Below are 105,964 nucleotides of genomic sequence, written 5' to 3'. Positions count from 1 at the left end.
GCTAAGTCAATTCTGTAACCATAAAGACAGGAAGCAAACTGTTTCCCTGTACTACCCTGCACAAGCTGAGATTTTTCTCCTTGATTTTGTTTGGTGCATGCCTGCTTTTTCCTCCCCTCTTCCACCATTTCTTGTGAACTCTCCCTACACTCTCCTTTAGAGGCACACTGCCTTTAAATTTTCTCCATTATTTCCAATGAGTGATGGTGTATGTAGGAGTCCTTTGCCCCACTTACTGTAACACACATTCCATTTCTGTGTCATGCCTCAATGCTCTAACTACCTTGGTAAACATTGAAATCTCTTCTTATTCCCACTATTCAGGAAATAAAAGCAATATTTCTGACCAACTTGTCCATTTCTTCCTCTTTGCTTGCTTTTGTGTCTGGCTGCTTTTTTTGCTTTTTTTTTTAAAAAAAAAACAAACACGGACAAAAAAACCAAAACAAAACCAAACCACAAACAAACAAAAACAAAACTTTCTGCCTAGGTCATCTTTCTTCCCTCCCACAGAATCTGCTAAGAGCGCGTCACTTGTGATCCATGTCAGGCAGCATTCTCCTCTGACCAAGTTGCATAAAGTAGCATTATATTTTAAATTGTGATTCCTTTCCAGAAATTGATTTCTAAAGGCATGGATCATGTAAATATTACAGTTAAGCCTGAGACACTATAGTCTAACAACCTACTACTGAATCTACTAGTACTTTTTAGAAAAACAATCAAGTTTAAAAATTATTACAGTTTTCCTCTTCTTAGAACAGATGTGGCCTAGCAGGCTGTCCTTTAGATTGAATGCACTGGTTGAACAGAGTAGGGAACAGATAAAAACATGGGATTACTCAATAAAAAATTTTAATATCTCTCTATACTTCTGTATATTTCAGGTTGATTTGTCCAGAATGTCATCGGCTGGTTGTATTAAACTGTGCATAATACTGGCCTGTTGGAAAATTTGAATATGCTTCTTCTTTAAGATAAATGTTCCTAACAAGGAATAAAAAAATGCAGTTAGTAGATGTTTTCTCATTATGAGTGCTTATGCATTACATCTTCTTTAGGTTTCTCAGGCTACTTCTATATTATAAATACTAAAAAAATTCAGAATTATTAGAAATGGAATTTAATATAACTAGATGTTATGTGTCCAAAATGTATGCCACATCTCAATATAGCAACCTTTTTTTTTTCATCCTAAAATAACCTTCAAAAAAGTCTCACAGTGAAAAACTAAGGTAACACAATACCAAATTTTTACTTTCATAATAGAAAAAGCATTGGGTACTGGAAATTCTTTTCCAAAACGTATGTATGTATGCATGATGAAAAAAATAAAAAGAAGAAGAAAAAAAAAATCAAACCTGGAAGACTAGAACACCAAATCACTTGGTTTGATTTTTTTTTTTCCTTCACATATTATCTTCCTCCTTTCCCATTAGAGCAGATGTAAGATGTGTCCACCAAGACGTGTCCAGCGGTTAGCTGAAGAATCATCTAGTTTTGTCATACATAATGAAGGAGCTCCATTTGTGTCATTAGTTTAACCCTGAGCTATCAGAAACCGGTAGCCCTACTTACACCCATCCTTTTCTGTTTCAAAAAACTAAGGTAAAAAAGAAACACATACTGCTTTACACCTGTTATAATTTTCTGCATAGTTAATTGTATTTATTCTCTATTTTGCTATTGTCAACAGACAATCTGTTGTCAGTGGAACACTTTTAAGAATTCCAGCTACTAATTCATACATGTAAGTCAGTAACAATCATAACCTACTCTTTGAAGATTGCTTAAATAGTACTGAAAAACACACTTGAGCTGAATTGTTGATTTTTTTAAAAGTATAAACTTATGACAAGTATGTTTAAAAAGCAACAAACAATACAAGTAAACACGCTCTTTGAAAGCCAAGCCCTTGTGTTAATGGCAAAGAGTTTCATTTGAAAACAAGAAAACTCTTTTGGTACTTACTTTGATTTCTGCTCCTGAGATAACTCTGCATTTACGTTATCTAAAGCTTGGCGGCGTTCCCGATTCTGTCGTTGTTGATGCCGTTCTAAAATCAAGTGAGCTCTTGCAGCCTGTATACTTTGTCTGTCCCATTCAGCATCTCTTTGGCGTTCTTCCTCTTTTAGTCTCTACAGGAGTCAAAAAAATGCTTCATTTTCTCTTTGTTCAAAGATGAAACAGTCTATATAAAATCTCATTGGTAAATTCATCCAAACAAACTTGCTTGCCTTTACTGAACACTAGGGGTAGCATATGAAATCGAGAGAAAAAGTAAGCACTTCCAAACTAGGCAGGAGCCCACACGCTAGGCAGAAGTAAGATACTGCAGATGAGAAAGCTGTCCTTTTCCAGGGAGCAAGACAGACTCCTAGCTCTCCATAAGGTAAGAAAATTAGGATCTGCTGCTTGGCAGAAGTAAGTTAATCAGAAGATTACTATTTCTCTCTGAGATACTAGCTTTCTAAAAACCTAGAGCAGCAAGACAGACTTTTTTTTTTTAAGTTCCTGTTAGCAAAGTTGTAACTTCTTGAGGTCAGAAGTTAGTATACATCAGTATGGCTTATAATATGGCTAACTCAGTGCGGTAACTGAGCCACCAACACCAGATGTGTTAGACCCAAACTATTTTTTCCTCTGCCCCTGTTATACTATCAGTTCCTCACTTCTTGTCTAACATCACATTGAACTGATTCAAGAAACCAGGCCTGCAATAAACCTCACTTTTCTTGGTGGGGCTCATTTTCTGCCAGCTTAACTACTTGAATGCGTTCATTTTAGGGTCACAGGAGACCCAGGAAGATGACAATTCTATCTTCAGCTTTAAAAACAGCAGTAGATAACACATAGTGTAGCACATGGTATTGCAGGGATTAAAAAATAAAACTGAACAGCTATTCACTAGCTGTTATGAATCCAGCCTCTGCACTGAATGAAGTAAGTAGCTTCCTACTTCACAATACCTAGGCCTGTACACTCCTGACTGCCTAGGAAGGGTAGATTTCTTCGTTTTGACTGCCTGCTTCCATACATCTTTCGAGCAGCAATTACTAGCAATATTTAGGGTTTTTATGAAATTCTACCCCAGAGCATGGCTCATAGCTGTGTGGGATGGTAGAAAGGAAATTCCGTTGGATTCATGAACTTTTAACACTATGAAACATGCATGAGCAGGGTCACTGGACCTGCTGTATTTGTCTTGCTTGAGTACCCTTGAGCATGAGAGCACTGCTCCGGCCTGCACTGCTCTCACCCTTAGCTCCTGGCTCTTCTTCCCATATGGAGCAGCCCACTCCTGCTCATCCCCTGCAGACAGTTCATGCCATCTCCAGTCCTAAACTGCACCATGGTCTTGGGCTGTGCAGGACCTTGCTCCTCAGCTAGGACACCATGGACCATGCTCCAGGATCCCCCAGGGCCCTTAGCCCTGGGGTCCACAGCAACCTTCCTCCTAGCCCAACTCCAGGGCTCCAGCCCATTCCTGCTGCTCCATGACATTTCCCAGCTGCTTCAGAGACACTGTTCAGTTTGTTTTATTAAAGTTTGGGTAAAATTCAGATCAATGGAAAACACAGTGTTATAATGCAATGTGCAGGGCAAACAATAATATTTTCTTCTGCAAACACTGTCTATAATATTATTACAACCAGGAATACAGAATATGCACGTAAGCTTAAATACCAGCTTCTCCAGAACTTGTTGCTGTTGAGAGTAACGGATTGCCATCAGCTGATCCCGATTCATTCCCTTCCATCGATCTGTGATCACACGATGTCTACCAAAGGAACTGACTGCTTGTTCAGGATTTTCTGAAAGTAAGTCTCCTTGAAGGAGGCTGGAAATTTCATCCATGTCCTCTTTCGTTTTTTGAAGCTTTTCCAACTTCTTTCTCTCAGCTAGTTCAGCAGCCTAAATTCAGTGAAAGAAGAGAACTGATAGTTTTTTCAAGAGAAAATATTAACTAAGGGATGCAACAAAGTTAGCACATCACAACAGATTTCCTTCCAACTTGCATACAGCTGTCAACAGCATCATATATGAATACTATGATCATGGTCCTATCGGCTAAGATTGAAAATCTAATAGTATACATTTCTTCAATGTTGTCAGATCACATACAGAAAGTAATTGTGGGATTTATATTTTTTTTAATAAAAAAGCAAGAATTAAATAAAAAATAATTTCACATTTATCCACAAGCAAACACCAGTTGATATTTGGAGGCCAGACACAATATGGAAAAAATTTACAATAAAAATGTACAATCGTGAATCACTAGTCTTGATACACTTTACAGATTAAAATCTATGTGGAGAGCATGGTTAAGCACTCAAAACTGTTAAACAAACAGACAGGAGATGCCTATGTTAAGCCTGAAGATGCAGCCTTGACTCTGTTCCCTTTGCTGATACAAAATGCAAACTTGAATCACCTTATGTGAATGTATCTGTAGTATTAGAAATCATAATATGCATTTCCTATGGAAATCACTGTTCCTAATGTCTACTCTAAGGTCATAGTCTCCTGTTCAGAGGAAATTTTCCCCTTACAAAACTCCAGAAAGCAAATATGATGATTTTACTTCAAAGTAATTATCTTCTAAAGAAGAATTACACTAAGTAAACTAATTCAAAGTAGAATGATACTGCTATGCATCATCCATTTCTAATCCTGTCTTATTCTTCTGTAATGCATAAACTAAACCATCTGGAACAATGCACAGTGCCAGCTTCCACCTGGACAGAGGATAAGTAATCAAGCTCCTTGCTAGGGCACAAAGAGCACAGGTTGCCAGACCTGTCTCTCACATATGTAGCTTTATCCATGTATCTTGACTGCAACAGACCAGTGGATACCCATCTCTCCAGTTTGCCCAGGATTGTCTCATGCTTTGTTCAAAAATCAGTGGCTTGAGAATATTCACCTTACAAGTTAACTAGAACAGCTCTGTACTTTTCTTGCCAGTAAGTAGCTCACTGGTTGGCACATACACATTTAGAAAGTAGATGAGGACAAATGAAAAATGAAAGGTTATGCATCAAGAAAGTCACATGGTAAAACAGTCTTCTGTGGCATATAAAGTGAAGTGAAAATTAGTAGGCAGAGCAACTATAAGATACAAACAACTGAGAATGACAAGACTGTCTAGACACATGCGTGGGAACTTGTTCCTTTGCAAACTTTATGGAGAAGAATCCTAACACACTAAGCATAGTGATTCATGCCACCGGAGAAGACTGGTAATCTGGGTTTCTCTCTACATTTGTATTTATGGACTTAGGGTTTGGATGACAGCAGTGCTCCCAAGCGTAAGGCCTGGAGAATGTAAAAAAGCGACCTCTATTTGCTCCAAGCAAACATGGACAACAACCTGTTAGGGATCAGACAGAAGAAGAAACAAATAATACTATACTAGATTAATAAATTCCATGGCTGAAAACAGCCTCGTGGTTTTCATTAAAATAACAAAATTATGTGATGTGCAAACAAACTAATAAAAGATAAATTAGGGGTTTTTAGAATTATTAACTAGCTAAGCCACAATTCAACTTAGATGGTGCAGAAAACCTCATATTTAAAAACACTACCCATCTAATAGGAACATCCATTCTACTCTAGAGCAAGAAAAGAAGTGTCTACTTTTAGACAAATGGAAAAACTCAAGCAAATCAAATTTCAAGTGGCAAGACATCAACTTCAGGTCTAGTAATTACCAGTTCTGCCATCAGAACATGGAATAGTATGTTGGAAACTAAAGGCCACTTTTTCATCTCACTTAAGTCAGTGAGTACAATTTTTACCAGCAGTTTAAAGCAATTTTTTTAATCCATAATGTGTTCCCTGAAGTTTGGGGTTTTTCCTTTGGAAGAGTCAATAACAACTTGAAAGGAACTATGACATTGCACTTTCCAAGAAAACATAAAACCTAAAGATTTTCAATCATCTGATATTTTTGGAACACTGAACCAGAATATCTTTGTATGGACTTTTAGCTTATTAATACTATGAATTGAGCAATTATTTTTAGTTCTGAAAATGCTCTAGAGTAAATCACCTTTAACAGAAAGTCATTTTGGATGGAACTCACATACTTACTGGCCTATGACAGAATTATTGAAGCTTAAAATGCATAATTTTTATTTAGATCACCCTATTAATGTCATTCTACTGTGATCTAGCAACAGATCCAAAAAAGGCACTTAGACCTTGTAACCCTAACCTTCCTAGTAAGAGGGAGAGCCTAAAATTTCCAAGCTGCCTGGGAATCTTACTGGAGGAAACTCCCAGCTCTATGCATAGGCATGCACGTAGCACTACTATGCAATGATTAATGACACTGCAGAAGAAAGATTTTAAACTTGGAAAATGCATCAGATTTAACCTATCAAGTCAAATCCCTAATAAAACATAATTCATTGGAGTAGCATGGAAAAGAAAACAGATGCACAAATACATGCTCCTTTATTTTGATTTGTGATCCAATGTTATTTCTCTTCCCTACTACTAAAAGGTTCCTTTCGCTCTTCATTCAAGTCATAAGCAAAAGAAGAAACACACATAGAAGCATTATGAGGCCAGGACTTCACATGCTTAGAATAACACCAAGTTTTGAGTGTGTGAGGAACTAACTGCTGCCAATACAGGAATAAAGGAATGCACACCTTCTGAAGTCCTTATCATGAAGTCACAAAGCTCACAGATTACAAGAGTGACCTATCCAGGGTCTTCGGAACTTGTGAAAGAAGTTATTAATCTGTGTCGTGGTTTCAGCCCGGCCGGTAACAAAGGACCACGCAGCCGCTCGCTCACTCCTCCGCCCCCCTCCGGTGGGATGGGGAGGAGACGGAGGAGAGAAAAGGAAAAGAAACTGGAACCTCGAGGGTTGAGATAAAGGCAGTTTACTGGGACAAACACAAAAGAGATTACAACAACAACAACGGCACTAATGAAAAAAAGTATACAAAAAGAGTGATGCACAGTGCAACTGCTCACCACCCGGGACCCGACGCTCCGCCACTTCCCCCACCAAAAAAAACAGAGACCACCCCCCCGGCCCGCTCCCCATTTATATACTGGGCAGGATGTCACATGGTATGGAATAGCTCTTTGGCTAGTTCAGGTCAGCTGCCCCGGCTATGCCCCCACCTCCCAGGTTCCTGTAAAAATTAACTCTATCCCAGCTGAACCCAGGACATTATCCACCCCTTATTCTATACCATCTACATCATGCCCAGATCTTACTTTTTTTTATTTTTTTCCAATCAACCACTACAACTTTCCTTGTCTTATATATAAGTATATGGACTCCACCCCCTGACCTCGCACACACACACACGGTGTTCCTTTAGCCTATGGGCTATCCCTCTAATGTGTCCATCAATTTTGGGGCTCTATCTGTTGTAACAGTTCTTCAGGATAAGAGAGAGATGGTGTGAGATGTTGGGTTGTTGTACGCTGCCTCTGGAACTTGTGGCTAGTACATTTGGTGCAACTCATGCCCCTGGTCTGCAGGTCGAAGATGTTGATCTTGAGGAAATTGGTGGGTGCCAGTTCAAGTTCTATCGCTGTTGTACTTGGCTCAGTTTCAAAAGTCCATCCTGTAGTCATTTGGATAATTCTCACAATAATACCCTTGATATGGCATATAGACACTATAGATACAATGACATGCATTGGCAGGTTATTTAGCAGTTAAATATCATACAGCCCAATTCACTGGCTATTCTCTCCCAAAATCAAATCTCCCTGAGGTACACATCGAACCTCCCCATCCTTCTGCATCACCCACCAGGTGTACCCAGGTCCTTGAGCAAAAACAACCCCTTGAATGGGTTTGCTTCTGCTTGAGGGAGGACTAACCCAGACTGTCTTTCCTAACATACTCCTCATGCGCACTACAGGGACTTTATCCCCTTCTACAGTATGTGGATCTCTTGGTTGGGCGGGGCCAGCCCGATTGGTGGATCCTCTAGTATTAACTAACCAGGTGGCTTTTGTTAAATGTGTATCCCAATGCTTGAAAGTTCCACCCCCCATCGCTCTCAATGTAGTTTTCAGCAGTCCATTGTACCGTTCAATTTTTCCGGAGGCTGGTGCGTGATAAGGGATGTGATACACCCACTCAATGCCATGTTCTTTGGCCCAGGTGTCTACGAGGTTGTTTCGGAAGTGAGTCCCGTTGTCCGACTCGATTCTTTCTGGGGTGCCGTGTTGCCATAAAATTTTCTCTTCAAGGCCCAGGATAGTGTTCTGGGCAGTGGCATGGGACACAGGGTATGTTTCCAGCCACCCAGTGGTTGCTTCCACCATTGTAAGCACATGGCACTTGCCTTGGCGTGTTCGTGGGAGTGTGATATAGTCAATCTGCCAGGCCTCCCACTGTTTATATTTCAGCCATCGTCCTCCATGCGACAGGGGTTTTTGCCGCTTGGCTTGCTTAATTGCAGCACATGTTTCACATTTATGGATGACCTGTGAGATAGTGTCCATGGTCAAGTCCACCCCTCGATCTCGAGCCCATCTATATGTTGCATCTCTTCCCTGATGGCCTGAGGTATCGTGGGCCCACTGAGCCATAAATAGCTCACCTCTACGTTGCCAGTCCAGGTCCACCTGAGACACTTCAATCTTGGCGGCCTGATCTGCCTGGTGGTTGTTTTGATGTTCTTCAGTGGCTCGACTCTTGGGTACATGAGCATCTACGTGACGTACTTTTACCACTAGCTTCTCTATCCGAACAGCAATATCTTGCCACAGTGCGGCAGCCCAGATGGGTTTACCTCTGCGCTGCCAGTTGCCCTTCTTCCATTGCTGTAGCCACCCCCATAGGGCATTTGCCACCATCCACGAGTCAGTATAGAGATAGAGCACTGGCCACTTTTCTCTTTCAGCAATGTCTAACGCTAGCTGGATGGCTTTCACCTCTGCAAACTGACTCGATTCACCTTCTCCTTCAGCAGTTTCTGCGACTAGTCGTGTAGGACTCCATACAGCAGCCTTCCACCTTCGATGTTTTCCCACAATGCGACAGGACCCATCAGTGAACAGGGCATATTGCCTCTCATTTTCTGGCAGTTTATTATACAGCGGGGCTTCTTCGGCCCGTGTCACCTCTTTCTCTGGCGACATTCCAAAATCTTTGCCTTCTGGCCAGTCCGTAATCACTTCTAACATTCCTGGGCGACCGGGGTTTCCTATGCGAGCTCGCTGTGTGATCAGTGCGATCCACTTACTCCACGTGGTGTCAGTCGCGTGATGCGTAGAGGAAACTTTCCCTTTGAACATCCAGCCCAGCACTGGCAGTCGAGGTGCTAAGAAGAGCTGTGTTTCAGTACCAACCACTTCTGAGGCGGCTCGAACTCCTTCATATGCTGCCAAGATCTCTTTTTCAGTTGGAGTATAGCGAGCCTCGGATCCTCGATATCCCCGACTCCAAAACCCCAGAGGTCGGCCACGGGTCTCCTCAGGTGCTTTCTGCCAAAGGCTCCAGGTAGGGCCATTCTCCCCAGCTGCAGTGTAGAGCATATTTTTAATATCTTGTCCTGTCCGGACTGGCCCAAGAGCTACTGCGTGAACAATCTCCTGCTTAATCTGTTCAAAGGCTTGTCGTTGCTCAGGCCCCCATTTAAAATCGTTCTTCTTCCGAGTAACTTGGTAGAGAGGGCTTACAATTTGACTGTAATTTGGAATATGCATTCTCCAAAAACCCACAACACCTAAGAAAGCCTGTGTTTCCTTTTTATTAGTCGGTGAGGACATAGCTGCTATTTTGTTGATGACGTCCACAGGGATCTGACGACGCCCATCTTGCCATTTTACTCCTAAGAACTGGATCTCCTGCGCAGGTCCCTTGACCTTACTTTCTTTTATGGCAAAACCAGCCTTCAAAAGGATTTGGATTATTTTCTTCCCTTTCTCAAAAACTTCTTCTGCCGTGTTGCCCCATACGATGATGTCATCAATATATTGCAGGTGCTCTGGAGCTTCACCTTTTTCTAGTGCAGCCTGGATCAGTCCATGACAAATGGTGGGGCTGTGTTTCCACCCCTGGGGCAGTCGATTCCAGGTGTACTGGACGCCCCTCCAAGTGAAAGCAAACTGAGGCCTGCACTCCGCTGCCAAGGGAATGGAGAAAAATGCATTAGCAATGTCAATTGTGGCATACCACTTAGCTGCCTTTGATTCCAGTTCATATTGAAGCTCTAACATATCTGGCACAGCAGCGCTTAGCGGTGGCGTGACTTCATTCAGCCCACGATAATCTACTGTTAGTCGCCATTCCCCATTGGATTTCTGCACGGGCCATATGGGACTATTAAAGGGTGAGTGAGTCTTGCTGATCACTCCTTGGCTCTCCAGTTGGCAAATCAGCTTATGGATTGGGATCAGGGAGTCTCGGTTGGTGCGATATTGTCGCCGGTGCACCGTCGTGGTAGCAATTGGCACCTGTTGTTCTTCAACCTTCAGCAACCCCACAACCGAAGGGTCTTGGGAGAGACCCGGCAGGGTAGACAGCTGTTCAATCTCCTCCGTCTCCAATGCAGCTATACCAAAGGCCCAACGGTACCCTTTTGGGTCCTTGAAATACCCCCTCCTGAGATAATCTATACCAAGGATGCACGGGGCCTCTGGGCCAGTCGCAATGGGGTGTTTATGCCACTCATTCCCGGTTAGACTCATTTCAGCTTCCAATACGGTTAGCTCTTGGGATCCCCCTGTCACACCAGAGATACAGATGGGTTCTGCCCCTTTATAACTAGATGGCATTAGGGTACATTGTGCACCAGTGTCCACTAGAGCCTTATATTCCTGTGGGTCTGATGTGCCAGGCCATCGAATCCACACTGTCCAGTAGACTCGGTTGTCCCTCTCCTCCACCTGGCTGGAGGCAGGGCCCCTCTAATCCTGGTTAGAACATCCGTGACTCACTTTCTGCACACGTAAATCGGAAGTCCCTTCAAGGGGATCAGAAATGAGATCAGCCCATCTACTGCGTCTGGGGGACTGCTCACGGGAAACTGGAGCAGCAGTTTTCCAAGAATTCTCTTTTCTGGTTGCTTTTTCTCGCAACTCCTGTACCCGTGCATCCAAGACTGAAGTGGGTTTTCCATCCCACTTCCTCATGTCCTCTCCATGGTCACGCAGGTAAAACCACAGGTTAGCCCGTCGAGTGTACTTTCTCTCTCCTCTCTCTTGGGCAGAGGAACGCTTACTCCCAATAACTGCGATGCGGGCCTGTACAGGTGAGGAGGAGGACAGATCCACTTTGAATTGCTGGAACTCTCGGGACAACTCCTCCACAGCTGAGACACAGGCCCGTAGGGAGGAAGAGAGACTCCCTTCGTATTGCCGGAGTTGGACAGCCAATTCATCCACCGTTTGTCCATAGCCTTCTCTCCAGGACATTACTGCCAATGAGTTGGCATAGGTTGGTGGTGCACTTCGTAGAAACTTCCGCCACATGGGTTGTGTGCATTGGACTTCATCTGGATCTGTGGGTGACTGCGCATTTTCTGGATCATTGTAAATCACCTCCAGCACGGCTAATTCTCTCAGGTACTGAATACCTCTCTCCATGGTGGTCCACTTGCCTTGGTGACATGTAACTTCATCCCTGAAGGGGTATCTTTCCTTTACACCTAACAAAAGTCGCCTCCAGAGGCTGAGGACTTGTGTTTTTCTCCCAATCGCCTTGTCGATGCCCCCTTCCCTAGACAGAGATCCCAGCTGCTTGGCTTCCTTACCCTCTAATTCCACACTACTAGCCCCGCTATCCCAGCATCGGAGCAGCCAGGTAACAATGTGCTCACCTGGGTGGCGGCTAAAATCTTTTCACATGTCACGCAACTCACTCATGGATAGAGATCGGGTAATTATTTCAGGTTCTGCCTCTACCTCCTGTTCTCGCGATGACCCTGGTTCATCTTCATCTCTCGCTAAGCGAACTGATTTCTTTGTGTGTTTCTTTTTCTGTACAGGGGCGACTGATACTGGCACAGGCTGGTTCTCTGGTTCAGCTGCAGTGTCTGTCACCGGGGTAGGGGTAGTCATGGTACCTGTTGTCGTGGTAGGGGCAGCCACGGTGCTTGTTGTTGGGGTAGGGGCAGCCACGGTGTCTGTTGTCAGGGTTTGGGTAGCCACGGTACATGTTGTCCTGTTTTCCATCTTTTCCCCCTTTTCCCCCCGAGGGTGCTGCATAATATCAAGCAGTGTTTGGTAGATATTGGCCAGAGCCCAGCACAGTGCAGCGAGTTGTATGTCTTTGGAATAGCCACAGCATTTTTCTTTCAAATATTCTGTCACTTCATAAGGGTTCTGTAGTTGCTCGGGAGTGAACTTCCAAGTCACTGGCGGTGAGAAGTTCTCTAGATACTTGCCCATATGCTCCCACATGCCGTGCCACCCATGAGTATCCAGCTTTGGGGGAGATCTCTGAGTGGTACTCTTAAAGAGCGTTTTTGTAGCCCTAAACAAGACCTGAAACATATTCAGGAGGCATAGCACTAACAGCACACTGGCTTGCGCATCCCAAGGATATTCAAAATTCTCAAAAGCTGTTGTAATTAGTCGGAAGGAGAAGAGGGAGGTGAACGGACGGGGGGAGGTATCCCCCCCTAATTTCCCCATGGATTGGGTGTAATTACCAATAAAATCCGACAGAAGGCGCCCAAAGTATGGAAATGATATCACTGCCTCATACAGATACCAGCTTAACCTCATGACCAGTGATGTAATCATTTCATAAGTCGACATTGCCCAGTACAGCAAAATGATAATCCCAATCACTCTCCCAGAGATGAGATACGCAACTACAGGCAATACATAGAGCATATAAGAGCTTACAAAACGCCACCATGTAAACAAATGAAACAACATTGTGACTAACATCTATATATCTAAGAAATGCGTTTGGCAAATTTGTTTCAACACGCTCTGGCCAGATCTGTCGTTATCTCAACCCTTCTGCCCCACGTTGGGCGCCAAAAAGGACTGTCGTGGTTTCAGCCCGGCCGGTAACAAAGGACCACGCAGCCGCTCGCTCACTCCTCCGCCCCCCTCCGGTGGGATGGGGAGGAGACGGAGGAGAGAAAAGGAAAAGAAACTGGAACCTCGAGGGTTGAGATAAAGGCAGTTTACTGGGACAAACACAAAAGAGATTACAACAACAACAACGGCACTAATGAAAAAAAGTATACAAAAAGAGTGATGCACAGTGCAACTGCTCACCACCCGGGACCCGACGCTCCGCCACTTCCCCCACCAAAAAAAACAGAGACCACCCCCCGGCCCGCTCCCCATTTATATACTGGGCAGGATGTCACATGGTATGGAATAGCTCTTTGGCTAGTTCAGGTCAGCTGCCCCGGCTATGCCCCCACCTCCCAGGTTCCTGTAAAAATTAACTCTATCCCAGCTGAACCCAGGACAATCCGTAATTACAATTCCTTTGTATTCTACAGATACTTCTCTCATAGCAGATAATTGCACATCCAGCACATTGAAGCTAGGAACTTCTGCTTAGCAAGGCCTGTCAAAAATCAGTATGTGCACTATGTTTCCTCATGCATGAAAACGTGGTAAAATGTTGAAATATTGATGATTCTAGACATTGAATATCAAGAATAGGAAGTAATTGATAAAAGATGTTTGCGCAGCACACTTTGAAAAATGATTAAAAGTTACCATTCTTTTTCTACATTTAGGCACACAAACGTTTCATTTCAGGTGAAAAAAAAAGCCTCTGCAGTTAATGCAAATACATTATTTACTCAAAGCCTGGAAAGCTATTTCTCTGAAGTGCCTGCTAGCTCTGAATGTGTTAGTAATGGCAAAGTGTAGAGTGAATCAGGAACCAGGATAATGCCATGAGATGTCCATGATGTGGTATGCCCAGGAATAAATTCTAACTACATAAGGTCTGTAAGATTGTTAACAAGTCTATAAATATGAGCTCATTAAATTAGAGATCCTCTGTAATCACATCCTCACATGTTCTTAGCATTACCTACAAAATGTCTTGGAGAGGATTCAAGTCCTGTGCTATATAAAGCAAGATGACTCTTTCTTTCTGATTTCAAGAACATAATCAGTATATCTATCAATGTAATGCTAAATTGGGCATTCCCAAGTGTTATTATCCTTAGTGAGAAACCTCTTTCTGCAACAGTGAGATTCTGCTATGGAACAACAATCCCATCAAAAGAAGTGAAAAACACATATTCTAGTCAGGACTCCAGGTAGCCTTCATTTCTGTTACCTGGCTTCCCAACTTAAAATGACTACTACTTATGAATTAATGATTTCAGCAGGAATAACTGACAGTTTGAGTAGAAGTCTTCTCTTATACCAAGGACAAAAGCAATATTGTTGTTCCTGGTTAACACATACTTAGGTGAGAGAAAATCTGGGATGAAGGATAGCATTGATTGTAGGGTTTAGGGATTAATCCGTGCGGGGCCCGGACGACGGAACACCAATGCGATGATTAAAGTCGCCAGTTTATTGAGCTTAGCTAATCATTTTTATACAATTCTCTAAGTTGTTGAGAGACTTTGATTGGCTACTACATGCAAGCACTTGGTGTCCACACGCACAATCATAAGCGGTGATTGGTTACATCGGTACTGTCCACGCGCACAAACATAAGACATAATTGGTTGTGTTAATTAGAGCATACAAGACTTGTCTTAGTCCAATTGGTCAAGATAAGCCCCTGAATTGAGGTTGTTTGTGCCAAGTTCCCTTTATCGTGGAATGTGCACCTGTGTTTTCCTAATTGGGATCTTTCTTCTTCTATCTTCTTATTTATTCTGTTCAAGGCCTTCTAAAGGCGCCTGGAACAATCTTGTGACCATGAGCTATTTTCAGGTCCAATAACTAACTTCCATATAACTGAACCCTACAATTGATTTTCTAGACACTACACACGCTTAGAAAGTTTACAGTACAGAATCCTTCACCACTGGGAAATATGGTATCAAACATATCATCAATTCTTTGTCCTGCTAATTAATTCCAGAAGAACAGAAAGAACCATTAATGATAAGCTTGTCAGCAATAAAGTTATTGGCAATGGTATTATGGTAAGTGGAGGAAGCTGAACCACTGTCACAGGGGGCAGCAACATCAAATCTTGTCATGAAGCAGGCTGTGAAGGAGTGAGATACCCTACTTACAGTCATCTGCTGGGATTCTTTACTAATTGACTAGCAGACTGACCAAAATATGTTTTGCCTGGAGTATATGACTTGCTGGGTTTTCTGTCGGGTTTTTGTTCAGGTTTGTGGTTGGGGTTTTTTTGTTGTTTGGGGGTTTTTTTCCCCCCTAAAGATACTGGCAATTGTAAGGACTACAGAAGATGGCCACAAAGACAATGATTGAGCCAAAGCCAAGTTCTAGGAAATGTCTTCCTCTCAGAAGATGCATTCCCATATTATACTTTATCTAAATGCCTTAGAAAGGGTGGGTTTGCTTTCTCCCTTCCTTTACTGCCACCTGTGCATTCACTCCTCCCAGCTGGATCTGGCAGTCACTCATTCTAGACCAGAGTTCATTTTCTTTTAGATTTGAGAAATGATCCAACACATCCTGAAGCTTCATGACCATTAGATCGACTGCAAGAGACACAGCGAAAAAAATGAGTGAAACTTAGGGAACAGGAAAAAGGAGTTCCTCTTTTGGCAGCCACCAACAGGTAGAGCAGATGTGTGTAGAGCAAAAATGCAGTGTGAAACCACACCCTCAAGAGGTTAAGATCCTCAAACCAGCTACTCAGAATGCTGAAACTGCTAGAGACTCCCGTTCAATACATTTGAGGTCAGATTTCTTTTGTGAAGTTCATTCTCAGGCTGAATGCCCTATTTTTCCTCTCTTGGGAAAAGGTGTATAAAAAAAATCCCTCTGTAATGTAACTTTCTCTTAAAGACATCACTGAAAGGCCTGTCAACCTGAAATCTCTGGATTGCATGTTTAATAAAGAAAAGCAGCAACTGTACCGGGGACATCATTTCATCAACAACTTCAAGTCAGGGAAAAAGAAGAGCTTTTCTCAGCCATTCAGCAAATAAAAGGAAAAGCTGAAAACAGTATCACGGATGAAAAAAAAGTAAACTACCACAGAAAGAAAAAGAGCTACAAGCTGTCACTCAATCTATACAACATAGCAAGGGACAACAAGAACTAAGAGGACCCCAACCTCCATTATCATGCCCTTATGTTAGAAAAAAAAAAGAGCAAGACTTTTTAATATATTTAATATGCATACCAGTCAAGTAGAATTTTTATGTGGAATCAATTGGTATGACAACAATCATTTGTAATACTACTGCTACCCTAAGTGCACCAGCTACTTAGGGTACTTTTGTGGCTATTAATGTAAAATACTGTTCAGTAGCCATGACTTCAAGCAGCATAAGCCTTTTCAATTACCTTGGGCTATCTATAAACAAAATTATATGCCAAATGCGCCCTGAAAGTCTCAAGCAACACTGACACAAAGACTTGCACGTTTATATACTTAAACCAAAGATACCATACTTGATGTAGATAAATTTAACGTGGCTTATTTTGATGTGACTAAATAAATATAAAGCTAAGTCACACTAAATATAGTTTAACCAAACTAATAGCCCTTTGAGCTGTATGTATAAGCTGAACGGGAAACAAAAAAAAAAATCTGTGCAGCAAGATAAAGAACTGGAGCATGACAGATAATGGTACTAAGACAGATAGAGAAAGGTTCATGTCACGTTTCAATAGGTTCCAAAGCACACTTGGTAAACAACCAAGAGACATGTACACAAATACCAAGGAAGCAGCCAAAGTGCCAAAAACAGCGATTATGGGGAATTAATGTAAGTAATAAAGACAAAAGGCTACTGGTAGTGATGTTTCCACACAAGCAACAAGAAAAGCAGGCGGACACAGCTAAGATTATCTGATGACTGCTATAAAACCAGAAGAAAGCATGGGAGGCTTTTGCTGTACCCCAGTTTACATACTAAAGGTCCTGAGAGACTGGGGAGTTGTTGCTGATCTCTAGTCAGCAAGCTGAGAACCAGGTGGGAGAATTTTCAGAGAGGGTAACTAGATAGATAATAGCTAGATCCCTGGAGAGGACAAAGTGAATAAATTCTGTCTTCCAATTACTGAAACAACCTTGGAAGTTAGCTGCTAAGAAACCTCTGTGAAACCATCATTACTCATTGTACTTTTGCGCATCTTATATTCTTTTTGTGTCACCACTTCTTTTAAAAACAAACCAACCAACCCAATATTAATTTACCTGGGTTCTATTGAAATCTTTAGTAGCTGCACAAACAGCACGCCTGCTTTCTTCTTCTTTTCGTTGTTGCTCCATAGTCTTTTGGTCAAGTTCAATCCTATTCTTGTCATAAAGATCATCTAAATTAGATTAAAATGAAATTTAGTCAATGTTCACGGACGTGATGTGCCATGAGTAAGCCACTATAAGACAGAGAGAGAGAGGGAGAGAGAGAGATGGACAGACAGAGGAGCTATAGATACAGTAAGCTAAATTACATAACTATATCCAAATCCTACCACCGAAGCTTTCCATTTTGGAATTTCAAGTGACTCATGAAATCAGTTTATTATGTAAACCCATCTTGTCTTAACAGTTAGACAAAGTTAAAATGAAAAAGTATGCTAAGCACTGCAGAAAAAAATGTTTCATGACAAGCTAGAAAAGAAGAATCAGTATTACTTTGTCTGCTCTAGAACAGTAAGGATTGTCCAATTTTGTCTAATGAAGTAAACATACCATGTAGGAAGCAAAACAGATGTTTTTTCAGAATGCTCTGGTACTTCATTTGAGGCGTAAAGCAGAAATGAAACCTAGGTAATATTATACTCATCATATGTTATTAAACATAGATTTCTTAAGTGAGATATTGAATACATTAGAGCTTGTAAATTAAAAACTGCTGCAGTATTTCTAAAAGTTAAATATTGAATATATTAAAATACTGCTATGTCAAACTGGCTATACCATATTTTTGTCAGATACATCAGAATTTCAGAAAAAGCAGATTAAAACCTTATTATCTTCTTTTGTTACCTGCAAATTTTTGATCAGCTAATGCATTCTTCCAGTCTCTCTGTTGCTGAAGAGACCACTCTCTTAACTGCTCCTTTTGAAATTTCATCCTCTGATGATAGTTTAAGTCTTCACCCATAAACTTTTGCAAGCCAGATATAGTACATCGAGGATCATTGTCTGAAAGTCGAGCAGGTCTATCCTTCTTTAGGGCTTGCGGATCAGACAGGTCAAATTCACGCCTTGTTTCTGGCTTCTGAAAATTCTTCTGAAAATCACTGATAGCCTTATTTACATTTCTGATATCATTTTTCTGTCGTTCTTCTAACATACACATGATCTTGTCATTTTGCTTCATTTCATTAGCTAGAGAAAAATGAACACAGTGAAAATACAACTCTTAGAAGTGCACGTGTCATGGAAGTGCACATGTAAGATGGAAAGTAGAGTTTTGAAGAAGAATAAATAGAATATAAGTCTTCAAATGCTTACACCTTAGGAAAGACTATTTGACCTGTGAGTACTAGCCCAGCAAACACTCTCATGTTAGTAATATTTACTTATAAAACACTTTCAGGTTTTTAGGTATCAATTCTCTTATTAATGTTACAATGAAATATATGCATGTGAAACAAAGACAATGATAAATACTTCTAGAACTACGGGGTTTCATTTGATTAAAACATGCAGTAATGCATGAAATGCACTGTATACTAATTCTTCCCATTTACTCTTAGTTTACAGTTACAACTGAAATACATTGAGTTGCTTATTAAGAAACAAACAAAAATTGGGCTCCCAATGAAAGGAATATAGATAGTTGTTTCATAGTTCCAATGATTTTTCTAACCATAGCACTAAAATAATTGGCTGGCACTAACAGTTTTTGAAAAGCTTAATATCTCTTGTTCATTTAATCAAAATGCTATAATTGATTTAGTTGTAAAGAAAAACAAACAACAAAAAAACCCCACCCAAACCTAGCCATTTTAGCCATTTAAATATAATTCACAAGGACAGATCATTTCCTCTGTTGCCAGGCTACACATAGGTTCTGGCAGTTTCCTAGGAGTCAAAGTCTGACAGGTATTCTGCCAGGAAAATCACAAGCAGCCGTAGAAGCACAGCGTGGAAGTTGGCGGCTCATTCTACCTCTTCTTGAAACCCACAGAGAGCTCAGCCTGTGGAACCTTTTCACATGATACTACAGGAGAGCATTTCAAACACAGAGGGCCACAAAGGGTTTTGAGGTCGGAGGACACGGATGAAATATTTGTGTGCCTACGTGTTCTGACTCAGCAATGGCACCAAGTTACAACCCTGCTGCACATGACTCATGCTTCTAGCAATAATAATCTGTAGAGGATTCTGGTAGAATCTGTATATTCTATTCAAGAATGGCCAGACAGAACACGGGCTTACTCTACAAGAAAACAATCAAAAAAAATTGCCACCACTATTCTGAAAAGAACAATATTAAGTAATTAAGTTTTTTTAAAATGCTCTTGTATCTTCAGGTCTCCAACCAATGCTATTTGTCAACATTTATTAAAAGAAAATACTGAAAATTCCAGCCTATTAGGAAATGCATATTAGTTTAATCAAGTCAATATAAATCTTAAGATACTGAAGAAAACACATACTGTACCAATGCAAATGTATGAACATAAATAGGATTACACATTATAGTATTCAGTTAGTTTGTATGTCTGAATTTAGAGAAAAGCCTACAATTGTGCTTATATATACTTATGTTGATTGATAGATTTATATAGATAGAGCTATATAGCAAGATTCAAGGAGGTAGGCTCCATTTGGAAACAAAAACGGCAGTTTGAAACACATGAAGGGAAAAAGAAAGGAGGAAACAGATGGTAAATTTCATTTAACTCTTCACAGAAATATCACAGTATCTATGAATATACCAAGTTCTTCATTTCGTGCTTTTTCAGCTGCTTCTTGAATTTTCCTATCCTTGACCTGGGTATCCAATGCATCTTTATCAACCTATTCAAATGAAAAAAAGCAGCTCTTTAAGAGACACTATGTCTGAACAATTAAAACCAGGCATTGTTAAGTTACATTGATTCACAGTTGCATGAGATAGATATAAAACCACTACCAACAGAGTATACACATCACTATTTAACGTGGGTAACATAAAAAGCAAATCCAGAAACAGCAATTTTCTTGTTTGTTTGCTTTGTTTTAATAATGTTGGGTATATTCTTGCACCAAATCAGAACAAAACACCACATTTACATGATATGTAGAGCTAGAAATATAAACGTTTTAAGCTGTGTTACACAGAATATGTTTTCTCCATTATAGCCAGCATTTTTACCTTTTCTTGTTATTCTGCTTTCATTTATAAAGCAGGTAAGTATTCTGACAGTCAAGATGACAGGAAGTTGTAATAGTTCAGATTTGAAAAAAATAGAGATGATTCATTAAAAGTACATTGAAGCAATAATGTGAATGGAAATAAGTTTTCTAGTCTTATCTGATAGAGTGGGATTCATGTAGTTGCCAAAATGCAATATTGGGTGCCATTTGAGATACATGCAGACATCTACAATGAGCTGTCAGATACGGTACAGAATATTCACATCCCTGGATAGTGGTGCCCGAGCAAAGCATAATACCCTAAGGCACATCATCAAATGGTAGGAGCCACCTACATTGTAGGCAAAAGAATCAGGTCCCATATTCGTTGACAGAAGGTGGCAAATTAATAGGCAGACACCTGGTTTCCCCCCCCCCCCCCCTCTTTTTTTCCTCTTTTTTTTTTTTTTTTTTACTGGTCAAGTCACTTAATGTCTTTAAAAGATTTGTCAAACAACAATGACAATTCTTCAAGAATCTAGTCAAGTATTTTGATAGTCTTCGCCTAAAAACTATTCAGATCAAGACAGAAAGACCTGAACAGATCATGGCTGACAATACACATTGTTAATGTTATGAAGGACTACTGGTTATACCAATCAGGCAAAGAGGTAAATCTGTAAGCAAGAGTGAAATCCTAAAGAATTCTACAGGGTATCACTGTCCAAAAACAATGGTGTCATGGGCATTAAATATCAACTCATTTAGAGGTCTCATTTGGGACACCAAGCTTTCAATATAACTATAGGAAACACTGTTAAGACAAATTCAATATGACTTCATTAGTAGTTTCTGGCAATAATACAGGTAAGTCAATGCGTCAACTTGCATGTGCAAATTCAGTTATGCTATCAGCTCTCTCCCATTTGAACAGCTTTCATTTCACAAGAATACATCCCTGAAACAACCATTCCTAGTCACATAAAGCTACAGGTTTAAGTGTTAAAATAACAAATCCCTCACTATGAACAGTTTGAAGCAGCTAATTTCTGATCTACTTGTATTTATGTATAATAGTTCATATATAAATGGAAAATAATTTTTCGTTTCAACTACTCATCTGAACTTTTTTGGGAAATGAGTGATTTACTGAGGATAAATTCTTAAATCTCTACGTGAAGAGCGGTACCTTAGTTTTGCATTACTCAGATGAGGAAACAGATACAGAAGTCAAAGTAATAGTAAAACTAGTAATAATCAAGAAAAAAATTTAAAATCTTGGTTCCCATTCTGCTTTCCAGTCAGTATATTATCTCCATGTTTTTAAACTACTCAATCCTTGCTGAAAGATTTGTGGTATCTAAGTCAAATACTGCCTTGATTTTTTAATCGTGTCAGAGACAGCCGCTCAGCTAAACTGGTGAGAGACAGCGAAAGCAAAGAATGTAAAACCACATCAGAAATACTGATACAGTATATCTCTGTATAGATTTGTGGACTTTTCATGCTTTGGACTTGGCCTAACTTCAAAGCACATGAACAGCCCCTTCTGTCAGCAGTCATTGTTCAGCCAATGAGCAAGGTACTTTGAATAATATTAATCAAAATATTTACAGAATTATTCCAATGGGCTCTCCTTCATTTTAGATGTCTGTCTCATGTAAATGGATCTATCAAAACCGGTCTGATAAGTTAGTTCTGCAAAAGTATTTGGGAAAGACCTTCAGATGGTGTACTTCAGTATTGCTCAATAAAGTACACCAAGAGATGCTATTTCATTCTCAGCTATTTCATTAGCTGAGAATTTATGATTTACATTTCATTTTTAAGGCCCTAGAAAAGCCATCTTCCAGAGAAATTATGTGTTTCCTGATGAAGAAATTTGGACTATCTTACTATACCCATCCCACATCTGTTAAAAAAAGGTTATTAGCTCCTTCCACTTAAGTATATTGTTGGATACCATATGTGTCAGGATGCTGTATCAGGTGGACAACCTGTCCTGTTTGTTAAGTGGGAACTGCTACTTTGCTCTGCAGCTAGGATGACTCTTGCATAAGAGTGACAAGAATAAATCCAAGGCGCTGTCAGAGACAAGGTGAAGATATCCTTCCACTGACTCGAGGCAAGTTTCTATGCCCAAGACAAGATGGACCAAATTGACATCTGTTGCAATTCTACCAGTCCAATGAAGTCAACAGATTGGACTTCTTTTCACCAATTCTAAATTTGGTTCTATGTAAGTTAATGCTACAGCACTTACACATGATATATGTATCAGCACGGAGCACTCAAAATACTTTACAAGCAAAATTTAAACTTCCTTGACCTCATAGCACTCCTCCCTCCATGCACACACACATAATCTTAACGTGGGCCTTTGGACACATTACAGGAAGATTAAATGAACCGTTGCATCCAAAATGTAAATAAGTGTCAAATACAGCATAATTTCTTGGCATTTAGGGTGCAAACTGCATAGATGACTCTAGAGAAAACCCACCAGAATGAAGCTATCATCCCCACAGATCCTCAGAGACTGAAGGGCATTCACATTCTGACACCCACTCCAAGAAAAATCAGACATATCAATTTCAATTAATTCCATATACCTAAACGTGGCCCGATTGATCTTATTTTGCCTAACGCAAAATAGGGACTAATTGCAGGATCCCCTTCAGCAATAAATCTCTCACAGCACCGATTCTAGCTTCTAGCAAGAATCAAGCAGATGAGGGAAGTACCAGCAGAGCAGCAAGGTAAAAACACTTATTTGTTTATGCCACTTTGCCTGAGCTGAGTTGGCAAGTTTCCGGCTTACCCCTCAGTAAAGCATCCTACATCAAGTTAACTCCTACACAGATGCTGAAACACAGGGCTTGATCTTTCTGTGAAGGAAACATGAAATCTTGCCCTTGAATGCCTCAGCAGTGAGACACCAGTCCTCCTCAGACTCTCTCACACCCCACACGCACCTCCAGCGACCGCAACCAAAATAACCGTTGACGGTGCCCTCAGAGCATCAACTCGCTTTCCTCAGCAACTTTTTAAAAGAGCCTCAGCCCTCTAAAACACGCGACGGGGCGTTTTCTCCCCGTTTCCCTCCCCAACCTGGAACCGCCCGTGCTGGCAGGCGCTGAGGGGGCGCGCGCCGCCGGCAGCCATTGAGGCAGCCGCTTCCCGCCCTCCCTCGCCGGCATGGCCGCCCCCTCCTCTGGCCTCCCCTAGGGTTCACCCTCGCTTTAGACCGGTCTCCTCAGAACACATCGGAGCGGAGGGCGGGGGGGGGGGGGGGAGGCGGCATCACATCACCCCTCCCTGCTTCGCCCTCACCCCTATGGTCCGGACTCGCGCGTTGAAGATGCGGCTCTGCCGCTGCAGCTCCCTCTGCCGCCGCCGCTCTAAGGCAGCAGCCTCCTGCAGGTCTCGCTGCGGCCCCAACCAGCTCATGGCGCCCAGAGGGGCAACCGGCCGGCCGGGGCTGAGCGGGCGACGGCCGGGAAGAGCTGCCCGCCAGGAGAACAACACACCGGGTCGCGATGGGAACGGGAGCCCCGCCCCCTCCGCCGATTGCCCCGCCCCCTCCGCCGATTGCCCCGCCCCCCGACGTGGCGGCGAGCACGAGGCGGCAGGTGGTTGACGGCGCGGCGTCGGCGCCTGTCGCTTCCTGAGGGGAGAGGGCGGGGGTCGGTTGGGGAATTAGTAAAATTTACTCGTTGATGATTTAAATCTTGTGGAGAGGCGGGAAGTTCCCGGCTTCAGCTCCTCCTCGCCCGCTGCTGCAGGCATGGGTTACCTCAAGCTGCTGGTGATGAAGGACTTCAAGTCATGGCGGGGGCAGCAGGTTATCGGCCCCTTCATGAGGTTTAGCTGCATCATCGGGCCCAATGGATCAGGTAGCAGGCTGGGGAGCGGGAGGGTGGAGGGTTAGTGGCCGGCTGGTGGCCCTTCTTCTCCAGTGTAGCTATCAGGATTGAGGTTTTGGGGTCTTTGCCGGGTCTTTTCTGTGAACGCTGCAGGCCTGATGGGGAAGAAGCAGCAGTAGTGCAGGTGCGGGCTCAGGAATAGGGCCAGCATGGCTGCACTGAATGGATGAGGACGGTGATAGCTTGCCTGTTGAGGAGGAGAGTTGCAGGGCTTGGAGGGGAAGTAAAGATTCATGGGCCTGCTTAAAATCTCTTCATATGCACCTGGGGGGGTGGCAGCACAAGCAAAACTTTGGAGGCTCTTGAACTGCTATTGCTTCTTTAACTGAAAGTATAGATGGTTCCAGTACGGAAGGACAGAGGTGGGATGTTTGAAAGAATTTCCATTTCTATTTGACTTCTTTACTCTTTCCAGCCCTTGTAGAATGAGTGGTTTGCAAACAGCACACCTTGCCTTTGCCCCTCCAGTTCGCAGTTTAGCTTATTAAGGTCACGTAAAGATGGTTTTACTTTAATAGTCTGGGCTGTAAACTGTAGCAGTAGAAAGCTGCTACTTGATTTGAGTCTGTGGTTTTTGCCATTTGCGTAAATGCCTTTGGGAAAGAGATAGTAGCTTTGCAGCATGGTAGCTGCTTTGTAGTTCAGCTCACAAGAGCCTTGGTTTGTAGATGTCACTCCATATTTTTATCCTGTGGATGCTGGAACTTTGTAAAACTTGATTCACTTCTTCTGAAAGCTCCATTCAACAAATAGGATTTCATCTTCTATTTGCTAAAGAAAATATGATAGGAGGTGAGGATTGTCCTAAAGATCCACAAGGATGGGCTTAGCGTTTGGTCTTAGTTTCCCCAGTCTGTTAATAATTAAGTTTATGACTTAGATTTTTAGATCCTGTTGTTTCTTCACTTATCTAATCAAGTGAGATCTATGAATGTAAGTAACTATTATTTAGCATTATGATCATATTCCTTATCATCATATCCTCACTGTTCCCTATTGGGAAGTCTCAAAATTATGGATACTTTTTCCAGGTACTGTTCCAGTTAATTCCGAATACATTTTATAGGTGAATCCAGGGAGAAAAATCGTGAATATTGTGTAGTCTCTGAATTAAGTATTTATCTATTTTCCCCCTAGTATTCTTCCTTTCATGATGTTTTGGACAGTAAGTCAAAATACTGCCAAAGTAGCAAGGTTGAAGGCAGGAAATAATTAAGCTGTCAACAGAAATGCTCAAGACTAAAGGGGAAAAACAGAAAGAGGATTCAGTTAAGAGAATTTTTTGTCTAAGGAGTATGATCAGATAACTTTGTTGCTGTGGTTAATGGATCTGGGAAAGTACTTGGGTTTTTTAGAACACTGGAGTTCCAGTGGAAAAGTTCTAGTTATTCGATGGAGTGCTTGTGCAGCAAACCTCACTGACTGCATTAGATGAAGGAAACTACCAAGTAAGGATTATGATGTTGCTCACTCAATTTAAGTAATGATCTCTGGAGATGCCTGGGTAAGAAAAATTTGTTCAACAAGGCTGAACAAATAACAGCATTTTTGTGATGATTTTTATTACAGACAGGCCGATTATCTGCTGCCAGTGTGTTATATCTTAGAAATGTATTTCTTTATTATGTGCAATATTTTTGTCTCAATGAAATACAGACTTAGAAGTAGAATTAATAAAGACTTTTGCTTTTTTGTGTCTTTTTTTAGTTAATTGTTAATCAAATGCCTCCATTTCTGCCATGTCAAAGAAATTTTTTTTTTCTTTTAAGGAAAATCCAACATAGTGGATGCTGTTAGTTTTGTGATGTGTGAAAAGGCATCTAGTTTGCGAGTTAAAAGTGTTCGAGAACTTATTCATGGAGCACATATTGGAAAACCAGTTTCTTCTACAGCTAGTGTGAAGATAGTATATTGTGAAGAAGATGGGGAAGAAAAAACATTTTCAAGAGTTATACGTGGTAGGTAGGAGATTCTGTTGCATGTACTTTCTGTTGTCTAATGTATAAAAAATGGAGACCAAGAATATTCAACTTTGAATTTCAAATGCCTAACCCTCTTGCATATTTTGGAGGATTAAGCCCATGAGTATTGCAATACTTCTTATAGTCCTTCAGTAGCATTTTGATAGCCAAGTGTTATAACTGAAAAAACATATTAGGGCAAAGTTAAAAAACTAAACAAGTGATTAATACATGTTCTTTGCTTTGTACATTGATATGTAGATAATCATGTGGAATATATAGATGGTGTAGGCTTTAGAAAATGGGGTCTGACCTAGCTGCAGGCATGAGCACTTAAGCATCTCTCAATACCTTTTGGAAGCATGCAACTAGAATTTTCATACAGAAAAATGAAATTATTGAAATGACTAAGGGAGTAATTGAAATCTGTTTTCTTCTTTGAGGAAATTGCTCAGTTAAATTGTTCCACTAGTTTAGTTCTTTTCTTACGGACTTTGTGTTGTAGCCATTTCATAGTAATCTTTTTTTTTTTTTTTCCTTTCCTCCTATAGGTAGTTGTTCTGAATTTTTTTTCAATGATAAATCTGTCAGCCGATCTACTTACATATCTGAGCTTGAAAAAGTAGGCATACTTGTCAAAGCTAGGAATTGTCTTATTTTTCAGGTGAGCATTTAAGGTACTTCTAAGAAGTTTTTATTTTCTTTATGATTATTTCATAGGAGTACACACTTACTATTTGACAGAAAAGAGGGCACCCTTAGCTAATTTCAACCCAATACGGGTTTTTTCCTCACCTCGGCAAAGAATTACAAGACTGCAAAATAGAAATAATGGGGTTTGTGTGTACATGAGTGCACTAGTAAGAAGCTAATCTGGAAGAAATTGAGTACTTGTGTTATTCAGAGTATATATGAAAATGTGTGTCTCTATTTATAAATGTTTAGTGTATTAAATTCTAAGATTGTTATATTTAGGAAAACATAATTTTATCTTAAAACACTCCTCTTGGTCAAGATGCATGAAAACTTACAGGATTTCTTACTAAGACTGTGGGATTGAAAATTGTACTGGGTTATTAGTTCACAAGTATTTAACAACACAGGTCAGAAATGCCATATACTTATGATGAATATATTTCACAGGATTGTCTTCCTTACAGTTGCTGTGGCAAATTCCCAAGGAAGAACTGGTTCTTTCTTTTTGTAGAAACCCTATATACGCATTCTTATTGTGATAATAGTTTCTATGATGAGGGCATTTCCCCACTATACAAATAGAATAAAAATCGCAAAACTTATTTTCTACACTTGTCTGAAAATAGTATCTCCTTCAGATCGGTGAAGATTTGAGCAGCTAATGCATGGACAAAAACTGTGTGCCCATTAACTCTGGGAGTTATGTAATCTTCTAGTGCATTGATTTGAGCTGTTCTGCTTGTGAAATACTGGGGGGGCGGGGGGCAGTTTTGGTTTTAGTTGAAAATGAGTTTCAGTTCCTTTAAAGAGACAAGATTTAATTTTGTCATTGTGCTATGCTCACTGATTGATTGATTGTGCGGGTTGATTTAGGTTGAAGGTGTTTTTCATAGACCATATCTGACATTCTAAAACTTTTAGTGATGTCCTTTAATTAAAGTGAGGTGGCTAGGTGATATTCCTTTTGGTACTAAGCTTTTCCTGGGATTTGAATCTAAAAGTATTTCCATGCAATTCTGTTAACCATAAATATATCCGGAGATAAATCTCTACTATATGCTCCTAAAGAAATTCATTAGACAACATAATGATCTACAGTGCTGCATTTTTTTGCAACTTTGTTTTAGGGAACAGTAGAATCAATTGCAATGAAGAAGCCGAAGGAGAGAACTCAACTTTTTGAACAAATCAGTAATTCATGGGAATATGCTGAAGACTATGAACAAAAAAAGAAAAGAATGCAGAAAGCAGATGAGGATGCGCAGTTTAATTATAACAAGAAAAAAAGTGTTGCAGCAGAACGCAAACAAGCAAAGATAGAGAAAGAGGAGGTAACTCAAAGTTACTCCTTTTTTTGCACATTAAGATCTCAGATTTTACATCTTTTATGAACTTAAATACAGGTTTTCTTAAAAAAAAAAAACCAAAAACCACAAACTTGTTTTTCATCTAGTGTTTTTTTTAAGTATCATATACTATATAATAACTTGGTATAATTTAAAAGGGTAGAGGAATACATGTGATAAAATGTAAATAAATGAAAGTGTAGTTTTGCCAGTATAATTGTTGACTTACTTGTTGCGTTTTATGACTAGTGCATGTTACTGGAATTACAGCTACTGGTCCATTATCTTGTGTCACTTTGGAGTTGAAATTAGACTCTTAACGATTAAAAATCCTTTTTATAAATCATGAATAAAATTTTGATGTTGGTAGGCAGAGCATTACCAGATGCTTCTCAAGGAACTGGATGAAGAAAGGATTCAGCTGCAGCTTTTCCAGCTTTATCACAATGAAAAAAATATTGACTTTGTGAAAAAAAGGTTGGATGAAAAGAATAAGGAGACTAGTATCAAGAGACAGTCTCTTTCTGCAGCAGAAGATGCATTCAGAGCCAAGAAAAAAGTGCTTGGTGTACTAAACAGAGACCAACAGCACATGGAAAGAGAAATGAAGTAGGTTTTTGAATCAGATTCTCTGATACTTGAGTTAAAGCATAGTCTGCACTGGGAATTGCTTGGCAGCCATGTATTTCCTGTTAAAGAAGTTGGGTGATACCCCAAGGCTATGGAATTCAGTTTGTAGCAGTTACTTCAGTAATAGCTAGACATTGATTTCGCCTCCACCACCATGCCCAGGTTGTCAATTTCATTATATAAGTATTTGTTTGCTATTAAATTTTTAGGAGGTTATGCTTCACTTCTTAAATTTCTGTTTTCAGTGGATATTTAAAAAAAAAAAATCACCTGTGGGTATGTAACCTTGCAGCTGATAACTGATTGTTTGCATGTGTGGTTGGGAAGGGGTTGTTCTTTTTCTTTTTTTGGTGTGGTTTTGTTGTTTTGGATGTGGTTTGTGGTTGTTGGTTGCTTGGGTTTTTTGTTTGTTCGCTTTGGGTTTTATTTTTTTAGGACTCTGGAAGCATCACTGATTCAGCAGAAACCCCTCTATATAAAAGCCAAGGAAAACACTTCCTACCAAATCAAGAAAGTAGACATGTCTAAAAAATCTCTAAGGGACAAGGAGAAATCCTGTGATAAGGAAAAGCAGAACATAAAAGAACTAGAGATAGAATTGAATGATATTGAGAAGGCATGGAGAGCATTTGAGAAGAAAGCTGAAGAGGAGATACTACAGAGAGCAGCAGCTATTGAGCTGGGAGAAAGTCAGGTGAATTGAGAGGCCAAAAAGTACTGTTTGCTAGTGAAGTCCAAAAATCCCCACTGACAACAGAGAAACCATTGTTTCACCAATAACCTGTAATTTCTAGTGATCTCTTGCTGTTGAGCTCAAACAAAACCAAAATTGTAACTTTTATTTAGAGACTGTTTCATTGGCTGAAGAGAAATGATGGTGCAGCCTCTTGGGAGTGGGCTGTCTCCTTTCTGGGGGCGGGGAGGGGGAGGAAGTCATCTCACAGAAATTCCAAGTGTGGAACACTTCTTGGAAGTAAATTGCATAAGAGAGAGAAAGCTGCATAGAGATTTATAAACTCACCATTGTGAGACTGGAAATGGTAAGCATCTCTCCTAGGCTGTGACGTGCATCTTCTAAGCAATGTGAGAAGATAATCATTAGACGAAGCAGTGAATTTTCAGTGAGCAGGGAGTTGAGAAGAGTTTGAGGGAAACTTCAGAAGGGTTGCACACACTGACTGTCATCTGTGGATTAGGATTATAGCTACATGTGATTATCCATGGTTAGGTCATTCTCTCTGGTTTGGTGTTTTGGGGTTGTGTTTTGGGGTTTTTTTGCCCTTTTTCATGAAAGCCCACATAAGTACATTGTGGGAAGATAGGATAGAAAACATCCAGTAGGATTTCAGGGTGAGAGGGTAATATTTGAGAAACGGTTTGTGAGCTGAGGTACAGAAATATGTCTTCAATGAGGAAAAAACAAGACAACAACAAAAATGGAAACAACTTGGTAGTATACATACCATCTACTGTGGGTCAGAATCTAAAACTGAGGTAGCTCACTTACGAGCTATTTTAAGTTATTTTAGAAGGAGAGGACTGCATCACTTTACAGTAAATTCACATTTGAAGAAGCTATCTTTGCAACCATATGGCCAGAAACACTTTTAAAACTAAGTGCTAGCTTCTTTTCTCCACTGTCCCTTTCTTAAAGTAGTTTCTGATCAATTAATGGAGAACCTCCAGGATTGTTCTTCGAGTTTGTGAATTTTCCTACTCTGCACTTCAGTGGCATTTGGTCAGTTAGTCATAACTTTGCATGATTGTTTAAAATGTTTATGTTTACCTTTAAAAGAAAAAAAAAAACAAAACCCAAGCATGAGAATACTGTAATTATAAATACCAAAACTTGCACTAATTTTGGGCTGTGCAAAAACTTAGTGTTAACCTTAAGATTGACTGTGAAGTACTGTAAACTTTATAAACTTTCCTGAAACATAAGAGTCATTAGAAGTCTGAAACAAGACCGCAGATGAGAACATTAAGTGTAAGCTTTGGGTTGAATCTTTCTCAAATAAAATACAACTTTTTATAATGCAGTTAATAGCTAGAAGGTCTTCTGGATAATTGGGTGGTTTCATAATCTTAAGTATGATAAAGTAGGCAATTACTAATTGAGGCTGTAACAACATGAATCTTTCCACTTATAGTGGAGTTAATTTTTTTTGTTTGTTTGTCCAGTTGGAGCGCTATAAAGAGCTAAAGGAAATAGCAAGAAAGAAAGTAGCTACACTAACCCAGCAGCTAGTAACACTTTGTTGGGAGGAAAAAGCAGATCAAGAAAGGCTGAAACTTAATCGAAGGAAGAAACAAGAAGTTGAGGTATTTGTATCAAGCTAGAATTATGTTTTAAGGAGAAAAATGTTTCTTTACCACCCCACCACCCCCCCCCAGTATAAATGTGTTAAATGCTTTGACATAACAAATCCTCAGTAAAGGAGATACATTGCAAGTGTTAGTTCAGTTTTCATATTGCAACAGGTTTAGCAAAATGGTTTCTAAATTTGTTCAGAAAAATGGTTGTGTGGGCCTGCACTGTGGGTTTGGTTTTGAAAGCTCTAGTATTTTACAATTACTCAGAACATCTGCTTAATTGTAATCAGTTCCTGTTTCTGTAAGTGCAGTTTTTCTTTCTGAGATGTCCTACCACTGTTGTATATCTGTATGATACTCACACCCTTTAGAGGTTTATTTTGATTGCAGCTAGTTTTTTGCTGAGATGTTTTTAAGGTCAGTTATGTGTACGTGTGTTGTAGCTGGAAAAACCTCCTTGGAGCCCACTCTTTTATTGCACTTCATAGGTGGGGTGTTTGGTGTGAATACAGATCACTGCTGTTACTTTGTTTCTGATTTCTTTTATCATTGCAGATCCAAACACGTAACAATAAAATAAGTAATTGTTTTCACTATGACTTGGTCACCATGCCCAATTCCCCCCCCCCCCTTTAATTTGCTTTAGTTAATGTATTTTTATTCAATTTGAGTAATTGCAAATACTTGTTTCAGTGTTGGTTTGCTTTTTAGTACAATGCTTTTCTGTCAGTTTGGAACCTCTGTCAACTTCTTCATGTGTTCTTCTTGGGGAAGAAGATTGTAGTAATCTCAGCCCAAGAAAAGCACCTTTTTTGTTTTAAAACTTATAACTTACTAAAACTGTGTTTAAAGTTATTTTCTTTGACGGTGCTGTGATTCTTTGTGCTGAAGAGGTTTTCTCTGAACTGTAGCCGAACGTGAAAAATCCAGTAATGGCCTTGATAAATTAATTTTCCTTTATTATTCATGGTGCAATTTGGCATCTACTATTGAAAAAGAGATGCTATTACTTCAGCATGAAATACTAGCAAAGAAGAAAATATCTATCTCTGTACTTCTGAATTAAGAGCTTTATATCGTGCTATAAAACTGTTGTATTCCTCTGTCTTGTTTTTAACACATGCTATTTGTGATTGCATAGGGAAACATAAAACAGACTGTGGAACAGATAGAAGAGCATAAGAAAAGAATACAGAAGTTGGAAGAATATGCCAAGATATGCACGTATGTTTAAAAAATGAAAAGCTAATTGGATTTCTTGCTTATTACATATTTTCAAATTAACATAGCAGGTTTCTAATTCTCATTATTTTCTGTTCTTTCAAATTTTAATAAGAATTAGAATTCTTACTAATTCTAATTAATAGTTCAGGTACTTCAGCTGTCAGAATAAAGTAGGAAGTACATTGTTTGAAACAGTATTATAATTGCTTCTGATTTCTTGTAGGTGTGCAAATTATGTCACTACAGGTAGGGTGTGGGGCTATTAGTGTACGCATTCTGAGAGAACAGGGCAGTTCTGTAGTTTTGCTACTCTAGGAAGCAGTTAATATTTACATTGAGTATTAGGAGTACAGCTCAGTTCTTGCTTCCTGGGTCTTGTCTTCTACCTGATTTTTACTCTTTGTGAAATAAGGTATATAAGCCCTTCATTGAGTAACCTGAATTAACTTTGGCATTAGCCTGTGTTTTGTGGAGGAGGTCAGAGTAGGTGATCTCCATAGGGTTTTTTTGTTTGGTTTTTTTTTCCTAACCTATCTTTTCATGTGCTTCTGTAATGTGTGCTTTGGCTTAATGCTTGCTGTGTGTACTGAACAAAGGTCTGCCATGGACAGGGAGCAGCAGACCCATTGTGATTGGTGTAATGCAGAATTACTTTAAGTAGTTGTAGTAGAGTGTGGAAGAGCCTTAGTGACTTTGGTAACTGTGTAGTGAGTCATAATTTTGCATGAGAATTCTCAGTCCTTAGTTTTACAGTATCAGACCTTTTCTTGATGGAGGATAAAACAGTATGGTTGTATGTTTCACAGCCAAAAACTCTCGCTTGAGCTCAATTTTGAAACATTAAAAATAGTTTATACTATAGAATGCAACTTGTCTAAGAAGTAGCTTCTTATAGATGCTTAAAATCTCTAAAGATTTTCATAGTCTATGACCGCAGAATGACTTTAATTTTTATAAGCTAAAGGCTTGTATAAATGAAAGAGTAAATTGCTTTCCTATTTTTGCTTCCCTTCAAAGTGAATCATTAGAAGAGAAAAAACAGCAAGAGGAAATGCTAACTAAGGAAATTGAAAATTCAACAGTACGAATGGCTGAAGTCAATGAAGAATTGAACAAAATAGTTGGTGAGCTGCAGAATGCCAAAATTGATTGCCATGAAGGAAGGCGTCAGCAAATGAAAGCAGAGATCCTGGAAAGTCTCAAAAGACTATATCCGGATTCTGTGGTAATTGAATGGCCTCATTTAAATGCCTTATTTTAGAATTAAGATTTGAGAGTTCTGCCTTAGACTGAGTAAGCAGCTAGAGTAAATTGGACTGCCTTGAATATTATTTTAAACTTTATGCTTGCTTGAGTGTACTTGGTGAAATAGTATTACTGAAAGAATAGTAGCACATACTGTCATCATTTTTCACAGTTTCCAGAAATAGACAGATTACTGCTTGCATCAAAGAATAGTTTTGATCTCGTGTGATTTTTGTGGTGGTTTTTTTATTGTTTTGGTTTTGTTTTCTTCTGTCCTCAAACATATTTTTTACTTATTTATTTTGAACAAATGAATGGGAAGGTTGGCTGTGAGACCATTTATTCCAGAAAGAATACTTCTTCCAAAGGACAATTTTGCTTTGGTACATGATATTTTTATGTTACCAGCTGGTCTGTCTTTGCTTATCAGTTACCATATTTTACTTAATGGCATTACTGAAGAGTAATTTAAGTGTTTTGTGTATTGATTCTGAATTGTCAGCAGACATTATTTTACAAGGCATATTTACACCTTTTTTTGACACTTAAAAATATCTACTCCAACACTGGGAGCCATTCCAAATAAGAACTTCTAAATAACTCTAATCAATTGAATAGTTGGTCTCTGAGTATGTCTCAGTACAATCAATTCTTTTTGATATATGTAGTCATATATATTCAGTTGATGTGTACCAGCAGGGAAATTTTTTTTTAAAATGTTTAGAAGGCAACATATCTCTGCTTCCTAGTGCTGCTATAGGAAGATAAAAAATAAAATGTTTTCTGGTTTTGGCTTCTTGATCTTTTGCAAAACCTTCTCAGAATCTGTCAAGTGTCTGATCCTTTTGTTTTCTCAAGAGATTTAAGAAATTTGCTCTTCAGCTGTTATTCAGAATTTTTTCATCCATATTAACAAGGTGTTCCAAAAAATGAAAAAAATGATTGGTATATCTCTTTTTGCTCACTCTTTGCATTGTATCCCTATTTGAAAAGAACTGGATCAGACTGGTGATACCGTACTGACTTAGGGGAGAGATGGTATTCAGCGTGTTTTCTGTTGGTTAGCTTCAGGTGCTGCAAATTTAAGAGTATTTACAGATGTGACAGCTTCTAACAAATGAAAACTAGATAAGTCAAATTGGTTACATAAACTCTCCTATTACAGCAAGACTTAACAGTATCTACTTCAGCTACCCTTGTTCCTGCAATAGTTTTCCCAACACCAGCATGTGAGGCAACAGCATTGCTTCTGAGCTGCTCCTTACACTCTGGTGTACTAATTCAAGATTACTGAACACAATCCAAATTAGAGTCTCAGGATGGAAGGGTCATGGCACATTTCATCATCTGGTAGTCCACTAAGTACTCAGGCAGAACGGGAGGAAATCTTGGTGTCAGTCTTCTGGATTTCATAGGCAAAAAATGGCATACTGCTTCTAAATGTTTACTTCTTAAATCCATTTTAAAGCTTCTGTTCTTTTGTCAAAACATTCTTGTAGTGGTTGGTGAACATTCTAGGTAATGGAATAGCCGTGCAGCAATGTGATTCCTGCATTATGAGTGACGTATGCATTTTCATGGATTTGTCTGATCAACAAAGTGAATTTTGCAGTTGATGACAGTTTTTACAATTTAATCTTCAAAATGGTGTTCCTACATTGGTAGTTTTAATTGGCAAGATTGCTATTGTTACAGATTCAGTTGGTCTGTGTCAATATTTGGTTTTACAGAAATCTGGCATTCCATCTGGACCTCAAATGCCTGTGTCCGAAAGTATGTAGATCCTCTGTATAGTTTTGCATGTCTGAAACATCACATGTCTGAGCTGCAGATAGAAACATCCAAGTAGATGACACCATGTGATAAAACCAGGAAACTAAATAAAGACCTTTGTGGTGTTCTCCTCGCTTCTACTGTTTTTCAGAAAAGGAAAAAAAAATTGTCAAGAGAAGGGTAGGAAAGTAGATCAACAAGCAGAAAAACTGTTCTTGCATGAATTCACAGGTTGTAACTTTCAGAATGTACATTAGTCGCTTTAATCACTCATGGAAAGTTCAACTGTACCTACAATTACAGAAATGGAACAAAAGATCTTTAGGGAGTGTGTACAGCAAAGAACTAATTACTCAGATCTATGGAGGTGTTATTTCAGTATATGGCAAAACAGGCTTGATTATTTGGACTATGCAGTACAAGAAAAGCAGTTTTTATTCTTTTCATGCTATTAAAGTAAGCAGACACCTTTTTTTTTGGGTTGAAACTGGAATGGTGCCTCTCTTGCTACCATTTTGCAGTTAACAGTTCTATTTATTTAAGACCTTATTGTCATTCAAAGATCTTACTGTGTGTTAGATATTTTCTTTCTCTCCAAACAAGATGGTTAGCTAACTTTGCTATTGTCACTCTGTCATACTTCTAGAGGTGTACGCTAGAGAATCAGAGTAAAACATTGAGATATGTAACTGTAACTTCGGGGAAAAATTAAATCCCTTCAGATTTTGAAGGCATACTTTGCAATTTGGATTGATGATTGCTACAATTTCTATTTTTTTTTTTCTGATGTACACCCATTGTAAGAGTGCAGCTGGTAGATATGCAACACATTTTCCTCTTAACTACTTCAGTATCCTGTATGTGGAAATATTACTTGATAGGTAAATAACATATTAATATTTCTCTATATTTTAATCTTCAGTTTGGAAGACTGCTCGACTTGTGTCATCCTATTCATAAAAAATACCAGCTTGCTGTTACCAAGGTATTTGGCAAATACATGACTGCTATTGTTGCTGCCACTGAAAAAACAGCAAGAGATTGCATTCAATTCCTAAAACAAGAACGAGCTGAACCTGAAACTTTTCTTGCTTTGGATTACCTTGATGTAAGTACACTTTTCCTTTTCCTGTCATCAGGAATATGTCTCAAGTTAATACAATTGTAAATCTTGATGTTGGCTTATTTAAGCTTAACTAAAATAGGCTTAAGTGTTAAGGCAAAGCGCTTAGGAGGTGAACTTCATGAAGTTCCTGTCAGCCTGTTTCTCCAGCCTGTGGAGGTCCCTCAGGATGGGAGCATGACCATCTGGCATATCAGCCATTCTTCCCAGTTTTGTATCATCAGCAAGTTTCCTGAGAGTACGTTCTCCCCCATCATCCAGATGATTAACGAAGATGTTAAACAAGATTGGTTCCAGTACTGACATGGCTAGTTACTGGCCTCCAACTGGACTTTGTGCCACCAGTCATCACCCTGTAGGCCTGTCTCTTCAGCCAGTTTTCAGTCCACCTCGCTGTGTGTTCATCCAGCCCATATTTCATTAGCTTCTCTATAAAGATCTCATGGGACACAGTGCTGAAAGTGCTGAAAGACTTACTGAAGTCTGGGTAGATGATATCCACTGCTCTCCCCTCATCTATCAGGCCAGTCACTTCATTGTGGAAGGCTATCAGGTTGGCCAGGCATGACGAACTTGGTGAATCCCTGCTGACTACTCCTCCAAGACTTTCTTGATGTTCATGTGCCTGCAAATGGTTTCTAGGATTAGTTGCTCCTTCACCTTCCCAGGGATCAAGGTGAGGCTGACTGTCCTGTAGTTCCCTGGGTCCTCTTTCTTGCACCTTTTTGAACGTAGGAATGACACTTGTTTTTTCTCCAGTCCCTAGGCACCTCTTCCAGTTACCGTGATCATTCTATTAAGAGTGGCCTTGCAGTGACATCAGCCAGCTCCTTCAGCACTGGTGGTTGCATCACATCAGGGCCCACATATTTATGTATGTCCAGTTTGCTTAAGCATTCCTTGACCTGATCCCCTTCTATCAAGGGTACATCTTCCTTGTTCTAGACTTCCAGTCTCTGGAACCTGGGATTCCTGGAGGCCAGTCTTGCTAGTAAAGATGGAGGTGAAGAAGGAATTCAGTACCTCAGTCTTCTCCATATCCTGTATCTCCAGGTCGCCTGTGTACTTAGAGAAACCATTTCTTTGACATCCCTTGCCAAACTGAATTCCATTTGGGCCTTGGCTTTCCTAACACCATATCTGCATGCTTAGACAGTGCCTCTATATTCTTCCCAGGTTACCTGTCCCAGCCTTTACCTTCTGTATGCTTCCTTTTTGTATTTGAGTTTTGCCAGGAGCAGCTTGTTTATCCATGCAGACTTCCTGGAATTTTTGCCTGACTTCCTGCTCATTGGGATGATCGCTCTTAAGGCTGGAGGAGGTGATCCTTGAATATTAATTAACCAGCATTCTTGGGCCCCTCTTCACTCTGGGGCCTGATCCCATGGGACTCTAGCAAGCAGATGTTTGAAAAGGCCAAAGCCTGTTCTCCTGAAGTCCAGGGTTGTGAGCTTGCTTTTTGCCCTGCTCCCTCCTCTCAAGATCCTGAATTCCTCTCTCATGCTCACTGCAGCCAGGGCTGCCTTTGACCTTCCTATGTCCAGCAAGCCTCTCCTTGTTGGTGAGTATAAGGTCTAGTGGAGCACCTCTCCTCATTGGCCACTCTGTCACTTGGGTGAGGAAGTTATTATCACTGCTTTCCAGGAACTGCCTGGATTACTTATGCCCTGCTGTGTTGTCCCTGTAGCAGATACTGGGGTGGCTCAAGTCCCCCATGAGGACCAGGGCCTGTGAATGTGACACTGCTTTTAGCTGTCTGTTGAAGGCCTCATCCCCTTGTTCTTCCTGGTTAGGTGGCCTGTAGCAGACACCCACTACAATGTTACCTTTACCAGTTCTGTCCTCCATCCTTACGCATGAGCTCTCAGTTGGCTCATAATCTTTCCCCAGGCAGAGCTCCATGCAGTTCAGCTGCTCCCTCGTGTGTGGGACAACTCCACCTCTTCGTCTTCACAGCCTGTCCTTCCTAAAGAGCCTGTATCCCTCCTCTGCAACAGCCCAGTTGTGGGAGCCATCCCACCATGTCTCCCTGATCCCAAGAAGCCCTGCAACTGCATCTTGTTTATTCCCCATGCTACGTGTATAAATGTGCTTGCATTTCATGCACAGTGAAACACGTTATACAGATTTAAGGACTATTGCATACAGAGAATATGAAAACCAGATCTATTTCTAGTCTTAGAGCGACTGAGACCCCCATTCTGTTGATCTGTACATCCTGTCCCCAGACCACTTGGATTTAGACATGCTTTGCTATTACAACATGGATTCTAAACACTGCTTGTTTGCATTACAGGTTAAACCAATCAACGAAAAGTTAAGAGAGATAAAAGGAGCTAAAATGTTGGTGGATGTTGTACAAACTCCATTTGCTCCACTGAAAAAAGTGATTCAGTTTGTGAGTGGAAATAGCTTGATCTGTGAAACAGTTAAAGAAGCAAAACAAATAGCATTTGATGGACCAGTAAGGTTGAAAGTAAGAAGCTGAATTTTGTTGCATATGTTTTTCATTGCAGTTATGTATTTGATGCCATTTAAATCTTGTATAAGCATCCCATGAAGTATTGCAGATAAACACAGAATGGTACTACACTGTCTAGTCTGTTCCCACATAAATAAACCCCCAGATATGTCACATGATTATGTTTTCCTCTGTATGGTAGTACGTCTAAGTGATTTCCTGGGAAAAAGAGGCAAATTAGAGGATAGTTAGTGTCCTAGTATGTTTGTTGGTATGGTCTTTGTGATGAAGAGGAGGAGGAAGAAGGAGGGATAGTCCTGTTCTTAAAACTATCTGATTTAAAAATACAAACTTTATCTTGCTAGGTTTTCTATGAAGAAATGCTTTCAAAAATTCTTTAAAATACCTGACAGAATCTCTTAGTTGTAGATAGAGACTGTGTTGAGGACTGGAAGCTTCTCTGGCTCCTCCTGCAGTTTGTTTGTCTTGTCCATATATCTATTGCTCTGAACAGTCTGTAAAGCCCTTTTATGTACTTAGTAAACCTTTTAAAATCTTGACTAAAATGACTTTAAGTTGAGTGTGAAGTCATGTTTACTTGGAATCAAGTTAAGTCACAAAAACACCCATGATGTGTACTACAATTTACACTTTCTGTTTATAAATGAGTTGTTTTGCTTCACTTCATTATCACATTGCTTGGTTAGCTCTACTGAGCCAGACACAACCTCTTAAGTTGCTAGTGTATACACAAATGTCTCATTAATTTCCTAAAAACTAGGAAATTACATGACTTCATTTCCTTTTCTGATCAGTTGTAATAATACCAAAATGTGACTAATGCCAAGAAACAACAGACTTTTTTTTTTTTTTTGTGGCTTCATGTACCTCATGTTGGCAGGTTTGGAACACGAAAAAAAATTGGAGTCCAACTAAAATGTAGTTGTTGCTTGTTTCACTACCATATCTTGTTGCACTAGTTCATGGGATATTTTGGCTGCTTTTTGTTCAGATTTATTTAGTTTTTATTTATTTTTTTTCTTCCAGACAGTGGCTCTTGATGGAACTTTATTTTTTAAATCTGGAGTGATTTCTGGAGGATCAAGTGATTTAAGATTTAAAGCTAGATGTTGGGATGATAAAGAAATTAATAAAATGAAAGAAAGAAAAGATAGCTTGATTAATGAGTTAAAGGTAGGTCTGTTTAGAAGCACTTAACTGCAAAAGGCATAAAGGAGTAAAAGTGTCCAATTCAGCTATGGGAAGATGACTTTCTAAAAGGTGACTTTGGAAACTTCTAGAAGATGCAGATAGGACATGGTATCTGTTTATCTTCTTCTAGTTAATAATAATAAACTGCAGGTCTCTGTCCTTAGCTGGTGGGTTGGCTCACTTATCACAGAGGTGGAGAATGAGGACAACGCTGCTGATAGAAGTTCCTTCAAGGAAGAAGCTGTTGTTCAAAGTACAATAAAACTTTTAGTGGAAAAGTTGATACATTTTGTCAACATGAAAATATTTGCATGGACCAAAACCTGTTGGTGTAAAACAATTTGTCATACCTCTAGTTATTTTAGAGGAGGGATGGAGTAGGAATTTAGGAATTTGCAAGCACATGCTTTCTTTTGAGAAATAAAACTGTTACAAAATTACTGTTGAATATGACCAATGCCATCAGCATTTACCTTGAATGGGGCCTATGTCAGTGAGGCTAGCTTTATGTAGTGTGTAAATCTGAAAAATAAGTAGTTTCCAAATAAGTCACCTTTTCTGTTTTAAGTGTTTTTTCTCCCATCGTAATACTTTTCTAGAACTTAATGAAGATCAAACATAAGGAGGCTGATTTGAAGCAGTTGGGTGCTCAATGCCACGGAATTCAGACACGACTTAAATATTCACAGACTGAATTAGAGCTCATTAAAAAGAAACATCTCGCTAATCTCTACACGGTATAGTAGTAAGACTTTATAATCTTCATATTTAATAAGAGTATTTTTTTACCTAAGCTGTAATTACTGGTGAAGTAAATACTACTTCCTTACATAGTTTTTTAAGTCAGTTTAAGTTTTACATACAGCAGTTATGACTGAGGAATTAATAAAATATAGAAACCAAGATTACAAAGAAATTTATGTGAGGCTTTTACTATTTTAGGTTATAAATTTGAATTTCTGGTCAGCTTGGCTTATTATTTAGTAACCTGTAGAAGTCTGTAAGTCACAATGCACTTCAAATGGTACTTAAGTAATTTGCTTTTCTGTTCATTAAAACTATAATCATTGCATGCAAATCAGCAATAATAGTGGGTAAGTGGCATTTGAGGAAAAAAATGTTCAATATTTTTAATCAAAAGACTACAATTAGCCTCCAAAACTGTCTCTTAACTTCTAGAAAGTCGACCATCCTATTAAGTAAAATTACCATCTTTTTCATCTCTTCCTATCTAGGAAAAATCAAAACTGGAAAGTGAACTTGTAAATATTGAGTCTCAGCATGATATGCTGAATGAGGGAGTAGCACAAAGAAGAGAAAAAATAGAAGAATTTCAGAAAAAAATTAATGAGGTAATGCCTTCTATCATAGCTTTTACAGCTTATGCTGTTATACTATAGAAGCTTCTTTCTGTTCCTGCTGACTTTTAGAACTTGGACAACTTTTTACTTTGTGAACTTACTTTGTTGACAAGGGTTGTAAGTTACTCCAGCAATCTTCCTGCCTTCTCTACCTTTTTTACCAAGATAACTGTAAACGGAAGTGCACTTGGATGTTGGGATAAACGTATCATAGCTTTGCAAGTCAATTTCCTTAAAATCAAAATTCTGTGACTTTTATGTGCCATAAACCCAACCAACCAAATCAATCTACTTGAATTTTAGATTAAGCTTTGCTCAATATATGCACTATAATTTCATTTGACATGGGAGAAGATGTTTGAATTTGAAGAAGGTGGGTTGATTTTCCCCCCACCTCTTCCTGCTCTGCTAATAAATATGATTTACTCTCTGTAGTATTGAGCAGGGACAATCCATCGAAGTTCACAGCTTTAGAGCTCTCAGTGCAAACTTTCACTGTAGATTAAATACCAGAAAAATATTGTCTAGGTCTCAGGGTAAAATATGGTAAGCATCAGCTTATTCTTTCTCAGACTCTAATGTCCAAGTTCTTTGTAAGAAACTGTAGTTCCAGGATCTTTCTTTTTTTGTGGAGGGATAATTATGTAACCGGACTAAACCATAATTTTTTTTTGACGTCAAGTCTTCCTGGCCAATGTGGATCTGTGGATCTGTAATAGCATGTACATACACTAAACTCTGTATGCACCCACAAGATTTGCAGATCTCTCGGTAATCAGTGCACCCACTAGGTAGACAGTCTCTGTATGGGTGACTCTCCTTCTGAAAATCATTCTCATTGCAGTCATAGCAGGACCCATTCAGTGTCTATGTGGAAATGATTTATCAATACCTCCTCATCTGGAGAAGAGAAGATCCACCACTTTTAGTTTTCTAGAGCTGAGAACAGCTCTCAGCACTGCTAGAGTGCTTTGTTCTGAACTCTATAGCTATCATGTCTAGGTGATACACCACTATATACTAAAAAAAGTAGATAAAGAGCAGCATAGTGTGAAGATTCCTTTCACTTCTTGTGGAAGTAGCCAATATATGTGCTTTATTTTCTGTGCACTCTGATTACCCTGGGAGAATGGTTAAGGTGAGCATGACTATTGTCAGCAAATTCCTTATTCTACTGTTTTGTTTTGTATTGGGGGGTGGGTTTGGCGTTTTGCGGGGGGGGGGGCAGTTCTTGTAGGTTTTGGATGTTGTGGTTTTGGGGTTTGTTGTTTTGGGTTTTTGAGACTGTAGTATACCTATGTTATTTTGGAGTCCAGTTCATGGAAGATGGAGCTAGCCCATGATATAACGGAGTCATCTTTGCTCTCCCTCTTTTTTGAAGGGTAGTTGATGCAGAGCTTATGGACCTTGTGCTATCCCCACCTGTCCAAATTCATTATCTGTTATGATACTAAACAGCTGTTGTCATTAGAACCTGCTCCTTTCTGCTTTTTATCAGCAAAAGGAAAAGTTCTCCATGATACATGATCCAGCAGTTAGATTTCCCAGCTGTTTTTTCTGTAGACTGTTCTGCAATCTCATACATCAGTTTCCCTATCATTCTCTAATGTTCAGATGGTACCCAGAACAGTTTGTATAGACAGCTGCAAAATTCAAAAGCACAGTTGTCTTGAAGAGGCTGATGGCATTCAGTGAAGTGAACAGTAGTAAAGCCTAATCTGATACCAAGAGTGTCTTCATACTGTGTTCTACTGGAGTAGACAGTAACTCTGGCCTCTCTGAGAAATAGGCACCTCATCTCTGCTACTCTCTGGAAGCTGCCTTTGTTCCTACTCTTGCCAAACAAAGAAATCTGGTACAGACTGTGGAAGAGTGGTGCTGCAGTTTTAGCTGGAAAAGTCACAGCCCTGCATCTAGGTGCTTGTGTAAATGTAGATTCTTAGAAAAAGAGAGATGCCTCACCACTGTCTGCAGTTACTTGAGGTGTCTAGTATGTGTGTAATTTAGTTCCTGGTCTCTGACCCATTCTTATCAGTCTTTCTTGGATTAATCTATGACTGCAATTCTGCATGTAAAAAGAAGCCAAAACTGCTGCATGTTCATTCTTTTGCTTGTGATGCAGGCATGAGGGAGTGCAGATGTTTGTCATCTGCAAACACTGAGAAAGTCATTGATGTTTAAGCTGTAAGAATTCCAGACATCCAGGGAGCTTTTCTTTTGCTTGTTCTGAGAGAAGAAAAAAAAAAAAAAAAAAAAAAAAAAAAAAAAAACCAAACAAACAAAAAAAAAAAAACAAAAAAACAAACAAAAAAAAAAAACAACAAAAAAAACCGCAACAACCAAACAACAACAACCAAAAAAAACCCCCACAAATGGAGGCTGGTCATCAGTTTCCAAAGAGTAGTGTTACTTGAATAGTATAAATTGATTTGATGTAGTATTTGATATCTGGTTAAAAAAGCGTGCATACCAAAAGAATATAAACAATACTGGGTTTTGACCTGTAAAATTCTTAAAAATTTGTTCAGTCCATTGGGTTTCCTTTTTAAATGCTGTGGGTGGCTGCTATTTGTTTGTTCAGTCCTGCCATATACACTGTGCCTACTGTTAGCCTGCTTAAATTTTTCATTAAAATTTTAGGACTGGTTTTGGTTGAAGCTTTTGTTAGCATATACTGTATAATCAGGAAATGAGAGATTCTGTAGCAGTTTTTTTGCTGTGGCTTTGCTATAAATGGAACATAGTAATTAATATTTATGGATTACTTGAAAGGATTAAAATGAAGAACTGAACGACACCTAGAAACCTGGTGTATCTGATTACTGTGTTGTATACCATTCAGCTGTCTCTTCAGTTGACTGGGAACAGACAAAACCAGGGAAGTTGGTTACACTGTCATTACTTTAATTGTCTTTGGAATGACCAGGTCCTGTCACAAAGAGCTTAGATTTGAGTTACTCTTTGCAGATCACGTGCCTTCTATCTGACATTTGTACTGAAAATGTTATTTGAAAATTTCAAGTATGGATTATTTCTATCTAGTTCAGTTTGCTGTTTCTTAAAGTACCTTGAAAATCCAGCCTGTAGCATGAGGTGATTGTCTGAATGTTTAGTTCTGTGAGTTGCAAAATAGCATAAACCTTTTTTTGCTCCATTTCTCTTTATTCAAAGGCTGAAGATGCTGTGTTCCAGGAATTCTGTGAAGAAATTGGGATAGAAAATATTCGTGTGTATGAACAAGAACATGTGAGGCAACAAGAGGAGATTGATAAAAGAAGGTGGTATTTGTAATTGAAATGTAAAAAAGTGGTTTGTATTAGATTGAGCGCACTGGTAAATGAGTAACTCCATCACAGGAAATATCACAAAAACTTAGAAGACTGTAAAAGGTTATATCATCACTGCAAGGATTGGTTAGTAGTCGCACTGCTATGGTTTGGGTTTATTAGACAGTTATATTCAGTGACATTTTGCAAGAAACTTGAAAGGTAAAATTTACTATTTTAGTAGCACTATTGTAGAAAAATAAAGAAAAGAATAGTTTTCTAAAATACACATAGAAAAATGGCTCTATCACAAATTGAGGATGGCATGAAGGCTCACTCGTGTATCAAAAATCTTAAAGGAGAACTGGCTATAAGATGCAGTGATTCAGTATAGGAGCATACTGTTAAGGAAAACAGAATCTTAATTTTCTCAGAGGCAACCTCAGCAGTTATCCCACTCAAACAGGCATATGTCACAGGACCACAACTTTATATCTTAAAGAATGAGAATGTCATCTCCTTGTGCTACAGGTGTTTTCAGGCAGATGATAGTTTATGCATTTCCTGACATTATTTAAATACACCTTTTCTACATGACTAGTGTCATTGCCAGCACTGAACTCCATTTTCTTTTCAGCCATGTCTTCAGCTGCTAAGATATTCTGACTGGTTTTCAGTAACTAGTCCAAACGTATGGTTTTGGCTAGGGCTGCAGCGAGGTAGTAGTGCAGTGCATTTGGTTGCAGTAACAGCACCTGCTGACTGAAGTGATCATTTATTTATGTTTGCAAGAACTGAAGTCTGAAGTGTAAGAAGTTAGTAATAGAACAATGAAAGGCGGAGCTTTTTGCATGGCCTTATGCTACACTGCACATAGAGCCTTGGCCTTGCTTTTGCCCTAACTTGCCATCATTAGTTCTGTAAGCCCGTGCTATGGTGCCTTCTTGCCCAGGTCTGAAGAGACTGGAGTTGGTGTGGTGCCAGCCTTTTTGCCTGAACAGCAGATGGAGCACTAGTAGTCATTTTGGAAGCTCAGAGGCAGACAGTAACAGCTGAGAGGAGACCTTTCTGTAAACAGCTGCTTAGTTTTACTTCAGTCCTTTCTCACAGCAGCACGTGAAGTTTCTGCCATTGTACCCCTATATACAAATACAGGTCTCAACTGAGAGGTGATAAGCAAGGCTGAATATGGCTTGAAAAGCTCTGGTCTCATGCTTCTAACTGCCAGCTCCCAACTGAGATACATTCCTTCTAATATTTAGATAAACATACATGCCAGCTGACTAGGCGGCTTGCAGAGGCAGAGCAGGGAGTGCAGGCATTGGATAAATACACAGTATCAGTGTAGCTTTTGTCCAGCTCATTTCTGCATCATTTACAGGTATATCATTCATACTGAGATACTTGAACTCTTAGCGTCACTTTCCATATTGAATGTGGCCATATAGTATCTTTATATTGTATTTTTTAAACTATTATCACTTTATTTTTGTAACTTCCAGTATATCCACAGGATGTGGTGTAGTGGAGTTGATGATCCAAATGTATGCAAATTTTTGTGTTCAGGTAGAAGTTTTTCACTTTGACTGTTAAGATAGCATTTTTTGTATCTTGTAATAACTTAAAATCACAGTTACTAGCCTGCTTTGTAAGTGTTGGTTTGAAATACTGTACTTTGACTAGAGTGGAGTTTGAAAATCAGAAGACACGGTTAAAAGTTCAGCTGGAATATAGTCGTGATCATCTACAAAAATTAACAAACAGAGTCAGCAAGTTGAGGGAGACCATTCATAAAGATGAAGCTGAGATTATCGGGCTACAGAAGGTAATGATAAAATATCTATCTCTATCTATATCTCTGTGAGGGACTGCAAGGAAAGAGTGCATTGAATTACAATTTTGAATAATTGTAGTTGATGCTGTTGAGTAATTCTTCTACAGCTTAATTCAGTGTTGACCTTGTAAATGTTAAAAAAATGCAGTTGCATATTGTCATTTTCACCATGGCATAACCTGTCATATTGGAGTACTTATTAAAAATAAGCTTACTTAAAAAATAAATTTGGGATTACTGTATGTACAGTGTTATATTGTGTTTAGTTTATATGAAAAGGCAGCATATGACTACAGATAAAACTAGTAGCATGTGGCTGAGATTCTTTAGAAGATTTTGAGTAATAGTAAACAACTCCGGTGCTTTGCATCTTTATTAGTGGCTGTGAAGCACATTAGACTTAAAATAATTCTGTGAAAACCAATTTAGATTTTTAGTTGAAGTAATATGTATAGATTCCTCTTCATAGTGTTCTTTATTCATAAGTAATTTTTTGTTGTGTTAATGTTGCTTGTTAAATAAACTATGCTTGTGGTGCACTGAAAAGTGAAGGAGGAAAGATGTGTAGTAGTGCTTTGAATAAAAAATAAAAGTGAAATGTAAAACTGTTCCAAAGTGGGCAAAAATCCCCACATGCATCATTTGAACTCTGTATTTTAACTTTAGAAGACATATATTTCTGATACTGAGGAAAAACAATAGACCCTTATTCAGTTATGCACAAAAACATGTCTGACTTCATGCCTGTGTAATTCTTCTGAAATATGACTTTGAGCAAATTCAGATATTTTTATCCTGGAGAAGGATTGTTTGTATTACATTCTGAAGGTACTTTGTTTTGGATACTGCAACAGCAGTAAGTCTTGATTAGGTTGTCATAATACTAGTCTCTTAAGGACCATGTCTTCATGCGTGTAGCGTTAGGTTTACTTTATTCTAGCACCTAATTTCTAGCAATTTAGCAGTGGTATGGGTTATATAGGGAAAGACTCTTCTAATGTACTGCCACAGATTCTTTGTTCTCTGCAGATTACCTCAGGATTTATCTTTAATGAACAATAAATCTTAAATTATTTCAGGTTACCTTAGGTGTTGCTAAATATGTTGTAGATGTGCAGTAGATGGGATCCTTTTTGCAGCGCTAAGGGACTAAGTGAGGAAAAGGGGGTAGCCTACAGGTCTTAGGTGTTCTAGGATCCCTGCCTTGTTTGATGGCTGTATAGTTTAGTCTGGTACAGTCACAAATCTGGAGCTGTCTCTGCCTATGTATACAAAACATCTGGATATTCCTATCTGTAACACAGACTTTTTTCCCAGTGCCTTTCAGATTTTATGCTATAACACATTTGAATATATTGTAACAGGTTTAAACTTTAACTCTTTCTTTCTGTATAATAAAGGTTCCATATCAAGATTTCTGGTGAAGGTTTAAAAATGTAAATATTTCCCTGCAGGATGAGGAAAAGCTTCTAAAAAAAGTGAATGAAATTGTGGAGGAGCAGCAACATCTTAAGGATAGATTAAGTGCTCATAAATCTGAGGTTATAAAGACCCAAAATGAAACTGAAGAGTTCCGAAAGAGATTGTTAACTCTTAATAGGTAATTACTAATTGTACCCCTGGGAAAATTATTGATGTGATAATATTTAGAAGAGTTTTAGTGATCGGATGTTTAAATTTCTCTTGGTCTGTTTTCTTGTGAAAGATTCATTAGAGACATGGTAACTTACATTTACAGTATGCATTAGTTAAAAAGTGTTTCTAATTCCATATGTGGTTCCCAGAAGTAATGCAAATGAGATTATTTCATGAGAGCCATCCCATATACCATATGGAATTAATATATCTACCTAGTGTTAGGTCTCATTGTGATTTTTGGTAAATATGTAGTGACTTCTGATAAGCATGTATTGGCTTATAACTTGATCTCAGGTGCCATATTAAGTCTGCTGGTAGCTTCATATTTATGTTTGAGTTGTATAGTTGGTTCAGTTAATAAGGCTTTTTTTCCTGATTTCAGTGTTCTCATCTTCTCTAGACCTTTCAAGTGCTGGATACCTTAAACTAGTATTAATTTTAGGTCACTATTTTGTCCTTGCTGTTCTTCTAAATCAATAGTTTTGGGGACAGTTTATACTTTGGTTTTCATATGCTTGCTTATTGTTGATATGTTTAATGTCTGTTAATCAGGAGTCTTTATGTTTAAAAATTGTTGTCACTATGGCGAGGTAGACTTGTGGAATATTACATAAACATAGATTGTATGCCTAGTAATTAATTTTATAGTGTGTAAGTTTAACAATATAAGACTGTTAATGTCTCTGGCTTACTTAGCAACTTGATGCTATCAAATGAATTTGTTGCAAAGAATTGAGGTGTATTTCAAGTAGGGTAATGATAAAAGATACTTGATTAAATATTGAAAGGATCAAAGCTCCATACATCTTCAGCACAGCTGAACAGAACAGAGTTTAGTTGTAGTTAGGAAAGTGGATATTTGAAAATGCTATAGTGTGAACTTAGCAATATACTGAAACTATGTCCATGCTGCTAGCATTTACCCTGCAATAGAGTTAAGAGTTAATACAAATAGCAAGGTGTTAGCTTGTGTGCTAGAATAGTGCATGGTTCCCAGCTCCCTCTTTAGTAATTTGGGAAAATTAAGGAGATAGAATAAGTTATGTACCATTTTAAGTACCATTTTACTCTGTTTGGTAGGGATTAGAGAGGAAAAAGCCCTCTTTTTGTGCTTGGTAACTTTTTCATGCTATATGGCTGTGGATGTTATTGGTAGCAATGCTTCTGCTCTTCAACTGGTTTGTGCCTTTTGTGTATGTAGGGAAACTACAAAATTACAAAAGGAAGCTACAGCTATAGAATCCTCTCTGGAAGAGAAAAGATTAAGACGACATAATATGCTTCTTGAATGCAAGGTGCAGGACTTGAAAATAAAACTCCTGTCTGGATCACTGGATGACATCAGTGAAGTAGAGGTATTTAAAAGGTTTACAGAAGATAGATATCATGAAGCAGCAATTCTTCAGTCTTGAATTTAGAGATACTTATTTCTTCCTTACAGGACTGTTTGTCTTGCACAGTAATGTTAAAATAAATACATTGTTTCCATGTGATCAGGCCTCATCCATTCAAGAGAATAATTTGGTGGGTTTTTTTTGTAGAGGGGACTATTTGCAAGTATTTTTGCTTGTGCTTGAAATGTATTCCTGTGGAATATGTAAAATCACTGTGGTACAAGAAAATCGGTATGAAGGAGTATTCTAGATACACATATGTAAGAGGACACACGGGTCAATTCAGAAATGTAAATAGCTATGGTATGTACATTGATTGAGATAGTATTTGGTTAATCATCCATAATATAAACCCTGTCTAAAATCAACCTTTTCTCTTCAGTAGATGTAGATCATCACAGAAATCAGGGATACACTACAATAGAAATACTCCTGCTATCAGGGGATTTACCCTCATTATTTTTCTCAGTCTTCCCTCTTTTTCCAGCATATCTTTTGTGAGGAGAAATTAAACTTTCTCCACTATTACAAAAAACAGCTGTGGGTTTTGAAGGACTTGTTACAAGTCTGTAAATTTGGAAGGACTCTTGTTGAGCCCATTCCTTAGAAAAGTACTTTTACTGGAGGATAGATATGAATTGAGTGGGTCGGAAGACCAAATGAAGGCAGCGAGGGAGGCAGTCTTTGAAGGGAAAGGACATGAACTGCTAATCATCAGAGTATGTAGGCAGCTCAGCTCTTGCTGTTTATGAATAAGGAAGAGATGAAACCAAGGAGGTGTGTAGTAGGAATAACAACTTCAATTCCTAATTAATATCACTGAGAAGACCAGTAAGATTTGGTTCTGAGAGAATATCTTGGTGGGAAATGGACTGATAATGACATGCAGCACGTGTTTCATTCAAGGGAAAGTAGCTTATATCCAGGCTTACAGCGTCCAGAAGATACTCTGCTTATGCTGTACAGAATTGAAGCTACTCATTTCTTCTGAGGCCAACTGAGTGGAAGAAATGCCTTGACTTACATGCTTCAGAGCCTTTCCTTCAAAGGCAATTGAATTATCATGGGAACATAAATCTTTCCAATCAGGAGATTTACAGTATGCAAGTTGTTCTAAATATATTACAAATAAATTACTGCTGCTTTCATCTTAGCTTCAAACTGAAATTAGCTGATGCTTTCATCTTCGTTTAAAAGGTGCGTTTTTTAATTAGACTGATAAGGTCTTAACTAACTGTTCACTCCATTTTGGCTAGGGGAGGAGCTACGGAATAAGTTTACTTCATACCATGTTACCACTGTCTCCTCATTTTATATCCTTTTAATGTATTGTTTTAACAGTTTAAAAATTGTCATGTTTCTGAACTGTAATGTCCTTCATATTTATAGCTAGGAACTGAAACAGAAGGCACTCAGACTACATCAAGCATCTATGAAAGGGAACAGGCAATTCAGATAGACTACAGCAGCCTAGCAGAAGACTTGAAGGTAATCTTTTTTGTTTGAAATTGGTAGAGATTGAGTTTTTTATCTTTATTTAAAATACTTTAGTTGTCGAAATTATTTATTCTTCACCTTAGTCTTTAAATGAAACTTATTAAAAGCACTGTTAAGCTTAAGTGCATGTGTGTGTGTGTTCTGGTTTTGCAATCATACATAGCACTAATGTATGGGATTTCTGGAGACATCAATTTCCCGTATAACTAAATCTAATTTAAAGCTTACCTAAATGATCAAAATAGAATGGAGAAATAGTAAATATAACTCTGATTTTTCCTTCCTCCTTTACCTTCTGCCTTTAAGTTCCAACACTATAGGTTAATGACTCAAAACTCTAGAAACCAATGATTGGCTGCTGGGGGGGGGTTGTACCACCTTTTCTCTGTAGTATTTTCAGAGACTGAGACTTACCATACTTCCCTCTGTAACAGTCCATTAGGTCATGTTTTCTCAGCGGTTTTTTTGTAAATTTTTTCTTTTTTCCTTTTTAATCATAAGGAAAATAATTAAATGTCAGAGGCTAGGTACAGAGTAAGGGATGAATCTGTCATCACTGGAGCTTGGCTCAAAGAATTCATTGAGAACTTGTCTTCAAAGGTTTCCTTTACAAAGCAAGTAGAAAAGCCAACTAATCCTCCTCCTATGTTGTATTTTAACTCAGACTTCTAGCCTGAAGGGAATTTGTTGTCTGTTTTTAAAGGTCTTGTGGAACAATGCTTAGGATCTAGTAAATTTATTCTGAGAACTAAGACTCTGGAGTTTTTTGTTTTGTTGTGCTTCCAGTTAAAGCTATTAGATGAGTGGGGTACTTCTTCCAGAAACCATGAGTGCTTGCTGTATATGTTGAAATGTCTTGGCCTAAAGGCAAATTTTATTGTTCTAGGTTGTTTTTTTTTTTTCTTTAGGACCTGGAATCTGAGAAAGATATAGAGGATCATCTGAAACAGATGCAGCAGGAAATAAAATTTAAAGAGAATACTTTAATCAAGACAGCTGCTCCGAACCTGAAAGCAGTAGAGAAATTACAGATAGCTCGGGACAAATTCCAAGAATCAATAGATGGTAAAATTGAGTCTTTCACAGTAATCCCTTTTGTGACTGAGAGTTTTCACCCTAATTGAAATTCTTCTTTCTGGAGTTGGTCCTGCTTCTTTGCTTCTTTCAGATACTAAAGTAATTTTTGTGCTCAAATGTTTATCTCGGTTGTCTTTTTAATTATATGTAAATTTTTTATTAACCTATACTTTGTAGTAGTTTACTGAAATACAGTTTGAATGATTGGAAGGATACTTTGTTGGCCAAATGACATCATAAAGTATTTTTACTTTTTTTCTAAAAATTACTGACTCTTATTATAAAATCCTTTACATTTTTCTTAAATAATTGAAGGAACATATATGTATTGTCCAGAACTCAGACATGAGCATTACTGCAAAACTACTGGTATCCTCAAAGATCATTCCAGACTTTAACATGTTAAGAAAACCAAGGAGTTCTGAAGCTGTAACAGGTAAATGCTGGTGCTGCTGAAGGCTACCCAGCTTACAGAAGGAATTAGAAGAATTTTGTTCATTGTTCCAGACAAATGTGGCATAGAGGAGATTGAATACATCCCAACTTCTCAGGTTGGGGCCTCCATTTGAAATCTGGAAGGAAACTCCATAATATTGGTATGCTCCTTCTATGTGTATGAGAACCTTCTTGTGCAATAAATATTTTCCTTCATGCTTGTTATGGCACACAATACATATTTGTTCTGTGTATTTGCTTAGAGGCTTATTATGGAGTAATTTCAGTAATTTTTTTTTTGTAGCTTTTGAGACCAGCAGAAAGGAGGCCAGAACATGCAAGAAAGAATTTGAACAAGTGAAAAAAAAGAGATATGAGCTTTTTAGCCGGTGCTTTGAGCATGCCTCCATAGCTATTGATCAGATCTACAAGAAACTTTGCAGAAACAGTAGTGCTCAGGTGTGTCATGTTCTTGGGTACTTGGTTTAAAAGGCCTACTCGATACTTTGTTATCTAGAATAAGAGAACTTAGTATACACTTTTACTTTCCAAAGACAGCTTCAGTCCTGAAGAAGAAAATTACATAAATAATAAAGACTTCAGAATTTTAAGGTCTGAGGAGGAATAGGTAATATGCCAAAGCATGCTTGACATTAGACAGAGATGTGATCTAAAGTGTTAACAGAATTGGGAGCTACTCAGTTTGGGTTAGTTTTACTCTTTGTATTTAACAGACTTGTAAATTACCATGACACAAATGTGAAATATATTTGAGTACGTCATTTAAAAATAACACTGGTTTACAGATCTAGTGATACCAATAATAAGTAATTAAAACCACTTAATCATTAGTATAGATAAAACTAAAAATCATAAATCACTCTTTCTGTGCTAGTGTTTTGTATGAGGTTTTGAAGCTCCTTATACCCCACTTAAATATTTAAAAAAGAGAGACTTAATATATTTGCAGCTTTTAGGAAACCTGCAGAAAAATTGTTTCACAATTGTATTAATCTTTGTTAGCATTCCAGTATTAATGCTGAAAGTAAAGAGGAAACTCATAAATGCTTTAGTTACAACAAATTCTGTAGGCAGTTGAATGTTTAAAGGGCTGAGGTTTGAATTCCTTGTCTGTCTTAAACTTCAAATTTTGTGTTTTCTCTCAGAGTCAGATATTCAGTGAACACCTTAAAGATATTCAAATATATCCTTTCTGCTTCTAGGTTGGACAGGATAATAAAGCATTTCTTCATAATTACTGGGCACATACCTTCTCCCCTGGACTAAACATGAGGCAGGATCTTGACTTTGCATCACTCTGAAACAACCAGTATTTTCCAGATGCATTGCCAAAAATAATTAGTTGGGTGCTTTCTTTGAGGTCTGTGATGCTGCACCTTGATTTGAGCCATAGTGGTATCCTGGTCAAGAGATTTATCCTGTGATTAGCTGGGAAGCTAAAACTGCCTACTAGATACTAATATAGCAGCTGAAGGAAGCTGGTCTAATTGCATTGGAAGAGTAAACAATAGCTCTGTGTGTGGTGATTTTTTTTCTGGTTAGCTAAGGAAAGGGTTAGCTCTGAGTTTTGCTATTAGAGGAGGTGGCCTAGGTTGCAGCTTGAACAGATGCTTTTTAAGCAACCTTAATGATTTTTAACATGAAAATTTCTTGATAGTAAAATTAATATTTCTTAATAATATTATATTGATAACATTTACTAATAATGCTTTACTATCCAGTCCAAAAAAGGGAAGCTTTGATAGATTGAGTTAGTTTAACTTCTAGAGATTCTGGACTCAGAACATTGGTGCACTTAATATATTGCTCAGTAAAATTTATTTCATCAGCACATTGTGTGTTGCAAGTACTTTAAAAGAAACTACTGGCTAAGAAATTGTGCATACACAGACTCACTGCTGGGTTTGCCACCAGTTCTCTTCCATTCTTCCTCTGTGGAGAGAGAAGTGTTGTTCTTTTCATATTTTGATGAGCAAGGAATATCTGTATCCTAGCAAGCTACAAGATGGTTTCTGCTAACAGTGTCTATACATCTGAACACTTCCTCTTGCATAGATACATGCAGTGGCATAGAACTGGGAGTTACATTGCAAGGTATTTGATATGTTTACAGCCTGAAGAACATTGTAATAACAATGGCAGGCATTCTCTCAGCAGAGAAAAAGACAAAAATATGCATACCTCCAACAAAACAAAGGTACTGCAAGCACTGTATCTTACTTCCAGACTACTTAGCATAGAAATTATTTTAAATCAAAGTATATGTAGTATTTTGTTTTCTTCCACTGCATCTGTGATCCAAGAGGATAACTCATTTGAGTGTCAACTATGGAAATTTTTCTTCTATCTCTATGCATTTGTGCAGAGGGGAAGAGACTGTATTTTATTTTCTCTTCTATTTAATGGGAAAAATAAACCATGTAGCAATTAGCTTATCCATCTTACTTTTTAATGGTCTGGTACAATGGCTATTCCTTTAAAATAATACTTTTAATTTTTGGATCTGGGAACCAGGATACGAAGTATAGAGAAAGCCTACCTATATTAAAATCTTTCTCCAGCTCAAAGCTAGATTTTGTAAAGCTAACCTTTTACAAAGAAGTGTAATTTTGGAAGTATATTTACTCCCGAACAAAAAAGAAAACTGCTTTTGAAGTCTAAAATTTTAATAATTCAAAAAAATTAAAGCAATTACATAAAAGGTGATAAAATCAAGTTTATTTAGTCGTTGAAAGTTTGTAAATAACAGATATGTGGAGCCATTTCCAAAATGGTTTTGTTAATTAGCTCGTGGTTTGTTAACAAAGGCATATTCACTGGGAAATTTTATAGTGCTGCTCTTTTGTATAGACGAACAGGTGTCTCCTACAAATGAAGCTAACGTAGCAGTTTCAACACAAGCTCAGTATTTAAACCTAAAAAATATCCACTTAATTTTATAAATGTCACTATTAATAATGAAATGTATGTGTTTCCAGGCATTCCTTACTCCTGAAAATCCTGAGGAGCCTTATTTGGAAGGCATTGGCTTTAACTGCGTGGCTCCAGGAAAACGCTTTATGCCAATGGACAATTTGTCAGGAGGTGAAAAAACTGTGGCAGCTCTGGCTCTTGTGTTTGCTATACACAGGTAAAAGAAATATTATGGTATTATCCAAGTGTGTGGCTGAATAAGTGGCAGGAAGATAGACACTGTTACACTTACAAACATGTTAAAAAAAACTATATCTGCTAATAGCATACTTAAACATTACTAAAGACCTTATTCTATATCTGTCATTACTTCTTGTCAAAATTTTATGATATAGTAAGTGAATCTCTAATTAGAATGGTTATTAACATTTTTTGCATCTAAATGCAAAATACTGTCTTGTCTTCTACAGTTTTCGGCCAGCACCATTTTTTGTTTTAGATGAGATAGATGCTGCCTTGGATAACACAAACATTGATAAAGTAAGTTGGTCCCTTTCACCTCAGCCTTTTATTGACAATATAATGATAAGTTTTGCAGAAGGATGGCTACTGTCATTATAGGTTGATGGGATAAAGAGATTGATTACACTGTCTTAACCTGTTTTAAAATATTACTGGGTTTAGGATGGAAATGGTGGTTGTATGAGATGTTAGACTAGGCCTAGGTTTAAATTCCTAAATCTAAATGTGTTTTAATCAGTTCCCAAACTCTGAAGTTGAGAAGAATGGGTCAGGAGTGCAAAAGAATGCCACATAACCACGTGGTGCAATCTGACATGAAGGTTACTCGTGAATTGCTGGTTGGGGTTGGTTGGTTGGAATTTTTAAGGCCTTTGAGTTCCCCTACCTCTAAGAAACAGAAAGGAGCATATCTGCATGTTGAAAGTCAAGTCATTCTGTCACTGGAGTATTTATTTTGTATAATTAGCCTACTAAATATTTTTACATTGACATCAATTAAGGGCTATCACTCCCATCGTATTAGTCATGTGAATTCTTGCTTGATTGAAGTAACTTTCTGTCCTCCTCTTAATTTCGCGTTCCCTTTTTGCTAATAACTATTCACTGTAAAAACTTCGCTCGTTCTGACACATGTGGTAGAAGAGATGTCCAGTTTATACCTAAGAACATGCTAAGCAGCATTCTTCTTCAGAACACTATAAATAAAGAATAGCTGATTTTTTTTTTCTTCTATGCAACTGCATTTCTCAATTCAAACATTTCAAATCTGGTTTACTTTTCAGATAAAAATCACATTTGTAGCCCACAAAAGATGGTCATATTAACAGTTGTTAGCCAAATGGTTCCTAGGCTTATAACCCTCGACGGGTAGTATTTTTAGTTTGAAAGTATCATATTTCATTTGACACACCAGTATGTTTTTAAGATGTATATTCAAGAAAATAAAGAACATCAATGCAGAAAGCTTAAGTATTTTAAGTTCTGGTCTAATGTGTAGTTATAAAAATAACCTGCGTAAATACCACTTTATGGCCAAAGAGCTATTAAACTTGGATTATATTACACATTAGGGTTAACCCTGAAATCACCTTAGTTGTCTATGTTAAGCCTTTAGCCAAGTCCTTGGGGCCCGTCTAATCTGACCGGGAAGTTTTGCTGAGCTTCCTGCTTTGAAGTTGAATTGGGCTTCTCCCTGTTTTCTAACCTTCGTGGCTAGAGACGGGCCCGTCTCCCCTGCGGCTGGGCCATCCAGCTGCAGAGCCTCTGTCCGGAATGCCCGCTTGCCTTGCTGCCCATCGGTTGGTTGGGGCAGGATTATTGAAAGGGCTGCTCTCTTCACCTGAACTATGCGAAGCAGGCAACCTGTGGTACGGGCTGTGATGTATATAATATGCTTGGAGAGCAGCTGCCTGTGGAATGCAGGAAGAGGGTGACGAAATAGTGGTTTCCTAGAAAATGCCTTTAATTGGCTTCAATATCTATCTAGCTATTGCTATAAGGAGGGTTAGATGATTCTCTAAGCATGTGTGAAAAGTGTCTTGAACTGCAGAATGAGCAAAAGCAAAACTGCAGTGATCTGCAAGTATAATTAAGTTAATTTTTCCCTGCTCCCAGGGTCTTTCATATCTCTTTCCTTATCTGTAAGATGCAGCTGTTATTGGAAAGCACCAAAACCTTCAGACAGAGGAATTAAACATTACAAGTGAGCAAAAATGATACATGGAAAATTGTGTTGCTGGTGCTTACTCGTATCCAGGTTTTATGCTTAGAACTAAGTGTTTTTCTTTCCATTCAGCTTAAGGATTTACTAAAGCAGATGTCCAATAATTTACCAGTAATTATACTGTAAAATGAATGTGAATTATGTAACTCACTAAAGACAGTTCTTCCACTAAAAAATCACTTCCATATCATGTAGATATAACTGTGCAGACAAATGCCTAATTAAAAATGTACTGCTTTTCCTTTATCCAGCGTTTAATTCATATTGTGGGATACTGCCTTATTCGGTCACTAATTTACAACTTAACATTTGTACCTTTATTTTGCATATCATTGGAAAAAATGCTGCTGTCTGCAGTGAAATAATGTGTTTAAGATTTTAGTTTACAGCCAGTAACAACCTTTTCACACTTTCTTTCCTTATTCAAGAATTTCCACCTTCCTTTGTAGTTACATTAAATAAAATATTTTTCATTGGCACTGGCCTTTTTCTCTAACTTTATTTATTGGAGCAAATGATTATTCTCTCAGCATTTTCAAAAAGCACCAACTCTGAGGGGTTGTTCTAAGAACGTGCAAAGTATCTGTCTTAAGACCATTAAATTTCCCATTTTATCCTGCTTATTTCATAACTGAATTACTGAATTCTGCAACTAGCATAGCTCAGTTCTTTCCTCAGCATTCCCTATTTATAGCATGGTTTAAGTCTGCCAGAACTAACTTACTGAAATATTTGGCTTCTTTCCAAAGGTATCAAGTTTCATTAGAGAACAGGCACATGAACAAGTTCAAATGATAGTTATTTCTCTAAAGGAAGAGTTTTATTCCAAAGCAGATGCATTGATTGGAGTGTGTCCAGAGGTAACAATTAATTATTACCAACTTTTGTTAAATAATACATGCTGGCTTTTGTTGAAGTACTGACACCTTAAGGGTTACTACAGTGAATCATGTACATAATTGTGCTGCTGGATTTGAACTACTTTGTGTTCAGAAATAAGTGCAGGTACTGGCTCGATGAAAAGATCGTTTTGGTAACTCAAGCTCATTATTCTATCTCATAGTCATTTATGAACTGCTTATTTCATGTAACAGAAATGTTTTAAATTGTATGATTCTTCCTCTTCTCAGCATGATGACATTATGTTCAGTCGAGTACTGACTTTGGATCTTACCGAGTATCCAGACATGGATGACCAGGAGAGAACAGAGGACAAACCCAGTTCTGTTTCAGAATAAAGCATGGATGATTTCAGGGCCAGGTGACAACAGCAAGAACTGGGTTTACAGCCAACTTACAAATCTGAGTTTGGATGTGGCTATTAGAGGTTGATAGAGAAATGTTTACCTTTCAAAAGAAGCAGTTTTCTAAAATATTGAAGAAAGTAACTGTTATTCATTGATACAGTTTTGTTAACAAGTAAGAGATAGCCAGAGGTTGTCACTTAAGTGTGTATGTTCTGGTACGCAGTGCTTTATCTTCGAATGTTTTGGGGATTTTTTGCCTTAAGATGAAGGATTACAGGTTCACATAAGCACACTGTTACAAAGATCAGCCTCTTGCTTTTCTTATGAGAAGTAATGTGTTTAGCCACATCGTCAGTGCGCTGTTGAGATGCATGCTACCACTGGTCAAGACCTTCACAATTTCTCTTGTGTTGCAGCTGCATCTATTTGCCTTTAGATAGGATTATTTCCTGTTCTTTTTTAAAACAAGATACTGAAATCTGCCCATTATCTTATGTGGCTTTTGTGACACCCAGTAAGTCTTCAGTCTTCCACTGCAACCTTATGAAAACGTTAACTTTACAAAAGCTCATGATATAGCTCTATAGGTGTGTTGTAACATGGAAAAATTTCACCTTTGAGGTATTCTACTCCACACAAAAGTGGAAAGAATAAACCAGGTGTGAGTCAGATGCCATACACATAGCAGCCTTAGAAAAAAGTAAATTGGTTTGCAATTGAGACTTATTGCATAGCTGTCCCAGTAGTGTCAAGTTTATTTTGATGGCCACGCTTCATCTAAGAAGCAAAGTTAATTGAGTTGGTTACAGAACACCAAGAGAGCTTCAATCACTTCATCTGGCTTAAGTTTCACCTCAGTGTATGCTGAAGAGCTTTATTTGGTTTATTGTTGTTCATAATAATTACATCTTATGTTCATATACTAGCTTCCTTTTGTCCACCATTCTGCTTATACATGTCTGCCTTGTAGTGTGTTGCTAATACTGTTCTTGTTGCACACAACTGATGATGTCTGGACATGTGGGGTTACTGCACAAGGAAGGAATGACATGAGCAGTAGGTAACGTGTTCGTATGGAAATATAACAATGTAAGTCTGTCCACTTACACTGTAGACCAATGTTTATCAACTACTTATGTTGCTGCCACACTTTATTAATAAAAATTTATTTACTCTGAGTGTAAGTAAGTCATGAGTTAGCATCAGTCCCTTAATTCAGAATCCATTGACAGATGTGGAAACACTTACAGTAGTGTGAAGGATGAATAGAAGAGCAGCTTCTAGTGATTTTTGAAGACCTTTGACCCACATCAGTCTGCATATTGCAAGTACAGAAGTTTTGTTTTGGTTTGTGGGGTTTTTTTAACTGTTTGCTAGGAACAGTTCATTGAAATAGAAAAATACAGTAAAGAATTAAACTGTCTGAAGAACAATGAAAGCTACACATTTTAGTTACTATATAAGAATGGTCTATTTGGCTTTAAATATTTTATTAAAAGAGCATATGCTATCATCAGAGATGTCCTATCAACATCATTACACAGCTTGGAGCAAGACAGGATAATAAATGGTCAACAAGTTTGTTTTCAGTAAATATCTTACTCCCATTTTAAAAAAAATTATGAATTAAGTAGAAAAAGAGCAATCTACATTAGAATCAGCAAACATCATTTAGTATGCCAGTTAGTTCTTTCATGGCACTCCACTACTAATTTGAACAGGGCCTTAAAACAACCTTACTCTTTCACTTAACAGATAAATGGAACAGATGAGTTTCAGGTTCTGTCCCTTTGGACTGTATTTTAAACCCTGAGGTAGCTGCAAGGCCATTCCATCTCCAAGATGACTTAAAATATATAGGGAAGGGGGGTTATGTAACAAAACCCAAACTAGGCATTTCTACCTTCTTATTGTCTATGTTAGGAATTAAAGTAACTCCTTACTTGCTCATCTGCTTTTCAGGATATGAATAAATGGCACTTAAACAGGGGGAGGCTGTTGCATAACTTGCAGTTCAGCAGTGTCTACAAAATGGAAGATTCATTGTCAATGCTAGGTGTAAGCTGATCCTTAATACAGGGAGGGGATGTGATTTCCTAATGTGGATCTGACTTCAGGCACAAGATAAGCAGTTACATGACTTTAGGGTTGGGCTTAAATAATTAATCATGGTTATAAATAGCTCAGCTCATCTGATTAATTTTGCTGCAGCTTGAAGCAACAATTTAAGTGTTATAAGCTGATAATCAGCATCCAAAATAGCATGACAGATCACTTTTCAAAACAGCCAATTCATGCTGACTAGAGAAGCCAATTTTGGAAGTTCAGAGTCTTACAGATAATGCTATATGCAATGCTAAAAGACTTAATTTTCAGAAGTGATGTATGCATAAATACAGTCTCTCAAAGGGAGAAGATAAGATGGTCTATATTCAGGCTAGTTTTGCTTTTGATTTTTTACCTTTTAAAAAACACAGCTGAAACCTTGAGAACTGATACTTACAGTGCTTAGCAATGATACTGCATGCTAAAACCCAAGTATAATTTCCAGACTGTCACTCATGAAAGATGACTGAGTGTTTTTTCCTGGGGTAGAAGAGTCAGTGTGCATGCATTGTATAAGATTGCTTTTCTAGGCAAAATGTCTTCAGATCTTTACCTGCTTCAGAACAGGGACAAAGACTTCCACACCACAGAAACTACCCATCCCAGTAGTTACTAGTCTAGAAAGAAGCATGCACCTCACTTTTAAGCTTTTCATTTTGCACACATAGATACTAGAGAACAAGGAGAAATTGGTTTTGTGACATAGGAGTAAAGAGTTGACATACCCCAGTTCAGACAGAAAGGTCATCTGACAGACCCATCACTTCCATTCCCTGTAAAACCTCATTATAACATAGCGTGATCTCAGAAGGCGTAACAGATCAAATCCACAGGGAACGTAAGCAGAGAAATGTGACTGAAGCAGCCCTCCAGGACTGCCAGATACAAATGTGCGAGTAGCGGAACAAAGACTGGTCCTGAACATGCTCTCCTGCAGGCATTGAGGTGAGAGGCAGCTGACTAGCAAATTTCAGAAGGTTAGCGGTGTTAGCAACTGAACTGCTAATTATGTCAGTTCAGTGCTGAGATAAGTGCTAGGTGAAGTAACGGCACCTCAGAACAAACCTCTTAATGCAGTGCCTGACCTTCTCAGTGCCTACTGATCATTTGAGTAATTCAAATGAAGTCAAGCTTCTACGTTAGAAATGGTCTACAAATACATAATTAGCTACTAACTGGTTTTAATTCTGCCACATTAAGACTATCCATTATCTGCTTTCTGAGATAACTGGCTGCATACTCTGTGATTTAAACAATGCTATTTTAACTATTTCCATAGAAATACAGTGCAAATAGGTCAGTAAGCCCCCATATACATATGGTATGTCCTTGCCAATACATTACTTCTGCATCCTTTTTTTCCCCCTGTGATCTCATGCTTGACAGACTGACAAATGAAAACAAATACACTAAAAGTGTAAAACGGGCAGGTTATCATGATGCAGGTTCTATAAACTTGAAACAACAGTTCCTGTTCCTAACAGCTTAGGGATCTGAATCTGAAGCCTGCAAGCAGCCTTGTGCTAACAGACCCCTGAAGTGTTCAACCTCCAGCAGCCTAACTGCAGTTCAGCTGAGGAGAAAAGAATAGAAAACCCTTCATTTTGAAGGCACCTAACAGATAGTCACAGGTATGCTAAAAGTAATTTTTGACAGATTCAAGCATTACCTCTGTTGTGGCTTCACCTTGGTAAGAGTTTCATCCAACTGACTTGAAGGACAGGCAGAGAAAACCTGCAGCTGCTTCTAAGTGACCCTGCAGATACAGTTTTAGTAGTACGGAAGCGCCTGGAGAGTGACTAGTATGACTCAAGCTTTACATACATTACACATTTACAGCTTCAGAAAATAAAAGGCTAAGATGCACAATTTTTATTCCACTTAAAACCATGGAAATACTCCACTCAAAACTTTCCATGCAGCAGATGTAAAACACCTACTGTTAAAAAGCTTCTGGGTTGGGCTTTGGGGTTTTTTTCGTTAAATAGTGAGTATACCATTATCTGACTGCTTGATTCTCTTAGAAGAGTCAGTGCCATTTTCTCCTAACTTCCTTTTCGCACAGTCCACACATGAAGTTCCTGTGGAGGGAGAAAAAAAGTAAATTTAATGTTGCTACATACATGTGCTTTGTATGCTTTTTATTAAAAGCACCAAATACTAAGATAAACACAACAGTGGTCCACTAAGGTTCTTGTATTTGGATTCTGAAGTATAGCGCTAACCCTACCGAAAGTCTGCACCAGTTCAGTGATTTCCAGCTCTTCCCCAACACTGAGCTCTGGTACTAACATATAAATCAGGAAGTAGCTAATTATACAGCTGCCTTTTGAAGAAAATAATTTTTGATTTTGTGTGATAATGCCTGTGGAGTTCAGAGGTGAGAAGCTTCTTTAAAAAGTTTGGATCCCTTATTCAGAGGAAGAAAATATTTGGTGAGAGCTACTGTTGAGAGTACGAACAGCATAGCTGGACAGTAAAAATGAATGAAGGGAAATTCCTTCAAATCAGGACATCCATCACTTAAAACTCTCTATATAATTTTTTTGCAGGGTATTATACAAATCTGTGCTAAGGAATAATTCTCCTTTATTTTTTTACTTGCGATGTATTCCAAAATACAAGTAAATGGGTGCTAAAATTACTTGTAAGGAGGATGCTAACAAGTTAGTGAAGGAGCTTTATGTTACGTGGAACTGGAATAAATTGTGCTCAGGTTTTTTGTTTATTTTCCACTGATGCCTAATTGTACTTCACTGAAAAAGGGATTTATGAACTCATCAGAAAGACAGATAAGTTTAACATCTATTTGGAGTTACAAAAGTAATCTCTGACTTTATATCTGCTCCTGAGTATCTTGGACCTTCTGTACTTTTTGACGGTGAGGAAGTTGGGGGAGAGCGGGGGGGTGATATACTGCAATGCCAAAGACCCTTATGTCCAATAATGAAATGATACTCCATACAATTTTGATATTATTTGCAGCAGCAGCACAGGTATCTTAGAAATGTAATCTTTTTAAGTTGAAGTGGTGTTTCAAAGGGAATTTTTGCTATTTTATACCATAAATTGGTATGTATTACTGCTCTGCTTATTCACAGAAGTATCACAAAGATGCCTGAACAACACTTAGCCAAAAATTCACCTTCAGTACTACACACTTAAGCTTGAGATTCACTCTTCTATACCTTAAGGAGGGCACTCAAAATAGCCAAACATATGTTTGGAAGTTTAAGCCAAAACCACAAGGATGTTAATAGTATCTGGGAATATCATCATCAGTAATTTTTAATATACATTTTCTGGAGCTTTTCCATTCTATCATTTCTCATTTTATTGACAGCTGAAAGCCAGCAGTTATCTGCTAATAGGTAGAAAGAGGGTAAAAAGAAAATCTGTTAAGCAGACTTTGAGCTAAATGAGAGCGCTGCACAATAATAATTTAATTACTTTGTAATCAGAGACTTATTTTTATCTCTCCGATAGATTATGGAAATTTCTGTAAAAATAAGAACGTTACTTACCCAACAGTGTTGTGCTGTCCACTCGATCAGCATCTAGAGAAGTGTCAGAGACAGGAACAGCACAAGTTAGCGTCAAAAAAGTTTTTACACTTTTATGCAACATCCCACAATGGTAAGGTTGCATTTAGAATCATATGTCCCATGGCAGGGACAGCTTCCACCAGACCAGGTTGCTCAAAGCCCCATCCAACCTGGCCTTGAACACTGCCAGGGATGGGGCATCCACAGCCTCTCTGGGCAACCTGTTCCAGTGCCTCACCACCCTCACAGTGAAGAGCTTCTTCCTTACATCTAATCTAAATCTACCCTCCCTCAGTTTGAAGTCATTACCACATATCCTGTCACTACACACCCTTGTAAAAAGTCCTTCTCCAGCTTTCTTGCAGGCCCCCTTTGGGTACTGGAAGGCCGCTATAAGGTCTCCCCAGAGCCTTCTCCAGGCTGAACAACCCCAACTCTCTCAGCCTGTCTTCACAGGAGAGGTGCTCCAGCCCTCAGCATCTTCGTGGCCCTCCTCTGGACTCACTCCAACAGGTCCATGTCCTTAGGTTGGAGGCCCCGGAGCTGAACACAGAACTCCAGGTGGGGTCTCACGAGAGTGGAGTAGAGGGGGAGAATCGCCTCCCTCGACCTGCTGGTCACGCTTCTTCTGATGCAGCCCAGGATACGATTGGCTTTCTGGGCTGGAAGCGCACATTGCCGGGTCATGTTGAGCTTCTCATCAACCAACACCCCCAAGTCCCTCTCCTCAGGGCTGCTCTCAATCCACTCATCGCCCAGCCCGTATTTGTGCTTGGGATTGCCCCGACCCATGTGCAGGACCTTGCACTTGGCCTTGCTGAACTTCATGAGGTTTGCACGGGCCCCACCTCTCAATCCTGTCAAGGACCCTCTGGACAGCATCCCTTCCCTCCAGCGTGTCGACTGCACCACACAGCTTGGTGTCGTCGGCAAACTTGCTGGGGATGCCCTTAATCGCACCGTCCACGTTGCCAACAAACATGTTAAACAGCACCGGTCCCAATACCGACCCCTGAGGAACGCCACTCGTCACTGTTCTCCACTCAGACATTGAGCCGTTGACCACAACTCCTTGAGTGTGACCATCCAGCCAATTCCTTATCCACCGAGTGGTCCATCCATGGACCACATCAAATCCATGTCTCTCCAATTTAGAGACAAGGATGTCGCGTGGGACAGCGTCAAACACTTTGCACAAGTCCAGGTAGATGATGTCAGTTGCTCTTCCCTTATCCACCAATGCTGTAACCCCAAATTTGTCAGGCACAATTTGCCCTTAGTGAAGCCATGCTGGCTGTCACCAATCACCTCCTTATTTTCCATGTGCCTTAGCATAATTTCCGGGAGGATCTGCTTGATGATCTTGCTGGGCATAGAGGTGAGATTGATTGGCCTGTAGTTCCCTGGGTCTTCCTTTTTTCCCTTTTTAAAAACAGGGGCTATGTTTCCCCTTTTCCACTCAGTGGGAACTTCCCCAGTTTGCCACAACTTTTCAAATATGGATAATGGCTTAGCAACATCTGCTTCATCAGTAGATTGAGAATTCTACCAGGGCAGCCCAGGCTACCTCCCCTCTTGACCGCTCCAATAGTGAGCAACAGGTCCAGCAGTGCCCCTCCTCTGGTTGGGATCTCCGTCACCTGTACTAGGAAGTTGTCCTCAACACATTCCAGTAGTTTCCTGGGCTGCTTGCAGTTTGCTGCGCTGCTTTTCCAGCAGATGCCGGGGTGGCTGAAGTCTGCTATCAGGATCAGGGCCTGCATTTCTCATTTCTTTCATATAAGCCTTTTAACAAACTCCTTCTGCTATTTTTTAAAAAAGAGAGTTTGTAAATAAGCATGAAAAAAATGAAACCTGACAGTTTGGTAATGTGAAGAGCAGTTAATGCACACTTGAAAACAGTTTTGTTTGGGATCTTGACTTGCAAATGAGATCAACAAGATTCTGCAGTCAGAGTAAGGTCCCTCTTCTTGCAAGTATTAATCCCAACCAGTAATTCCACTGAACAAAAAAGGGAGGATTATAGTCCGATTTTGCAATCATTTCCATTTAGAGCTTATGTAAATATATCTCCCACCTTGTTTTGATATCAATGGCTGCTTTGCAATCAACTGGATACTCCAGACTCAACAGGCTCTAGACACTGCCCAGACTGTGAGAAGTATGTCCATCACATCCATCAACAGCAGCATGTCAAAGAAAAAAACTAGCAGGCTGAGGCTACTTCAGTGTCTGAAATTGCACCCCAACTTACTTCTGGGTGTCTACACTTCCTGAAACCTAGATGCTGTGCTAAGTATTTTTTCTAGCCTTCATGGAAAGAAAAATCTAATCCAGTGTAAATGTAATGTTCATCCAGTTACAAAAACCATTACATAATTTGGGCAAACACCTGCAGTTTCCTTTTAGGGAGGGCAAGGGGAAGGTTCCTGCTATGCACCACTTGGGAATAATTTTAGACAAAACAGTTTCCCTGACATGAAAAAAGAGCTGTGAAACAGTATTCTTCCCAAGGTCATTTACTCCAGTTATTCTCCTCAATTCTCTGGCTAAGCCAGAGTAGAACTGTCCTTGTTTGGAAAACACTGAAGAAATCTCCTTCCTTCAACATACAGTTGTTTTTCCCTGTTTTTGTATTAAAGACTCTTCATTGCTATAGCTAAGGAATTTTATGAGTTGAGAGACAACAGGATGGAAGGGAGCAGGGGGGAAAGTAAGTGAATGGACCTAGTCAGTAAAAGTTAGCTCCCTGTTGATGCAAGTCTAGTCGTTACCTTCAGCAAAGGTATCAAGGTATTTCCCATTTTAGCATTAAATGCCCTCTATAGAACGCCATTCGCTGTCACAAATGGAGTATTACTCCACAGCCTCTTCTATTTTATTGTCATAAAACGTTACCCTCACACTCAGGTTTTCTGCCCATTTGTCCTAACTGCATTAAACCAAACACTATTGGGTGTACTGATTTAATTTCCCATTCTATGCTTAATCAGATATTGTGGCTCAACCAGCTTATCCCACCAGTTAATTCCTTCAATTCTTTTAGTCTTTTTTACTGACATGTCATATTTCATCTAATGTAATACTCAATATACTGGAGTAGTTCATGCCAAAAAAATACACAAAGTAACCATCTTAACTAAATGCTAACAAAAAGACAAAATCAGAATTAAAGATTAAATTCCCAAGAATCCACAGACCTTACAGAAAGAAATTTGGTTGGAATTTTGTCACGTGTTCCAACTCTGCATGCCATTCATAAGCAAAGATGCTACACAGGCCAGCTACACATGAGGTCAACACCTCAGACCAACTGCTGATTGTTCAGCCATGGCATCCTGCTACGTAGCTGCTCAAAATTTTCTTATTAAAGAAAGAGGAGACATTACCTGGACTTCTCTGCTTGCAGATTTGAGCAGTCAGATCTTGTACATACTCTGGGAATTGTTTAAAACAGTCCCCGTAGGACACGACTTTTATTCCATGCAGCAGCATATCTGCCTGGAGCTTAAAAAAGTGGTCTTCATTTTCTTTAAGAACCAACATATAATGTTCTAAATCCACTTTATTCTTTACAGTATAAAGAAAAAGAGCTTGGAATATCTGATCGCGCAGAGTCTCTCCACAGCCCAAAAACAAAAAAGACTTGGTTCGATACAAATTTTGAAGAACTTCCTGTTAAGAAATAGAAACATGCAAGAGCTACGCTTACTTCAGTAGTCAAAAGGCCAAGGTAAGAACTTCTAGAACGTCAGACTTAAAAGGAGAAGCAGAGCAGACATCGCTATTGAACTGAATTAAGCATATGTTTTAGGATCAGGGCAAACTGACATTTCGTAAGTACTATTTCTACAAAAAAGTTTATGTTCAAAATCAAAGTTACTGTACAAAAATAAGTACACACGTAAATATTTCCAGTAAGGGAATTTTAAACTGAAAGAATTATGGTGACAGAATATCAGGCTCCCGTTAGGTCAATCTGTAAATAAGGAAAACTAATATTCTTGACCAAATGTTTGACTTCTTAAAATACCTAAGATATGACATGAAGTCCAGAATCCAGAGCTGGTAACAGCTTAAGCCCCTACAAAATGAATCCAAGCAATCAGATGGTGATGAATCCTTGTTCTGGTGTCTAGTATTTTACGGCTAATGTTCTTTCACGAGATAAATACAAAGAACTCTAAAACTATGACATACAGCTGAGGGTTTTGATTGCGATTTACAAAGCAGCAGTATACAAGAGCACACATTGCCCTAGCAACATAGCTGGCTTTCTGAATACTGCCATTTTTCTGGGCCCCAATTATTTAATCTATACGATAGGTAGTGCGTATGCAGTGATTACAATAAAATAGTTTGGCAAAACATAGTAAAAATTTTAAAGATCACACGAACCATGACTTCAGGATCTTGAGTAACATCTTTATATCCTGAGGGATCTAGCACCATTCCACAGGGATCAGTATATAAGCCATGAATATGAAGAACTCCGTATTTTATATGACCTCTTGCCCACTGAAGAACCTAAAGCATCAGAACCATGCAAGTAACATTCTTTTGTTATAATACACTACAGTAACTGAGATTCTGAAAAAATATACAGCTGTCCTAACTTACAAAGCCACCTAAAGCAGAAATAACTTCTTTTGCACTTTTCTGCAGCAAGAGGTAATTTTAATTACTAATTACACAGCTTGCTTTAAATTATAATAAAGAGGTGATTGCCGATACTGAAGATACCTCTGCCTTTTTGGTCTAAACAAGCATTCAACCAAGCAGCAAGTTCCAGAAACGCTGGCACAAAAGATACGAACAGCAAATTAACTACCAGCTAGGTGAAATCGTATTTGTGATTGTAACAATTACTTCATGTAAGTTAAGTAATTTTGTGGGTTTTTTCCAAGGACTGGGAGGGAATTAGTTAATAAATGTGTCACTGAAATTCCCTTTGGTAACTGTTACCAGATTATTCAGAATAAAAAGACACGTAAAATATATGTCTGTGCATCTGCTGTTAGCTTATAGACATGCTTTACCAATTAAGAAGTTTTAGCCTTGACACTCTTTAAACAGGAAAACTTCTTTCAATGAAGCTTACAAGCTGCCTTTTCTTATTAGAAGTCTAAAAATTTTACTGCTCTCATCATACCTTATCCTTATCTTTCAAGTCTAAAGATTCCATAGGTTTACCCTGTTGCTGACCAAAGATTTCAAGTAAATTATCATAGTTTGTAGTCAGAACCATTGTGCCTCTCTCCATGAGTCTCAGGATTGATTGCAGAACAACAGGATTCTGAATGTGTTGTTCTAAATTATCAAACACCTCCATTAAGCAATCCTGGAAGAAGTTGGGCTTCGTATCCCCAGTACGCTGAAGAAAGAAAAAGAGGAACACTTCATAAGGACCACATGCACCATTAGAATTGCCTCCAACAGAAAATCCACCTCATTTGTCTACTTATTGCCAAAGCATTTCTTTAAAAGAGGGCCTACGTCTACAAAACCATCAAAAACAACAATCTCAAATTATTCAGGTGCTCTTGCCTCTACTTAACGTAGCTCAAAATAGTAGTCTGGTTTTCTCAAGGAAGCTTGTAATACAGGTAAAATAAACAAAATTATTTTGCTACAGTTAAATCCTCACTTGTCACTTCTAAACAAACATGAAGGTATGCTTTCCTAAAAGTGCAGGCTGCATTTGCCCAGAGTATCTGCTGAGACTGACAGGAACTTGTAATAATTCTGTACAATATACAGGCTTCCTATTCAATAAATTGTATTAGACACAGAACAACAGTCTGTTTAGAAGCCCAATACAGTTACTGGCCTAACTACATGGAAACCTCACCTTTCTCAGTGTGCTTTTACTGCTGTGAAAATGAGTTAGTGTACTGAAATTATCATTCCCTGGATTCAGAGTCTGGGATATACCATTAAAAGAGTTTGGGTTGGGTTTTTTTTTTGCTTCCTGGTTGAGAAAAATGTATTAATCATTAAATCTGCTACAAAACCTAACCATACATGCAGACTCCTCCCGAAAGAGAGCGGTGGTTATTACACTTTGCCTGTAGAGAAGCTCACCACGTGTTGCAAAACGCTCAACACATCCTGCAACTTAGCAGTATGTATGTCACCCTAATTATTTCAACTAGAAGACTTGGCAAACCTATTAACACGATCTGAAAATCTCCGGAACCTAAGATGAACAGCTGAGAACCTGGGCATGTATGGACTGTCTTCAGCAAAGTGTGAGCTGCAGCGGTGATTAAGTCTGTGTGATCTAAGGCTATCGACAGGGTCAAGGTCTACCTGTACTTTCAGGGTATCTCTAGTTTTAGCCGGCACAGCAATAAATTCCTCTTTCAGTTCCAAGAAACATTATTGCGAATATTTAATAGTTGGGACTCTTGCTTGCATTAAGACAAAAGCTTACTTACACTAAAACCAAGGATTTTTTAGCCTCTCCAAAATGTACAGTGTACTATATGATTACCATCAAAATTTCAGTTTTTACCAGAAAAATTTCCAGTTTTAGAAAGCTGAAAAGAATTTTTGTTGATAACAAAATAAAAGTATATAACAATTTTAGAGATCAATGTAAGTTATAAACAGACTCACTGGTGACATTTTCCTGATGAGATCATGTGCAACCACAAGCAGGTCTCTATCTTTGATGACTTTTTTACGAAATTCGGCAACATCTCCAGGATGAAGCACCTCCAGCTGCTCAGCTGCTTCAATTACTGCCTCAATGCAACTTCTCCAGGAGCACAGCGCTGGGATTCCTGGTGCTACTGCAGCACTTACCCCGGTTCCAATTACAAGAAGAAGGTCCCGAGGCTGCTTTCTTATTAGACTTTTTAAGAACTTCCTTTAAAACAGAAAACAAAAATCTTCATTTTTTACAGTGCATTTTCTAACTTGTCTGAAGATCTTGTGACTGACTCAAGAAGTCCGTATGAACTATTAACACTTGTGCAAAATACTAACCAGCCAAAAAGAACCAAGTTCTCCATTGCTACACAGAAGAATAGTATTGGCAGCAGTTCACACCCTTCCCCAAACTGACAACGTACTTTAAGTCTTTTTGTCATTTTAGACAAGTAAGTGTGCATAATTAATTTAAGCCAAAAACCGTCAACTTCAACTCACTAATGTCTTTGAGATCCAAATTGACAATTACCAATTTTCAGTCCACTGGGCTAGCCAAACACCATTTCAAATGGAATTTTGAAAAAAAGTAGTCAAAGTACTTTCCAATGACTTACTTGAAACATGCCTGATAGAAAGTAAGTAGAACTATTTCAAAGGGACAAGTCATAGTATTTCAAAGAAACAAATTTTTGGTTTTTTTCTGGGAAAAAGCAGTATCTTTTATTCTCATTTATTCTCACTTTAGGATACATGAACATAAGAACAGTCATGCTTGTTCCGATCAAGGGTTCATCTAGCCCACTATTCAGATGTTACTAACCATAGATTACTCTCAAAGGCGTATTTGGTTCCATGTCAGTATTCACTGCGCAAACCAGCACAAGAAACTGTTGAGAAAGTCTGGCTTTCATGACTACTTTGCGAAGAAGTGAAAATGCATTTAAAGCATACAGTGAAATGACTGTATACAAGCAAGGATTTCAGTAATACAGAACCTTAGAATTCCCTTGACTTTCAAAACTACTTTTACAGATTTTTAATTCCTGTTAATCTGATAATCTGGGCGTTTAACACCTCTTATTTCACGATCATCTGAAACGATCTAGCTAAAACATTATTTAACTTGAAATGGCCCTAGGCAAAGCAATTAATAAACATTCAGATAAGGTTGCTAGCTAATGCCTACAAAGAATATGTTGCTGATAATCCCCATGCCTTCCTGCTACATTCAGCACGAATTGTTTCCTCTCAGCAAGTGTATTATTCCTCACGAACAGCTTCACTCTGAGTATGAAGCACTCGGTCAGTGGAGAAACTAGTTTCTGGGATCATTTCAAGTTTCCAAGCATGATGTATCCAATTTTCAGTAACGTATTTCCATTGCATTTTCAGATTTTCATTAAGAGACAGTTTTATATAACCTTTGCAACACAAGTTACCTGGATTTCTGCTCACTTCTAATTGTTGATCGTTCTGATGAATCCATCTCTGAGCCCTAAGTAAAACAAAAAGTAAAATAATTCTTGATGCTTCTACCTTAGAAAAGGCCAAAATTAAAACCAGATGTATGACTGTTAGAGTTTTCTATTTATTCTTATCAAGTATTTTATAATCAAGACTCTGTATATCACATCATAGTTAAGCAACGCGCTGATAGAAACAAAGCTGACAAAGTATGAGCTCCATTTAAGCTCAGTTGATTGACATTTTTAAGCTAATGGAGATATGGCTATTCACGCAGCTGAAAAATACTTGTGTCTAAATTCAAGATAAAATTTATCATACCTACTAAAATGTTAATTCTTTTCAAGCAATGAATGCATCTCTTGAATTTATTTTTTTCATAATAATCAGCTGATTCAACTAAGTTTGTGGAAACTGGACTTCTGCAACACAAAAGGCCCTCTGCTAACCACCTGGCTACACTACCAGACCATATAACATGAAAGATTTTTCTTCTCAGCAAGTACTTTAAATGAAAACTTATTTTAGTGTCATGTATATTGTCTTATGTCTGAAGCATGAGAAGGACTGCATCTTGGCAAGACAATTTGGCTACAACATCGTCACTTAGAAATCCCCAAGTTTCATTACATTGATTCTGGGGTTTGTTTTTATAAGGATGTATTTTTTTGTTTGGCTTTGAAACACATCTTAGTTTGTGCTTGTGGAGACTGCAGACCCTAATCCCTCAAATAAGCGTTCTGCCAGACCCTATGACTCATTGGCTACTTGCCAGCTCCCAGGTTCACATGCTGGAAGCTAATTTGGAAGCAGGAGGCCTAAGTTTGGAGATCATTTGACCAAAAAAAACCCCCACCAACCCCAAAGAAAAGAAAAAAACCAAAAAAATCCCCACCCTGTGACAGAGGGACATGAGCATTTCTGAGCAAAACACAGAGATCTCTTCTGCAAATGCACCCAGAATGTCTTTTCAAGTGGAAAAATCTTTTCTTGTTGAGATACTTATTTTCTCCATGCTTCCTTCTTGACAGTATCCTACAAAGATGCTACACTATCATCTGAAGAACGCCAGCACATCCAAAATTCAGAACAATAACCTGTCTAGAGCAAAACACTTCAAAATCTAGAGAACAAGTTTCCTTTATATATGGAAAAGTTACCAGTTCACAATGCAAAACCAACACATGAAGGAAGTGCAACTTACTTATTCTGAAAAGGGTCGTATTATTTTATTACCCCATCCAGTGAAGTGTTTGGGAAAGAATCCCTAAGAAAGCTTTAATAATTACGTTAATAACTTACCAAAATTAATAAAATAAGCATCTCGGCACAGGATGCTGTCAGTACCAACATTTTGGACCTCATTGTTTCCTTTTACCCCTTAAAGTTGCTTCCTGGAAGCAGAAGCTGTGCAAATAAGTGGCAGCAATTGCCACCAACCCCCAATAGCTGAATGGCTGCAAACGATAAATTCTGAATGTCTCCATGCCTTTGAGTAGTGAGTAATTGTGACTAGTCTTGAAAATTCTCTTACTAGATTTAAGCAACGCTTCTTCAGTGAGCATACCTAGAAAAACAGAGGACCTGGGCACCAGCATTCAAGACTGGTTTACTTTTAAAAAGAGACACCGGACCAACCAAAGGCACGCACAGGTGCTTTTCAACAACCTTTCCTCATGGCAGCCTGGAAATCAGACCCCTCTATAGTCCAGATTCGCCCGAAAGCGCTGAACGGGAGCTGGGTCTCTACTCCAAACACAAGGAGGGTTCATCAGAACAAATTCTGATTGTTGTCTTTTCTTCCTGTTCAAGAAAGCAGGTTTTATTTAAGGCTCTACCTGTGAAATCGGAGCTCTATCCGCTGTCTGAAACTCCAAGCCAATGCTCTGACTGAACCAAACGGTTCTTCCAGGCAGCTTAATTTAGGAAAACAGCCTAAAACGTTCAAGGCAAAGGAAGCAGCGGGGTGAAGGAAAGCATCTTTCCCCCGTCCACCCCGCCTGCCCGCTGATTCTCTCTGGGAAAAGGCCAAGAGCACCAGGGAGGGCAAGGCAGGGCAGCAGCCTCTCCCTCCTGTAACGGAGCCGTTACCTCCTCCCTCAGCTGCGAACGAGGAGGACCCGCTCCCCCGGCAACGCTGCCGACTCCGGCCTCCCCGCGCCGGGCCCGGCCCGGCCCTCACCGGCGGCCCCGCTGCCGCCCGGCCTGCCCGGGAACCCCCCGCGCCGAACGGCAGCCGGAGCGGCGGTTCCGTTCGGTCCGGTCCGGTAGCCGGCGGCCCCCCGCCCACCCCTCACCGCCGGGCCGGGGGGGTGGGGGGAAAGGGGGAGGACCGCGGCCGCGGACCCGAGCGGTGACCCCGGCCCTCACCCCCCCGCCGCCGTTACCTCACGGGAGCCGCCTCGCTTCTCCCACCCCACCGGCCGGGGGGACCGTCCCCTCCCCGAAGACCTTCCCCGCCGGCCGGGAAACAGCCACCGCGGGAGGAAGATTCCGCTCGAGAAGCGGCTCGGGGCCAGCACTCGCCTCGTTAAAATCCGCGTGAAAACCGCCCGCCGTCTCGGTCGGTCACGGCGGGGCGATGGCGGGGCGACGCCGGGCGAGAGGGAGCGGCACTGCCGCGCCTCGGCCGGTTCCCCGAGGCGGGGAGGGGTGACGCTCACGCACCGCCGAAAAATACCCGAAGCCCTTTTCCAGGCAAAACCAGAAACGAGCAGCCCGCGGGTCTGCGTGAAACGGGAGAACCGACTCCGGGCTGCAGGAGAAAGGGAGCTCGAAGGTAAAGTCGAAGGTGAAGGCGGTTAGCGCCATGAAAACTTACGGATGATGGAAGCACGGAAGATGCGAAGTGGTAGGGCCGGGAGAAAGCAAAATAAAACACGCAAAAAAAAAAAAAAAAAAAAAAAAAAACCACACAAAGAGACCATGCGGGTACCTTCCGTGGCTCCAACGGAGGGTCGGCGGGGCAGCCCATCGCAGGCAGCTCCCCGCGGCCGAAGCTCTCCTCTCCAAAGCGCTTTGCTTTTCTTCTTTAGTCTCTTAAAGCCTAAAAACTCACAGGTCCTTCGCCACGGGTTATCAAGGCGTTTGACTGACAGCACGTCGCCGCGCTCCACCACGTTTTCCGACGGCGGTGCCCAGCTGGCGTTGCAGCGCTGTGGCTTCGGTGGGGTGACCCCACGGGAGGAGTCCGCCACGGCGGTCCGGTGTGTAAAGGCTGCTCGTGGCGCCTAAGGACACTGTTGCAGAACCGTACCCCCAAATTCCAGTTGCAAAACTGTGTTGAAAACGCGTCCTCCAATTTTGATTTCGTAGCCGGCGTTCTAAAAACTATTCGTGGGACCATTTTACAGACTTTTGCAGACTTCAACTACTTACTGGCGTCAGCTTCCCAAACATCGGTCTTAAAAGATTTTCTTTGTTTCTCTACTCAGTCACTTCTGTCGTTTTGGGGTACAGTCAAGATTCACAGGTTTTGCGTGCCTGAATGATAGAGTTGACCACTCTCTTTTGTTCATTAAACATCAGTGTTGCATTGATATTCTGGTATAGTTTTAGGAGGAATTTTGGTAAGCATGGCCAGTTTTGCAGATAAAACACAAACCCACTGCTTTTACTCCGTACCCAGTCTTACTTTTGGCAAGAGTAGTTGTGTTGACCGTACTGACTTCACTAACTTTCAGTTTGTGTAAGAACATTGTGTCCTTGTGAACTCTCTGTAATATGCCCTAGACATCACTTCTTACTTTGTCATTTTTTTATATCACTACCTTGCAGTGTCCCTAGAAAGTCTTAACAAAGATTTGGAGCATCATATTCATAGCGATAAGGAAGATGGAGGATAGGATGAGAGAGAACAGAAAGGGAGAAAAAAGAATGTAATGACAGTCTCACCTGAAAATGGAGGTTTGATTGCGTTAGAGAAGCTCTGCAATGCTTCTAGCTCTTCGCCTTCCACCCTTCGCTACTGCCAGTCAGTCAGCAATGTATTTTAACATGCTGATATTTAGGGTTCAGTAATCCGGAGGGTCAAAGACCTTGTGTTTTAGAAGAACCAGGTGATATTCTGCTCCCTAAACCCCAGTAACTATGTCTGAAATCCACCCTGCAATGCCATTTGACACTGCATTGTAATAACGTTGGAATGTATTACTAAATAAGTTGCTGCATATCTTAGAATATTTTGTCAGCTGTAGATAGGAGTCACAAAGACTTGCTAAATATTTTCCAGAGCTTGAGACTCAAGGTCAGACCTATCCTGTAGATTTACAATACCTAATATTCTTCTTTGTTTCGCATTAATTTAAAAAGTAATGAGAGGAAATATTTGTGAAGAAAGGCCCTTGAAAGCTTTTCCATTTTTCAGTCTGAGTCAATTCATCTGATAAATGTTGTTACCTTTTCATGTAAGCCTTGTTCCTTTTATATCCTTAGACTACAATAACTATTATTTAAAAAACCCAACAGTACTCACAACAATAATAAGTTACATAAGCTCTGAATTCCCTTGCAAGGGGTTAGGAAAGTCATTAAGGACAAAGAATATCAATACTTTCCAATCAAATACAGTACAAAAGTAACCATATAAAATACAATCAAAAGGAGGTTTGGTATACTTTTCCAAATGTACAACAAGAGGTAACACTGTATTGTTTTCCATTATATTTCCTTGTTATTACTGAAAATGTATATGACAGACAAACAAACGCCTTTACAAGAAAATTGGCATAAAGTTGAGTAGCAAAAGTCGCAGTGAGAAAAGGATGCTGAAGTGTGTTGAAACCTGTAAGCTTTGAAATAGGAAGGAGTTTCTTTCAAGAAGCAACAAAGGCAAGTACTCTTCTGCTACAGTCAAGAAACACTGAGGGGTAAAATGCATACTCTAAATAAAATAACTACAGAAGCTTCCGGCTTGATTCAACCCAAGATTTATTTCTCATACTATAGTAAATTCATATGTTTATCCAAGTGTACCAAACAATATGTTAATTCAGTTGTTTATTTGGGGCTTTCTTGCAGACTTTGGAAATACTACTCAGTGATGTAATCAGGGCAAGAAGTGCAGCTGGTTGGTTTTGGCTGGAAGAGCCAATGCATCTGATTATTCAGCTGTGGTTTTATGCACCAAGATGTAATGTTGATTTACTTTTGACATCTTGCTGTTTAATACGTTATGATAAAATCAACCCTAGTTTACATTATGCCAGAAACTGCTGGTTAGAAAGAAAACAAGTAAAACTCATAATGAAAGTTTAGTGAGCTTGCTGAAAAGCGTCTTTAAGACACCAACTAACTCATGTCTTAATTTTTTTCATAGCAGGAAGCCAGTTTGCCCCTGTTGACCGAGATAAAATTCCTTCTACATGCACAATGGAACTGCTAGTTACTTCCTGTTAGGTGAGTACTTTTTTCTACCTTGGAGCTGACTGGATCTTACTAGTTTGTCAACTTTGTAAACAGAATAGTTTATAAAATGCTTTGAAGAAGAAAGATGCTATCAGAAATTCAAAGTATGTTTTCAAAAGCCAGTGTCAGTTCACTTAGAGTTTACCTATGATTGAATATAGAGATTAATTTTCAAAGACAACCTTTTAATTCTTACTTCCAGCATTATGTGTGTCTAAGCCCTGCAGAGTGACATGATGTGTAAAATAATTCTGTATGTAACTGCAGGTGTACACTAGAGCTGATTTTTAAAGCTGCCAAGTGACAAGCACATCTTCAGTGACAGACACCAACAAGGTCTCCCTACAGTCAACTTTTACTTAACAGAGGATAACTACATGCAAGTTCTGCATTACCTCGCACCCACCTCTCTCACACTGTCTGAATCGCAGTCAGTATTCTTCAGTGTGTACAATTTGCTGCTGCTGTCCTATGCTTTCAATGAGACAGGGAAGAGATGGTAAACTACAGTTTCTTGGGGAATTTTTTTGAGGTCTCTTTTGAATAGCAGTGTAAGCTTTAATAGTAAAAGGCTTTAATAACAGATTTGACTCTACACTGAATACAGGACAAAAGGCCAGAATATAATTTTATAGCATGCTTCCTTTTACGATTAAATACAACCTGTTCTGTCCATTTACCATGGCTTTTCTTGCCCCCAATAATAAATTAATCCAATAATTAACAATTATTAAACTAATAATTATTGAATTAATAATAAATTAATTCCTATAATTAAAAACCATTGTCTAGAGTCCAGTAACATTAGCATCAGTGAGAGTGTAATCATTTCAGTATAGTCATATGTGGAAAAAATACATATTAAAAAATGATGGCGGAAATTGGGTCTGTTAGCTGCAGTCTTTCTGACCTTGAATTTAGTTTGAACTGTTCATAAGGAAGTCTGAATATATGAGTTTGCTTTGAAGAACTAAGGAGTGTAACTGACTGGAATGTCCTTTGATTAAATAGGTTGTCTTTTGCACCTTTCTGACAAAAAAAAAACAAACAAAGGAGCTCTGTCACAAGGTCCTTATCTGTTCTGAACAGCAACAACGGGTGAAGCAGTGTGAAAGGGAGAAAAGCCATTTCAAAGGAGAGGCAGAACTGTAATGGAAAAAAGGAGCAAAAACAAAACCAAAGAGAAGATAGTAAAAAAAAAAAAAAAAAAAAAAAAAAAAAAAAAAAAAAAAGAGAGAGAGAGAGAGAGAAAAGGTAAAAGGAAATAAAACGTTATAGAGATTGGAAGGAATGGATTTTAATCAAGCATATTACTGTAAAGAATGGGCAGAGACAAAGCCAGACAGGAAGTTGCAAATAGTCAAATTTTGCTTGCATAAGTTGCTGCTGTTAAAAAAACATAACTAGATCAGAGAAATGAGCCATGGGAATATTATTTTAAGAACTTGTTGGTGAACTGACATAAACATCTGTCTTGGTTGTCAAATAGCAGATGTTAGCTAAAATATTTGCAGAAATAAAATATATATAAAATAGGGACCAAAGTAGAGGTGTTACTCTGCTCTGTTAGAACATATCAGGTGCAGTACTAAGTAATAACTTTTGGGTTTGTTTGGGGTTTTTTTCTGCTTGGCTGGGCTTTTGTAGTCCAGTGGCTACTTCTTCTACCTAGGCATACATTTAACAAGATTAAAACCACAATCAACAGATCAGCAAGCAGAGAGGTATAAAGGCGACCAGCACATGGGTCCAGTATGCAGTGCAGAAGTGCAGTGGAGAAGCATAGGTTAAGATCTTTGACTTTTCTTGAACTGCAGCAAAAAGATGCCCTGAGGACAGGAACCCCATGACCCTCTGCAGTGGTGGCCAGTCAGACGGGCTGTCTGATCCAGTGTACGGAGGATCACTTCAGAACTGTTTGCATAATAACACTATTGACTGCCCAGATCTCATGTATTTTCTAGCAAGCAAATTTTTGGTTTGAGGTGGTTGGTAATATGATCTCTCCTGTAGTTTAAATATTTGTGCCTAACTCTTAATTTGGGCTATAGTTGAGGTTATCTATATTTGTAATTCCTATCAAGTCAGGATCAAGTCTACAAAGGAAGCTGCAAATGTAGCACTTAAGTCCAGGGAGGTAAGCAAAATGAAATCTTACTCAAGAAAAAAAGTTCTTTGTATCCAGCCAGCTGCCATGCCTTATACCCTCTAGTATGCCTAAAGAGAAATGAAGCGTTATACCACATTTACGTTACACTTGCTTGGATTAACGTCACCAACAGATGAGAACCATGTTATGTATCGTATATGATTTTTGGTGTGAGATCTCAGCTACAAATCTCATTTAATGCATGTTGTAACAAAGTGTTTTGCTATAATGTATGCTCTCATGCCAATAAAGATTACAGATCCCAGCCCAGGGATATTTGAACACTTCCCTTCTATTTTTTCATTTGAGAATCTGGGCCTTCATGCAGACACTCATAGATACTGTATCACAGAAGGAGGACATTCAGGCAGCATTATTGTAGCCATGTCTTCAGGCCTCACCTTTAACTACTTGAATACTATGTAACCCATAAATGCTTGAAGAGTTATAATATGAAGGTCCTGTATCCTACAGAAGAAAAAAGCTCTAAGGTTACTTTTGAGTTTAAATATTTTACTAGTATACTACAATACGGAATTTCTGTAAGAAATTTCCAGTCTGTTGTTTTGTTAACTGGCTCTGGGTCTTTTTAACTAGATGAGGCATAAAAAGCTCCATATTCTCCGTTTTTACTGGATTTATTGTGGAAGTTACCAACTCCAGTAGAGAATCATATTGCAATATGGCTCTCTCCAGAATTCCTCGTTCTTAATAAGAAACAATTAAAGTAGAATTAGGTTTATTCTACTAATGCAATCTTGATTATAGCAAGTGCTAGTTAGTTTGGGGGTAACTTTTAAAAAGTCAGCTTCCTAATAAATGGCTGCCTTCTCCTGCTACATCCCTTACAGTGACTCTTTGCGGTAGAGATGAAAAAAAAAATAAATTAAAAAGTATCAAACCCAATTTACCTATGCAGTGTGTTCCAGGCTGAAAAATTTCCTTGTGAGAAAATCCAGATACCTCCAGGTAGTTTCACCAAGTTGTTAGCCCTGGTTTCTGTGGAAAGATAAGACAGTTAAAAGGTTTGAGTAACAGGAATGTCCCAAGATTTCAATCTCATTCAGACTCATTGTTCATTTTCACTCAATATCTCCTCACCTGCTAGCTAGAGCAAATACTTGCACTGCACACCATGAGATGCCAGAGCCAGAATAAATCCTGTGTAATGGCATTCTATTACTCCTACGTAAAAGGCTAAGGTTTGATTTGGTGTCTTGAAGTGAACCAGCACTGTGATTAAAGCTTTTCAAGAGTTTTCTTACAAAAAGCCATTGCCTTTTATTCTTCACTCTTCAACTTCTCGGCAAACTAAAAAGCCAGTCTTTTGATTTTTCTGCAACAAAAGATCTGTAGAAATAAAAAAGAAAATCTGTACTATCACTAGACTGGACAGCATAACCGTATACGCGCCACAGATATCTGTCCGGTTAACGTTTATAAAGAATATTTGCAAAGACAGGCATCCCAGAAATACTTCCTGGAAAGGCACCAGAGTATGTTGTAGTAATGCAAGGCTGTTAACAATCACAGAAAGGTCAAATTCAGTCTGCAGCCATCCTATTGTGGGCTGTGTTCCTGTTACATAGCACAAGCTACAGAAATTGGTATTTGGGCAAGGGGATTCACAGCAACAGTTAGTATACGTAGAATTTGGTGCCCATAGGTAAGGCAGCAAGATCTTTCTTTTGCCCATGCTAACTACAACAAAATTCAAGGAAGACAACAACACAAAACTGTGCTATTCTTCTGAGGACACAGAAACTTAAATGACCTAAGTATTAATACTTGTGACTTAGTCAAATCCTAGTTGAATAGTTCAGTTCTGTTTAACTTCCTCTAGTAGTTTTAATTGGATGCCTCCTGTCCATGTGCTTAAATTGTTCCATGATTTTATACAGGAACATAGGGAATAGGTTTAGAAAGAACCCCTTGGGTTTACAAGTCCAGTTCTGTGCTTTAGCTGTATTATTAAACAGTAGGAAGCTGAGTTGCACCAGCAGGCACAGCAAGTCGCTAGCTGACTTAAATGCTTTGGAATGAAAGCATTATGTAAATGTACTAATGATTCATCTAAAAAGAGTAATTTAAGGGACTGAAAGTGAGCAGAATAAATGATTTAACTGGAGGCTGAAGAGAATTGCAGACTAACTTGGAGAAACCCACTGCAAGGTTTGTATGTTAATATAAGCAAATTCAAATAAATCCCTTGCAAAACTGTGTTAAAAGAACATTACAGTAAGGTTCAAGCTCAAATGCTAAGAAGCCAGGAAATAGAAAAGGAAGCACTGCCTGTGCATCCCTGATTTGCTTCACCATGGATTTGCATTATGATGCTACTTTATAGGAACACATACTTCTTTCCCCTGTCCTACCTCTCCATCTTTTAGTTCATAGGATGGATGGTGTTTGTTTCAAAAATTTTTCTCATTATTGTCAAATGTGCAACCTTTGTGCTTAACATAGGGCACATTCTCTAAACCGTCACTGAAGATGAAGCTACTTGCTTATTTGCAATGAAATATTCTCTTTATATAATGTCTTGTAATTTATTTTTAAAATTCCTGTGAGTTGGAGAGGAAAATTATCTCTGTTTGACTGATAGGAGAAAAAATGCATGTAGAAATTAAAGTAAAAAAATATTTATAATTTGGTTGCCTGTTTTTAGATGACTAGAATCTATTTTGTTCTACTACTTTGCATTTTATAGTACCTTAAATATTCAAAGCATGGTTTCCACCAACTACAGCAGTATTGGCCCAAATCACATATGGATCCTCAAACTTTGTACCCAGATAACAAAGAACAAAGTACTACTGATCAGACTAAAAAATTTTTGTTGAGGTGTTTTGTCCAGCTTAGCACCAGAACTCTATGGTAGCTGAAGAGACTGAATCTGCGTCCTGAGTAGGGATGGACTGCCTGAGCTTTGAGACTGTCATTTTCTTTTCATTTCTTGTTTGAGCCAAAGCAGTGGTGTTATCTAGCATACAGACCTGATTCATCTGCAGAGACAGAAGCAGAAGAAGTAATCTGTGACTGTGTAATTCAAGTACCATAACACCTATAAGTAAAATGTTAAATTAATAGTGCAGAAATATCCATAATACAGATTTCTACTCTTAACTAACTTGACTTTGCAGCCACAGCATTCTTTTAACACTGTTATGAGTGTGAAGTTAGTGAAAGACAAACAGACGAAATTGCATTATGTGGGTTTAGGTCTGGAGACTTTAGAAGCAATTCAAGGACCTTTGTCACCTAAATGAAGAAAGGAACTGATAACAGGAGAAGAGTTAGCATGCTCTGAATACAGAGATACTGATGATGGCTAGAGCTCTTTCCCTGTAGGTTTCACAGATACCAGGAACAGCAGAGGAATGGTGAGATTCAGGAACCCTGGTCTCCTTTTCAGGTTTGCAGGGAAGCATTTTATTCCCAATTTTATGCATGCAGCAGCACCACCTCCGTTCTGTTCCTCCTGGTCTGTTAGAGGGTCCTGCCTCTATTCCAAGTTGATCCTTTCTCCCTAGCTCCTTCTATGTTTCTCATTCTTCCTATTCCAATCTTGATTTCTTTACCCAGCCAGCAGTACTCTCATTTTGAGAAAGAATGATTGATTCTCAGTACATTCAATGTAGTTTCTTTGCCAGGTCACATTTAGTTTCCTCTTTCCCTATTCCTCAGCACTAACCAGGCTCTTGTCCTTTCTTTTGAAGCCTGAGCCTGATGGAAAACTACCAGACAAGACCCTTAACTGGCATCACTTTGCACCATGAGGTGCAGTCCTACTTTGTCCCTTTTCTGGTTCTTTGTGTCGAACAACCCTCTTTTCCTTGAGCATCTTGGCTCCCTGTCAGACTTGTCATATTTCTTCCCCAGGCTCACTGCCCATCACAGGCATCTGCTTCCCTCACAGTCACAGAGTCCCTCCTTCTGTTTTCCATGCAGACAACTAGATCTGGCTATCCCCTCTTCTTCTTTTCCCCTGCCATCGCCCCAATAATATGGTTTCTTCCCATCTTAGTTACCCTGCACATCACGTTTCAGCTTCCCTTTCTTCCTGTTGCCTAATTCTGGTCTGTTTGCTCCACAAATCCCATTCACAGTCACTCTCTATCCTTCCCTTCAACATAGTTTTACCAATCAATCCCAGTTTTACCGGGTGGGATTGCCGCTATCTCTTCCTTCTCCCATTATGCACTTTCTCCCTTGAGACATTTAACCCAAACGGTTTCCTCCCTCCTCTGCAGTCCTGTAGCTACTGAGACAAGATCACCCCTGGGAAATCTTGTCAAGAGTAACCTAAGCCCTTGAGCAACCATTGCAGGGAAGGGCAGCCTCCCAGCTGTACTCCTGAGGCAAGGCACCCTCACCGGCTCACTCACAGCCCATTCAGGGTGGGGAGCAGGATGAGGCCCATGGGTACCTGCTGCAGGCAGGAGCCAGGCTTTCACAGCAGTGAACAACTTCCCAGCCTAACAGGGCAGCGTGCACGACACCTGGGCCACCAAGGCCACCACCACCACCACCAAGGCCGCCGCCGCCACCACCACCAAGGCCACCACAACGACTGCCACTGCCATGGCCTCAGCCAGGGATTCTGTCAGGCCCTGTGGGAAACATCTCATGACCCATCCAAACCCTCCCGCCGTCACCTACCAGCAAACCCTGGTCCGGAGCATGGGGAGCAACAGCAAATGAAAGCAGCTACCGCTGCAATGAAACACTGGGGAGAGCTTTTTTTTGCCAGATGAAAATAAATTGCAGTCAATTACTTCCTAATCAGCAGAACTAACAAACCTGCTCTCCTATACATTAGCATCTTTCCAATGAGTTAGTTATACCAGTGCAGCTGCTGGTTTAAAGCCAGATTCATGCTGCTTCTGCTGCCAAGGGAGAGGCAACAGTTTCTGCCTGCCTTCCCTGTAGCAGGGCACTTACCTCCTCTGCCCAGCTGCTGCCATGGCTGCTAATTAAGTGGAATCGTAATTATTTTTGAGATCACCACACTTCACTTGGCTGGAGGCACCCACTGGGTTCAAGAACTGTTGGAGGAGCTGGTGCGATGGTGTGTACCCTATTTCCACAGGTGTTCAAGCTGAAAAATAAAAGGAAGCTTAAGTTCCTGGCCCAGATGCCAGCAGAGATCGTTCACCCTGGTGGGCATCAGCTGTTCACTGCTGTGTTTTCAGCTATGGCCATGGCTGGTAGCTGCCTCTTGGGGCCCAGGTTGGGCTGCTCGGCTCTCCTGCCTGTGCTCAGGAAAACTCAACCCTTCTCCTCTCAGGACGGGTTCAGCTGCCTCAGCAAGGTAGAGCTGTAAGTAGCTGGGACTGTTTTTTTTCTCTTAATGGAGAAAACAGCCCTTTATGAGATTAGTCCCCTCAGTGTTTCTGTACCGGTCTGCCTGAGAACCAGGACCCACTCCCCAGCCTGCCACCAGGGTGGCGGCAGCCCCAAGGAGCCATCTTCCCCCCACACAGCACCATCTTGCCTCAGCCGTCCCTTCGTGCCTGGGAACCAGGGTCCCTGCCAGCCTGCCAGCTTCCCTGCAGCCCCCGAGCTCTGCTTCACCCCCAGTTCTCCAAGAGATATCTGTATATTCAGCCCTGTTTCCTCTCAAACACCAGAAAAAGACACACCCCACCCCCCAATTCTGTCAAGTAGAAGCTGGTTATGAAGCAGCCAGGAACAGGGCCATGTCACCTTCAGCCCCTGGGCTGCTGGATTTTATGGGCCCAGAGTTAAAGGTGACAGCCATGCTGTCCTTGCCACAGGCAGCCATTGACGACCCTCTGGTGTCTCCAGCTGGAACTTGTTTCCCCATTTTGGAGAGGGGCACTTGAAAGGTGAGAGCAAAGTCAGATGAGATTGCTAGGTCTTACCGGGAGCTTGCTTAGCCTTCTCCACATGGAGGCTTGTTTAAATATATTTTAGCTTGTTATGGTTTACTTTTATGAGGAGAAGAAGGTGAGGCAATTTCTACTCTGCACGTATGCTACGCCTTTTCCCCTCCTCTTGCCTCTCACGTGAAGTTTCAAGCTCCCGACAGAAAACACTGCAGCACTGCAGGCACTCAAGGGAAAAAAAAAACAGGGACAAACCAATTTATTTTCCTCAGCCTTGCTCTTAGAAAGTGCTGAATTGCTTAAGTCTATTTTCTAGAGTATTTTTTAGCCTATTGCAAAATGTAAGACAGAATGGTTAGATGTTGGGAAGATCATGAAGTAGCTAAAGACTGGGTCCTTTAATGGAAAGTGGTGGGAAAACTTACCTGTATATATTATCAGTGCTATTATAAAAAAGATAACTCACAGAATAGAGACATGGTAGAAATTCCAGATTACTTGTGAAGAAACTTCTGCCAGAAACAGTGAGCTATTTTACCTGACTCCTATTTTCAGATGATCAGTAGTAATGCGTAGTATGTACTGAAAATACATGCACTTCTGCTATACATGAGCAAGCTTGGTATAGGTAATACACAAAGCTGATGCAGGATATAGCTTGCCAAATCAAACTAGAACACTACCAGTAAAAAAATTTAAACGTCTCCTGGAGTTTTATCTTGTTAACTAAATGCATTTTAAAGTTTTACTGGGTTGCCTGTTTTCCAACAGCTCAAAAGTGGTTTTAAAATTCTCTCAGAACCCACTGCTTCTCTAGGCACAAATCCAGGACTTGCGGAATGAGTGCCCAGGGGGGCATTGTAACCGAAACAATATACACTGGTTCAGCTATAGATGATTCAATGTTGATAAGTCTTTGGAAATAATGACATTAATATTCCATTTCTAAGAAAATTGTGCGTAACATTGGGCATGTGCCAGGCATATGCAATACCCCCGGTTTCAAACACAGTGCAGGAATAAAAAAAGGAATATATGGGCTTCAAGTAATAAAATGTATGATGTAAATGTTTATCTTCAAGCAAATATCTTTTTCATCCTGGGGTGAAGTATCTTGAATAATATAAGGGGGATCCTGCATTCCATTTATGTTAACTCCATACTAAAAACCTGGTGTATAAGAGTACAGCGGTTTGCAAAAGTCAGTCTTTTCCAGGTATGGAATCTGGAGCTTTTCTCTGTTGTGTGGAGCAGATTCTGTGGTACCAAACAAAGCAGCACTGTGCCATCCTACAGTCTGAGCCAGGTTTGCTCTCTGCAGAACAGATAGCACAAGGAGCTCTTGTTTTTACAAGAGATGATCTCAGTGCAATAAGGGCAACAGTATATACACAAGTAGTTCAACTCTCAATGCCTTGTGTATCTTAATAGTTCCTAGGAACCATAGCTGTGTACTCAAGCAGAAATAATTCCCTTTATTAATGAACTCTGTGCAAAGTGCTTTATGACTTCTAGGACATTTTAAGCATTGCTTGGGATAATGCCCTGCAGCCAAGGCATCCGTCAGATGGTCTTCAGAGAAAAGTAAGACCTATCATACATTCTGATAATAATTGTTTGGAGGATGCACTTTGCATTATAGTTTATATGTGTGGCAGCTCTGCTGTATAGTTTATGTACTCTGTTCATACCATATTTATTTTTAACTGTATAATTGTACATTTGTGGGTAGTTTATTTCTGTATTACAAAACCAATACACACTTGATTCCTGTTGTGTATATGTGAGCATGTAAACAGTATCATATCATAAAATTTAGGTTGGAAGGTGTAGCGTTCGCTACATATCAAGGTGCCGCGATTAGATCACTGGTCAACCCGGACCAGGGAAAGAGACAGATAACACACGTGGTGTGAGCGCCAACTTCCACCTTTTATTGCGCAGTTGATTCCTTTTATATTAACAAGGGTAGGCGGGGTTACGGATGTGTCATAGGGCTGCGACTAACCCTCCATCTTTCCGTAACATCGCGAGATCTTCTGGGCGCCGAACCCTACATCAAGGAACATCTGGAGATCATCTAGGCTGGACTGTTGCATGGGGTTATTCCATCTCAGGCACAAGACCTGGCATTTGCCTCTGCTGAACTTCATGAGGTTTCTGTCAGCCATTTTTTCCAGCCTGTCAAAGTCCCTCTGAATAGTAGCCCTGTCCCTCAGTATACTGATTGCTCAGTCTAATTTGGGGTTGCTGAAAGAGTACTGCATCCTATCATCCAGGTTATTAATAAATATTTAGAGTTTGATGCCCTCATGTAATTTATTGGCAGCTTAATCTGCTAAAGCTATTGAAATATGCCCCGTATTGACATTCTCAGTGATAAGAAGGATAGGTGCTCTTCTCACCTTGTATAGCAGACAAACCTTCCAATTATCAGCAAAGACAGAATTCGCCATGAATTTTCACAAACAGGAAAAAAAATCTGGAGGTAAAAAAAGAGTGAAATCTTAGATTCATGGAAGCTAATGGACATTTTGCCACTAGTTGTAGACATAGTATTTTAGACCTTTAAAAATCCCAGCTAGCTCTTGTTAAAAACACCTATATGAAATTAAAATAATTTACTGTCTTCTACTGTGGCTTTTTTATGCACTACACAGATTCTCCTACACAGTTTTTAACCTTGAGTAGATCTATATCTGCAGATTTCCCTATTAACTGAGAACCTTTTAGACTTCCCTGAAGAAATTCCTTACTATCCAGGATCAGGTACTAATTAACAGTACACAAGTAGGCTTTGTGTGTCATTTAGTTCAAAATGGTCTAAGTAGTTAGCACCTAAAAGCGCTAGAGAAACAAACTAACAAGACTGCAGGTACAAACTTCCAAGGCAATATTTGGAACGATCAGAGTTTCTTGAAGCCTAAGAAATACCACAGTGCCTTCTTTCACTTTTCTCTCCTGGGTCTAAAACCAGTTACTCCGCTTGAAATAAAACGTATTGGCCTCTGTTATTCTGTTGGTGGTATAGAAACTTGTACTAGCATGATGTTAGGGTCTATCTACATGAACAAGTGTAGTCAAGTTTTTTGCTTGCAAATGTAGTCTGAGCTGGCCTGCCACCAGCCATATCTGGTTCTGGGGCTGTGAATTAGCTGGGAAATAGGACGTACCATCACAGGTTCAGAGCTGCCCTAGCGTGGCTACCTGTCTTCCAAAGGACCAAGTTCCTGTGCAGCACAGGAATGCAGAAGCAAAGGTCTGCACATGTGGGTGTGGAGGTTATCTTCCACACACCATGGATCAGTAACAGTTTGTGTTCACTTTGAATACATGTGGACTATTAAATGAGGGGGACGTGATGTAGAATAAAGCCTCAACTACAACTGAAAGTTAGATTGCTTTGATCTTCCCATAAAGTCACAGAGTACAACTTAGATTGCTTTAATCTTTCTAGAAAGTTACAGAACACAACTTGCCTCACATTAGGCCTCAAAAAACTTTTAATGGTGCTTGTAGTTAATTATGTGCAAGGGAAAAGTTAGGCTGCATCAATAACATACACTCTTTCCTTCAGGTGATCAACCTTTTCAGAGTCACACTTTAGGTCTCTCTACTGTTCAAAAAGTCTCAGTTCTTGGGAACTGCAGTGGCATCTCACTACTGAAAGAAGGGGCTTGAGCACCCCTCGCTTCCTCTCCACATCAAACACACCTTCACCAGCTCAGTCCCTCTTATCCATTGGCTTGATAAGAGCTTACTTCTAGGTCTCAGTAATATTATTGCATATACATTCCTTATCTATAATAATCTTGTTGTCTTATCTTACATTATTTTTCTTTTGCTGTGCCCCATTTCTGTTTGCCTTCTGTGGGAGAAAGCCTTCTCTTTTCATCAGCTTTGCAGTTTTCTCAGCTAAGTCATGTATTCTGCAACAGTTTTTAAGTGACTAAGGGCCAGCTCTGCCTTTGCCATTGGAGGGCAGAGCTCAGGCCTAGGTTTTAAGCAGCGTCAGAACCACCGAGGTGCTCCTGCCCTGCTACGTTCAGCACTAGCATCGCAAAACCTCTGCTGCGTGGCAGCAGTCACACCGCCCAGGGCAGCGCCCGGGCTCCCAGCGCCCGGAGCAGGGGTCCCGCAGGCAACACGCTGGCTCCGTCTGTTGGCACTGACATCACGGTCCTGCCTGGGTTTGCTTGTCCAAATCTCTGTGCTGGCATCTCCCACACCTGAATGTTGGGTTAGTCTCAGAAATAGAGAATGCATCTTCCTTCCTGCAGACTCTAAAATGCATATTTATGCACCTGAGCGGACCGTATTTTTCTCGTCATGTGCGAGTAAATCTTTGCCTTCCATAGATACCACCACTCCTCTGATTCCAGATCAATGCTACGAGTGTCAGTTGTACCTTTGGCTTTGGATGAACCTCCCTGCTCTCACCACCAAGGAAATAAATTATCTGGGTACTCCAGGGCTAATCTTCAGGTTTTCTTTAGCAAACAGAAGGCAGTATCAAGACTTGTCATAGATGGCTAAAACTGGCCCATCACCTGTGGTTTGACCACATTATAGGAGAGTTCAGGTGTTCTCTATACTATGATTTAAAAATGTATCCGTTTCTAAAATTTTTAGTAACAGCCAACTTCTGCTTCACCCATGCCTTTGCCAAGCTTTATGCTATGGCAGATGCTACCAGCTGGGATACAGTGCTTGTCAAAGCTGCTTTTCAATCACAGTTTTACTAAATACTCTCAGGCTCTCTCACACACAAGAAGTATGCTTCCTAGAGTACTGACTGGGGACACCCACAGTGTGAATATGCAGTTTCATCCACAGAAGAGCTTTTGCTTGTAAATATGGTTTCATAGGATTAAAAAAAAAAATAAAATAGCCCACTTAAACATAGTAACTCTCAAGTATTGAGCAGGTCTAGTTGAATTTAGAAAGTATATAGAAGGTACTAAAAATTTCTTATTAAATGTTTTATGATGTGATTTTGGCTTCTTTAGTAATTCACCTTTACAAGCAAATTATTTTAATTTTTTTATTTTTATTTTTATTAAAGAACAGTCTTTCTTTCAAACAAGATTCAGTGTTATTGCAATTTGAATTAGGATGTATTTGTGGTTATCTTTAGCTTATGAACATCAGTCATTTTTACTTGACACTCAAAGTAATGGCCAAAGTGTGGGGGGGTAAGGAAAACTGGAGAGGGAGAAGTAGGAAAAGAATTCACATTTGTTGAAAACCCACATGTTATAATTTATCAAGACCATAAAAAGTAGATAATTGTGCATTTTCCACTAAAAATGTGAATGCCTAGTGAGAATCTGAGTAGTGAAATAGTAAATTGTAAATAATGGTATCAGTAGATACAAGACAACTTTGCTAATAGATCACTGTTAATATATTTCAGGTGTATAGCTTGTGGGTTGTTTTGGGTTTTTTATTTCAGCAAATGTGTAAGCTAAATTAGCATTGTATTTATGGCTTTTAAATCAGTCAGCACATTCCATGGAGTGCTGCAGAGCTCTCTTTCCCCAATATAGGCTAGAAGAGGACTCTTTTCCTCGGTATGGGTTATCTGCGAACTACAGCTACGTTTCTATTAGCATAATTCTTTTTTATTTCTTATTGTGAGTTGTTATGCACCTTGATATACCATTGTCATTTTATGAAAGTAATCACCAATTACTGTCTTTAGCTAATTCTTAGGTATTGGAAAAGTTCATTTTCTGAAAGATAAAAACCAGAAAGAGATTAATTTTAAGTCCACTGCATGTGTACAGAATGTTTTCTGTATGAATTCAATAGGCTTTGGATCAACTCCAAAGTAGTAGTCTGTGTTTAAACATGTGAGGTCCCATTGAATTCAATGGGCCTTTCTTGGGTTGGACTGAGAATAGAATTCAAGTGAGAATGGTCAATTGAAGTTGAGGGCAATTTCTGTAATTTCTACTTAATTATAGACAATACATTATCTGAAAGTTATTACAGAATTTTGCAGAGGCTTGGTATATTGCTATTTTATTCACTCAGGCATCACCATAGCAATTTGCAACATTGCTTTCTTTTGCAAAAATTATTTAGCATCTTTGCTCCTTGAGATCACAGCAGAAGCTTTTTAGATGCAACTGCAACTGTTATAAGATCAAAATAAATTCTAATTACTAAGATCAGATCTGCAACCAGCAAAACTATTGCAGGTGAAAACTAATCAGTTATGCGAGCAGTCTAGATAGCCTCCGCCAAAATATGTCAAGTGGTAATGGACACAGAAGGTTTAGGAGATTAAATGATATTGTAATTTGGCACAAGAAGCAGGCAACTCCTCAGGTCATCTCCAGCATAGCTATAAGTCTAGATCTAAGGATAGGCTGAGGCCTGCAGCTCTCAAGTATTAGTAAGGAGCCTGCAGAGCTGAGTTAGCAGAATAACTGATGTTCAGGTACTCTAAAGATCAGACACCACTACAGTGTATCATAAATTGTCATACTGATATGAAATATTAGATTTGAATCTACAAGGCAGATGACCTTTGACTCAAGGCTATAAATAGAATGTCAAAGGATACATACCCAGGATAGTATGCTCATAGTTGGCTATTACACATCATATATGTATATGTTGAGATGCAAAGTCCGGTCTGTCTGTCAGGAGTTCTCAAAAAATTAGAAGTGATGCCTTCTCCTATATTAATATCTCAATTAACAGCAAGTTTTCTATTATGCCCCAAAGGACATTAATTAAAGGTTCAAAGTAATCATCACTCTTCATCTTGGGCTTAGAGATTTGATTTGGCTCATCTCTTCCGTAAAGACTTGAGGTAAAAACACTGTCACTGCACACACTTCATAAATTGCACATCTTTACTACCCAGTTTGCATTATTTCTAATTATTTATGCTACCTGCATGATATACTACTCTTCACGTCATGTTATTTTCAAAATCAGTTCTTTTATATTTGCAGTTCCTACTATCCGGAAGTAAATCATGATTTGGCTGCTTTATGGTTTGGCTTGTTTTTGTTTTTTTTACTTTCAAGAGATGTTGCTACAAATAAGCCAAACAACAGGAAGCATCTAACAACAAAAAGCAGAATGGCACTCACTGATGTTCTTGCCACTGGGCCTTCAAATGACCCATCCTATGTGAAACTTACCATTAAAAAGCAAAAAAAAAACCCCAAACCCTAAAACTACAAGACATTAAAGAAAGTGCAGCAGATTTTCAAAGTTGCCTTTTTTGGTTCTGTATCTGAGAGTAAGAATATAAACAGTATTTAAAAATCTAAATATAAGATTTTATATTGTCCTGGTTTCAGCTGGGATAGAGTTAATTGTCTTCCTAGTAGCTGGTACAGTGCTATGTTTTGAGTTCAGTATGAAAAGAATGTTGATAACACTGATGTTTTCAGTTGTTGCTCAGTAGTGTTTAGACTAAAGTCAAGGATTCTTCAGCTTCTCTGTGCCCAGCCAGTGAGAAAGCTGGAGGGGCACAAGAAGCTGGCACAGGACAGAGCCAGGGGAGCTGACCCAAACTGGCCAACAGAGTATTCCATACCATGGGGCAGCACATCTAGTGTATAAACTGGGAGTAGTGGGGGCAGGGGATCGCCACTCAGGGACTAACTGGCTGTCAGTTGGCAGGTGGTGAGCAATTGCCCTGCGCATCATTTGTACATTACAATCCTTTTATTATTGCTGTTGTCATTTTATTAGTGTTATCGTTATCATTATTGGTTTCTTCCGTTCTACTAAATTGTTCTTATCTCAATCCATGAGTTTTATTTCTTTTCCCGATTTTCTCCCCCATCCCACTGGATGTGAGGGAGTGAGTGAGCAGTTGTGTGGTGCTTAGTTGCTGGCTGGGGTTAAACCATGACATACATGGATTTAAACACTCATGCATTCAGACTCATTGCAGTTTAGCTGAAGGTATGTCTTTAGATTAACTACATCAACTACAGAAATTAAGTTCAGTAAGACTGGACTCAGTCAATGCAGCAAGAACTCAGGGTTATTTTAGTAAAATTAGATGTAAATTGATCTAAGACTACTTTCATTAAGATATTGCAATGGATTGATTAAGTTTTATAGTCTGTATAATTAAGCCAATGTAATATATTGCCTGCAGGTAAGCTTTTAGATGTCTTAGGAAAAATGTTAAGTCAATAAAGTATTGAACCAAACCAGATTTTTCTTATCTCTAGAACAATTACACTACAGACTTCTAAGGGAAGTCTACTGTGATAGAAAAATTTGCCACATATATACGTACATGTATCTGTGTGTGTTATGCAAGTTTAGTTTCTGTGTATCAACCCTTTGGAGCAATATTGCCCAGATGCAGAAGCCATTTGGAACTTCTGTATATTTTTGTCAGTGCTCACCCTTCAGTCCTGCCCTTCACTGTCTTGGGTCTGCAGGTTCCCTGGGCACAGGACACCTCTTGAGCCCATGAAGTCCTCCAGCTCTCACCTTCCTTCTACATTGTTCCACAGCTCTTCTCTCTCTGGCTACATTTACACAATGAGGCACGTGTTTTCTAGGACACACTCGTGTTCCCTCATCCTACACACTGCAGAACTGGCAAGGCACAGTGCAGTCCTCTGAGAAGTTTTTTTTCCTGTAGAAATAAAAGATGGGAAGAGTAGATGGGTACTGATCTCACCTAAACATAGAGCAGGATGTAGCTGGACCTTACAATTTAGACAGAGGCTATTGCCTGTGAACAAGGAAGGCCAGAAAAGAGAAGGCTGACTCCTAAAAGGCCTCTACATTTGATCTAAGCTGCAGTGGAAGCTGTGGTGCAGACTGTAAAATGTTGATTTAGCTCATACTGGCTTGGGTGGGCAGGGATCAATGCCGGCTACCAGTGCAGCTTTAACCACCAGCTACAAACATACTAATAAGGAGGATCAAGCATGAACCTGAGCTCTGCCCCATGGTTGTCCATACTGTTCTACTGCCAGGCTAGTTCCCGGCAGAGTTTTGGTTTACGACAACAAGCACTGTCAAAATCAATGTCCAGGCAGAACTTTGGTGACAGGACTGGGTGACACCCAGGTGTCATTCCCCACAACAGTATGGACAATGCCCCTCTGTTTCAAGAGGAAAGTGTTTAGCCAGGTGGAAGTAAGCCATGCTGTGTCACTTGCTGTGAAGGTCAAAGAAAGGGCTGTGATCTGTTTTATTTACAAGTGTGGATGTAGCCAGGGATCTGACTCAGTTTGGAAAATAAATGTTGCCATTTGAATATAGTACATATGTAAACAGTTATGCGAAGTGACTTGTAAAAGAGCAGTAGAAATTTTGCCAGGTTATTGTTTAGAGAAAGGTTTCAGTACTGGCTGTGTCTACTGCAAGGTAAGAGCAAATAAAGAGAATTTATGAGAACAGCTGAACGATTACATTATGATCTTAAAGACTGGGCAATATGTGTGAGTATTGTAGCTCCTTCATCCAAAATAAAGAACTTAACCATGGGAAAGACCAAAAAGAGTACAAAGAGTCACTTTAGTAGAGTCTTATGAAATTAGCATACTGTATTTGTTTTATTCATTAGCTCTGCATTATGTTTTTTTCTATATTTTATGTCTATATATTATGTTCTATTTATTATGTCACTCCAGTCCAAACAGTAATGAATATTGTTTTAATAGAGGGAGACTGAAAAGGGCAGGAGCATGTGATATCAGTCATTAGAAAAATCTAGATCAAAGCCCTCCACAGGATTCGATTTACCATTGTTCAGAGGAAGGAGTTTTGGAAACAGAATTTGGATTAGATTTGTCACTACTTCTTATCCTCTTAAGAAATGTTTATTTTCACTTTCAAACTTACCCTAAATCTGTACCTGTGCTTCTGAGTTTATCCTAAATATAGTCACTCAATCCATTTTTAGGTTATCCATTTAAATGGACCCCTTTCATTACTCTACCAGCAAGACAATTTGAGAGTCTGGTCTAAAGCCATCCATCATAAGAAAGACTCCTATAGACTTTAGTGTATTTGGAATTAGGCTGTAAATCTCACACCCTTAAAATTGGAAACTGTTATTCATGGTATTTAGCAAAAGGAAGAGGTTGGTGAAGCTAATGCATTACATTCTGGACAGAATTTAGACATACTTGAAATGGTGCAACATAAAAACCAATTCATATCCTAGTCACATAATGCTCATGTATTACTGAGTGTTCAGATACCACTTTGTGACTGTAGACAAGAAAACACCTCTTTGCTTTTAAGAATGAACTGTCTCTGTTACTATCAGTTCTGCTGTACTTTTTTAAAAATATGGACTAGTCGTTCCTATAATTCTCCAGTACATCTCCCAGTTCTACGTAAGGATAGAATGCAATCAGGAAAAGATGTTTTAGTTTTAGGCAAGTAGGTAACCCCTGTCCACCACAAACCCTTGTACCTTCCTGTCATCGGTACTAGCGTAAGAGTTATTTTTTTAAGAGGTAAAGGCTTCTAAACAAGTTAAATGAGACAACAATATTATTATTTCACTGGGCTGATGCAATACGTTTAAAATGATGGTGACTTAAGGATGTGATTGTGGAAGAGCCCCACCTAACAGCTTGTAACAGTCATCACACTATAGTTTCCATCAATGTCCATTTTAAAAAAAAGATTCCTAGCTGCTATAATAGAAGACACTGGGATTCTCCCCAGCAGTATATTTGTATAGGAGAGAAATTATGCACAGATGTGATCCAATTCATGTCCAGCACAGCTTGCAAAGAATAGCAGGAAATGAAAGTGTTAACTATGCAATTGAAGGAGCACAACAAAATATTTATACTAGACTATGAAAGTGTTAGCTCAGGATGTAACATAAATTGTAGTAAAGTGTGTCAGGAAAAGGCAGCTGTACAAAGAGATCTTTTGTATAGAGATTGAGGGTGTTAAAGCAGGAGGGGAAGCAGCATCCCTGGGGGTATATTTTGTCCTCCAAGACACAAACAATGTCTGGCTGAGCAGTGGCACAAGGAGGGAAGCCAGCTGAAGATAGCTGTCACGTGTTGTATCCCTCCCAACAGAGGAAAAAGCATAATCTGAACCGTAACTCTGTCAGGATGGTGCTGTCAGGCCTGGAAAGGGGTCCTACGCAGCGATAACTAACATCACTCTGTCCTGGGCGTTTGCTTGCTAGGAAGGATAGGCACTGCAGCTCTCCTAACTGTGGAAGCAGGCTTGCCGTGCGGCAACATCAGAACAGGTTTGGCTTATTGTCCTGTTCGAAGCTGCAATGATCAAACACAGTGCTGCCTGTGAGCTATGGACAGTCCCAGTTAAAGTATCCGCATGCCTTATTGACCTTTTTGGGTTTCTTAACCATCCCTTTCTCCAGCTCAGCCCCCTCCTAAGCAAATAGTCTCACTTTTCCCTACCAGTCCCAGTTTTGCTACGTGCATACCCAAATGTGTAATTTCTGATATAATTTCCTGGGTTGTCTTGGCCTTAAGATATTACTGAGATGGCCTTGCAAGGTTCTGCTCCCTTAAAGGTCCCCAGCACTGGTCTCCAATCGCCCATGAAGTTTGTCCATTTCTCATATAACTCCCCTTCAACCACATGTGAAGTCCAGCCACTCCTCACAGCGCTATCTGTAACTTTTGTCAGCTTCTCACATCGTTATCTGTCACATCCAGCAATTTTTCCCATCATGTTCAGTAGTTTCTCACATCCTGTTGAGTGAGCTTAACCTCAGGCCAGGGCCTAATCAGCAATTTAGTCATCTGCTTACAGCTCCAACAGGCCAAGACATACAGTCACTGTTCATCTGACAGTGTCCATCTGTTCCTTTTTAAATGTTTTTTTTTTTTTAAATGTTGCAGGGTGTTAACTTACTTTAACTCTGCATTTTAATGATAAAAATAAAGAACGGACATACATAGACAGACCTATTCTGATCTCAGGATGCAGGGTCAGGTGAGTGGTGACCAATGCATTAAAAAGGACTGGCTTAAACATGAGGACAACTGGTCTTGCACCAGTAAATTCTTAGCATTGCCTTTGGCATGATCCCACGGTCTTCCTACACAGGGATGATTTCAGCAGTAGTACACTGAAGGTGACTGTAGTCCGTTATGGGCATGTTCTCAGTTAAAGCTTGCCTGGGAATACTACTGGGAAACAAGTGGAAGACATTGACATCTGAAATTATCTAAATGGTTTTCATTCAGTTTGTTGTAGACTGCAAGCTGTATGCAATAAAGCCATCAAATTAACTAGCTCTTAAATCCTTTGAAGCACCAAGGTGTGATGGATACAGACATTGAACTAACCTTTTCCATATAGAGGTAATGTGCTAGAAAGTCATAGATGAAGAAGACACTTTCATTGCCTTGACATTCAGTGAAGATCAGAAACATATTTGTGAGGGTGGCAAGACTTTTCCCACATTTCTAATTGGTAATGCTCCAATAAGTTCAAAAACTCCTGTGAATCCAAAAATAAACAGGGCAAACATGAAGTACTTGGTGCAGCAATTCAATCTGCAAGAATAGCTTCTGCTGCCTTGATGGCTGGGTATAAACTGAAAAGGTGTGGGGGGGGATACTTTTGGGAATATGACCAACATAAGAAATAACCGTTCTTGTTGCTATAATTTTGTTCATTAAGTGGACAGAAAGGCAATGTTAAAATAAGAGACAACATTAGAGTAAATTCATTCCCACGCAAATGTGTGATGGACAGAAATCTAGTAAAACATGACATCTCTATTTCAGCTGGTTAGGAAATTATGTCTGCCTTCCTCCCCAAAAAACTACCAAAACCAACTAAAAACCCCCAGATAACCTGGATCAAGTGTTTTGATGTTCACTGACATTTTTCAGGTTCTTTTTTTCCTTTGTGAAAACACATTTCTGATATACCTTTTTGCTAGAATTCTGTGTATTGAAAAGTCTTTTTCCAATACTCACGTGCTTAAAACTAGATTCAGGCTCAAACTCTTCATTAAACTAGAGTTTAAAAGCGATACAAGAATGTGTAGAATTAGCCTCATCATATTCTCTTGTAATTACCTCATATGCTATCAGTAATGCATGAATCTTTACTGACATTTAAGCTGAGAATTCCTCTTCCTGAGCCAAATCTGAGAAAACCCTAGGGTTCTCTTGCGGCTGCCAAGAGTAGATCCACCGTTTCAACGAGACTGCAGAGTGATGTTCTTCTATGGGACTAGTCCTCGTGTGCTCTAGCTGGGCTCTGGCCAGTTGTTCTGATGCCACGGAGTGGGAGGAAATGTGGGAGAAATCATATATTGATAAACTGATTCCAACTGTGCCTAATCTTTCAAACTGTAGGCAAATCTCAGTGGGGATCTTTCCTGAGAAAGGGCTGCAGTCCTGAATACATTCAGCTGCTAAGACATGCTGGTGTAAGTGCAGAGAAAATGGGCAGGCTTCAATGGATTTGGCTTAGATTATGCTGGCAAGTGTGGAAGAGTATCTATCCCAAAGTTACTCATACCATTAAGGAAATAACAACCCGTTGTATTTAAATAACTCCTTTCATCCAGAAAGAATTTACAATGTTTTGAACAAAATATATATCATTCTCCAAAGTCATGATACAAGAGCTATTTAAAAAAAAAAATAAAAAAAATCAATGGAGAGACTAACTGAATTCAGCTGGTGCTTCATTTTAGCCATAAGGCACTACATGACTAAGTGCAATAATGAAACGTCACAGATCCTGTTTATGAATACTAGCTTGTGGATAAATGAGGAAACAAAGCATTACCCTCAAAAATATCAGACTCCCAGAATATAATACCATCTCTGTCTCTCTCATATTAAAATCATAAATAAAATTCAGGTGAATTAATTCAGGTGAATAGAAATAACAAACTTACATGCTACACCCATATACCTCCATACCCACTTTTAATCTTGAACCTGTTGATACAGAACTAGGGATTATAAACAATTTTCCTTTTTGCCTCCTTTCATCATGAGAAAACTACTCCTAGTGCTTTTAAACCTTCAGATCTCTACTGCTGAATTCTGCTTGGACTGGGGAAAACGGTTATATGGCAGCACATGCTTATCCCAAGCTTACTCTTGCAAGCTACCTCAGAAGAAAGAAGTTCCTGTATTCAGGCCAAATTAACATAGTTATTAGGAAAGTACAATTTTTTTTATGATTTCCTTTTAGTCACGTATGATGCCATCTCAGTCCTCTCGTGTTCTTCAGTAGGTATGCTATTATTATGCATTTTGAAAGGTCAATATGCCTTATGGCTGGATGTATCCAGAATAATTAATTGAATATGATTAATATTTTAATACCATCAGAAGCAACCATGAAAATGATTGTATATGTTACTTTTAAAATATGCTATTAATATTTAATAATTAAATAATTTAGCATTAATAATGCTAAATTATAAAAATATTTTTTAAATATATGAATAATTTCTTTAGCTTAGTAGTTAATTTAGCATCAGTAGAAATACTTCAGATCTATTTTCATAGAATTTGGTTGTATGTAAAGTCTGTAATGCATACAAACATCTCTTACAAATCATTATTTTCAATGGAAAGAAATTATAGTTTCCAACACAGCTGTCTATACAGCTATAGACACACACAGAACTAGGTATGTAAGAATTGCTACAGAATATAAAACTAAAGTATTGCCATTTTCTTGTCCTCTAGATTTCAATTACTCAGTTACAACATATTTGTTAACAAAACCCCAAATAGCAATTTGGTGTATGTTACAGTATAAAACCCAAATGTTATTCGTTACTGCTGAGATGACAAAAGGGCACCTACAGACATTGTCTAAACTGAACAGCCCTTCCTATTCCAAGTGGAATAGGACACAGTGGGGAAGTAGTCCAGCTTATCCATTGAGAGGTAGTTCTGGGGCTGTCAAGTTGGTATCACATGAGGGAGGGACAGATTTGCATTCATTAAATAGAAGCAAAGAAGGAAGATACAAAAAAAAGGGAAAGAGAAAATGCTGATGTATCCACTCTTTAAGACAACACTTTTTATCCCAGGTAGACTTTTAACAAAAAACTTAGATTTGATATTAAATGCTAAAGATGGTTGACTTGCTCAGAAATTAATAAACTTTTGTTCAATAATTCACAGGAAATGATACTTAGATAACAGATCCATGTTGTAGCACATGCCAGAATCCTATTTCTTTTTAAAATGAAAAAAATTCAGTCTGACAGAAAGCATTTGCTTTTAAGATGCCACAGCCAGTTTCAAGAATAAGACAATCCAACATTAAGTAAAAAATTTCACCAGGAAATGCATTCATTGAAAAAAAAAAAAAAAAAAAGACAAGACTAATAGGAGTAAAAGATTCTGCAGTTCCCTAGTTACTACTTTTTGACTGGAGGAAACTTTAGCTGAGTTTGTACAGTTTGTAGGGAAGAACTATAATATTCTGCTAGAAGCGTGACATCTGTTTTCTCTTTCCAAATCACTATTTATATAAAGAAGGGATTAGGAATCTTATCCTGGAAAGAACTAGGGTTATTGCAAGAAGACCAATATAATGAGGTCCTTATCAATTAGATATGAGAAAAAAACCCACCACATTACCCTCTTATCAGAGTTGTATTCTTTCAGTTTTCTTTACCACATGTGGAAGATATCAATGAGTAGATCAGCCAAAGGTGTGGAAAAGTCCATCTAGTTTTCAGGAAGTTTTTTCTAAATATGATACATTAAAGTTTCTAGGGAGACTTTCTACCTTATTCTTTACATCCAGCTTTGGGTTATAATAGTAATGCATATAATGTAGTCAACTTTGTCAGAGAACATAAATCATATTTTCTGGCATCTTTGAATGTTGTTGTTTTTTAGAAGGCTTGAGGAAGAAGTGGTAGCAAATAACTTCAGCCTTCAAATACTGACTGAGGCATGTGAAGCAATGGTATAGATTTGGATATATATATAGACATGGAAGGAAAACAGAAAATAAAAATCAGACGTTCCAGACTTATTTATCAACGTTACTAAAACTTGGCTAGGTCTAGAGCTGTGCAGACAAAGCATTAGATGAAAACGCTGGTGCCGGAGGTTGAGGAAGTGAATGACGATGAATGACATGCTATTGTTTGCAGTCAAATAGAACTTAATGTCACAGGATGGGAGTATAAAACTAGTGCCCTCACCAAACAAGTCATAGATACTTACGTTCTGCTAAGGCAAATTCATCTGGGAGCGTTAACACTTGTTGACAGTATTAACAACAGTAGGCATCACAGATGCCTAGTTGGGAAACAGCAGTATATTATGCTAATATGTTACCAAAAGGCAATCTTTATCTTGAGGAATTTACAACCTGATACAAGCTGAAACATCAAACCCGCAGAGGAAGTTAATACTTGGATAATTTTGAAAATTGATAAGCATCACACCAGCAAATTTAAGCTTGATGATCTTTCATTGCAAAGTGTTTTGTAGTTTCACTCTGTAGGTATTTCATGCCTGGGAAGCTGCTGTCCAATGCATTATAATGGTGCCAACAAGGAATGTCTACCACATCGTACCCCAATCTAGAATATACTCTGAAGGGCCTCCGGGAGAAAAGTTGTTTTGTGAGGGTTTTTTGGTACTGTTTTCTAATGCAAAGCCTTCCACTCAGTATCCCTGAGTGGATAAACACAGTGAGCCAGCAACTGGTCTGACTGATCCCGATGGCCACGGTTTATTCTGACTGTTCCCCTTTTCCAGGCAGACTCTCATCCTCCCAGCTTCAGAGCAATTTTTCATTGTGTGGTTCCAATCATATCTCTCAGGCAAGCAAAAAAGCTTGTGGAGGCATAACATCTGGAATACTTGTGGCATTGGCAAAGTTTGTTCAAGCATTTTAACTTCAAGACATGACATCATGACTTAAAATCACCTTCATGATGTCAGACCAAAGGACATTTACAGTAATTGTGATCTCAGCGTGTTGATACTGCCATCATTTTTCTGTCATTAAATCTTAACTGGCTTAGTATAGAGGTGCTTGCTGCAAACTTCCCTTTAGAACAAGGAATCAAAACAGGTTCAATTTAACCATTTAGAGGCCTATCCATGAATTTATATAATATATGAAGGGGGAGAAACTCTACCTAGCACTCAGCATACACCAAACTAATATTTTTTTAATCCAGACCATTTCAAAAGCTCTTTATACATTGACTCACCTACTGCAAAAGCTGAATCACTCTGAGAATCAGCCATATGCATGAGACATGATCGCTTTTCAGTTCAGATATTTTGCTTAGCTAGGCACATAGCCCCTGCAGGCAAATAGGTAAAAGGTCAGAGCATTTCTTCAAGAAGCACTGGCAATACTAGGATTGAAAGTTATCATACTTGACTTTGTCAGGGTCAGAATTAGCAATAAATCACATATGGAGGCCAGTGCATTTTACAAAGCATAATCAAAGAAGGCTTGAATGCCATTTAAAAACCATTTGAAAGCTGGTCATTCTGCTGAAACTTTTGCCAACCAAGGTGAAAGATGGTATTAATTACAGGAGAGTATGTGTAGTATATGTGCACTTGTTCAAATGGGAATGGCTCGAAACTCAAACTTGTCTCCCAAAAAAGCAGCCAGCTGATTATAATAATTTTTGGTTACAATCAGCTTCAGTTATGCATGAACTGTACATGAAAGATGTGCCAGCCTGTTACTATTTTTCAGTCAGATAATATTGAGAGTACTTTTCTTTTCAGGACAGCTGAACATTGAGCTTACCCAGGCAGTTATTATAAGAAAGGACAAGGTGCAAGAAGGGAGGGGAGTGAGAAGACAGCTGCTTACTTAGGGCCAAGACCTCATTTCTATAATTGATTAGGATTTAGATTTGGGAGGTGTTGGTGCCGTACTATTACACTTTCTCTGTAGTTGCTAGATGTCTTGATATCTCATAGGACTGTGACCTTGCAAAGGCAGAACTAAACTGTAACCAAGCTGAAAAATCAGCACCAGCAGTTCAGTAGCATGCTGTTGTAGTTTCTATTGCAATAGCACTCAGATTCCCCCCCCACGCCCCCCAGAAGTAGGCCCATGTGTATAAGTAGGAGAAAAATACACCAGGGTCTCTCTGAAACAACAGCCTATGTATGCAGTTACAGCCAGAATTCCCAAATAATTTCTGAAATTTGAAAAAGAATAGAAACAATTGAAATCAATTCAAAGGATGGGAATTTAGTGATAAGGTTGTTTGTATTGCTGAGACCAATGTCTTGCATCTTAGTCCTGTTTCCAAGCATTAGAGGGTAGGTCAGGTCAAAATGGGAGTTCACCAGTGAGTGATGGACCTTAACATTGTGCATGGATTACTACATTGGCTGTAGTGACACAGGCATGGACTAAACAGTAGAAGCAGGAAAATACAAGCAAAGAGCAGTCAGAGCCATGAAGATGGCTCAAGTGCAGTGACCAGAGTGGCAGAGCTACACCTGGAAGTCAGTACTTTTCTGAGAAAGTACCATACAGGAAAAAAAAAAAAAATCAGACAGTTTTTTACCTTTCTTTGGTAAAACCATAAGGAAATATGAGCTCCTGAGTGCTCAGACTGCTTCAAAAGTCATGCTACTAATTTTTTAATACCTAATTTCTAGAGCAAGTTTTCCTCCCACAGGGAAACTTGTGTTTTGTTGTCTGATTGTTTTTCTTTCCTGAACAAGCCTATAAACTCTTTCTAGTAGGAAATGTCAGGTTCTTTGCTCACTAGAAAAGGCATCCAGCACTGTACCAGTGCTCAGTACCATTAGGCATTGATAAATGCTTTTTGCAATTTGGTCCTGATCTTGAGGTAGGTTTTCTGATCACAGCTGACCAGATCTGTCATGAATATTGATAAAAAGTACTGTGACTGTACTTTACAGTATGGCTCTCACTAGCATCCTTTTCCTCAGGTTCATTCCCTGGTTCTAAATATATCTAGCAAGTGAGCTGCATTTATGCCCAAGCTAAACAAAAGCAAAGCTAATTCAGTAAACTGGCCATGGTTCTTTCAGCATCCAAGCAACCTAATGCTATATGCTCCAACTTAACTGAAGAATAGTATTAAATATTGCATCTGCTAGGTTCCGAGCCCAGTTCCCATACAATTGAGAGTATAATCCAGAGTTTCTTACCAGGAGCTTCTGAGAATGCTAATTTTCTGTAGTCTGCCCCAAAACATCACCTGTTACAATCAAATGAGCTGCTTCCTCCTTTATCTAAGAAGGGATCTTTTAAAAAAGTCTCTAATGTCACTAATGACTAGTCAATTAAATAATCTGCAGAATCACTTACTAAATAAAAGACAAATAGTTCTGAAGGAAATGACCTCTTCCCTCACCCTTCCCATGTATTAATTCTGATTAATTATGCATTTTTCCTGGTGAAAGCAGACCAGAAGAGACTTGTTTGAAGATGCAGAGGGCATTATCTTCATGAACACACCATGTTCAAGAAATACACTATAACACCTCTCCATATTCACATATTTTTCTTCATTCATCCCCCATTAAAAAGTTGTTTTTATTTGGTATACTGCAGTTTAACAATATGCTTATAAATGCTT

The 105,964-nt window shown here is 39.2% G+C and overlaps 3 protein-coding genes across 10 annotated transcripts; 1 reads left to right on the top strand and 2 right to left on the bottom strand.

The window, feature by feature from the left end:
* Nucleotides 1-905: 905 nt before the first annotated feature.
* On the bottom strand, nt 906-23,839 carry RIBC2 (RIB43A domain with coiled-coils 2). The gene is made up of 7 exons (XM_049821502.1): nt 23,723-23,839; nt 19,990-20,071; nt 18,086-18,430; nt 17,291-17,409; nt 3,688-3,915; nt 1,972-2,138; nt 906-987 (listed from the first exon to the last, which is right to left on the bottom strand). The coding sequence occupies exons 1-7, from the start codon at nt 23,837-23,839 to the stop codon at nt 906-908; spliced, it is 1,140 nt and encodes a 379-aa protein (XP_049677459.1).
* Nucleotides 23,840-24,176: 337 nt separating this feature from the next.
* On the top strand, nt 24,177-60,562 carry SMC1B (structural maintenance of chromosomes 1B). 3 transcript variants are annotated; one of them, XM_049821484.1, is made up of 26 exons: nt 24,177-24,285; nt 26,085-26,273; nt 26,828-26,940; nt 28,100-28,303; nt 28,689-28,927; nt 29,384-29,642; nt 31,130-31,270; nt 32,403-32,485; nt 33,503-33,710; nt 36,426-36,611; nt 38,923-39,102; nt 40,135-40,281; nt 40,899-41,036; nt 41,535-41,651; nt 44,832-44,938; nt 46,610-46,751; nt 48,215-48,360; nt 49,600-49,753; nt 49,896-49,926; nt 51,201-51,280; nt 52,198-52,354; nt 53,106-53,260; nt 55,801-55,952; nt 56,206-56,275; nt 58,730-58,840; nt 59,111-60,562. In XM_049821484.1, the coding sequence occupies exons 1-26, from the start codon at nt 24,177-24,179 to the stop codon at nt 59,216-59,218; spliced, it is 3,726 nt and encodes a 1,241-aa protein (XP_049677441.1). In that variant the 3' UTR covers nt 59,219-60,562. The 3 variants fall into 3 exon arrangements, with proteins under 3 accessions (XP_049677441.1, XP_049677440.1, XP_049677442.1); XM_049821483.1 differs by lacking the exon at nt 49,896-49,926 and having other exon boundaries at nt 51,182-51,280; XM_049821485.1 differs by lacking the exons at nt 49,896-49,926; nt 55,801-55,952; nt 56,206-56,275 and having other exon boundaries at nt 51,182-51,280.
* A 2,628-nt stretch (nt 60,563-63,190) lies between these two features.
* On the bottom strand, nt 63,191-77,055 carry FAM118A (family with sequence similarity 118 member A). 6 transcript variants are annotated; one of them, XM_049821499.1, is made up of 9 exons: nt 75,387-75,414; nt 74,838-74,934; nt 72,975-73,030; nt 71,500-71,752; nt 70,031-70,252; nt 69,277-69,405; nt 68,268-68,553; nt 64,858-64,890; nt 63,191-63,414 (listed from the first exon to the last, which is right to left on the bottom strand). In XM_049821499.1, the coding sequence occupies exons 3-9, from the start codon at nt 73,019-73,021 to the stop codon at nt 63,314-63,316; spliced, it is 1,071 nt and encodes a 356-aa protein (XP_049677456.1). In that variant the 5' UTR covers nt 73,022-73,030; nt 74,838-74,934; nt 75,387-75,414; the 3' UTR covers nt 63,191-63,313. The 6 variants fall into 6 exon arrangements, with proteins under 6 accessions (XP_049677456.1, XP_049677457.1, XP_049677451.1 ...); XM_049821500.1 differs by lacking the exons at nt 74,838-74,934; nt 75,387-75,414 and adding an exon at nt 76,894-77,055; XM_049821494.1 differs by lacking the exons at nt 74,838-74,934; nt 75,387-75,414 and adding an exon at nt 75,935-75,985.
* Nucleotides 77,056-105,964: the final 28,909 nt, after the last annotated feature.

Source organism: Accipiter gentilis, chromosome 18 (assembly GCF_929443795.1).
Source record: "Accipiter gentilis chromosome 18, bAccGen1.1, whole genome shotgun sequence".
Taxonomy (NCBI): domain Eukaryota; kingdom Metazoa; phylum Chordata; class Aves; order Accipitriformes; family Accipitridae; genus Astur; species Astur gentilis.
The sequence above is the reverse complement of the archived record's forward strand: the minus strand, read 5'-3'. Positions and strand labels throughout refer to the sequence as shown.

What these genes read in the sequence shown, in the direction of transcription:
- SMC1B (XM_049821484.1), top strand. Translation starts at nt 24,177, where the DNA reads ATGGGTTACCTCAAGCTGCTGGTGATGAAGGACTTCAAGTCATGGCGG. An exon ending in GAGGAGATTGATAAAAGAAG is followed by an intron (nt 44,939 to 46,609) that starts GTGGTATTTGTA and finishes TACTTTGACTAG; the next exon opens with AGTGGAGTTTGAAAATCAGA. An exon ending in ATTCCAAGAATCAATAGATG is followed by an intron (nt 52,355 to 53,105) that starts GTAAAATTGAGT and finishes TTTTTTTTGTAG; the next exon opens with CTTTTGAGACCAGCAGAAAG.
- FAM118A (XM_049821494.1), bottom strand. Translation starts at nt 75,973, where the DNA reads ATGGGCTGCCCCGCCGACCCTCCGTTGGAGCCACGGAAG. An exon ending in ACTTGAAAGATAAGGATAAG is followed by an intron (nt 69,406 to 70,030) that starts GTATGATGAGAG and finishes CTGATGCTTTAG; the next exon opens with GTTCTTCAGTGGGCAAGAGG. An exon ending in CTCAAGATCCTGAAGTCATG is followed by an intron (nt 68,554 to 69,276) that starts GTTCGTGTGATC and finishes ATTTCTTAACAG; the next exon opens with GAAGTTCTTCAAAATTTGTA.
- RIBC2 (XM_049821502.1), bottom strand. Translation starts at nt 23,839, where the DNA reads ATGAGCTGGTTGGGGCCGCAGCGAGACCTGCAGGAGGCTGCTGCCTTA. An exon ending in AGCACGAAATGAAGAACTTG is followed by an intron (nt 18,431 to 19,989) that starts GTATATTCATAG and finishes ATTTTTCTCTAG; the next exon opens with CTAATGAAATGAAGCAAAAT. An exon ending in TCTCAGGAGCAGAAATCAAA is followed by an intron (nt 988 to 1,971) that starts GTAAGTACCAAA and finishes ATTCCTTGTTAG; the next exon opens with GAACATTTATCTTAAAGAAG.